Source organism: Hyperoodon ampullatus (genome assembly GCF_949752795.1).
Source record: "Hyperoodon ampullatus genome assembly, chromosome: 1".
Lineage (NCBI taxonomy): Eukaryota > Metazoa > Chordata > Mammalia > Artiodactyla > Ziphiidae > Hyperoodon > Hyperoodon ampullatus.
The window spans coordinates 42,143,864-42,288,042 of NC_136914.1; the positions used below are offsets into that span (position 1 = coordinate 42,143,864).

The 144,179-nt window shown below is 36.6% G+C and overlaps 1 protein-coding gene across 4 annotated transcripts; it reads right to left on the reverse strand.

Moving 5' to 3' along the window:
* Positions 1-8,867: 8,867 nt before the first annotated feature.
* CNOT6L (CCR4-NOT transcription complex subunit 6 like) lies at positions 8,868-80,632 on the reverse strand (the record flags this gene model as incomplete). 4 transcript variants are annotated; one of them, XM_079704441.1, is made up of 12 exons in its annotated part: positions 8,868-9,080; positions 13,830-14,032; positions 16,226-16,453; positions 19,032-19,183; positions 19,791-19,904; positions 29,536-29,690; positions 31,865-32,022; positions 34,679-34,747; positions 53,148-53,237; positions 76,238-76,323; positions 77,666-77,848; positions 80,507-80,628. In XM_079704441.1, the coding sequence occupies 12 exons, from the start codon at positions 80,620-80,622 to the stop codon at positions 8,868-8,870; spliced, it is 1,767 nt and encodes a 588-aa protein (XP_079560567.1). The 4 variants fall into 4 exon arrangements, with proteins under 4 accessions (XP_079560567.1, XP_079560566.1, XP_079560568.1 ...); XM_079704440.1 differs by lacking the exon at positions 19,791-19,904 and having other exon boundaries at positions 80,507-80,632; XM_079704442.1 differs by lacking the exon at positions 19,791-19,904 and having other exon boundaries at positions 34,679-34,786.
* Between the last annotated feature and the right edge of the window lie 63,547 nt (positions 80,633-144,179).

Consider the following 144,179-nt stretch of genomic DNA (forward strand, 5'->3'; position numbering starts at 1 on the left):
GGATGATATTAATCATATATTAATTGTAGCCTCAGCTCCACCAAATGTTTCTCGCTTTCTGCACCATCTCCCACCCCATTTCTCCACTATTATTGTATGGGATACCTGCAGGAACCTGCTTAGTGGATTTGATACGTGTACAAACATGGATAGGAAAAGGAATTAACACCCATGGAGCAACCCTTGCCTCATGGGAGATAGGACTCCAAAACAAATCCTCTCCTCTTCTACCCTCATGAAGACAATTTTGAGGTGCATTCCATTCAGCTCTTCAGAGGGTCAGTGGCAGGTTTACGCCCCAGTTGCCCACAGAGGATTAGCTCAACAGTGCATCCTTGACTTGGCTTTCCCTCCTTCCCTGTTTCATTCTTCCTAGTGCCCTACTCTGTTTTCTTGGGATCACTTCTTCAAATAAACCCCCTGCCTGCAAGCCCTTGTCTTGGTGTCTGCTTTTTGAGAGAACCATTTCATGGGATTTAGTTTCTTATATTCATTTTACCAGTGAGGATGTGTTTTGCCCAAGATCACATGGTGGAATGCAAGGTCACCTGGTGAATGTCTTGATTGCCCTGTGTGTCTTCTTAGTAAGGCAGTATCCTGAAACCTGGTCCCTTCAAGATCCACTTCAGAGATGAGTGATTCTACTTTTGGAGGACTTCCAAAATGCTGGCCAACATCAAGGCCTCTGTAAAGAGATGGTCCTCAGGGTCAGTGACAGGCTCACAATGGGTCCTTAGTAGAAAAGACAAATCAGTAGGCACTGAGCTTTCAGCCTAGAGATTTGATGTTCTTAGCAATCTGTTCCAAAATAATCTGTCAGTATCTTCCCTAAACACTTGTTAAACTGGGCAATTCAGGTTTTTATTATGTTTCACTCAATAATATTGAATTATTCATTCAAAAATAATCTGGTCCCAATCACACCATGTGTTAATATCATTTTTCTACTGAATATCCCTAAACATAGTTTTCAGAATTCCTAATTATTTCACTGTGTGCCTTTCCCGCTCCTCTTCCAAGATTCTAAGATTTAAGATACCTTTAACTAAAACACTTCACTATTTTCTCCTTAATCATAAATAAAAGAGGATTTGGAAAGTGAATTCTTGGAGGATGGGGAACCTGTCCATCTTGTTCATAGCAGATACTTAAATGTCTGTTGAATGAATTTACTCTAAGTCTTCGCAGGTTCACCCGCCAAGAGATTGGTCAATACTGGTAACTCGGCAGATCTGTCTGATGGTTGTCTATCAGTCAGTACCGGCTAGATTTTGCTGTAATAACAAACGTTTACTGAATTAAGACACTTGAGATTTGGCGGTTGTTTTTCACTCACACTACATGTCCTGTGTAGTTCAGCAGGGGAGCTCTGTTCATCATTACTCAAGGATCTAGGATGAGAGGTTTGATCTCAACATACGTTTCTATGATCATCAAGGCAAGAAAAAAGGGAATATGACAAATTGCACACTGGCTCTTAGAGCCCCACTCAGAAGTGACACATGGCCCTCTGCTCAGATTTCTTCAGCCAAAGCAAGTCTCATAACTATGACTATCTTCCAAATCTATTCTAAACAAAGTGTTAAGTAGTTTTCACCAGGAAAAAAAAAATGTAGTATGAATTTGAAATTTTTGCCTGACCTTGGCTCCCAACTTCACTTTAGAAGAGATATGCTGACCTTAAAGTAGACCCTTAAACTGCACACATAAAGAGTAAAAAACCAAGACAAAGGTATGCAGTTGCAAAATGGCCATTTATTGCCTACAGGGGAAGGAACGGGAGGGAGAGAAGGGGAAGTACACAGGTGCGAGGAAACAAGCATATATTTAGCCCTATACATCATGTGTGAGCAGTACCCAATCTCCAAAATGGAAAAAAGTATTTTGTCATCTGACATAGTAGTTAAGGTTCTTAAGCACCTCCCTCCTGAGCTGCCACAAGATTTAAAAGGCAGGACTGCTTTGTTTAGTCAATGTTCACATTAATGAAAAAATACTACCACCCAACTGTGTCCTTTTGCACGCATATTTTGTACAGTGTCTATTGTGAAAAACATCTCAGCTGAGCAGTTTGGTCAAGATATAGATCTCATCAACTGTTTAACCGTAATAAATAGAAAAATAAAGCAGCTGGTGATTTTGTCAGAGAGAATGTGTTCCGTAAGAGTAGAACCACTTTCTCCGGGGATGACAGAGTGTTAAATGATTAGAACACCACAGAACCAGTCTATCAAACATTAAACACTAGTAACCTACAATTACATGGCACTTCATTAAATCTTCTGATTTAAAAAAAAGAAAGAACATCTCAGATTTTAAACTGATTATTAGAACACAATAACAAATTGATTTAGGGCTTGGCTTTTTCTTAGGACAAAAGCAAAGTAAATACACAACCTAAAACAGTAGAATCTGTTTTGGAATAGCATCAACAGAAACTACCAAGTTTGCAAGGAAAAAAATTACCAAAACTTCTTGCTCAGTTTTAAACTCATGTGCTTTGCTTTCCAACCATTAAATTAGTTACAAAAACACTTTAGAGGCCACAGAATGACTCAAATGTATGCAAAACAATGGAGATTAATTTAATGCCAAGAAATTAAAATAAATGAGCCCTTCCCTATTCAAATGGTAAACTGAGTGGAAGAGTCAGTCATCTCATGGACAATTAGTTGGCACTTGTTTTATGGTTGAAAGAAATCACAATAGAAAAAAATATAAATTAATCCACGGTGAATTTGACCAACACCCTGGCCCTTTCAGAGAGAAAAGGTACATACACACTCTCCAAAAAACCCCAAACAAAACCCACCTCCCTCCATGCCGCCCCACTCCACTCAGACAACAAAACCCAAAGGTGAAACATTCATCCTTCTCAAAATATACTAAGTACTCTAATGAATCCTACTCCTCAGCTTCTCCTAGATGAAAGAATTGCTTGCATGTGGACAACTGTACGAATGCCCATAGTGCACTTCTCAGTGCTGCTGGTGTTTAAGAAATTTGCCACTCACAACACTGAACAATTCCACACCCAGTGTGCAGTAACACAGCCATCCAAGCCACACCCCCAAAACCTGGCAGAGCACCGCTCAAGAATTTCAAAGGTAAGGAAATATATTTTAAGCAAATTAAGCACAGAGAAAGGACAGTACAGTTTCTGAATAAATACACACCCAGACTACTGCATCACTTACTGCATCAAGATTTAAACAAGTAGCGGGAAACTAAGCTTGTTCAGTGAGAAGCAAAGCCATTGTTTGACACATCAACGCTGAGCCAATTGTGTGAGTTAACTAATTAAACAAACGTGGTACATATAACCATTGATAACTTGAAAGGACATAGTCATATATCAGTAATGAGAAATTAACACAAAACTGAAATGAGCAAGAAAGGACCACTTCTGAGAGGGCTACCATGATTCTTATGCTTTCGAGTTAAAAGTGACAGACATACAAATATGGAAATTTTCTAAATTTGGAGAGACTGTTGTAACAAAACAACTAGTAGGCGCCAAACTATGCCTTCTGAAAGTTTCTGGAAGCTGAATATATCCAATGCTACTGTGCCAAAAGACTCATATCACTTGGCATTTGCAAACACTCTTGATAATGTGATTTATTTCTGATGACACAATTTCTCGTGTCAATACAATGCTACTAAATTTTATACCACTGCCACAGAAAATTAACATTTAATATGCAGAAATGTCCTTATTTCACATGCTTTGAAAGTGAAAATTATTTTACTTAAAATTCCATAACTTCAATGTCATAATGTTTGTTGAATAAAACCTCAACATGCTTGTTTTCCTTTGGTTCCAAGAATAACCAAGTCTAACCAAACAAACTTATGCCAAAAGAAATTACTAACTAGGCTAATAAAGCTTGCTTTTCCTGGTATTTCCCTATTTCTTATAGAACTTGTGATTTAACAGAGAAACTTACACAAGGCATTTGGTTAAAAACAAGAAACATTCATGTTCTCCCTTACCACCTTCCTGAAAAGAACTACCTTTTTCTTTCTGTGGATCTTGTTCAGAACACCCTGCAGTATAGGTATAGGAAACTTCTTTTTTCTTTTAAGCTTTAAGGTGACACACAATGAAGATGTATCATGTTGTAAAACACAAGATGCTCTTGGCATCCTGTTCTTAAACAGATTACAACTTTGGTAAATAAACCAGGTTAAGATGAACTTATTTACTTAGGTTTGAATTCAAATTTAGTAATCATGATGCTGTTAAAAAATTACAATCACTCAAAGCAACCATAAGTATAAAAGTTCTCATCTGTCTACAAATTCAAAACTTTAAAGCTCCTGGCTTAGAAAAATATTCTAATTTCCCTAGTTAATATGTGTACCAATAATTCACAGAGTTCTACAAACATGATACAGTTCAGAAGGAAAAGGTTAAACAAATCTTCTACGCATTAGAAAGGTGTTTTTTTTAAAGGGGGAGGACAGGTAGAAGAGGAAGACTACCTTACAAATGTGAGAATTCACATTTCTGTCAAAATGTAAGTATATATGAGTACTATTTTGAAAATGTGCACTAAAGTCTTTGCTTGCTATGAAACCATTATTCTTAGGGCCTGCCAAATTTATCAGAATCTGATGACGTTTTCTGTGACTGAAGCTACTGATCAGTCAGTGCATTTTACAAAGCTATTAAAATCCCTCAGAAACTTAGAATATAAGACCTCAGAAACAAAGAAGTAAGTACTGGGGATACAGTCAATTTTTATTGCTAGAAAATCTAGCCTTGGATTGGGAATGAAGAACCATATGCCTCTGGTTCTATCGAAGAACACATTTAACCTTTTTTTTTTTTTTCTTGTGCTTTCTCTATTCTTTGCTATTTGATTTGAAAGTATACATGGCACTAGTAATTTTTAGAAACTCTTGGAAATGCAAATACAAACTTAATCTTTCACCCATTTAATGGTATATACGTAGGAGATACAATTTTAAAATGGAACACCATATGATTGCCCATGTTCCAGGTTTAATGTGTCACATCCTCAATTCTAATACAACCCACCGTAGAATCAAGTGATATGAGCCTTCGGGATATCTTTCAACTTTCTCCCTTGCTTCTCTGTGATTTAATAGGTAACTTTAAAACACCAAATAGGGACAAATAAGAAATGAAGCTTTATATTTCTGCAAACTACAACACTAAAACACAGTGGCTTCTTTAATACATTCACAACAGGATGCTTATTAGTAAAATTAAATATTTGCCTATGAATATCAGAAAAGTAATTTGAAAAGAAAGAGCTCGGAACAAGGCAAATGGGAGGGAGGAAAAGCTGGTCTCAGAACCCATTGTGCCATACCTGACTTTAACATGTGATATTCAAACGAACGTTCACACGCCTTACATCAAAGAAATGAAACAAAAATATTCAGCTACGTTGTACAAAAATTTTTTTACATAAAACATCATAAATCTCGAACAGATTTACTATATTTGTATTCTAAAAAGTTGCCTATAGAATGGTGCTGGGATTCTGTTCTCTGCTTGCTTTTAGGCAGTGCTGTTGCTTAAAAGTTGACACCAGGCACAATATTTTAAAACAAAGTCAACAAGCAAGGAGCAGTAAGTGGATTTGAGCCTTTCCCAGATGTCAGTCCTGAGGATGCTGCAAGACTCCCCATCAAAATGTGTAAAGCTATGAGGCGGATACTGATGCCTGAGAGAGTGGGTGACGACATGCACTGTATGACTGTTGTAATGCCAAACAGTGTAGTTTTCCCCTCCTCAAACAGCACTGTTTCAATAAATTTAAAGAACACTCCAGTTCTTAGAAAAATATCAGAAATCATATTTAACAGTTAAAAAAAATATTATCACAATCTAAAAATGCCCAAATTTTCTCTTATCTTCAGATAAAATATGCAGCAGCCCCATGGCATAAAGCTTATTAACTTATTCTGAGAACCAGAAAGTACATGAGCATAAATATTTTACTTTCACTGAATATATACCATATGTCATTCACCTCTTCCTTTTGGCTTTCCATGCCAAAGGTCCAAATGGCATGTGTTTTTAACAAGACAATACTGAGGAGAGCAGCATTTCTGATCATCTGAATTGGCAGCTCAAAACAGATACCACTCCTTTTACAAAGGGAACAAAGGGTGAAGGGTGTGTGAAATTTGGGCAGTGGGCTAAAGGGAAACCGTGCACATGAAATTTGGGTTACCATGCCCCAAGTGTGTTTGCCACCCAAAACATAACACAATTACCCACTTTAACAGAGCTACTACCAACATTTACTAAAACCACATTAAAAATACACAGGATAATGAATGGTTTGAAAGAGTGCATTTGGAAGCAGAGAGAACCCAATTACACACCTTCCTGCAACAGAGTGCCTCAATCATACACAAAATAAACTTAAGCTGTTTACAATGTTTCCCAATTTTTTTATTTTTCCCTCTACATTTAACTATTAAAAAAGTTTTTTATTAATAAATGGGCTCCTCTGTGGTTCATATACAATCATAAGTGAACTTTAAATTCCATTTTATACAAACATCTCAAAAAATATTGGGAGTGAAGTATGGTAAGAAATATTGCTCACATTGCTAATTAACATGCGTAGATGAAAGGAGGAAAATGTTTTGTTAGTGCATATACCTCCAGAGCAGAAAACCCACCCAAAACAAAAGATTTAAAATAAAACATACAGTAGCTGATTACAAAAAAAGGTAATGTCCACAAAATTAAGTTTTTCATGCTATTCTACTTTCCAGTACTATGTAATCAATTTGCATGGCTAGATGTTGAATGCTTGAGGTATATAAGAAGGGATACCTGCACATTGAGGAAAATCTGTCATCTTAAGGGTTGTTTCTTTGTTTATTTTGTTTATTCTGATATCTTGACATTTTTAAAAGAATCCTTTTTTACATCAAACTTCACTCAACTACAATGACATTCCAATTATAATAGATGACAAACAACGCCTCTATCACTAGGCACTTTTAAAAGGGAGTTTAGGCTTTACAGAACCCTTCTGATGCAATCCCATATATGACATTACATCAACCCACCTCCCTCGTCACACTAAAATTACCTTTCAGGGGAAATATCATATTATGTAGCCTGATTAATTTACTATGGAAGAAATTAGTATAAAATGACCACAGGAAATGCATCATTTAAGACTAATAAAACAGCCTAAGATGTCAGGTTTGAAAGAGGAGACAAATTGTATATATTTAAAACTAATTAAATAATTTAAATTTGACCTGTATTTTATATATTAGTGAAACACAAATATAGGCTATTTTCTTTTAAAATTTCATTCACATAATGGAAAGTTTCTTGTTTATTAAAAATATCACATTTTGAGACTAGAAACAGTAAAGTGCATGAAAAGTTTAAAATATAAATTTCAGAAAACTCTTATAGCAGCAAAAAAGCAGAATAAAGAAAAACTTAAAAACACAGACACAACCTTTTCCTGTTACTGTGCCATAATTAACATCAAGTAGCCAACCAATTTTTCCCCCATTTAAACGGTATTTCAATCACTGCCTCTTGAGTCACAGATTTTCAACTGGCCCCTCCTGGGCGAAAAAAGGATTCTAACATATCTAAAGAGCATCAACAGTTGGGAATAAACCAGTAGCTTCTTAATTCAACCCTGACAGACAACGGAAACAAAGATTAAAAGCATATAATGGCCATTTGGCAACTAGAGTCAGGAAAAATGATGCAAGGTTTTCAACTACTCCCTGTTCTCTCTCTCTCCCAAATCCTTTCCACTGTCACCTCAAAAAGCCAAAACCAACAGCCACTTGACCTACTCTGGGAAACACATGGAATATTTGTAGCTTTCTTCTTCTAAAACTTTGATCAGGGCCTTTTCATTCAGTAGTTATTTTTTAAACATTTGACCATAACAGCAAAAATGATACAGATCATATAATATCTGTTTTTTCCAGCACAACCAGGCAGAAAAGGGTGGATGAAAACAATAAAAAATACTGGACACTAATTTTGTGGGCATCCTAAATAGACAAAATTCTATTTTCAAGATGTGTGGCAGTAGAAATTACCCGTTGTTTTCCTTTTCCTATAAAGAAACTGAAGAGACAGGCTTAGAATTAATACTTCTAGTAAGGTTATAATTAATAGGGGAACAAAATACAGAATGATTCCTCAAAAAACAAAACAAACAAATAAAAAAAACCAACCAGCACTTGCCCAACAAATTGTTGTGTGCTGTTAAATGCTTGATTTTGAAAGCATATTGTGCAATCACCTTTCATTTCTCAGTTTTTCTCATTATGGCTAGTTTATGTACAGATCTAGCAAATTTAAGTGCTTTGTTAATGTGCAAATGACTGGGGAGCCAAAAATCAGTTTGTTATCATGGAAAACAGAAATTCAAGGCAGTTTCCTGCAAGGCATGCCATCATTCAGTTTAAAGTCTTATATTTATAGTTTTTAAAAACTGCCTTTCACAAAAATGAAAAATGGTTGGCTCACTTGAAACCATTCAAAAGAAAGTATTTGTTCTGGAAAAACAAATACCCTGTTGTTGGGCCTTGAATCAGTGATTTATCAATTCTGAATGCTGACTCCTAATATAATATGAAGAAGGTCCAACTTAAAAACATGTTAAATTAAAAATTTGGAAAGAGAGTGATAATACTTTGGTTCCAGCCCTAGTGCCAAATGATACCAATATGCACAAAATTGTACAAAATCTTATAGCAAACACATAATGAAAGGAACCTGAAGAAGCAGCTTAAGGATGGCCATACTTCACTCCTACATACTTTGATTTACAACTGTACAGGTCCATAGTAACAGATCCCCGTCTTTGCGGGGCAGTACTCCACTACCTCCGATTAGGCAAGTGAACACCATTGACAAGAGGCAGGAGTGGAGGGTGGAGTTCAAGTTGTGTTAACAGTGAGAAGTGGTCTGAAGGGATGTGAGGGTGTGGACACCCAGTGATGTTGTTCTCAACCAGCCATTGAGGATCTAAAGGCCCCAGGACACCAAGCACGTTCATATGAGTCTTGGAATAGAAAATGTAGTCAATCACGCCCTGAAAAGAGATCGGGAGTTGGGAAAAAAAGAAAAATATATGCTTAGATAAAAGAAAAACTTAAGATATATAAAAGAACAATTCATAATTTGTAAAAGCCAAATACCTGAGTAACCTGTATTTCTGGTACACCTGCTGTCTTCACAATGGGTCAAATAGAGCTCAAATCTTGAATGGGTATTACATGAAATAAAGGTGGCTGGACAGGGAAACACAGTACCCTAGTGGAATCATAAAGCCTTGCACATGTGCATAAGTGGTAAGCAAACTGAGAAGCTAGCACACCAAATCATGTCTAGGCATCTTTAGAACTGGCTTGCTTGGGTCAGTGAAATCTAATTTATCAGTATAAACAATATGGAAACTGCACTGACTCTGCTACAATAAACAGAAAATCAGAATATTTATACAAACATATACAAAGTTAATGAAAAGTTATGACAAGAATAATTCTCTTAATGATAACTAGTATGATATTCAGTTATTTGTACATCAATCAAACACATCTGAATGAAGCCACTGTAAAGCATGTTTTCAGATTTGCTAATCCTAGTTCAGCTTTCCCAAATTTTATACATATATACAAAATACTGCACACATTTAATCATTCTAATCTGTTCTTAAGTTTAGAATATTCATTTTCACAAATCCTGGTGTACTATAAATTCTGGATTCCTTGCTGCATAACAGTACCTCAGCAAAAAACATTCACTAAAGACCTATCTATGTATTCAGTTGTATCTCTCAGAGCTAGATGATTCGGTTTATCTGATCAGTAAGTTTCAAAACTAGTGTGCTTTTTTTTGCCCCAGGTTATGTATGCAAGAGTGTGAAGTCAGATTTTTTCCTTCCCACATCAAGAGAGCCTGAGCCCAAGTATGAAGAAAGAGTTCCACACCTGGAAATACCTATTCATAAATACTATACACAGTGAGTTCTAGCTAATATTTTTAAATGGTATCACAGTGAAATGGGCTACTTTATTAAAAGAAAAAAAAAAGAATTCAATGAAAAAAATTATACTGTGAAATTTCAGAAACAATTACCTTAGTTTGCTGATTCTGACATGACCAAGACCAAAACAACAAAACAGTTCTTTTGAGGGAGAGGGCCTTATTCAACATTAGGTACTTTAACCTTACTTTACCACAGATTAAGGAACCTACGTGAATCCAGGGGAGTACTTTCTGCCATTAATGCTCCAAGTCCAAATAGTCAAGAAATATTAGCGCAATGTATTTTTATCCCTTCATTTTGGCTAATGCCTAGTTTTGCAGTGACATTTTAGGAAAAGGGTTGACAAGAGTTTCAGTGGTTTTACTTTCTTTTATGAGACCACCCTTTGCTTCAGCAAACACATTTAAAACATTTGTGTTTTAAACAAAACACAAACAAAACATTTTCAATTAGTTATGTTGAATAAAACCTCTTATATCTTATCACTTTATTATAAAGTATCATTATGCACATTAGCTACTAGAGTTAGAGAATCCTTTGCAAACATAGGCCCCAATAAAGATGTTAAACATTCCAGAAAGTAAGAACTGGAGATATCACTTGTAACTGTTTTCTTGGTTTGAAACATCCAGAGTAAAAGCTCTTATCAAAATCCTTAGCAAGTTCATGTCTGAACTCACCCAAGTATTTATACATATGTAGGTACACTTGTACACTGTATCATATTCACAAAGAAGGTTATAGACTAACGATTCTTAACCTTTTCTGATTCAAACTGTTTCTTTTTTAAAAGACCATAAAAAGGTGGGAAAAGTCTTTATATTAGTAAAGTCTATAGGTAAGTCTATAGAAGTGTATATGAGAAAAAAGTAAAAACAATGAAAATAGTTTATGAGGTAACATTATGCTAAGCTTTGTCTTGTAAACGAATGTGAGAAAATTATACACTAAATTTCACAATGTGTAACAGAAAGATTTACTACTTGGCATAATAGGAAAACTGTCCTTCCTCTTTTCATTAAATGGTTCAGACACACCCTTAGATTGGCACGGGGCAGGAGGGGGGGCAGGTGATGGTGAAAGCAGCGGCAAGTTTGAATTAGGCTGTTTATTCAACTTATCTGATGTTATGAACTGAATGTTTGTGTTCCCTCCAAATTTCTATGTTGAAATCCTAACCCCTAACCTGATGGTATAAGGGGGTGGGGCTTTTGGCAGGTGATTAGGTCATAAAGATGGAACCCTCATGAATGGGATTAGTGCTCTACAAAAAGAGACCCCAGAGAGCTCTCGCTCCGCCATGTGAGGATGCAATGAGAAAACAGCTGTCTGCAACCCAGAAGAGGACCCTCATTAGAACCTGACCATGCTGGCACTTGATCTTACATTTCAAGCCTCCAGAACTGTGAGAAATAAATTTCTGTTGTTTTATAAGCCACACAGTTTATGGCATTCTGCTATGGCAACCTAAACTCACTAAGATACCTTGCCTACAAGTAATTCTCCTAACTGCTTACCCTTCAAGTCATTCCAAATCAGTTCTAGATTAAATGACTCTGAGTTCTAAATACCACGTTTCTACATTTCTAATTTATTCGAGAACCAAGAAAGTAAAAAATGCTAAGCCAAGTAAACAAAATTTAACAGTACTCCATTGATGCAATGGCAGAATACTATACTTTGATCTGTATTTAATGCTAATCACATGACATTTTTACATTTGATGTTACCTATCCTTTTTTACCAACTGCCTTCAATATTGGCACAGCACTAATTCCATAAAATGCTTTGTATGAAATTGAAAAGTTTATTATCTGCTACTTGGACCAAAAGCTTAATTCTCTCTAGTCAGGTATGCCCTTAGTTTGTTCTCTGATCATCCTTCTTTTCCATCCTATCCCACCCTCCCATCCATCTACCCAGCCAGCCAACGTATTTATCCTCCCCATTCATGCCTCTCTCGCACGGATTTATAGTTCTGCCCTTTCTCATCCTATCCTACATATGCAAACATCAAACACTCTCTGAGCCATGCGCTTTTGGTTCTTTAACTGTACTTTAGACAATATAAATGGTTCAATAAGATTCTTTTATTCACTTATTAATACATGTAAGTTCTTTTGAAGAAACATCAACAAAAGATTTGAAAACAACTCAGATGATCGAGGAAGATCGCTTAGATTAATATTCTAAACGTTATTTCCCTAATATTTACTTTGTGGATAAGGTAAAAGTAACCTTTATAAAAGCCTAGTTAAGGTAGAAATGATTTGGTCTTTTTACCTATACACAAACCAAAAGAACAATAAGAGTTGTAGAATTACTGAACACTTATTTTAAGGAACTTTATTTTAGGTTTTCTGGGTTGTGCTATGCTGGCAGAGCTGTATTATATACCACTGTATAGGATTTAACCTACAGTAATCTGTGTATCATTAAGTCCCGAGGTTTTCCTTTAAGCTTACACAAGAAGCCGTGGTGTGATAGAGTCAGCTAGTACTTGCTTTCTTAGCACTTCATCCCAACTCTGTGTTCAATGGTATGACGTTGGGAGCTTGAAATCTACTACAGTGGGAGTACATGTACCACAGAAATCAGCAAACACTACAAATTTGGGCTTCTTTTTTTTCTCAGAAAGCTGATTATTAAATATTTACCAGCACATTACTGCATGAGTGATCTGAACAAAATCAATCATCTCTGAATAGTATTTTCTACTCTAACAGCAAAAATACTAAAATTAGATTCAACTTCTAAACAATTCTTTTCCACGTCTTGATTACAAAAACTGACCAATAACATAAGCACACAAATTTCCTTTCTTCTTCCTACTATCTCTTTCTTGGAAAGGGGCTAACAAGCACTGAATATGGAAAAAGGTTATCAGAGATGTGTAAGAGCCCAATTCATAAATTTCCTTTGGTATTTTATTAAATTCCCCATCTAGGATTCTTAACTCCTAACCACTTTCTAACATCTGCATTTTTTCAGGATAGTATAAGACTTTAGGATAGATGCCTGAAATGCCAGAAAGTCAAACAAAGGTACAATAGAAGAGCTACAGGCAGAGTGATTAGAAAACTGGCAAAGGGAAAGGGACTGACTACAGAAAATCACTACCAATCAATGTTTCAAAAGAACAACTCGTTTTGTACAACTGGCCCTCTAATTTTTTTTTGTCTTATTTTGCAAAAAAAAATATCTTTCTTGTCCTTTTACTAAGCTGGAATGATCTACTGCCTGGGCATTGATTAGTATGACAACATGGATATAAAATGGACCCTAAGCACAACTTTCTCTAACCCATCTCACAAAGAAACCTGGAAAATTTTAAGATAAATAAGATATCAATGGAAAGTACTAAGAAAAGTTTGAGGGAATACTCTACAAATTCATTCAAGATGAATGTAGCTATATCAGGTTGCTTATTATTTGGATCCTTATTGAAAGTTAGGGATGGTATGGACAAGTGAAGATTAACTATATTAATAAATATAAAGTGCTTTTGAACAGTGCCTGGCACACACATAGTAAAGTATTTTGGAATTTTTTGCTATTATCATGGTTATTTGAAATCTGAACAAATAAGGGTTTAAAGAGAATTCTCAAGTCAACAATAACCACCACAAAACCTAAGAAACATTCTTACATTACGTGCACACTTAGCCAAGACATTTTGAGAATGTAAAAAATCCTGAAGATTATACTATTAAGCATAAATAACACGTATCTTTCTTGTCACATGTTTGTATTTGCCATAATTTCTATGCCAACCCAGAGGCTGTCACTCACTTTGAAATCAAAGGTGTAATTGGTGTAAGGCATCAAGTTATTTTCATAGGCGCTCTTCAGTTGGAAGCCATGTGTGATTCTCCCTTCTGAGCTTCCATTCTTTCCATTGCAGCTGAAGTTCATAAGACACTCATTGTACCTTAGTTCCTTGAAGTCTTTATGGTTGTCAGCTACTCCTCCATTGCTTAAATATTCCACAACACCTAGTAGAATAAAGAAGGAAGAAACACTACCATTTAGCATTTAGACCTTATAGAAGACTTCATGGCCAAAATCTGTTGCCAGGTGCATGCACCAAGTTCAGAGTGGTTTTATTACACTGAATATTTACTTTTACATATGAAACTGCCTTTTTGTTGTTGATGCTAAAAAAATCAAATATCAGCAGTTTCATACGGTTCCATCAAACTGAGGTGTATTTGCCTACTCCAGAGCAAAATATCCTGATCACCCAGAAATATCTTCAGTTTCTTAATGGTTCTTCAAGCTGAAGACGATTCCCAGGGTCTAGGATGGCATTCACTAGGAGGATCTTGACCCTAAATATTTTTAGAATGTTATTGCAAAGCACTATCTCTTTAGCATTTCACCATTCTATGCAGTCAATCAACAACTTCTGGAATATGTAAAATATAGCATACATAATAAAAAAATTTTTAAATCATTGACAATAAAAATAGATTTTGCATCTTCAACACTGCAATGTCTAGCTTTAGCTAGGCAACATCATTCTTTGTTTTGAGCTACAGTGACACTAAACAGTACATTATATGCTGTAGGTATACCACTTGGTCAAAAATATTAGATGTGTCTAAAAAGCTGAAGAGAGTAGAGGCATTCAGAAAAAGCTCACCACTTCCACTGAATAAGTAAACATGAAAAAATTACCACAACCCTTCTTATGACGATGACGATCACTAAAGTCTGTCAGTCATCTCTTTCTATTTGTGATCAGGAATGACAGCAACATATATAATGAATAAATGATGAGCACAACATCAGTATTGTGAATAGCTGAAAAGAAGCTATCATTTATCTAGCAGTTACTACATGCCAGGCACTGTTGTAAGCGCCTTACACACTTAAACCTTACAAACAACTCTATGAAGTGGATAAAATGATTATCCCTTTATTTAAAAATGAGGAACTTAGCCATAGATTGCACAGCTCCTAAGTGGCAGAACCAGGATCCAGCCCTGACAGTCTGGCTTGAGTCAACTCAGCATGCTGTGATGCCAAATGATAGCTCATTGGCTTAACCAAATCAAATGAGATGGAGGAAACCTGTGCTTGAGAGCAATTTACTCAAAAAAAGAAAAGGATTAAAAAAAGAGGACATGCTTAAGGTGTCAATGGGCCTAGGGGCTGAATACAAACATTTCTGAAAGGATGATTTTGGCATTTATTTGCTAAGGAGAAAAAGCAAAGGTGTTTTCTAGATTTGAGACTTTTATTAATAGTACAATTGTTGGCATTTGGGTTATGTCATATTTATTCTTGAGTGGTTATTTTAAACATTTAAAGTAGCTTATTGAAAATATACAAAATTTGGAATATGCCTCAGTAATAGCAAAACTGTGATACTATGTTTTAAATTTGAGTTTTAATATCTAAGTGCAGAACTGATTTTTTACAAAGATCTAAAATAATTTAAGTTAGGACATAAAGTAGTTAAGTGGAGCTCAAGGAGAAATGTGAAATCCTAAGATAATTTTGATTACTCTTCTGCACCTAATATCAGAATTCAAGCATCATTCAATGAATTCACTTAAAGGTTGCCAACATTATTAAACTAGATAGCTACCTGTGCTGAATATTTTCTGGTTGCTTCTTCAGGTCACCCTTCTCCACTGCATTCTGTGCGGCAGGAGGCTGACCTTTACTTGCATCAACTGCAAACCCCTCCCCGCTCTAGCTTCTAGTTGGATTTGGTCAATGGACAGCAGTGGCGAGAGATCAGAGGACAGTAGCAGAGTGAGGCAGGGATATATATTCCCCTGTCTTGTCAGTCTGCAAGGGATTGATCGCATCCCAATTCAAATCCATCGCTCCTATTACATGGCCCTCTCTTCGTAACTATTTTTTCCAAGTTCTGATAACAGCTCCCACCACTTTTCCCCCTTAGGTGTACAGGTGGTGAAGGGTCCCTAACTCCCCTAGTGGCAGGGTACTGCATCACTCATTGTTTTGTTTCCCTAACCCTGCACACATCTTTGGAAATAGCTTAAACTAAATAAATTCTCCTCAATTACTCCATGTCCCATTCCTGGGATTCTTACTGATACACTCTCTAATTTAGAAGAAAAAGTCTCTACTCAAAAGTTAAGAGCTAATTGACCTTTCAACTAGAAGTAAAAACAAAACTGAAAGCGAAGAGGAAATGATGTTATAAATACCTGAATCTGGCAATGAGTTAAGATCTGCACATAGCACCAGCGGGATGGAATTAGGATCTGCAGTTGGGCTGCCAGGCCTACTTGAGGCTTTCTCCAGAATGTTTTTAACCTCTGAGACAAACATCATGGTCTGAATGAGTTTCACATCAGAATACTCTGGGTCCCAATGCATGTGGGCATTTGCCACTATAAGCAGCTGTTTGTCTGCAGCATGAATAGGCTTCATACCTAAATTTAAGCATTAGGGAAACAAAGGTTAAGATTATACTTTATGTATCAAAAAAGCAGTATCCTAAGGTTTTCTCCCCCAAACCCATAACCACTTCTTTATTCTTTTCCATTCATTTATATTTTCCCCTTTATCTCATAAAGTAGTTCTTAGAAGCTAAAGTACTGAGATTCTGGTAATCCCAACGTGGGGGTCGACAAACTGCAGCCCATGGGCTAAGTCTGGCCGACCACTTGTTTTTGTACAACCTGCATGAGCTAAGGCTGGTTTTACATTTTTAAAGATTCTACCAAACATTTTTTAGAAGACTGTGATAGAGGTCATATGTGGCCCTCATAGCCTAAACTATTAACAACCTGGCCCTTTACAGAAAAAGTTTGCCAACTCCTGCTCTCTACCCAAGTTAGGAACCATACTGTGATGTAACCAACATTTAGTTATAGTTCCTTGATTTGCTGAGCTTAGTGTAAACAAGCAGTTTAAATATCTCTGTCATTTAAATATCACAATAACCTAGTGAGGTAGGTTTTCAGTTATTTGAATCACCTAAACCTTAATTTAAGTTCTTCCTACTGCCCAGTACTTATTCACCTTGCATTTCCTAAGCACATCAGTGACAGGGTCAGCAGTAAAAGGCAGTAACATTATATTAACCTATACAAAATAAAGGCAGTGAATTTGCTATGAATCTGCTACCAAAACAAATTCATACCACACACCCAAAAGAAGTATTTTAAAAATTGAGAATTAGGGAGTAGTGTGCTCTCAAAGTCTGGACATGGGTTTCAGACGTGGCTTTATTACTAATTACTAACCTTTATTTCTAATCACTTAGCCATTCTGGTGTTCAGTTGAATACCTCATGAGGTATTCAACCATAAAATCTCTAAGGTTATTTTTTCCCCTAAAATACTGTCTTATAATTCTGTCAAAATAAATATTAACATGGTGGATGAGGATAACACATTAAAAAACTTGCCCTTTCAAAGAGGCCATAAGCACCTCTGAAAGGGCAAACTGTGAAAATTCAACTCAGTTAACATGTACTGACAGAGGAAAAAAAGTGTCCATAAAGTTTTTAAGGCTCAAAACTCAATATGCATGGTACAATGCCATTTAAATAAAACTATACATATATATGTTAGTAATGTGTAAAGAATGAATAAGAGTTACTCCGAGAGGGTATGAATAAGACGAAGAGACTCTCACGTTTTACTCTATATACTTTTGTACTGTTGGAATATTAGATACATACAAAATTAATTTTTCTATAGAATTTCTATAAGTATCTCTTAACATTTTCTATTAAAAATAAAAACTCTGCAGAAAGACCTGATTTTCGTAGTCTACTATTTTGGTAAAGTTTCTGTCTTACCAAGCTATAATTATCTTTAATGCTGAGTAAACAAATAACTGAAGTATCTTTCATATGTGACAGAAATGGTCATTTTTAAAGCAATCCGATCATTCTCTAAGCTCTCTTCTTTCCCTAGGAGTTTTACAGTGTCACTTTTGGCTGTAGATTGAATGTTCACTATACTAAATATTAAAAACTTGCCCCTTCAGAAAGGCCATAAGCACCTTCTATAATATTAAATTACTCTTCCAGGAGTATAAGAGAGAGGTATTTCAGAATGTGAAAGTTTTAACTATATAATTTGTAATTACTCTTCTGCAAATTGAAAGGAGAGTAAAACTCTAAAAGAAATTCAATGTTCGCATTACCAGAAAAAAAGGTACCAAACTTCTGAGAAGAATGAGACTGGAAAGGACATAAAAGTCAGTAAAAATGGAGAGGCTAAAAATGAAGAAGGAATTTAAAATCTCATATCAAAGACTGATTGTCTTTGATGATGGATAAACTGTAGAACAGTGAGAAAAGGAGGGCTGACAGATATGCATGGTCTGAATAATTCAATCAGTACTTAAGGCAAAAATCTTTTCCTCTACAGGTAGTAAGTAAAGAAAAAAAATTTTAAATAAAAGCCCTGATATGGTCTTGACACCTTCTCCTTGCTCTTACCGAAAATATAGTTAAGTAAACAATGAAATGCTGAAAGGCAGGCAGTAGAGAGGGGATAAAAAGGTCTGGATATGCAACGTACATAATGAGTTTCTTACTTTGAAGGAAGCTATAAATATCTAAAGTGGAAAACAAAAGTACCAGGTAGATAAAAGATGCCGCTCTTACCCTGACAATGACTGAGATATAACAAAGAAATTAGAGAAAATATGCCAAGTACTTAACCTTAAAGACAAAAGATTTCTCAGTCAAGAAGCTAAAAATATGGCTAAAAGGAGAACCAAATCATCATAATTTCCAAATTCAGCTTTAAACTATTCTTATTTCAAATAACCTTTTGGAATTAATGGCACAGTAAAGACTTTTCTTTTTACAGATTACCTGGCAAGTAATATTCCAAGATATAGATGATGCTTTACAGAATTAGTGCTATTTTCCAGCCTGTCTCCCTTAACTTTCCTCAAAAGAAAATAACTATGCAATAAATATCAGCAAGACTCGCTGCACTTGAGATGGTGTTTATTTTTTGTAAGAATATTTTAAACTGCACTCACCTGCTCCAAATAGTTCTTTGTGGACCTCTAATACCACAGCGACACCAATATTATCTTTTGTCATCACTCTGTTTAGCATAGCTTCGGATCCATCTGAATTAGCCATTGCCACTTGGTTAAATTCCACTGTATGCTTCTGCACCAATGTAAATCTAAAAGGTACAATGCATTAGTATTACGATATTAGATACTTGGACTATCATGCTAAAAGCCATTAAATGAAGGGAGCACAAGATATAGATGCTACTCATTGTCTCCCTAGTGACTTTCTAGCTGCAAGGGGGCTTGTGATATAGTTCTGGCCAACGAGAGGAAAAAGGTCTGATTACTGTAGAAACTTTCTTGGAAGTGCCACCTAGCAAAGATGGTGTGTGTGCATGTATGTGTATGTGTGTATTCCTTTAGCCTTTTATATCTCTGCCCCTGTGGTGAGAAACAGGAGGGTAAAAGACAGCCCACTCTGAATGGAGAAGCAGCTGAACCAGTTCTGGACTGCCATTTTTGGACTTCTTGTGTGAGAAAATTACTCTCCTCCTACTTCTTTAAGCTACTGCTGGGATTTTCTGGTATTCAAAGGTGAACACAACCTTAACTAAGTCAGCAGATTAATAAGAACAGCAAGAGGGAGGGGATATGGGGATATATGTATACGTATAGCTGATTCACTTTGTTATACAGCAGAAACTAACACAACAATGTAAAGCAATTATACTCCAATAAAGATGTTAAAAAAATAAGAACAGAATAAAATCTACCTACCCTGTTTGCAGTTTTATTCTCACCACATCAAGAAATCTGTCAAGAAAATGCAGGGACACACCCTTATCTCGGCTAAGTCGAAGCCGATTTTTCCATCTGGCTTTTACTAGAAAGCTGGAATTAGGTGAATGTAAGTGAACAGAAAGAAAGATTCTATAAGATGAGGAATGGCTCTCGCTGTGATTACAGCTTCTGCATCTGCACTAATATTTCCTTTCCTTAGTGCCAAAGTAGGTATTGTAGCATTGTAGGATTTAATAGAATTGAGTCTAGCACTGTCATTTAATAGCAGTATGACTTTGGTCAAGCCATTAAACCTCTGTCAGCCTAGTTTTATTAAGTTTGTGAAGTATTTATAAACAACCAAAACCTACTAAATATATTGTCTACCTTTCACTAGGTTTTAAGTGGAGAAAAGACATCTTTGCTCTTATAAAATGTCCCCACCCCATCTTCCTCCTAGCTTTGAAAGAGAAGCCTGCACACATTCCTTCAAAAATACTGACTAACATCTTACTGTGTTACAGGGCACTGCTAGATGAAATAATACTCCTTTCCTTGCTCCAATTCTGAATGTCTCAGATGCGCTGAGAAGAATAAAAGGTCAGGTCATGTGCCTACTCCTAAGCCAGAGTGATTAAAGGGAGTGTAGTTTCCATCCTCTACCTTAAAGAGGGGATATTTAAACTGAAACATGAAGGATGAGGAACTACCAAGGTGAAGAATGGAATCAAGAGCATTCCAGATAGAGGAAGAAGAGGGAGGTCCTGGGTCAGCAAACAACTTTGTATGTTTATAGGTTAGAAAGGAATGGAAGGGTAGAAATGGTGTTGGAGATTAAGAGGAAGAAGACTGACTGAATAGGTTCTAAGCAAGGATATGTTATTATTTGATTTATATTTTTTAATATCACTGCAGCTGCATTGTAGAGAATGAATTACAGGAGCCAAAGTTCAGGAATTATGAGAACAATTAGAAAGTTTCTGAGGTTGTTTGGATGACAGATGATGGTGGCTTAGGCTAAGGCAAGAGAAATAAAGAGAAGTAGGCAGATTCAAAATAAGTTCTACAGATATAATTGATCATCCTCCATATCAGACTTTAAAAAATGTCTTTAAGCAGTGGAATACCTTTTTCAAACAATTTCTGGTAAGATTCTTATATATAAAACAGATAAAGGCAGTATTATGTTTAAATAAATCAATCATGAATGATGAATCTGTTTTGATGATTATAAAAGTTTGAAATCAGAGGGTATAGATAATAATTATAGTCATATCAGTCTCATTACCCAGTTTATTTCTCTATTCTGTTTTGGTTACACAGTATTAATAATAAAAATCCTGATTCACACAGACACACAGATACAAGTGGTAAATAACTGACTTTGAACTCAGAAAAAGCAAGCAGGCAAAAACTCAATTCAGAGGTCTACAACAAGTCAACTAAACAGCATATCAGGAACATGTTATCAATTTCCAAAGTGTTAAAATTTGATATTTGAAACATCTGAGTGAACATGTTATTTTTAAATTACAGTTTAATTATTTGTATTTAATTTTTGAAATATCTTGTAAATATTAACTCTTAAGGCTTATATATAGGAACCTAGGGTTCTGTAGGAAAGTTTGAAAATCCTATTTAATAGTTTTATTTTTAATATTGGAATATTTTTCTTCTACCAAAGTCAGGCTACTATTTGGTAGGGGTTCTAATAATTAGATATTCTCCCCCCACATATCTAATATCTAATTATTAGAACTAATATATCTAATTATTAGAATTGTCTAATTATTAGAGAATATCTAATTATTAGAACTGTCTTCCCTAACTAAAATTTGTTTCCCTGTATCTTTCTTCCATCAAAACTAGATCTACATCATTTCTTTACATGAATATAGAATTTCTTTTCCATTTGAACACTACTTTAAATATCATCCCCAAGTCTTCTCCAGAAAAGAAATCATCAATTCTTTATATGATATATGGTGTAAAACAGCTGTTCACTTGAAAAACTCAAGTTCACCCAAAGGTGCAGTACCTAGAACTGGGCAAAAATGAACTACTGCCTTCCTCATTTTGGACTGTATTTTTGTTAATAAAGACTGAAATTGCACTTGGGGACAGCCATGTTATTTATAAGCCAAATAAGTACTAATATATATCTAAAACTTTCTGGTTCTTTTAGCTCTTAAACCAGGTCTCTTCAGTTCTGCATTTATAGATGCTTAAAAACAAACAAGTGAAAAAAATGATTTTATTAAGTTACATATGTTTATTATAGAGATTTGGGAATGAGTTAAAAATATAAAGAAAATTTCAAGTCACTTGCAATCTAACACCCCCATCAACAAGTCAATATATTTCCCCAGACTTTTCTCCATGCACGTGCACAGAAACATTTTTTATACAATTAGAATAATACTCTAGGTCTACATTAATGAACATTCTACCATGGATGTTTCCCTATAAAATACTATATGTTTCAAAGATCAATTTTTATGATTGCATTATAGTCCACTATACAGATTCACCATAATTGAACTATTCTGTGTTGGACATTTACTTCTGATATGAGCTATTATAACTAGTGCTGTTAGTTATAGTAATTAACATTTAGTTTAATAATGAACTTTTTTGCATATAAATATTCTTCTGTGCTCTCAAATAATTTTACCTCTTCCTCTTTCTTTTCCTTTAATAATCTAAGAGTAGCAGACTTTATTTCTGTTGAGTATCATTTCATGAGCTTCTGCCCATTAGTTCACCCATTCAGATATTAAGGGTACTTGGAAACTACATTCTGTTTTTCCAAAAGATTAAATATCCCTGCCAACTTTTCAGTTTTTATAAATCTTATATGTATACATATGTCTTCTCTTAAATAATCAAAATTCTCAATAGGACAGTACAAATAATAAAAAAAAATAAGGGGTCCGTTATTGAGGATCTACTTTGTATCAAGACCTATGATAGGTACTTCATACATATTAGTCCTAAAATTTGTTAAAACTTTGCAAAGGGGTGGACATGAAGAGATGCTGCCCAGATCCCTCATCAATCCTTCAGGAATTGCTCCAATTGCAGAGAGCTGCCTCACCAAGGTCAAGTACTTCTGGGAGTGGCACGTATCCAATTACGGATCAAAAACAAAAGATAAAGGTCTGGGGATTTTGGTCCCTCCTGGGTTAACTCTCACAGGCCATTTCAGCTCTGAAGCTACAGGGTGGGGTCAGCTGAGGCTGTCCGGGTCTGCAACACAGCTCTACTCTCTATGCTCATTTCTGCTTTTCCCCCTTCCTTTCCACAGTTGTTGATCCTTAATAAATTCCTAAACACCAAAGTAACTTGGAGTCTTCTTTCTGGAGAACTCAAATTGCAACAGACAGTATTACTATTACCATTACAAAGATGAGGAAAACCGAGGCTCGCCAATTTTTTGAAAAATGAGGTGGGTTTATTTCTCCCCAATATATTAGGACTTTTCCTATACACCAATATTCATGCCATCTATTGGGTTGGCCACAAAGTCCGTTTGAGTTTTTCTGTAACATCTTATGGAAAAAACCCGAACGAACTTTGTGGCCAACCCAATACTCCTCTAATCATACTTTGGCAAGATATTTTAATACTATGGGGACATGGGGTATAATTATATTGATATGGAAACCTAACTAGTTAAGGCACTTTAGTGATTCTCTTGGCTTACCAATCTCTTCTTGGTTTGCCAATCTCCTCCTTACCTGGTCTTAGTCTTTCCACTTTGAAAATAATTCTCCTCAACAGAGACCATGAAAGCAAAATAGAAGTTGCATACCTCTGGTTTTTTCTTGATTGCCAATTAGTGATGGCACAATCCACGTAGGTATACCCCTTTAGAGTGCATATGTTGTTTAAAATACCCTCCTCGTTGCCTTAACACTTTCACCCAATTTTCCCTTTTTCTTAATTTTCATGGCAAAGAACATAGGTTCATAAACTCTTTTTTTAATACATACTTGGTTATTGACTTTTTTAATCAAAAAAAAAAAACCCAAAACAAAAAACACTCCTTTAAAACGAATCCTGAACAATTACCCGGTTCATTAGATGCCTCCAACTACCCCTCCAACTTTCTCCCTCCAACTTTCTTCCTCATTGTTAGTATAATTTATAATTGTATTGTCCTAGTTTTGACTTTTGAAACTTCCCAATCTTCTTGAGGTACCTGCTTTTTAATGTCTTTGGCTTCAAAAAGTTCAGAAAAATAAAACCAGTTTTCCTAAATAGAGCACATGTCATTATAACTTACACCTCCCTCCTTGGGGCTTAGAGATACTAAAAGGGTCAGAGTTATATGCTCAATTTTATTATTTCAGCTTCACCAGTAGGTGAAGAACCAAAGAGATAGTTGAGAACTAAGGAAAAGAAAATTCCTTCTTTCCAGTGAGAATTAAATAAGAGCATAGATATACTTCTTGAACCATAAGAACTTTTCAGAGACTCTGCTTTTAGAAAATGAGATTTCTAGCACCAGTACAGGGAGTTATAATCTCCTATAACTTATCTTGTGTTTGTGTTTATTTTATACTATATTTATAATACATCTATAAAATAGTAAGAAATAGTTATCCATATTCTATCCATACTACTTTAGAACAATACTACTTCTTACTTTCTCCCCTCCTACCTACAACCAAATAACCTTCACTCTGCTTCTACTTTCTGTTAACTATGACCCTTTCTGATCACATTAAACTCACTCTTAAACCTAAACCAAACAGAAGTTTTTATTGTATATTCAGCATAAGATGCTATAAAATGTGTTCTTAGGTCCTTTCAAGTAATCATGGGAGTGCCAGAAAACAATTTGCTAGAAAAGGTAAGCTTAGAGAGTGAGATAAATAGGGAAGAAAAATGGATATTCGCCATCCTACCTATATTTGTACAACTCTTTTAACCACTAAAAGCACTTTCACATTCTTGATCATTTTAGCCCCATAGGAAACCTCTGAAGTTAGGCAGAACAGTTATTATTATCCATATTGGAAAGGTAAAGGAAACTGGCATAGAGCAATAATTTTATGTTTCAGATTAAATTAATGGGAAAGCTAACACTGGAAACCAGAAACCACAATCTCAGATTTTAAAATTCTAAACACAACCACCACCTATGACAGAAAAAATTAGTAACTGAGAAACTAGTAAGACACAATAGGTCATTTTGGGACAACACTATAACCTCTGAATGACCTCTTCTCAACCACAAAACCACCTGTCATATAGAAGGAAAAACAAGGACTTGGCCTTACCTGGTACCTCTGAGACAGACAGCAGAGGCAATACAGTAAGGACTAAGCACCATGACAACCTAGTTCCCAGTCCTATTGGAAGAGACTGCCTCTTCACAGTGTAATGGTCACACTGTTCTAAAACTGCTGTTTTCATCTTTCCCTTTCTCACTGATTTGGAACAAAGCATGATCAGATCAGAATTGCTAACCTCAGGAAAAGCAAGTAAGTCTAGTATCTAGATCTGATTTCAGCTCCATTTTTCAACATTTTGGATTTCTTCAAATTGTGTATCGGGCTCCAAGACTCCATTTCTACTAACTGTTTAGTCTATAGGACAAAACATGGGAAAGAGAAACTTTCTGACTCTAAAAAACTTATCTATAATAACAGTCTCTTCTTGCACACACACACACAAAATACAGGCCTATATGTATATGTCTGTTTTATAAAATATTTTGCACTGAAAAAAACACTTATTAAGATAAAGGACAAAGAAAAGGTGATTTCTGGCATCTTATCAACCCAAATTTCTATTTTCTGGTATCTTTATGCACCTAATTACCCAAAAAATGATGTTCATAATGACCAAAAGGTGCTACCAAATCTTGAAGTGCCTTCTGAATCCCCAAAGATTAAACTAGAATGAATACAATATAAAGTATAATGTATACAATATAAAATATAATGTATTCTAATTCTCTGAATAATGGTCTGTGTCCCAGCCATTACTAAGCAATATACTATCCTTCCATCACGGTGGATAAGAGATTTTTATTATAATATTTTGCTAAAAATAGTGATTATTATAGTTTCCATTTATTGTTACCCATCTGTACCACTGTTTTCCATGAAGGGAAAAAAATTTCATCAATGAAGATGAGAAATTATCTGATACTCTGGTTTTAGAAGATTAAGACCTTGAGAATGAGTACAGAGAATTGAAGCACTCTTCTACAGCTATCTTTTAACTGTTAGTTTTGTAAATCATATAAATTCTCTTACAAGGTAATACATAAATATGTACAAATGAGAAAATAAGCCCAGAAAGTGTAAGTGACTCATTCAAGATTATACAGCTACATAAGCAGGAGAACCACCCAGCTTCAAAACAGTCTTTTCTTTGCACTGCATCATTTCTCCAATCTGAAGAAGGAGTAGAAGAAATGCAGCATAGTATACTTTGTGTTAAATTCCAAATAGTTTGGCATTGGATAGATAACATGACATCAGCAAGTTATTTGGCACTGTTCAAAACAGGTGGAATTTAACAACATATCACACTCAAGGTCTTCATCTGTTGCTGGATCCATGTTACTATTTAGGCAAAAAGTTGAAGAAGGAAAGAAGTGCAAATGATGCATCTAAGTATTTCCTATGTATTTATCTCTTAACTAATTTACAGCATTTTTAATAATTCAAGTATCAATTTTCAAATACTTGGTTGTTTAAAGTTTCCTAGACAATTGTTAGTTCAAAATCTTAATTACCTCTAGTAAATTATCAAGGCATTTTAGATTTTCCTCTCAAAACTGTGAAGGGAATGAAAAAAATTTTATGTATTATCATCTTTCACAAAGAAACAATGGCAAATGGAAAAACAGATTGATGTTACATGTCTCAATGTTATCAGTAATTCTTTTTTTAATTATGGTGTTTCAAGGAAATTTGTGTGTGAATACTGGTAACAAATATCAAATTAAAGGCAGTATTTCCCAAATGAGGTAACCTTTTAAGAGGTACAAGTGATATTGGAAGCTGAAACAATAAGTCTAAAGATAAACAACAAGGACATACTATATAGCACAGGGAGCAATACTCAATATTTTGTAATAACCTATATAAGAATCTGGAAAAAATATATATATATGTAAAATGGAATCACTTTGTTGCACACCTGAAACTAACACAACATTGTAAATCAACTATACTTCAATTAAAAAAATAATAAATATTAAAAAAAAAATCTAAAGATGCAGTTTAGTACAGTGGTTAAAAGCATTGACTGTGAAGCCAGATAATCTCTATGTCTTGGTTTCCTCATCTATAAAAATGAGGAAATAGCTCTATTCCTACCTCTGAGGATTGCTTTAAAAATTAAATAAGATAATCAGTATAAATAAAAGAAAGTGGCGGACATGTAAACACTATGAAAGTAATAGCTATTGTTATTCTAAAATTTGTAAAAAAAAAAAAAAAATCACCAACCCACTAGAAGAATTTAGCATATTCTGACCTCAAATACTTCAGGGCCATGTACTAATTATTAAACAAATGAAAAATCTCTATTAAAAAGTCACAGAAAAGATATGAAAGTAGGTACAAATAAGTGAGAAAAAGGGGTTCAAATAGCTTTCAAATTCACTTAATTCATTTACTTAAAATAACATGACATGCTGGTAATAAATAGGCTTGTATCAATAAAAACATTGAAATGATTTGTTATAACAGGCACCAAACAGGAAAATACAGGAAAATAGTCACAGGCGTTTAGTAGATCCCTATCTAATGTATCAAACCTAAGTTATTAACTACAGGATACAATCTCTATGAGAATCCATATATTTCAGTCTTCCATTGGAGGTTCCTTCAAATTTTCCACTGTAAAACTGGCAGCCTTTATGAGGCAAAAATATACTTCTCTCTTTTCCTCAGGATGATAACCAAAGGAATCTGCCTCTAACCATCTAGTCACTCAGCCAGCGTTTAAGAGATAGCCTTCTATGAAATAATGCCATTTGCAGCAACATGGATGGACTTAAAGATTATCATACTAAGTGAAATAAGTCAAAAAGAGAAAGACAAATACCATATGATATCACTTATATGTGGAATCTAAAATATGACACAAATGAACCTATCTATGAACAGAAATAGACTTACAGACATAGAGAACAGACTTGTGGTTGCCCAGGGGGAATGGAAAGGGGGAGGGGCAGTGGGGGAGAGACGGATTTGGAGTTTGGGGTTAGTAGATGCAAACTGTTATATATATAGAATGGATAAACAAGGTCCTACTGTACAGCACAGAGAACTATATTCAATATCCTGTGGTAAACCATAATGAAAAAGAATATAAAAAAGAATGTATGTATGTATAACTTACTTTATTTTAAATCAACTATACTTCAATAAAAATAAATAAAAATAAATAGATAAATAAAGGAATGAAAAAAGAGTCACATAATAAACTCTTCACAATTCCAAACCAAAAAAAAAAAAAAAAGGGAGAGATAGCCTTCTAAGTGTGTTACAGCTCTGCACCCTCAAGTAGGAAATGCAGTTCCTAAATCCAATGCACACAACATCATAAACCCAGTAAGAGAGAAATACTAATATTGCAAAGGATTACAGAAACAGAGAAATATGACAATAATATAAATATTTCCAGGACACTTAATGATTTATGAAGTACCTATCCATTCATTATCTCCTTTAATTCTTGTCACTAACTCTGAACAGATACTCTTTTCCATTTTAAACTCAAGAATACTAAAGCACAGAGGTCTCTACAAGATTGTTCATGTATTTTAATAAGCAGTCATCATCTTCTTATCTTTGACTGTATTTTCATCAACTATATTACAGCCCTGAAAAAACAAAGGTCATGTTTTCTGTTTTCCATTTCAGGTCATGACCGCTTTCCATTGTCCTGTCTCAGTCAATCCTTTAACGCCCTACCTCCATAAGCTCTGTGCATGTCCTCCCTTATCTATCCTTGCATATCTCCATCTCATATATACCATATTAGATTGTGATTTTCCTACTAGAGCTCTGAGTGGGATAGAAACTGTATGTCTTTGAGACTATTGTGACTAGCACAGCATTTGTCACAAAGCAAATGCTCAGTAAACATTTAGTGAATGAATGACTAAATAAACATATAGAATGTTAATTTTAAAAGATGAAAAGTTCGGGCTTCCCTGGTGGCGCAGTGGTTGAGAGTCCGCCTGCCGATGCAGGGGAAACGGGTTCATGCCCCGGGCTGGGAAGATCCCACATGCTGCGGAGTGGCTGGGCCTGTGAGCTATGGCCGCTGGGCCTGTGCGTCCGGAGCCTGTGCTCCGCAACGGGAGAGGCCACAACAGTGAGAGGCCCACATACCGCAAAAAAAAAAAAAAAAAGATGAAAAGTTCATAAAATGAATGATTCTGAAAAACGTCAACTACCAAAAAAAGTCTACTTTCTTTTTTACACAGAAACTAATATTGTACTTCATGAAAATATATATATAAATACAGTATCATATTCAAGTATATACTCTTTAATATTTTTCATGTAATTTGGCAAAAAAAGCATAAAGAATAATACAGTAAACATTCTTATTTTCAATACACAGCCTAAGAAATAAAACATTACCAGTAGTTTTAAACTTTTATATTACCTGCCTATTTCAGGGTCAAACCAAAGACAATTTCAAATGTGTGGTAATTAAAGAAATAAGTACACTATTATGCTTCATTTCCTTAACTCACTTTTCTGTTTTGAAGAATATTGCACAACCATCCACATGCTTTCTCTCCTGCTCAGACATGATTTTGGCACGTGACTTTGGAGAAAAAAATCCATCATATCCACGCTCCTTCAATGCTGGCAGAAAGAGCGTGAAGTATTGCTCTGTTTCCACTTCCTGAGACGAAAGAAACATTATCATTGACATGACAGAGGAAAACTAAGATATAAAAACGTGCAGCATTGTGAGTAAGGTGTGACCAAGTTAAAATACTTCACTTAAAAAATATTATCTAAGTACCTTACCTTATTGATAGCAGCCACCATTTGACAATGGCAGCTTGTTAAAACCTAAGAGAACCAGAAAGTAACGTGATTTTCTCATGCTCACACAGGTAGTTGGTCCCAAGTCTCCTGACTCCCAATTTAGAATTCATTCCACTATACTTCACTTCCTCAACTGGTAAATGAACAATTGAAAGTTGGTCATATTATAGATTAGGTGATATGGAATAGCAAATTTTATATTAAAAAGAGGTAATTTAAAAAATTATTTCAAATTTCTCAACTGTGGTAGAAAGAAATGATACTCAAGAGTGAAAAGCTTAAGATCTACCAACAAAAAATTCTACTTAAGGAATTTTTAGGTACCTGAGTACCAATAATCCAATGGTCTGTGTTAAAGTCATAATTATTAAGTTAGACCCACAACATATTTTTAACAAATCTTTCCAAATGAAATAATCAAGTGTGAAGATAATGACTTATGTATGCTAATGCTCAACACAACATGATTTTGTAACAGTGAAAATATAAACAGCCTGAATGTCCAACAGTAGGGAAAATGCTAAATCAATTAATATATATTCATATAATTGGCTTTGAGGAATTTTAGTAACATGGAAAGTATATTAAGTGCAATAAACAAGGTACAAAATACATCAATAGTGTGATCTCTATTTTGAAAACATATCTGTACACATCTGTAAATAAATAGGCAAGTGAATTTTTTTTAAAGTGTACAAGAAATACTTCAGAAGTTTTAACCCAGCAACTATATTTGGGATATGGGATTAGGTGTTTTCCTCCATTATTCTTTATATTTTTTCAAAATTTCCAACTTCTCTAGAAAGAACACTTTATAATATAATATTACTTTAAATATGTTCTTACTATAATAAGAACATATTTTTAAAATTATGATGCTTTTTATACTTGATACTACACTTTACTTCTGAATCAAAAGGAGGACAATTAAGTAACTACAACAAGCCTACGGTTATTTGCCTCCTCCTCCCCCCAATTTTGTGTCAGTTGTCAGTGTTTAAAAGAAAATTTAATTTCTGAAGACTTCTTGTTATTTCCTAGGAAGTCAAATGAACCACGGATAATAATACAAATATAAATAATCAAGCTGTTCTAGTACAAAAAAATTATTATAAAAAGTAACAGCTTTCTTCGTAAGCTATGCTGAAAAGGAGGTATGACATTATAACACTTAAAATTTTTAAATACCTTTAAGCATTTAATATGCTTTGAAAGTTGCTAAGGAAAAAGTACTAAAAACTATGCATAAACCTTCTTGGCCATTCATTAGCTGAGTGTTGAAAAGAAGCAATAAGACAAGTATTTCAATGGAAAGGTACTTTGTCAGTTAAATTCATTATAAAGTATCTAGATTTCTGAGGTTGCTTTTAAAATAAGGCAAAAATGCATGATTTATAGTACAATATTTTTAAATGTTTAAAATGTTTAGCACTGGGACTTCCCTGGCGGTCCAGTGATTAAAACTTCACCTTCCAATGCAAGGGGTGTGGGTACGATCCCTGGGTGGGATCCCTATTCAGGGAACTAAGATCCCACATGCCTCCTGGCCAAAAAAACCAAAAGAGAAGCAACATTGTAACAAATTCAATAAAGACTTTAAAAATGGTCCACATTAAAAAAAAAAAAGTTTATCATTAAAGAACAACGGTGGGCAAGTAATTCTGTTTTACAGATCCCATTATAAGTTAAATTTATAAACCTTAGAGATGCAATATTCTGCAGTTTTCTCTTTCGGCAAGACCAATGATTTGTTCATAAAATGAATTAGCATGAATAGTGTGGTGCGATTACTTTCACGTAAGAAAACAGTAAATGAGTATAAGTTGGTGGCTATACTTAGCAAAACAGTTTCACTGTAGAAATATCTGAGGTGCTTATTACAATTATCCTTTTTTTTTTTTTAAGAGGAGAGAAAATAATTGCTTTGGGTTTTCCTTCGAACACAGGAACTCTCCCAAAAGTAAGATCTTCTATAATTTTTAGGTTCACCTTTAAGTTAAAGACAACTTAATTTCTATATGTTACCTGAAGACTAATGATATCTGCGTCACAGTTAACAATTTCTTCCATAATTCCCTTTTTCCTGTATTCCCAGTTTAATGCCCAGGATGGGCAATAGCCATATAGCTGCCGGGTGGCGTATTTATCACATAACACATTGTAACACATAACCGTGAATGATGCTAAGAAGTGGGAGAAAAAAACAACAGACAAAAGGGAGAAAATTAGGCAATGTTTTCCAAAGTAATATCACATATACACCTACACAAACACACATGCCACATAAACATACCCCAAATATCATCATCGTGAAATGCCTTGGGCAAGATTCCATTAAACTATACCTATAAAACTTCACTGGAATCCATCACACCAAAGTTCTTTTACGAGAATTAGACTAATACTTCATATTTGTGATTTTTTTAGAATATTTTAATAAATAAAAATTCAACTTTTAAATCAGAATGACATTTTTTTGCACATAATTTACTGAGCAAAACTTTTCTCTATAAATGGAATAAAAGTAAATTTTAATTTTTCTCATTAAAAGGCTCTAATTTCATTAACTTGTATTAACAAAATATCCATACTTAATACTTTTTTGGGCCTCTTACTGCTCTCACTGCTCTAAGCCAGAAGAATATGGACTAACAAAGTTCAGTCATAAGAGAATCCTTTTTTACCAAATCAAATGTTCATTTCTAAAACTAAATTCTCATTTTAAAATGCCTATAAAAGGACTACAAGCAAACTAATAGGAAAACGCAGCTTGTATCCCTGCTACTCAAAAATGTGCTCTAAGTACCAGCAGCATCAGTTATCACCTAGGAACTCAGTACTGAAGAATTTCTGGCTTCACAAAGACTTAATGAATTGGAACCTGCAATTTAACAAAATCCCCAGGTGATTCATATGCACATGCACACCAGTTTGAAAAGCCCTGATTTTTATCATTAATGCTCTATCCTGGCTGTCCATTAGAATCAGTTTGTAGAACTTTTTTAAAAAAATGCTGATACTCAGCGCCTTACTCCAGACTAATTAAGTTAGTGTATTAGGATTTGGGTATTAATATTTTTAAACAGCTTCCCAGGTGATTATAACGGGCAGACACAGTTGAGAATCAAGTACTTAATAAAAGGTGAGGAATCCAAGAATGAAGTAACACTTGATTGAAGTTGATTCAAAGTCAGATGATGGGAAAGGTATTAAGAGAAACTTAGTTCAACGGTCCCCTGGAAATCTGAATGGTGGCCATTTTGTATACTGGTACCTCTTTTCACTATCTGGGATTAATTCTTACATAGTTTAATTACCATTATAGTTTTGTGGCTATAAATCACCCTTAACCATTGTTAGTTATTATACACATCTGCCTATGCATCAGAAGTAAAAGGCATTTTTAATATCTTTTTTTTTTTTTTTTGTAGCACTGATTCTACTCCCAGAAGTCAGACATCCCAAGAAAACTCCATAGTGGTTGTTCAAAAAGGAAAACCCAAGAACACATTACTTGAGAATTCAACAACTAATGAAAATTTGTTTCTGTTGTTCCTCTTCTTAATGGAAATGAAGGTATGTGATATTAGGAAAGATCTTCTTCAAGATTATGTTAACTCGTGCTCAGAAAGGGATTACTTTGAAGAACTAGAAAATGGTGTTTTTAATATCATTTTAATACCAGAATGGGAATAATTAATTACACATTAAGGAACGCTAAACATAAAATAAATCTGCCTAACTTGAGGCTCTGTAGAAAAACTGAGGTATTCATTTTACTCAGACCATCAATGTGAATCCTGATAACAGAAGTGTTATTCTTGATAACACTGATACAGTACCTCGTAGAACAGGCTGATACTATGGCTCCAGAGTGTGGTGGTTTTAAAATTATTACCTCTAGAAGATACAGAAATGTACTGATATGATATTTCTCAGTGTTATTAAAATATAAATAGAACCATGAACACGTTACACTTCCCACATCTCCCGATAACTAAGCAAATGATTTTTTCTGAATCCTTCCACTTCTTACCTTAAATTAAAAAAAAAAAAAAAAAAAAAAGACGGGCTTTATACTGTTGTAAGAGTACATAATAAATTCTGTGGTTTACCCTTTAAAATTAAGTATCAGTATTCATATTAAAACAGTAAAATTTTCATTTTTAAAACAAAATTAGGTATCATGAAAACTATCACTTGTGATTAAGAGGAATATTAATTCGTAACAACTTATTTTAAGCAGAATTCCCAATCATAAAATGTCTAATAAGCAGTAAGAAGCCCTATAAATGTCAAATCATCATTGGTCTGCACCAAAAGATAAAGGTTTATATTTCCTACATTACTGCAGTTCTAGAAATGCTAAATCATATAATTAAGCTGCTCAAATCTTCACCCTATATCATTTCTATACCCTTGGCCTGGTATCATATTTTGTTTCCAATACAGTAAATTGAACTCAGTCTAAATTATTCTTCTACAAGCGTTATCAGCCTACCCACTCAAGAAAGATAAAGTATCTAAGTAGTTTAAAATTTTTCAGAAGAAAGTTCATTACTACTCATTTTTCTTAAATCACCAAACCCTATGTGAAGATGCCATTTGGAAAGCTCTATTACAAGAACTAATTTTAAAACCAAGAGCTGCATCATTGTGAAAGGTATGAGATCCCTGTACATAAGCCTTAGGGTAGACTTTTAAGTCTACTGATCAGTCTTTTTAAACGCATCTACTCAGGGGAGGTAAAATGAAGGCTTGTCAATTTTATCACAAAGCCCAAATGGCATTTCAAGTATATCTGAAAATAGTCAAGGAAGAATAAGAAAAACTATTTACCTGATGGCAGAATTTGGTCTCGTTCTTTTAATGTAATCCATGGCCTCGGAGGAAGCTGCTCTGGATGAACTGGAAAAAATGTATATTCTTTTAAACATATTTTCATGTCTTTCTAAAATCAGTATCATTTGCTTTATAATGTCAAATCAGCTTCTGTTTTCTCTTCAGCTATAATGCCCCACAAACTGACTTAAAAATATAGTACTGAAATATAATGAAGATTTAGAAGCTGAAGGAAGTTGACAAAGAGTTCTTCATAAAACATGTAACTAATATCCAAAAAGAACATGAGGAAATTCAGTAGTGGCATTTATACTTACACAGTATTTATTAAAAAGTACCTATTTAAAACCTTAACTAAGGCTGCCTCCATGTCCTGGCTATTGTAAATAGTGCTGCAATGAATACTGTGGTACCTGACTCTTTTTGAATTATGGTTTTCTCAGGGTATATGCCCAGTAGTGGGATTGCTGGGTTATATGGTAGTTCTGTTTTTAGTTTTTTAAGGAACCTCTATACTGTTCTCCATAGCAGCTGCATCAATTTACATCCACTAACAGTGCAAGAGGGTTCCCTTTTCTCCACACCCTCTCCAACATTTATTGTTTGTAGATTTTTTGATGATGGCCATTCTGACCGGTGTGAGGTGATACCTCACTGTAGTTTTGATTTGCATTTCTCCAATGATTAGTGATGTTGAGCATCCTTTCATGTGTTTGTTGGCAATCTGTATATCTTCTTTGGAGAAATATCTATTTAGGTCTTCTGCCCATTTTTGGATTGGGTTGTTTGTTTTTTTTTTGATATTGAGCTGCATGAGCTGCTTGTATATTTTGGAGATTAATCCTTTGTCAGTTGCTTGTTTGCAAATATTTTCGCCCATTCTGAGGGTTATCTTTTTGTCTTGTTTATGGCTTCCTTTGCTATGCAAAAGCTTTTAAGTTTCATTAGGTCCCATTTGTTTATTTTTATTTTTATTTCTATTTCCCCAGGAGGTGGGTCAAAAAGGATCTTGCTGTGATTTATGTCACAGAGTGTTCTGCCTATGTGTTCCTCTAAGAGTTTTATAGTGTCTAAAGGCAGGACAGGAATAAAGACGCAGACATAGAGAATGCAGTTGAGGACACGGGGAGGGGGAAGGGTAAGCTGGGACGAAATGAGAGAGTAGCACTGACATATATACACTACCAAATGTAAAACAGATAGCTAGTGGGAAGTAGCTGCATCGCACAGGGAGATCAGCTGGGTGCTTTGTGACCACCTAGAGGGGTGGGATAGGGAGGGTGGGAGGGAGACACAAAAGGGAGGGGACATGGGGATATATGTACACATATAGCTGATTCACTTTGTTATACAGCAGAAACTAACACAACATTGTAAAGCAATTATACTCCAATAAAGATGTTTAAAAAAAAAAAAACGTAAGTAAGATGTTATGTCTTAATTACACATATAGGGCCTCCCTGGTGGCGCAGTGGTTGGGAGTCCGCCTGCCGATGCAGGGGATGCGGGTTCGTGCCCCGGTCTGGGAGGATCCCATGTGCCGCGGAGCGGCTGGGCCCGTGAGCCATGGCTGCTGAGCCTGTGCGTCCGGAGCCTGTGCTCCGCAACGGGAGAGGCCGCAGCGGTGAGAGGCCCGCGTACCACAAAAAAAAAAAAAAAAAAAAAAAAAAAAAAAATTACACATATAAATTGTGTTGACCCAGCCTTGTTCCCAGCTGGAAAATCAAAACTATGTGAAGTTTCAACACACTGATGAATAAAATATTCAAATATTTTTAAAATAGAAAAAAACAAATATGCATGCATAATAAAAATTACTGAATTTTCTAACAGGGCTTTCATTTCCTAATTTTACTCTTTCTCTCATAAGGTCAATGCAAAGCAAGAGATTGGAGCTACATTATACAGAAAAAAGGAAGGCACTGGTTAAACATTAACTGCTCAGATATGATTGTCAATACTACGGAACTAAATGTTACCAAACTATCAGATGAAAGAAAATTACTAAGTTAAGATTTAACTTCCTCTTTTTCTTCTCCCTTTTAAACACATTTGCAGTTACAGAACAATTTGATTAGAGTTTGCAGATTTACCCAGGGAATTAGTGGATAAGAAATGTATTCCTTTAAAACAAAAACACTCCATCATCATCCAGCCACAGAAATTTTGACCACAGTATCCAAGACCTTTAAAAAAGTTTCACTTTACTAATCATTTTAATGTTCTGAAGTCTACCTAAAGGATGCCTGTTTTAGCAGCCATGCTTTTCACAAAGTGAAATGAACGTTATTGTGCACAGCCATATGAAGGTCATCATAAGATGACAAACAAACCATCCAGCTGGTTCAACACATTGAATCCTGGAAAATAATCATGCCTGCTAGGAGTGCCATGCCAGAATCTTGGCAACTATCTCAAAAAATGGAAAGCTCATTCTATAAATATAATGAAGAGTAAACAAGGAACTTTTTAGCTGCTGGGATCCTTATTAGCAAATAGTTAAAAATTCAGAAAGCACAAAAAGTATCAAAATAAGACAAGTAAGGTGATGTCAACATTCTGACGCTTCCCATATCTTAACTGATACAGCACAATATATCAGTGTAAGTAAAACGTATAATATTCCCCAACAACAACCAAAGAACAAAAACATAGGAAAAGACACTCTATCTCACCAGTAACCAGGAAACATTAAAAAATGAGATAGCATGTCTTTATCCAGATTGACAAAAAATATTTTTAAGTTTACTAATATCAGTGTTGGTGAAGGTGATAAGAAACAGATACTTGCATGTACAACTGGTGGGAATACAAATTGGTACAGCTATCTGGGAGGACAAACTGACACCATCTTTTAAAATTTAAAACATTCATGTTCCTGTGACCCAGCAATTCTATTTCTTGGGATCAGCCCTATCTGCTTAAAGCAGCATTCAAATAGATATTCATTATGCCATTGTTTGTAATAGCAAAAACAATGGTACATGGTTATTATCCATTTCACAGAAGTCTATGCTACAGTTTAAAAGAAAAAAGATAACGTGTGTGCTAAAGTGGAAAGGTATATAAGAAATACTGTTGAATGAGAAAAAAGTAGAAAAATATATAAGATACATTTTAATTAAATAATAAGATACATTATAATAATAGGATACATTTTATTAGAAAAAAATTTAAAACACACACGCAAAGTAATACCATAAAATTTCTACCGGTATAATTTTTATATGTAATGTCTATAGACATGTCTACAAGGATACACACCCAACTTACAAGTGTGTTTACTTACACGGAGGGGACTGGAATTAAAGGTAGTGGTCAAAGGAAAATCTAGTCTTAATCGGAATTTAAGTATTTCTTACAAGGAGAATAATACATTCATGTGTGGCACATACTTAAAATTGACTTTTTTCAAAGATAAAATTGCATAGCCAATGATATGACAAAGGAGAGGAATACAGAGTTATATGGGCCAACTATCAAATCATATAAAGACTGTTTAATAGATAAATCTATATGGTCCTAGACACAGCACGAGGATATGGATCAAAATTGAAGGTAAGTCTATTCTCATTATGAAGAGAAGAACAGCAGTTGACATCTTAATACGTCTTTCAGCATCATACTTATAATGTGATAAAAACAATTCTCCCATTTTTATCTCCCACACATGCCACACTAAGTGCAAGACAGCCCTGAAGCCACCAGGAATAGACCCAGGGTGGCGAGGCATGCAAGGAAAGTTCTGATTTCCCACACCTCCCAGTGGCTGGCAGCATTGGGCCTGGTCTCCCCACAGAGAGGGTGCCAGCTGAGCCTGGGAGGACCAACAGAACCCACATGCTAAACCTAAATTGGCTGCCTGCTATTGAGGTTTTTAAAAGGTCATGAATCTCCTAACAGAATATTCAAAATATCCAGGGCACAACTGAAAATCACTGGTCATACCAAACACCAGGAAAATCACAACTTAAGTGAGAAAAGACTACCAACAGACAACAACACAGAGATGATTCAGATGTTGAAATTATCTGACAGAAATTTTAGAGCAGCCATCATAGAGCTGCTACAAAAAGTAATTACAAATTCTCTTGAAAACTGAAAAAACAGAAAACCTAAGGAAAGAAGTGGAAGGGCACAATAATAATGATAACCAAAGATAAAATGATTGAATTTGAGAACAAATCAAGAGAATTTACTCAACAGGAACAATAAAAAGAAATCTGAAAAAAAAAATGAACAGAGCTTGAGGAACCTGTGGGACTATAAGAGAAGATCTAAGATTCATATCATCAGAGTTCAGAAAGAGAATGTAGACTTAAAAGAATTCTAAGAGATAATGACTAAAAATTCTCAAATTTAGTAAATAACATAAATCTACAAGTTTAAGAAGATTTGCAAACTTCAAACAATAAAACCAAAGTAAGCCACACCAAACCATATCATAATGAAACTGCTAAAAATTAAAGACAAAAATCCCAAAAAGCTCAGAGAAATGACACATTACCTAAAGGGGAACAATAAGTTTCTTTTCTAAAACCATGGTGCCAGAGGAAGTGATAAAGTGCTAAAAGGAAAGAACTGTCAACCTCAAATTCTGTGTCCAGCAGAACTTTCTTTCATAAATCAAGGAAAAATAAAGATGTTATCAAAGGAAAACTACAAGACTTTGTTGCTAGCAGACCAGCCCTTAAAGAATTACTAGAGGAAGCTCTCTAAACAGAAAGAACATAACAGAAGAAATGGAACATCAAAATGGAAGGAACAGAGAATGACTAATATTAAGGATAAATATAACAGATTAACCTTCTCCACATAAGCTTCTTAAATCGTATCTGATGTCTGAAGCAAAAATTGTAACACCTGTGTGGTACTTAGTACAGGTAGAGGAAATACTAGGGACAATAATATTTTAAAAGTGGGGAGGGTGGGGGGCTTCCCTGGTGGTGCAGTGGTTGAGAATCTGCCTGCTAATGCAGGGGACACGGGTTTGAGCCCTGGTCTGGGAGGATCCCACATGCCGCGGAGCAACTGGGCCCGCGAGCCACAATTACTGAGCCTGCGCGTCTGGAGCCTGTGCTCTGCAACAACAGAGGCCGTGATAGTGAGAGGCCCACACACCGCGATGAAGAGTGGCCCCCGCTTGCCACAACTAGAGAAAGCTCACGCACAGAAACAAGACCCAACACATCCATAAATAAATAAATAAATAAAAATTTTTTTTTGAAGTGGGGAAGGTGAAGGGACACAAATGGAAGTAGGGCATCAATAATTCACTTAAAGTGATAAGACACCATTATCAACAGACTGTGCTACATATGTATATTGTGATATCTAAAGTAATAACTAACAAAACTATACAAGACAATATACTCTAAAACAGCATAAATAAAATAATATGGAATCCTAAAAAAATGTTTAAGTAACCCACAAGAAACCAAGAAAAGATAAATGAAGGAGAAACAAAGGAAACAAACAGAATACAAGTATCAAAATGGCTGATTCAAGTTCTACATATCAATAATTATTTTAAATGTACATGGTCTAATAAATACACAAATTAAATGAGTGGAATCTTGGCAGAGTAGATAAAAATCATGACATATAAGTCAACTGTACACTAATACAAGAAATTCACTTCACATACACATAGTGAAGCTGAATCTAAGAGTATGTAAACATTAAACAAACCAAAAAAGAGCAGAGTGGTTATGTTAACATCAGATAAAGTAGACTTAAGAGCAAAAAAGATACTAGGAACAAGGGAGGTTATTACACAATGATAAAAAGTTCAATTCATCAAGAAGATGTAGCAATCCTACATATGTATACATCAAACAACACCACTTCAAAATACATGAAGCAAAGACTGACTAAGCTGAAAGGAGAAACAGACAAATCCACAACTATGGTTGGCAATTTCAGCACTACAACATCTGGTAAGACTACTAGATAGAAAGTTACAAAAAATATAGAGGAATTAAATACCACCAGCAACCGGCATGACCTGATTTGCATGTGTAGAATACTCCACCCAACAAACCACAAAATATATACTTTTTTCAAGCACTCATGGAACATTCACCAAGATAGACAATAAAACAAACCTCAAGAAATTTAAAAGAACTGAAATAATACGGAATGTTTCCCAACTGGTCCCAAACTGGAATCAAACAAAAAGTTAGTAACAGACAACAGGAAATTAAGTAACATATTTCTAAATAATCCATGAGTCAAAGAGGAAGACTCAGAGGAAATTTTTTAAAAAATACACTGGACAGAATAAAAATGAAAATACAACATATAAAAATGTATGGAATGCAGCTAAAGTAGTTCTGAGAGGGAAATTATAGTGTATAGTGCTACATCCTTACATTGAAAATGAGGAAATATTTCAAATTGACAATCTAAATTGTTACTTCAAACAAGAAAAAGAACAAAATAAACCCGAAATAAGAAGGCAGAAGAAACTACTAAGATATAGGGATACAGAAAGGTTTAACACAGAAAAAAACAGAAAAAGATATACAGTGCAAATTCTAACCAAAACAGAACTCACGCAGCTATATTTTTTTCATGTAGCTATACTAATATGAAAGTAATAAGAACAGCATAATGATAAAAGTTTCAAATAACCAGAAAGATGAAACACATGAAAATATATCCTCAATATATGTAATTAAAAGTTGTAAGAACTACAAGAAGAAATAAACAAATCTGTAATCAAAGTGGGAGATTTTAACATAGCTCTATTAGTAATGAATAAAAACAAAGTAATCATTAAGTATATATAACACATTCAAATTAGCAAACCTTAATATACATAGATTGCTGTACCAAACAACTATAGAATTTGCATTCTTTTAAAGTACATATTTAACATTTATAAAAAGTAATTAAGCATGAGCTGGCTAATATATAACATATTTTTAGAATTGAAATCAGAGTACGTTCCTTGACCACAATGGAATTAAGCTAGGAATCAATGACAAAGAAAACTAGAAAAACTCCCCTAAAAATAAAAAAAAATAAACTTCTAAATGACTCATCAGTCAAAGAAGAAATGAGAGCTTGGAGAAAATATGCTGAACTGAATGATAATGAAAATTATACAAATTAAAACTTGCAGGATACAGCTAAAAGTCATGTTTAGAAGGAGATTTATTAATGAATACATCAGAGAAAAAAATGTCTAAAAGTGACAGATTTAGGTGTTATAAGAAGTTAGAGGAGCCGGAGGAAGATGGCGGAAGAGTAAGACGCGGAGATCACCTTCCTCCCCACAGATACATCAGAAATTCATCTACACGTGGAACAACTCCAACAGAACACCTACTGAATGCTGACAGAAGACCTCAGACCCCCCAAAAGGCAAGAAACTCCCCACATACCTGGGTAGGTCAAAAGAAAAAAAGAATAAACAGAGACAATAGGATATGGACGGGACCTGCACCAGTGGGAGGGAGCCGTGAAGGAGGGAAGGTTTCTACACACTACAAGCCCCTTCGAGGGCGGAGACTGCAGGTGGCGGAGGGGGAAAGCTTCGGAGTAGCGGAGGAGAGCACAGCAACAGGGGTGTGGAGGGCAAAGCAGAGACATTTTGGCACAGAGGATCGGTGCCCTCAGGCACACACCAGCCCGAGAGACTTGTCTGCTCGGCCGCCAGGGCGGGCGGGGCTGGGAGCTGAGGCTCGGGTATCGGCTTTCAGTCGGAGCGCAGGGAGAGGTCTGGGGCTGGCGGCAGGAAGAGACCCTGAAGGGGTTAGTGCTAGCCCGGAGGGAGTCCGGGGAAAGGGTCTGGAGCTACCGGAGAGGCAAGAGACTTTTTTCCCTTTTGTTGCCTGGTGCGCGAGGAGAGGGCATTCCCCTCCCTCCCCTCTGCCTGAGTGAGCCAGAGCCCCCGAATCAGCGGCTCCTTTAAACCCGTCTTGTCTGAGCGAAGAACGGACGCCCTCCGGCGACCTACGCGCAGAGGCGGGGCCAGGTCCAAGGCTGAGACCCGGGAGCTGTGAGAGCAGAGACAGGGAAATCTCTCTGTGCAGCCTCCGAGGCAGCGGATTAAAGCTCCACGGTCCATTTGATGTGCCCTGTGTCTGTGGAGTGCATGAATGGACAGCGAATCATCCCAAATTGAGGAAGTGGACCTTGAGGACAAGATTTAAGACTTTGCCCCCCCTTTTTTTTTTTCCTCTTTTTACAACGAATTATCTCAAATTAAGGAGGTGGACTTAGCAAGATTTCAGACTTTTCGCCCTTTTCCTCTTTTTACAACGAATTATCCCAAATCGAGGAGGTGGACTTGGAGAGCAAGATTTTTGATTTTTCCCCCTGCTCTCTTTTTGTGAATGTGTATGTGTAATCTTCTGTGTAAGATTCTCTCTGTATAGCTTTGCTTCCACCATATGTCCCAGGGTTCTTTCGGTCCGTGTTTTTTTTCAATAATTACTTTTTAATTTTAATAACGCTACTATATTTCATACTTTATTCTATTTTACTTTACCTGCTCTTTCTTTTTTTCCTCCCTTCCCTTCCTCCCTCCCTCCCTCCGCTCCTCCTTTCCTTCTTTCTTTTTCTTTCCTCCATCCCTCCCTCCCTCCCACCCTTCTTCTTTCCACTTTCTTTTTCTTTCCTTCCTCCCTCCCTCCCTCCCTCCTGTCTTTCTTTCTTTCTTTCCTTCCTCCCTCCCTCCCTCTCTTCTTCCATTCACTCTTCCTTTTGCTTTCATTCCTCCCTCCCTCCCTCCTTTCTTTCCTTTCTTTCCATCCTTCCTCCCTCCCTCCTTTCTTTCTTTCTTCCTTCCTTCCTTCCTTACTTCCCTTCTTCCTTTCTTTCAATCTCTCTTTCTTTCTTCTACTAATTATTTCTTTCTACTTTTTCTCACTGTTATTCTGAGCCGGGTGGATGAAAGGCTCTTCGTGCTGCAGCCAGGAGTTAGTGCTGTGCCTCTGAAGTGGGAGAGCCAACTTCAGGACACAGGTCCACAAGAGACCTCCCAGCTCCACATAATATCAAGCAGCGAAAATCTCCCAGGGATCTCCATCTCAACACCAGCACCCAGCTTCAGTCAACGACCAGCAAGCTACAGTGCTGGTCACCCTATGCCAAGCAACTAGCAAGGCAGGAACACAACCCCACCCATTAGCAGAGAGGATACCTAAAAACATAATAAGGCCACAGGCACCCCAAAACACACCACCAGACGTGGACCTGTCCACCAGAAAGACAAGATCGAGCTTCAACCACCAGAACACAGGCATTAGTCCCCCCCACCAGGAAGCCTACACAACCTACTGAAACAACCTTAGCCACGGGGGACAGACACCAAAAACAACGGGAACTACGAATCTGCAGCCTGAAAAAAGGAGACCCCAAACACAGTAACATAAGCAAAATGAGAAAGCAGAAAAACACACAGCAGGTGAAGGAGCAAGATAAAAACCTACCAGACCTAACAAATGAAGAGGTAATAGGCAGTCTCCCTGAAAAAGAATTCAGAATAATGATAGTAAAGCTGATCCAAGATTCTATTTCCCAGATCAAAAATCTTGGAAATAGAATAGACAATATGCAAGAAACAGTTAACAAGGACCTAGAAGAACTAAAGATGAATCAAGCATCGATTAAAAACACAATAAATGAAATGAAAAATACTCTAGATGGGATCAATAGCAGAATAACTGAGGCAGAAGAACGGATAAGTGAGGTGGAAGATAAAATAGTGGAAATAACTGATGCAGAGAAAAATAAAGAAAAAAGAATGAAAAGAACAGAGGACAGTCTCAGAGACCTCTGGGACAACATTAAACGCACCAACATTCGAATTATAGGGGTTCCAGAAGAAGAAGAGAAAAAGAAACGGACTGAGAAAATATTTGAAGAGATTATAGTTGAAAACTTCCCTAATATGGGAAAGGAAATAGTTAATCAAGTCCAGGAGGCACAGAGAGTCCCATACAGAATAAATCCAAGAAGAAATACGCCAAGACACATATTAATCAAACTGTCAAAAATTAAACACAAAGAAATCATATTAAAAGCAGCAAGGGAAAAACAACAAATAACACACAAGGGAATCCCCATCAGGTTAACAGCTGATCTCTCAGCAGAAACTCTACAAGCCAGAAGGGAGTGGCAGGACATAATTAAAGTGATGAAGGAGAGAAACCTACAACCAAGATTACTCTACCCAGCAAGGATCTCATTCAGATTTGATGGAGAAATTAAAACGTTTACAGACAAGCAAAAGCTGAGAGAGTTCAGCACCACCAAACCAGCTTTACAACAAATGCTAAAGGAACTTCTCTAGGCAAGAAACACAACAGAAGGACTATACCTACAATAACGAACCCAAAGCCATTAAGGAAATGGGAATAGGAACATACATATCAATAATTACCTTAAATGTAAATGGACTAAATGCTCCCACCAAAAGACACAGAGTGGCTGAATGGATACAAAAACAAGACCCATATATATGCTGTCTACAAGAGACCCACTTCAGACCTAGAGACACATACAGATTGAAAGTAAGGGGATGGAAAAAGATATTCCATGCAAATGGAAATCAAAAGAAAGCTGGAGTAGCAATTCTTATATCAGACAAAATAGACTTTAAAATAAAGACTATTAGAAGAGACAAAGAAGGACACTACATACTGATCAAGGGATCGATCCAAGAAGAAGATATAACAATTGTAAATATTTATGCACCCAACATAGGAGCACCTCAATACATAAGGCAAATACTAACAGCCATAAAAGGGGAAATCGACAGTAACACAATCATAGTAGGGGACTTTAACACCCCACTTTCACCAATGGACAGATCATCCAAAATGAAAATAAATAAGGAAACACAAGCTTTAAATGATACATTAAACAAGATGGACTTAATTGATATTTATAGGACATTCCACCCAAAAACAACAGAATACACATTTTTCTCAAGTGCTCACGGAACATTCTCCAGGATAGATCATATCTTGGGTCACAAATCAAGCCTTGGTAAATTTAAGAAAATTGAAATTGTATCAAGTATCTTTTCCGACCACAATGCTATGAGACTAGACATCAATTACAGGAAAAGATCTGTAAAAAATACAAACACATGGAGGCTAAACAATACACTACTCAATAATGAAGTGATCACTGAAGAAATCAAAGAGGAAATTAAGAAATACTTAGAAACAAATGACAATGGAGACACGACGACCCAAAACCTATGGGACGCAGCAAAAGCAGTTCTAAGGGGGAAGTTTATAGCAATACAATCCCACCTTAAGAAACAGGAAACATTTCGAGTAAACAACCTGACCCTGCACCTAAAGCAATTAGAGAAAGAAGAACAAAAAACCCCCAAAGTTAGCAGAAGGAAAGAAATCATAAAGATCAGATCAGAAATAAATGAAAAAGAAATGAAGGAAACGATAGCAAAGATCAACCAAACTAAAAGCTGGTTCTTTGAGAAGATAAACAAAATTGACAAACCATTAGCCAGACTCATCAAGAAAAGAAGGGAGAAGACTCAAATCAGTAGAATTAGAAATGAAAAAGGAGAAGTAACAACTGACACTGCAGAAATACAAAAGATCATGAGAGATTACTATAAGCAACTCTATGCCAATAAAATGGACAACCTGGAAGAAATGGACAAATTCTTAGAAATGCACAACCTACCAAGACTGACTCAGGAAGAAATAGAAAATATGAATAGACCAATCACAAGCACTGAAATTGAAACTGTGATTAAAAATCTTCCACCAAACAAAAGCCCAGGACCAGATGGCTTCACAGGCGAATTCTATCAAACATTTAGAGAAGAGCTAACACCCATCCTTCTCAAACTCTTCCAAACAATATCAGAGGAAGGAACACTCCCAAACTCATTCTACGAGGCCACCATCACCTTGATACCAAAACCAGGCAAGGATGTCACAAAGAAAGAAAACTACAGGCCAATATCACTGATGAACATAGATGCAAAAATCCTCAACAAAATACTAGCAAACAGAATCCAACAGCACATTAAAAGGATCATACACCATGATCAAGTGGGGTTTATTCCAGGAATGCAAGGATTCTTCAATATACGCAAATCAATCAATGTGATACACCATATTAACAAGTTGAAGGAGAAAAACCATATGATCATCTCAATAGATGCAGAGAAAGCTTTTGACAAAATTCAACACCCATTTATGATAAAAACCCTGCAGAAAGTAGGCATAGAGGGAACTTTCCTCAACATAATAAAGGCCATATATGACAAACCCACAGCCAACATTGTCCTCAACGATGAAAAACTGAAACCATTTCCACTAAGATCAGGAACAAGACAAGGCTGCCCACTCTCACCACTCTTATTCAACCTAGTTTTGGAAGTTTTAGCCACAGCAATCAGAGAAGAAAAGGAAATAAAAGGAATCCAAATTGGAAAAGAAGAAGTAAAGCTGTCACTGTTTGCAGATGACATGATACTATACATAGAGAATCCTAAAGATGCTACCGAAAAACTACTAGAGCTAATCAATGAATTTGGTAAAGTAGCAGGATACAAAATTAATGCACAGAAATCTCTGGCATTCCTGTACACTAATGATGAAAAATCTGAAAATGAAATCAAGAAAACACTCCCATTTACCATTGCAACAAAAAGAATAAAATATCTAGGAATAAACCTACCTAAGGAGACAAAAGACCTGTATGCAGAAAATTATAAGACACTGATGAAAGAAATTAAAGATGATATAAATAGATGGAGAGATATACCATGCTCCTGGATTGGAAGAATCAATATTGTGAAAATGACTCTACTACCCAAAGCAATCTACAGATTCAATGCAATCCCTATCAAACTACCACTGGCATTTTTCACAGAAGTAGAACAAAAAATTTCAAAATTTGTTTGGAAAAACAAAAGACCCCGAATAGCCAAAGCAATCCTGAGAACGAAAAACGGAGCTGGAGGAATCAGGCTGCCTGACTTCAGACTATACTACAAAGCTACAGTAATTAAGACAGTGTGGTACTGGCATAAAAACAGAAAGACAGATCAGTGGATCAGGATAGAAAGCCCAGAGATAAACCCACGCACATATGGCCAACTTATCTTTGATAAAGGAGGCAGGAATGTACAGTGGAGAAAGGACAGCCTCTTCAATAAGTGGTGCTGGGAAAACTGGACAGGGACATGTAAAAGTATGAGATTAGATCATTCCCTAACACCATACACAAAAATAAGCTCAAAATGGATTAAAGACCTAAATGTAAGGCCAGAAACTATCACACTCTTAGAGGAAAACATAGGTAGAACACTCTATGACATAAATCACAGCAAGATCCTTTTGGACCCACCTCCTAGAGAAATGGAACTAAAAACAAAGATAAACAAATGGGACCTAATGAAACTTCAAAGCTTTTGCACAGCAAAGGAAACCATAAACAAGACCAAAAGACAACCCTCAGAATGGGAGAAAATATTTGCAAATGAAGCAACTGACAAAGGATTAATCTCCAAAATTTATAAACAGCTCATGCAGCTCAATAGCAAAAAAACAAACAACCCAATCCAAAAATGGGCAGAAGACTTCAATAGGCATTTCTCCAAAGAAGATATACAGACTGCCAACAAACACATGAAAGAATGCTCAACATCATTAATCATTAGAGAAATGCAAATCAAAACTACAATGAGATATCATCTCACACCAGTCAGAATGGCCATCATCAAGAAATCTAGAAACAATAAATGCTGGAGAGGGTGTGGAGAAAAGGGAACACTCTTGCACTGCTGGTGGGAATGTGAATTGGTACAGCCACTATGGAGAACAGTATGGAGGTTCCTTAAAAAACTAAAAATAGAACTACCATATGACCCAGCAATCCCACTACTAGGCATATACCCTGAGAAAACCATAATTCAAAAAGAGACATGTACCAAAATGTTCATTGCAGCTCTATTCACAATAGCCCGGAGCTGGAAACAACCTAAGTGTCCATCATCGGATGAATGGATAAAGAAGATGTGGCACATATATACAATGGAATATTACTCAGCCATAAAAAGAAACGAAACTGAGCTATTTGTAATGAGGTGGATAGACCTAGAGTCTGTCATACAGAGTGAAGTAAGTCAGAAAGAGAAAGACAAATACCGTATGCTAACACATATATATGGAATTTAAAAAAAAAAAAATGTCATGAAGAACCTAGGGGTAAAACGGGAATAAAGACACAGACCTACTTGAGAATGGACTTGAGGATATGGGGAAGGGGAAGGGTAAGCTGTGACAAAGGGAAAGAGAGGCATGGACATATATACACTACCAAACGTAAGGTAGATAGATAGTGGGAAGCAGCCGCAGAGCACAGGGAGATCAGCTCGGTGCTTTGTGAACGCCTGGAGGGGTGGGATGGGGAGGGTGGGAGGGAGGGAGATGCATGAGGGAGGGGATGTGGGAACAGATGTATATGTATGACTGATTCACTTTGTTATAAAGCAGAAACTAATAAAAAAAAAAAAAAAAAAAAAAGAAGTTAGAAAGAAAAAAGCAAATGAAACCCAAAGAAAGCAGAAGGAAAAAATAAAGATAAGAAGTTACTGATAGTGAAAAAAAAAGTATGAGAGAGATGACCAAAAAAGCTAAAAATTGGTTCTTTTCTTCAAAGAAAATATTGATAAATCCCTGGACAAGACTATTCATGAAATAGAGGCAACACAAACAACTAGTATCTGGAATGGAAAAGAGACATCACAATACATTAAATGGACATTAAAACCTCATAAAAAGATATTCTGAACTGTATGCCAATAAATTTGAAAAATTAGATAAAATATTCAAATTACCAAAAATCTTTCAGAAACTGATAAAAAGAGAAATGGAAAATCAGACGAGTATTATAGTTATTAAAGAAATTAAATCAGTAAATGAAACTGCCTACAAAGGAGCCCCAGGCTCAGATGTATTCTACCAAATATTTAAGAAAGAAAGAATACCAATCTTAAATAAACTCTTCTAAATAACAGAAAATGAGAATATAATCCCCCAAAACTTTAATGAGGCCAACATAACCTTTATATCAAAACTTGACAAGAAAAATTACTGGTCAGTCTCACTCAAACACACATGCAAAAAATCCTAAGTAAAATATCAGCAAACAGAAATAGGGATATATAAAAAGAATAATAATATATTACAAGTTACTTGGGCTTATTCCAGTAATACAAAGGTGGTAATATGAAAAACCATCAATGCAATTACAAAATTAACAGAATAAAGGACAAAAATTTTATACTCATCTTAATAGAAAAAAAGCATTTGATAAAACTCAACATTTATTCATGTTAAAAAATAACAGGGCTTCCCTGGTGGCGCAGTGGTTGAGAGTCCGCCTGCTGATGCAGGGGACACGGGTTCGTGCCCTGGTCCGGGAAGATCCCACATGCCGCGGAGCGGCTAGGCCCGTGAGCCGTGGCCGCTTAGCCTGTGCATCCGGAGCCTGTGTTCCACAACGGGAGAGGCCACAACAGTGAGAGGCCCACGTACAGCAAAAAAAATAAAAAATAAAAAAATAACAGACTCTCTTAGCAAACTAGGAATGGAAGAAAACCCTTAATCTGATTAAACTATCAATATAAAAATTACAGTGAATGGGCTTCCCTGGGGGTGCAGTGGTTGAGAGTCCGCCTGCCGTTGCAGGGGACGCGGGTTCGTGCCCCGATCCGCGAGGATCCCACATGCCGCAGAGCGGCTGGGCCCATGAGCCATAGCCGCTGAGCCTGCACGTCCAGAGCCTGTTCTCCGCAATGGGAAAGGCCACAACAGTGAGAAGCCCGTGTACCGCAAAAAAAAACAAAAAACAAAACTACAGTGAACATCCTACTTAATCATAAATTATTAAAAGCTAATAAACTATGAAATTAGACAATGATACCCATTATCACCACTTTTAGTTAGCAGTTTACTGGTGGTCTTAGCAAGTGCAATAAAGAAAAAGAATAAAAGATATAAGAATTAGAAAAATAATATTAAAAGTAGAATTTACAGATGATATGATTGCATAAATTGACATTAAAATGCATTAGGATTAAAAAGAATTGAGCAAAGTGGTTGAATACATATTTAGCAAGTGTTCAGCAAGGTGGGAATACCAAGAAGTATACAAAACTCAACTGCACTCTACAAACCAGCAACATCCATTAAGATACTATTTATTTTCAAAAAGGCTATAAAAGCATCAAAAAAGTCAATACCTAGAATAAATGTAATAAAAAATGCACAAGACCAATACACAGAAACCTAAAACTAAATAATGAGATAAATTAGAGAAGGCACAATAAATAAAAGAATATTCTACACTGTTAGATTAGAAAACCCAGTGTTGTAAACATGTCAATTCTTTCCAAAGCAATCTACAGTTGACCCTTGAACAATACAGGGGTTAGGGGTCCTGACACCTGTACAGTCAAAAATTTGCATATAACCTTACAGTCAGCCCTTCATATCCACGGTTCCACATCCACAGATTCAACCAAACGTGGATCCTACAGTATTGTTCATTGAAAAAAAAATCTGCGTATAAGTGGACCCGTGCAGTTCAAACCTGTGTTGTTCAAGAGTCAACTGTATCCCCAATCAAAATCCCCACACTTGGGGGAGGGGAGAAATTTGAAAAGCTGTTTCTAGCAATTTTAATGAAAATACAAGGCAAAAGAAGCATGGGGCCAAAACTAGCCAAGACTTTATAATCAAATCAAGAGGGAAGACTTACTCTACTGTATCTCAAAACATTTTATAAAACTGCCATAATTAACAACAATGTTATACTGCCATAAAGACTAGTGGAAGAGAACAAAAAATAGAGAATCTAGAAATACCATACAAACATTGATGATTCATGACAAAGATGGCACAAAAAAACAGTAATGAAAGGACAGTCTTTTCAATAAATGGCTAAAGGTTAATTTAATACACACATGGAAAAACTGACTCCTGTGTTACACAAACTCAATTCTGCGAAGACTATAGCTCTAAGTGTTGCAAGTAGAAAATGGAGTTTTTATACACTAACATAGGAGAATACATTCATGAGCTTGAGGTAGAGAAAAATTCTTAAAGAGAACACAAAAGCAGTACCACACTAGAAAGATCAATAAAGCAGAGTATGTTAAATTTTTTCTGTTCATCAAGAGACAAATTAAGAGAGTGAAAAAGCAACAAGAGCACCAGAAAAGGTATTTGCAACATATGTATCAACAAACAGCTTATATCTAAAACACATGAAAAACTCCTTAAAAATTACACACACACACCACACATGCCATATGGCTGGGTCAACAGGCTATATCCATAGAAACAAGAGATACTTAATTTTTAAACAAGAAGGAAATAACATACACATGAGGCTATATCCATAGAGACAAGAGATACTTCATTTTTAAACAAGAAGGAAATAACATACACATGCTTTGTATACAACTTAACAGCCACATATTCTTAATTTCTTACTAAAAGGACTTCTCTAATAAGTTTGTTACCTCTCTCTCATCAATCAACCAAAAAACTTTTAAATAACATTAATTTGATTTCACCTTATTGTAAATCTTATGATTTTTTAAAAATTTTGTATGTAGGTGGGTGTCTTCTATGATACAATTAAAAAGAGAACAGCCAAAATATTGTGATGATGGCCTCTATTGAGATCTAGATTTCTCTAGCTCTGTTTCAAGATTCTGTATTTTAGAAAGGCATTATTCCAAGAAAAATATCTGAATTTAGTAGCATCTCCATTCTTTTAAATGTATCTTGAGTGTTTAAACAAACAAAAAAGTTTTAAGTCAAATACTTAATAGCTTTCTTACATTAAAAATTTTTCATTTGGAATAACACTATTTTGATCAGATAAATCTGGTGTTCTTAATTAAAATCTTGCTTTCAAAATTTCCACAGATGTGTAGTGAATCAAACAAGTCATTTCATTCAGGAAAAATGTGCACAATATGTGGGTCCCAAACATTCTGCATCAAATTCAAACAATTGATAACTATGTATCTTTGTGATTAAGAGCAAGACAATCTTGAGTTCACAGCTCTGGCATTAATCAGCTGTGTACTTAGGTAAATTACTTTATTCTCTGAATCTCAGAATTTGCATCTGTATAATGCCAGTAAAAATTCCTACCTCCTAGGTTCCTAAAAATATTCAACAAGATAATGTAACTAAAGATCCTAACATAAAGCACTCAGTATGTCAAAAGAAGAATGTCCCACTACCATGGAATATACTAATGTCAGGAACTTCAATCCTATAAGCAGTTATAAAACAATGGTCAGATGCCTCCAATAAAAATTTTTAAAAATAATAATAACAACAACTAAAAAAAAATGGTCAGAAGCTCTTAAGCAACATGTGATCTATTAGCTAATGGTAATATCTGTAGAGTTTACTGCTTTGTCATTAATATTTACCTGCAAGATTGTCAAGCATGAAGTTCAGTAGCTTTCGGGTTCCATCTGGGTCCTGGTATAAATTGAGAATATCCTGTGATAAAGGATTGCCTAAAGACAAAGAGAAAAATAAAATCTGTAAGAGTTACAATTGGAAGACAAAACAAATGTACACTATAAAACAAAATACTAATTTTCTAAAGTGAATTTTACTGTACTTAATCTGTTACATAAATTTAAAGAAATCATAGGAACTAAATACTCTTTGTTGAGAAAGTCATAAAGAAAAACTTCAAAAGAATTACTTCTTGCCAGATTTCAGTTTATACTGTATACCTATATAATTTGGGTGTGTCAAAATCACATATATACATACATACATACACACACACACACATACACATATTAATCTTGGTCAGTTCTGAAGTAATATCAAAACTTGGCACCCTTAAGTAACCCATAGGTTCTACATTTATCTTTGAAGTTAATACTCTAACTGAAAGAAAAACAGACTTGTATGAGAAAGAATGAGTGATATAAAAAAGGAGGGTCTTCCTAGTTCGAATATTTATGCTACACATGGAGAAAAGGAAGGTATTTCAAGTGAAAAGAAAACCTATCATTACCAAGATGAGTTAATGAAATGTAGAGGGAAATAAGAATTTTTTTATGACAGTGATCGGGGGTATCTGAATACTGAGAGTACAGATTTATCAAATTTCAAAAAACAAACTACTGTTAACAGTCTATATATTCTCTTAAGAAACAAAGGCAGTATTTATTAAGATAAGCATGCAAAAAATAGTCTAGCAAACATTTGAAAAAAACAAAAATTGTAGAACTTTCAGAAATGATGTTTCTAACTATTAAAACAAAATCTTTAATGCAACACACACCAATCAGAACAGCTAAAATTAAAACGCAATGACCAACGAAGTGGTTAGAAAGAATGTGAAGTACCTGGAACTCTCAGAAGTTGCTGGTGAAAGTGTAAAATAGTACTACTATGGTGAAAATCTGGTTAGCAGCTTCCAACTGACTTGAAAGTGGGAAAAAGAAACTTCCTGGGTTGATGGAAATGTTCTACATCTTGAGTTAAGCAGTTACTTTTGTCAAAATTAGTCCAGCAGCATACTTAAGTATTTGGGTATTTTACTGTATGTAATTATAATTCAATAAAGTACGAGGGGAAAAAACCATGAGTGAGTTAGGCAGTAGATGACATACAGCTGAAAATAAAATAAGTGAACAGGAAAACTATATTCAAAGAAATTACCCAGAATGCATCACTGAGCATCAAGAAAATATAAAATATGAGACAAAAATATGGGAGTGAGAACAAGAAATCTTAATATACATTTAATTGGAGCTCTAGAAAGAGAGAACAGTACTTTGGTTTCTGGTCTGACGTGTAAAGAGACTGGAAGTTGTCACTCCCACCTCCACAACTGAGGTCACAAGGCAAACTGCTGTCCTGAACACAAGCAGGGCCCCACACTTTGCTGCATTTTACTCCCCAGGGTCCTAATGGGTTCCCACTATAAAGACTGGAGGAAAAAAACCCTGTGCTTCTGTTAGGGGAGAGGGAAAGTAATGTTCTCCTCAACCAATTCTGCCCACAAGGGAAACCATTTTACCAGAGTACAACTAAGTGGGGTTTTACCAAAGCCTAACCAACCCACTATTTCTCTTATCCCACTTCAGCCCTCTCTAGTGTGTGGGGAGGAAGGATACCCAACTCAGACTCACCAAAAGACTGAGACCTAATCATAGGACTAGAGGACTCTTCCTCTCCTTCACACTTCATCACATCAATAGAGCTCCTATATAACAGAGGGTTAGAGCTCAAGAACTGCAAGCCTCAGATCCTAGATAAAGAGTCTCTGGAAAAACCCAAGGATAACAGAGGTGACGAAAACAAGGACATGAGAGGAAATTTTAGACTCTGACACACAAGATGGAATAAATAGTAAACACATTCTGACTCCTAGCCAGAAGGGGATTAGAGAGAGAGGAGAAATGAGAGAGGCAATATTCAAAAAGAAAAAGGCTGCAAACTTTCAAAAGCTAGCTTTTTAAAAATTGAATAAACTGATACAAGAAGCACAACATATACAAAGAAGTTTACGAAAACTTTCATTTTACGTTGTACTGCAAACTAGAGAATGCTAATGGCAAATACAAGACTTTAAAACCAGATAGGGAAAAAGGATCAATTACTTCTAAAGAAAAAAATATGAGAATGTCAACAAAATTCATTAACAACAACAGAATACAGTACAGTAACAGTAACAATACAATAGAATAATATCTCTAAAGAGTTGCAAGATGGTATTTGAGACCTTAATACTCCTCTACCAGGCACCAATATAAAAAGTAGACAGAAAATCAATAGAGATGAAGAAGACCCTAACAACACTCAAACAACTAACAGATATCTATATAATACTCTACTCAAAAACAGGAAGATATACTTTCTTTTCGAGTACACATGAATATTCACCAAGAGACACCATACTCTGGGCCAGGAAACAAGCTATAACATATTTAAATAAAATGAAATCACACAAAGCATACTATCGGAGCATAACAAAACTAGAAATTGAAAACAGACAGACATCTGGAAAATCCCCAAGTACTTTGATACAACTAAATCAGTGTTTAGGGGAAAATTTATAGTATCTAATGCTTATATTAGAAAAGAAAAATCTAACATCAGTGACCTAACCTCCATATTAAGAATCTAAAAACAAGAAGAGCAAATATACCCCCAAAGAAACCAAAAGGAAGGAGCTAATAGCCAAAATCTATAAAATCTAAAATAGGAAAACAACAGATTACTACTGAACTCAAAAGATGGTACTTTGAAAGAGGCAATAAAATTGACAAACCTCTCTTTGACCGGACAAAAAGACACAAACTATACACATCAAGAATGAAAGACGGAACAACCCTTGATACATTAAAAGGATAGAGAATATTAAAAAATGTTTATGTGCATAAATTCAACAACTCAGAAGAAATGAATAAGTTCCTTCAAAGACAGAAACTACCACACCTCAAAAAGAAATGGATAGAGAACAGCAAAAATGGCAGAGAAGAAAGACAAGATCCAGCCTCATACACCAGAACACAGGCACTAGTCCCCTCCACCAGGAAGCCTACACAACCCACTGAAACAACCTTAGCCACTGGGGACAGACACCAAAAACAACAGCAACTACGAATCTGCAGCCTGCAAAAAGGAGACCCCAAACACAGTAACATAAGCAAAATGAAGAGACAGAAAAACACACAGCAGGCGAAGGGGCAAGATAAAAACCCTCCAGACCTAGCCAATGAAGAGGAAATAGGCAGTCTACCTGAAAAAGAATTCAGAATAATGATAGTAAAGATGATCCAAAATCTTGGAAATAGAATAGACAAAATGCAAGAAAAATTTAACAATGACCTAGAAGAACTAAACAGGAAACAAGCAACGATGAACAACAAAATAAATGAAATTTAAAATACTCTAGATAGGATCAATAGCAGAATAACTGAGGGAGAAGAACGGATAAGTGACCTGGAAGATAAAATAGTGGAAATAACTACTGCAGAGCAGAAGAAAGAAAAAAGAATGAAAATAACTGTGGACAGTTTCAGAGACCTCTGGGACAACATTAAACACACCAACATTCGAATTATAGGGGCTCCAGAAGAAAAAGAGAAAATGAAAGGGACCGAGAAAATATTTGAAGAGATTATAGTTGAAAACTTCCCTAATATGGGAAAGGAAGTAGTTAATCAAGTCCAGGAGACACAGACAGTCCCATACAGAATAAATCCAAGGAGAAATATGCCAAGACACATATTAATCAAACTGGCAAAAACTAAATACAAAGAACACATATTAAAAGCAGCAAGGGAAAAGCAACAAATAACACACAAGGGTATCCCCATCAGGTAAACAGCTGATCTTTCAGCAGAAACTCTGCAAACCAGAAGGGACTGGCAGGACATATTTAAAGTGATGAAGGGAGGAGTCAGGGAAGATGGCAGAAGAGTAAGACGGGGAGATCACCTTCCTCCCCACAGATACATCAGAAATTCATCTACACGTGGAACAACTCTTACAGAACACCTACTGAACACTGGCAGAAGACATCAGACCTCCCAAAAGGCAAGAAACTCCCCACATACCTGGGTAGGTCAAAAGAAAAAAGAATAAACAGAGACAAAAGAATAGGGACGGGACCTGCACCAGTGGGAGGGAGCCGTGAAGGAGGAAAGGTTTCCACACACTAGGAAGCCCCTTCACGGGCGGAGACTGCGGGTGGCGGAGGGGGAAAGCTTCGGAGTAGCGGAGGAGAGCGCAGCAACAGAGGTGCGGAGGGCAAAGCGGGGAGATTCCCGCACAGAGGATCGGTGCCGACCGGCACTCACCAGCCCGAGAGGCTCGTCTGCTCACCCGCCGGGGCGGGCGGGGCTGGGAGCTGAGGCTCGGGTTTCAGGTTTCAGTCGCAGCACGGTGAGAGGACAGGGGTTGGCGGCAGGAAGAGAGCCTGAAGGGGTTAGTGCACCACGGCTAGCCTGGAGGGAGTCCGGGAAAAAGTCTGGAGCTGCCGAAGAGGCAAGAGACTTTTTCTTCCCTCTTTGTTTCCTGGTGCGCGAGGAGAGGGGATTTAAGAGCGCTGCTTAAAGGAGCTCCAGAGACGGGCGCGAGCTGCGGCTAAAAGCGCGGACCCCAAAGACGGTCGTGGGACGCTGGGGCTGCTGCTGCCGCCGCCAAGAGGCCTGTGTGCGAGCGCAGGTCACTGTCCACGCCCCCTTTCCAGGGAACCTGTGCAGCCCGCCACTGCCGGGGCCCTGGGATCCAGGGACGGCTTCCCTGGGAGAACGCACGGCGCGCCTCCGGCTGGTGCAAGGTCACGCCGGCCTCTGCCGCCGCAGGCTCTCCCCGCACTCCGTACTCCTCCCTCCCCCCGGCCTGAGTGAGCCAGAGCCCCCGAAGCAGCTGCTCCTTTACTCCCGTCCTGTCTGAGCGATGAACAGACGCCCTCTGGCGACCTACAAGCAGAGGCGGGGCCAAATCCAAAGCTGAGACCTGGGAGCTGTGAGAATAAAGAAGAGAAAGGGAAATCTCTCCCAGCAGCCTCAAAAGCAGCGGATTAAAGCTCCACAATCAACTTGATGTACCCTGCATCTGTGGAATACATAAACAGACAACGGATCATCCCAAATTGAGGAGGTGGACTTTGAGAGCAAGATTTATTATTTTTTTCCCTTGTTCTCTTTTTGTGAAAGTGTATGTGTATGCTTCTGTGTGAGATTTTGTCTATATAGCTTTGCTTACACCATTTGTCCCAGGGTTCTATCCGTCCGTTTTTTCTTTTAATTTTTTTTAATAATTACATTTTATTTTAATAACGCTATTATATTTTATCATACTTTATTCTCTCTTACTTTATCTTCTCTTTTTCCTACCTTCCCTACTTCCTCCCTCCCTCCCTCCACCCATCCCTTTCTTTCTTTCCTTCCTCCCTCCCTTTCTTTCTTTCCTCCCTCCCTCCCTCATTTCTTTCGCTCTCTCTCTCTCTGTCTTTCTTTCTTTCTTCTACTAATTCATTCTTTATATTTTTTCTCCCTTTTATTCTGAGCCGGGTGGATGAAAGGCCCGTGCTGCTGCAGCCAGGAGTCAGTGCTGTGCCTCTGAGGTGGGAGAGCCAACTTCAGGACATGGGTCCACAAGGGACCTCCCAACTCCACATAATATCAAATGGCGAAAATCTCCCAGAGATCTCCATCTCAACACCAGCACCCAGCTTCACTCAATGACCAGCAAGCTACAGTGCTGGACACCCTATGCCAAGCAACTAGAAAGACAGGAACACAACACCACCCATTAGCAGACAGGCTGCTTAAAAACAAAATAAGGCCACAGACACCCCAAAACACACCACCAGACGTGGACCTGTCCACCAGAAAGACAAGATCGAGGCTCATCCACCAGAACACAGGCACTAGTCCCCTCCACCAGGAAGCCTACACAACCCACTGAAACAACCTTAGCCACTGGGGACAGACACCAAAAACAACAGCAACTACGAACCTGCAGCCTGCAAAAAGGAGACCCCAAACACAGTAACATAAGCAAAATGAGAAGACAGAAAAACACACAGCAGGTGAAGGAGCAAAATAAAAACCCACCAGACCTAACAAATGAAGAGGAAATAGGCACTCTACCTGAAAAAGAATTCAGAATAATGATAGTAAAGATGATCCAAAATCTTGGAAATAGAATAGACAAAATGCAAGAAACAGTTAACAAGGACCTAGAAGAACTAAAGATGAATCAAGCAACGATGAGAAACACAATAAATGAAATTAAAAATACTCTACATGGGATCAATAGCAGAATAACTGAGGAAGAAGAACGGATAAGTGACCTGGAAGATAAAATAGTGGAAATAACTGCTGCAGAGCAGAATAAAGAAAAAAGAATGAAAAGAACAGAGGACAGTCTCAGAGACCTCTGGTACGACATTAAACGGACCAACATTCGAATTATAGGAGTTCCAGAAGAAGAAGAGTAAAAGAAAGGGACTGAGAAAATATTTGAAGAGATTATACTTGAAAACTTCCCTAATATGGGGAACGAAATAGTTAATCAAGTCCAGGAGACACAGACAGTCCCATACAGAATAAATCCAAGGAGAAATACGCCAAGACACATATTAATCAAACTGGCAAAAATTAAATACAAAGAACACATATCAAAAGCAGCAAGGGAAAAGCAACAAATAACACACAAGGGAATCCCCATCAGGTTAACAGCTGATCTCTCAGCAGAAACTCTACAAGCCAGAAGACAGTGGCAGGGCATATTTAAAGTGATGAAGGAGAGAAACATGCAACCAAGATTACTCTACCCAGCAAGGATCTCATTCAGATTTGATGGAGAAATTAAAATGTTTACAGACAAACAAAAGCTGAGAGAGTTCAGCACCACCAAACCAGCTTTAAAACAAATACTGAAGGAAATTCTCTAGGCAAGAAACACAAGAGAAGGAAAACACCTACAATAACGAACCCAAAACAATTAAGGAAATGGGAATAGGAACATACATATCGATAATTACCTTAAATGTAAATGGACTAAATGCTCCCACCGAAAGACACAGATTGGCTGAATGGATACAAAAACAAGACCCATATATATGCTGTCTACAAGAGACCCACTTCAGACCTAGAGACACATACAGATTGAAAGTAAGGGGATGGAAAAAGATATTCCATGCAAATGGAAACCAAAAGAAAGCTGGAGTAGCAATTCTTATATCAGACAAAATAGATTTTAAAATAAAGACTATTAGAAGAGACAAAGAAGGACACTACATAATGATAAAGGGATCAATCCAAGAAGAAGATATAACAATTGTAAATATTTATGCACCCAACATAGGAGCACCTCAATACATAAGGCAAATACTAACAGCCATAAAAGGGGAAATCGACAGTAACACAATCATAGTAGGGGACTTTAACACCCCACTTTCACCAATGGACAGATCATCCAAAATGAAAATAAATAAGGAAACACAAGCTTTAAATGATACATTAAACAAGATGGACTTAATTGATATTTATAGGACATTCCATCCAAAAACAACAGAATACACATTTTTCTCAAGTGCTCATGGAACATTCTCCAGGATAGATCATATCTTGGGTCACAAATCAAGCCTTGGTAAATTTAAGAAAATTGAAATTGTATCAAGTATCTTTTCCGACCACAATGCTATGAGACTAGACATCAATTACAGGAAAAGATCTGTAAAAAATACAAACACATGGAGGCTAAACAATACACTACTCAATAACAAAGTGATCACTGAAGAAATCAAAGAGGAAATTAAAAAATACCTAGAAACAAATGACAATGGAGACACGACGACCCAAAACCTATGGGACGCAGCAAAAGCAGTTCTAAGGGGGAAGTTTATAGCAATACAATCCCACCTTAAGAAACAGGAAACGGGGCTTCCCTGGTGGCGCAGTGGTTGAGAGTCCGCCTGCCGATGCAGGGGACACGGGTTCGTGCCTCGGTTCGGGAAGATCCCACATGCCGTGGAGCGGCTGGGCCCGTGAGCCATGGCCGTTGAGCCTGCGCGTCCGGAGCCTGTGCTCCGCAACGGGAGAGGCCACAACAGTGAGAGGCCTGCGTACCGCAAAAAAAAAAAAAAAAAAAAAAAAAAAAAAAAAAAAAAAAAAAAAAAAAAAAAAAAGAAACAGGAAACATCTCGAGCAAACAACCTGACCCTGCACCTAAAGCAATTAGAGAAAGAAGAACAAAAAACCCCCAAAGCTAGCAGAAGGAAAGAAATCATAAAGATCAGATCAGAAATAAATGAAAAAGAAATGAATGAAATGACAGCAAAGATCAATAAAACTAAAAGCTGGTTCTTTGAGAAGATAAACAAAATTGATAAACCATTAGCCAGACTCATCAAGAAAAAAAGGTAGAAGACTGAAATCAATAGAATTAGAAATGAAAAAGGAGAAGTAACAACTGACACTGCAGAAATACAAAAGAACATGAGAGATTACTACAAGCAACTCTATGCCAATAAAATGGACTATCTGGAAGAAATGGACAAATTCTTAGAAATGCACAACCTGCCAAGGCTGAATCAGGAAGAAATAGAAAATATGAATAGACCAATCACAAGCACTGAATTTGAAACTGTGGTTAAAAATCTTCCAACAAACAAAAGCCCAGGACCAGATGGCTTCACAGGCGAATTCTATCAAACATTTAGAGAAGAGCTAACACCCATCCTTCTCAAACTCTTCCAAACAATTTCAGAAGAAGGAACACTCCCAAACTCATTCTATGAGGCCACCATCACCTTGATACCAAAACCAGGCAAGGATGTCACAAAGAAAGAAAACTACAGGCCAATATCACTGATGAACATAGATGCAAAAATCCTCAACAAAATACTAGCAAACAGAATCCAACAGCACATTAAAAGGATCATACACCATGATCAAGTGGGGTTTATTCCAGGAGTGCAAGGATTCTTCAATATACGCAAATCAATCAATGTGATACACCATATTAACAAATTGAAGGAGGATAACCATATGATCATCTCAATAGATGCAGAGAAAGCTTTCGACAAAATTCAACACCCATTTATGATAAAAACCCTGCAGAAAGTAGGCATAGAGGGAACTTTCCTCAACATAATAAAGGCCATATATGACAAACCCACAGCCAACATTGTCCTCAATGGTGAAAAACTGAAACCATTTCCACTAAGATCAGGAACAAGACAAGGCTGCCCACTCTCACCACTCTTATTCAACCTAGTTTTGGAAGTTTTAGCCACAGCAATCAGAGAAGAAAAGGAAATAAAAGGAATCCAAATCGGAAAAGAAGAAGTAAAGCTGTCACTGTTTGCAGATGACATGATACTACACATAGAGAATCCTAAAGATGCTACCGAAAAACTACTAGAGCTAATCAATGAATTTGGTAAAGTAGCAGGATACAAAATTAATGCACAGAAATATCTGGCATTCCTGTACACTAATGATGAAAAATCTGAAAATGAAATCAAGAAAACACTCCCATTTACCATTGCAACAAAAAGAATAAAATTTCTAGGAATAAACCTACCTAAGGAGACAAAAGACCTGTATGCAGAAAATTATAAGACACTGATGAAAGAAATGAAAGATGATACAAATAGATGGAGAGATATACCATGCTCCTGGATTGGAAGAATCAATATTGTGAAAATGACTCTACTACCGAAAGCAATCTACAGATTCAATGCAATCCCTATCAAACTACCACTGGCATTTTTCACAGAAGTAGAACAAAAAATTTCAAAATTTGTTTGGAAAAACAAAAGACCCCGAATAGCCAAAGCAATCTTGAGAATGAAAAACGGAGCTGGAGGAATCAGGCTCCCTGACTTCAGACTATACTACAAAGCTACAGTAATCAAGACAGTGTGGTACTGGCACAAAAACAGAAAGATAGATCAATGGAACAGGATAGAAAGCCCAGAGATAAACCCACGCACATATGGTCAACTTATCTTTGATAAAGGAGGCAGGAATGTACAGTGGAGAAAGGACAGCCTCTTCAATAAGTGGTGCTGGGAAAACTGGACAGGGACATGTAAAAGTATGAGATTAGATCATTCCCTAACATCATACACAAAAATAAGCTCAAAATGGATTAAAGACCTAAATGTAAGGCCAGAAACTATCAAAATCTTAGAGGAAAACATAGGTAGAACACTCTATGACATAAATCACAGCAAGATCCTTTTTGACCCACCTCCTAGAGAAATGGAACTAAAAACAAAGATAAACAAATGGGACCTAATGAAACTTCAAAGCTTTTGCACAGCAAAGGAAACCATAAACAAGACCAAAAGACAACCCTCAGAATGGGAGAAAATATTTGCAAATGAAGCAACTGACAAAGGATTAATCTCCAAAATTTATAAACAGCTCATGCAGCTCAATAGCAAAAAAACAAACAACCCAATCCAAAAATGGGCAGAAGACTTCAATAGGCATTTCTCCAAAGAAGATATACAGACTGCCAAGAAACACATGAAAGAATGCTCAACATCATTAATCATTAGAGAAATGCAAATCAAAACTACAATGAGATATCATCTCACACCAGTCAGAATGGCCATCATCAAGAAATCTAGAAACAATAAATGCTGGAGAGGGTGTGGAGAAAAGGGAACACTCTTGCACTGCTGGTGGGAATGTGAATTGGTACAGCCACTATGGAGAACAGTATGGAGGTTCCTTAAAAAACTAAAAATAGAACTGCCATATGACCCAGCAATCCCACTACTAGGCATATACCCTGAGAAAACCATAATTCAAAAAGAGACATGTACCAAAATGTTCATTGCAGCTCTATTCACAATAGCCCAGAGCTGGAAACAACCTAAGTGTCCATCATCGGATGAATGGATAAAGAAGATGTGGCACATATATACAATGGAATATTACTCAGCCATAAAAAGAAATGAAACTGAGCTATTTGTAATGAGGTGGATAGACCTAGAGTCTGTCATACAGAGTGAAGTAAGTCAGAAAGAGAAAGACAAATACCGTATGCTAACACATATATATGGAATGTAAAAAAAAATGTCATGAAGAACCTAGGGGTAAAACAGGAATAAAGACACAGACCTAGTTGAGAATGGACTTGAGGATATGGGGAGGGGGAAGGGTAAGCTGTGACAAAACAAAAGAGAGGCATGGACATATATACACTACCAAACGTAAGGTAGATAGATAGTGGGAAGCAGCCGCAGAGCACAGGGAGATCAGCTCGGTGCTTTGTGAACGCCTGGAGGGGTGGGATGGGGAGGGTGGAAGGGAGGGAGATGCATGAGGGAAGGGATGTGGGAACAGATGTATATGTATGACTGATTCACTCTGTTATAAAGCAGAAACTAATAAAAAAAAATAAAAATAATAAACAATAAAAAAAACACTATCAACCAGGAATTCTATATCCAGCAAAAATATCCTTCAAAAATAAAGGGGATAGTAAGACATTCCCATATGAACAGTTCCTCACTAACAGACCAACCTTACAGGAAATACTAACGAGATTCCTCTAGCTGAAATGAAAGGACACAGAACAGTAACTTGAATCCATATGAAAAATCAAGAGTACCAGTAAAGGTACTCTACATAGCACATATAAAAGACAGTATAAATGTAATTTTTGTTTTTAATTTTTTTCTCCTGGTATGAGATAACTGCATACAGCAATAATTATAAATCTATGTCAATGGGCACACAATGTAAAAAGATGATATTTGTAATGATAACAGCATAAAAGAGAAGTGAATGGAGTTTCAGGTGCAAAGTTCTTTTATATTATTGAAACTAAATTGCCATTGATCCAAATTAGATTGCTATAAACTAAGATGTTAATTGTAATCCTCAGGGTAACCACTAAGAAAATAACTCAAAATAACATAGTAAAAGAAACAAGGGAATTTAACTGTACACTGGTAAATATCCATTTAGCAAAAGAGAAGGCATTAATTGAGGAACAGTGGAACAAAAAGGACATAACACATACAGAAAACAAATAGCAAAATGACTGACATGAATCCTACTTTATCAGCAAACACATTAAATGTAAGTGGATTAAACTCTGATTAAAAGGCAGAGATTAGCAGAACGAATAAATAAACATGATTCACTATATGCTATCCAGAAGAGAGACACTATAGATCAAAGACATAAATAGAAAGTAAAAGCACAGAAAAAGGTATGACATGCAAACAGTAACCAAAAGAGAGCTGAAGTAGCTACACTAAGACAGGGGTAACCTCAATGTCTTATATCAATGAAAGAAACTGAATTAGTAGTTAAAAACTTTTCAACAAAGAAAATTTCAGGCCCATATAGTTTTACTGGAAAATACTACCAATAATATAAGAAAGAAATAATACAAATGGAAATGCTTCAAGAAAATAGAAGTGTTAGTAACACTTTCCAACTCATTTTACAAAGTCAATAGTATCCTTATCAAGCTAGACAAAAACATTGTAAAAAAAATACTACAGAATGCCTTACAATCATAAATGTATAAATCCTCAACAAAATACTAGCAAATCAAATCTAGTAATATATTAAAAACAAAATACATTATGGCTAAGTGGCATTTAAAATGGGAATAGAAGGTGAGCTCTACCTCTTGATAGAAGTCTGATTATTAATGAAAAACCACCAATGTAAATCAGCATATAAACAAAGTAAAGAAGAAAAGTTATGATCATTTCAACAGTTGCAGAGAAAGTATCTGACCAAAGTCAACTTGCATCAATGACAAAAATCCTCAGCAAAAGTGAAGAAATAGAAGGAAAATTTATTTAACCTGAAAAAGCATCTACCAAAAAACTTGCAGTTGATATAATTCATGGTGAAAGACTGAACGCTTTCTCCCTAAAGTTAAGAACAGGGCAAGGACATGCACTGTCATCACTTCTATTTAATACTGTCCTTGCCAGTGTGATAAGGCAAAAAATAAGGAAAGGAAGAAATGAAAAGGTCTCTATTCACAGATTAAAAGGTTGTAAAAGTTCCTAGAAGTAATAAGTTTACAAATGTTGCAAGGGATAAGGTCAATATACTTTTAAATGAATTGTGTTTTAATTCTATAAAATCAATGAATAACTGAAAATTTTAAAAGTAGTATCATTTACAATAGCATCAAATATCAAATAAGTAGCAAATCCAGCAACAATATGTAAATCTAGCAAAATATTTGCAAGATCTGCATGATGAAAACTACAAAACATCAAAAAAATAAAGAAGACCTGTGTAAATAGAGAGGTACACTGTATTCATAGATTGGAAGACTCAGTATTAAGTCTCAAGATTAACAAACTGATTCTTCCTCCAAACTGATCTACATATAGAATACAATTTAAATAAAAATTCTAGCAGGACATTTTGCAAAAATCATAATCTGATTCTAAAACTTATATGGAAATGCAAAGCATTTAGAGGTGTCAACACAATTTTGAAAAATAACTACAGAGTTGGAGAACACATACTATATAATCTCAGGACTTACCACAAAGCTGCAGCAATCAAACATTTTGGTATTGGCATAGATCAGTGGGCAGTTTATATATCTAGCGGTAGACCCACCCACATAAATTTGGGTCTAATGAATTTTGACAAAGTTGCAAGAAAATGCATGTGGAAAGCATAATCTTTTCAACAAATAGTGCTGGAATGACTGGATGTACATATGCAAAAGAACAAACTTTGTACCATATTTACAAAAATTAACTTAAAACAGACCACAGACCTATATGAAAAACCTAATTATAAAATTTCTAGAAGAAAATCTTCATGCACTTGGGTGAGGTAGATACATCTTAGATGCACTTGGGTGAGGTAAATACATCTTCAGTGTATTTGGTAAATGCACCAAAGACATAATCCATAGATGAAAACAAGTGATAAATGGGACCGCATCAAAATGGAAAATTGCTCTTTAAAAGGCCCTATAAAGAAAATAAACACACAAGCCACAGATTGGGAGAAAATATCTGCAAAACATACTTTAAAAAGGACTTGAGGGCTTCCCTGGTGGCGCAGTGGTTGAGAGTCCGCCTGCCAATGCAGGAGACACAGGTTCGTGCCCCAGTCTGGGAAGATCCCACATGCCACGGAGCGGCTAGGCCCATGAGCCATGGCCACTGAGCCTGTGCTCCGCAACAGGAGAGGCCACAACAGTGAGAGGCCCGTGTACCGCAAAAAAAAAAAAAAAAAAAAAAAAAAGGACTTGAATCCAAAACATATAATAAACTCTCAAAATCTCAGTAACTAGAAAAAAAGCAACTCAATAATAAAACTAGGCAAAAAATGTGAATAAACACCAATGAAGACATACAGATGACAAATAAACACATGAAAAGTATAATTATGCATTAGAGAAATGACAAGCTAAACCACAATGAGATATTACATTCTACTAGAATGAAAAATTTTAAAAAAAAAATTGATAATACCAAGAATTACTGACAAGGATGCACAGCCATCTAAAACTCTCTCATATTTTTGGCAGGAATAGAAAATGATAAATCCACTATGTTGGGTTATTAGACAAACAGTCTGGCAGTTTCTTATGAAGTCCAACATACATTTACCATACCACCTGGCAGTTCCAGTCCTAGGTATTTACCCAAGTAAAATAAAACTTACTTCACACAGAAATCTATACAAATGTTTACAGTGCCTTTATTCCTAATCACTCATAACTGGAAACAACCCAAATGTCCTTCAACTTGTGAATCGATAAAAATCGGTGGTATATCCACACAATCGGATACTACTCGGCAACAGAAATGAGCTACTGAGATACACAACAAGATGGATGAACCTCAAATACATTATGTTAAAAAGACTCAAAAAGCTACATACTATGTTTCCATATATGACATTCTGGAAAAGTAGTTGCCAAGGGCTAAGAGTGGGAGAAGGTGTTGACTTCAATGAACACAAAGGAATTTTGGAGGGTGATAGAACAGTTCTATTTCTCAGTTGTAGTGGTGGTTATGCAACTGCATACATCTGTCAACATTCAGCAAATGTGAATGACTGTCAACAAAGAGGTCAATTTTACTACATACATATAGTTCAGTAAAAAAGTTGCTAAAAATTTAATTTTTCAAAAATATATTCAAGGTATAATTTCAAGAGTGACCACTGAGAGTCCAGAAATAGAATGTACAAATCCCACACCAACAGAAGTATATAGATCAAGAAACAAACAAGGGGGAAAAAAATCTGTTTTTAGAAAGGCAAAAAGAAAACAAAAAATCACACAAAGAATGGAATCAAAAAGTAGGATGGCAACCAGACAAAAATATCAATAATTGCAATAGAGGTAATAAGGCAATTGGTCTGAACCCACACATTAAAATAAAGTCAGACTGGACTGAAAACAAAGACCAGTTATATACTTTTTGTAAGAGACACACCTAAGCATAAGTACACAGAAAGGATGAAAGTAAACAAAGGAAAAAAGATGTATTATACAAACATTAACCAAAAGAAAACTTGCATAGCTATAATATGAGACAAAAAAGACTGTAAGATGAAAACCCTAACAGGAGGCTCATGACCTAATATCAGGTTCAATTTACCAGAAGTCATAGCAATATATAGGCATAGTTGGTATACCTAATAAAATAAACTCAAAGGCTATAAGCAAAAGCTGACTGAACTACATGGGGAAATGAACAAATTCAGCATTTAAATGGAAATTTTAGCATATACACCTTAATTATTAAAAGAGCAAACAGTCAAAAATTTATAAAGATACAGAAAATACGAGGAACACAGCTAACAAATTTGATCTAATGGAGAAACATATAGATCTGTACCTAACAATTAGAGAAACAATACTCTTTTCAGATGTAGTAAAACATTTATAAAAATTGATCACATACTAGTCCATAAAGCAGGAATCAGCAAATGTAAAAGACCTGGTTCATACAGGTTACCCTAACTGCCTATAATGCAATTAAGTTTAAAGTTAACAATAAAGAAAGGTAAATTTAAAATCACAAGTACATGGAAATTTTAAATAACTGATGAGTCAAAGAAGATATGATAACCTATATTAATAATACTTAGGCAAAAATGATGAGAATATTTCATATCAAAATCATGGGATGCCAAATAAATTTATAGTCTTGCCAAAAAAATTTATGGTCTTAACTGCTTATATTTATTTGAAAATAAGGAAATCTAAATATGAATAAGCCATATATCCAACTTAAAAACAGAAAAAAGGAAAGGAACTATAATAAATCCAAACAAAACAGAATAAAGAAAAACAGAAACAAACCAGTTTTTAAAAAATAAAAGCCAATATTGACTCACTGAAAAGAACATAACTGATAAATCTCTGGGGAGACTAAATCAGAAAAAAAGATAGAAAGCACAAATAATCTTACTAATGAAGAAGGGGGTAATATAAACAAAAGAGTCTAAAAATATATCAAGAGAATATTAGCATTTTTATGCAAATTTGAAAACTTTAAAAAGCTGAAAAATTCCAATATTACAGATACAGTCCAAAAAAACTGACTCATCAGCAATTAGAAAGACTCAATGATTCTTATAACTACAAATACATTGAGGTGATAGTTCCACCAGGCAATGGCAGTTTTATAGTCTTGTTCCACCAAAATTTCAAGGAACAGATTAATTCAATATTATACAAACTCTTTGAGAAAACTGAGTAAGAACAGTAAAAACACATGTCTATCTTATTCATGAACATACATGAAAAATTCCTTTAAAAAGTTATTGTGAAAGGCAGTCCGTCAGGGTCCCTGTGCTTCCCCCACTTCATTCTTTGTGAGTGCAACAGATTCTGAGACTTATCTGTCTCTTGATACTGAGCAGTTTCTATAGCTAGTTAAATAGGGAACTAAACAGGTCAAGGCAACCAGAGCAATACTTCCATATAACTCTTTGTACCCCTGGAGAAGCAGGATTAGTTGTTTTGTTTTGTTTTTTTTGCAGCTAGCTACAATATTTGATGCTTGCTTGAAAAGTGCTGCACCTTTGGACTTAGATTACTCAGTTGCAATGCAAACTCTTTGTGTATACAGCATGTGTCTGGGTCCACCTTGTTGCTTGAGTGATAACGTTCTTTGTCTCTGACCCAAGAGTCTCATGTCTTCTACCATTATCCATGAAGCAATAATTGGCTAAGTTATTAGCTTGTAATAGGGTAAAATCTCAGAGCCTTGACAGTTCTTGACAAACACTATCAAAATAAATCCAGCAGTGTATAAAAGCACCAAGTTGGGTTTACCTCAGGAATGCAAGTGTGGTTTAAAGGGGCAGGTTGGGGGACGCTTACATATAATTTACCACTTCAATATATGAAATGAGAAAATAATGTAATCATCTCAATAGATGAAGAAAAGCATTTAATAAAATTCAGCACCCGAATAAGGATTAGCAAAGTAGAAACAGAAGGAAACTTCTAGAACCTAAAAACTTTTTACCAAAAATATAGAGCAAATATTCTTAATGGAAAAATATTAGAAACATTTCCTTTAAAATTGTGATTAGAAGCATGCCCAGTATTAATGCTTCTATTCAATATTGTATTAAACATGCTAGTACATTACAACAAGGAAAAGAAATTATAAGAATTTGAAAGGAACAAAGTCTTTATCAGCAGATGAAATCATTATCTGCATACAATACCTAAAGAACTTGTAGACAAACTTTTAGGAAGAATGAGAATTTAGGCAAGAAGGCTTACTATAAGATCTTTGTTCTTTTTAATGGTAATTCGTATACCCAACAGCAAACAGGCAGAAAAAGCAACTTTAAAAAGACATGGTTTGTAAGAGGAACAAAAAAACTTATAAAGTATCTAGAAACAAATCTACAAAATATATGCCTGAACGGTGTGCAGAAAGTTATAAAATTTTATTCAAAGACATTAAATAAGATCTAAATAAATGGGGAGAATGCACGAATTCATGGATAGGAAGACTCAATATAATTAACATGTCAATTTTTCTTAAATTGATCCAGACATTCAATGCAGTTCCAAAGTCCCAACAGCATTTTTTGTGAAACTTAACAAGCTATTTCTTATGTATGAGGAAGATTCAAGGCACCCAAACTGCCAAGACATTGCAAAAGTAAAATGTAAAGGGACTTCCCAAAAGAGGTATCAAATCTTAATATAAAGCCATAGTAACAATTATGACAATGTAGTAATCAGTGCAAGGTTAGACAAACTGACTACTGGGTATAGAGAATGGAGATCCCAAAACAGGCCTACTACACATTGCTGATATATGAGAGAGGTGACTTTGCTGATCAGTGGGAAAAGGGAAAACTAGTCACTAAATGATGTTGAGACAACTGGTTATTCACAAGGAAAAGACAAAATGAGATCCCTCCCAAAATTAGACCTCTCATACCATATTAAAAAATCAACTCCAAATGAATGAAAGAATTAACTATGCAAAACTTTACAACAACTTTTTTGTTTTTGGGGGGTTTTTTTGTGGTACGTGGGCCTTTCACTGCTGTGGCCCCTCCCGCTGCGGAGCACAGGCTCCGGACACGCAGGCCCAGCGGCCATGGCTCACGGGCCCAGCCGCTCCGCGGCATGTGGGATCTTCCCAGACCGGGGCACGAACCCGTGTCCCCTGCATCGGCAGGCGGACTCTCAACCACTGAGCCACCAGGGAAGCCCTACAACAACTTTTAAGAGATAATATAGAAAAACTATCTATGACTGGGGTAGGGCAGGATTTCTTTAATAAAACATAAGATGCACTAGTCACAAAAGAAAAGAATTTTAGATCAACTACAATAAAAAAATCAAATCTATTCATTAAACAATACCAACAAAGAAAACAGAAAGAAAAGCCAGAGTGGAAGAAGACACAATACAAAATAGACAAAAGTTAAAAATTCCAAGTGAAAATAAGCAAAAGATATCAATAGCAATTTCAGAGAAGAAACGTGGCCAATACATATATGAAAAGATTCTCAGTTTTATTATCAATTAGGAAAATGTAAATTAAGAGTAGGACTAGAAACTGTTTCAGACTTAATAACTGGCAAAACTTTAAAAATCTGACAATACTAAGTAAGTGTTGGGAAGAAGACAGAAAAATGGCAACTGTACTACTTTCGGGAGTATATTTTAGTACAGCTACTTTGTAAAATATGATGGCATTATCTAATAAAGCTAAGAATGTATAAGCTTCCTTCCATAACCCAACAATTCCATTCCTACGAACTCTATCAGGAGACATGCACAAGAATGTTCATGGCTACATTGCTTATAGTAGTCAAAAAAAGGTGGAAACAATCTAAATATCTATAGTAGAATGAATTACAGCATATTCATATAACAGAATACAACACAGCAATGAAACAGATTAACTACAATTACACGCATGCATGAATGTATGAATGGTAAATACATAAAGTCAAATAAAACCAAGTCACAGAAAATTACATTCAGTAGGATTCCATTTATATAAAGGTTAAAACACCCTTAACAGATATATATATAAGCTCAGTATCTGGCACATAGTATGTGTTCATCAATACCTGTTGGATGACCGAAAGAAAACTAACAGAATTTAGGACAGTAATAACCTCTGGGAGAAGTGATGAAGATGTAATCAAGAAAAGGCACACAGGAAACTTAAAAGATACAGGGGATCTACACCAACAAGGTTTCATTGTGCCTATTTCCCAATAATCTCATCAACAGTTATTTTATCAAATTTTTGGAATTCATCCAATCTGATAGGTAAAAATTGAGTATAGTTTCAATTTGCATTGTTATTATTATATAAGGTTGATCAACTTTCTAATTTTAGAGCCATTTGTAAATCCTCTTATATGAATTATTAATATGCTCTCTAATAGACTGTCTTTTATTTACTGATTTCCAGAAGCTCATTATATAATACAGAAGAAAGTACTCTGCCTCCTATATGAGTGGCAATCGGATTTTTAAATGCATTTTTTAAAAAGGGACTGAGAACGTTAGATAATGGGTGTGTAGTTATTTATTTTATTATTTTCTTTAAAATGTTACTCTTTGTATATTATGATATATTTCATGAATTAAAAAGTTTACATAGTAAAAGAATCTTCAACTGCCATGGTCCATTGTATTTTAAGGGAGATAAGTAATTCTTAGAAGGAAGATAGAAATCTTCACAATTATTGAAGTTCTAAAGTTTTTATTATTTGGGGACATCAATGTTTAATGCCTGAGGACAACTGTTTGGTCCATATGTCAGAGAAACTATTGCTTTATACGTTAGGACATGAATTCTAAATTATTTCAAAATAACTATATGAGAATTGCTTTCACTTACACCTTTTCTTCCATAAAACTAATACAGTTTGGATTTTTCTTTTAAGTGACTTAAAAGAACATTTCCAACTTCCTGGACTGGCCATGTTTGTAGTTTTTAAATTGGCCTTCTTATCCTAACTCTTCAAATACCCTACCCACCACACATACTCCTCAAGTCTCAAAATAGCATTTCTAAATTAACTTGTTAAGCCAGGATGATCAAATTCATTATCAAAATTTCAGTATCTATGTTTCAGAGGAAGACAGGAAATGGAAGAAAGGCACTCCTTTTTCTAGTTTCAAGACAAAATGGAATCTTAGAGGCAATCCATTTTCATTGTTTCTTTTAAATATATCACAGTGCTATTTTAAGTGCTCCATTCTACTCCCTCCCCCTTTTTTTTGGACACAAAGTACCACTATGTGGTTATTAAAACTGATTAAGAAATTATTTCAAGTTTTACCTTCCTAAGAATATAAAGCTACCATTCACTGGGAACATTTTATTCCTTCAGTTCCTTCATAAAATCAATCCTGTTTTTACCACCTTAAAGTTTTGAAAGAAGGCAGGGAGGGCTCTGGCTTTCTTTCATTTCCAAAAGGTCTCTGCTCTTCTGTACTGATCACCTGAACATAAAATAGCACTGCCAGAAAAACAGATTCTCACAGAACAGGAAGGGCTGCACATAGGTATTTATATTGAATTTAAATTGAAGTTTAATGAAAAGGAATTTATCCAGAGGCACGGACAAAGCTAAGTTACAGCTGGTAAAGCAGAGCTGGTGCCTGATTTGAAAGTCTAAAGTGAGATTTTAACAAATGTGAATCATCAGTAGACAAGGGACACTAGAATCAAAGTCCAACCAAAGACAGTAGTTTGGAAGACTAACATTTTAACTAGTAAAACAGAATGAAGAACCCAGGAGATAAAGGATATTCAGAAAGATTCATTCAGTTGATACCAAGCATAAATTTTCTGAGAACATGTCTCTATATGAGATAACATGGAATAGAGTTATGAAACAGTAAGATATATAATATTTGCTTTTCCAGGAATGTTATGTGGTATGAAGGGTAAGTCCAACTGGGTTCAATACCAAGGTATTCATTTGTCATTGACATGCTCTCCATCAAGATTAGGAGGAGGAAAACAGCTGTTCTGATTGATGTTGAAAGTAAGAAACAATGGTTATCCTTGGAGACAAAAAATATACAATTTATTATAATCAGTATGAAAAGTGTGAATTCTGAAATCTAAGATTATAAAAAATGACAACCATTCCATACTTCTTAATAGGAACAAACAGACCTGCCCCCATTCCAACTCTAGCTGGATGGCTGTTTCAGCTACATTTACAAGAATAAGAGTTAGCACATAGAGAATAAGGTGTAATGTTCCAACAGTTAAATTTCAAATGCCTTGGGTTAATCCTCAAGAAAATACTTTAGATAAAAAGTATTCCCGTGGGCTTCCCTGGTGGCATAGTGGTTGAGAGTCCACCTGCCGATGCAGGGGACATGGGTTCGTGCCCCATTCCGGGAAGATCCCACATGCCGCGGAGCAGCTGGGCCCGTGAGCCATGGCTGCTGGGCCTGCGCGTCCGGAGCCTGTGCTCCACAACGGGAGAGGCCACAGCAGTGAGAGGCCCGCGTAATGCAAAAAAAAAAAAAAAAAAAAAGTATTCCCCGTATGTCTACTTCATACATGATAAAAAGCATCAGTAAATTCCTACAAAGAACCTAAAATCACAAGAGTTAGACCATTCATATAATTATCCAACTTACGAAGGGTTAACTGTATAAGGAAGCCTAACACCACTTCTGTCGTTTCAACAAATAATGTCAGCAATCTTACCACTCTTAATTCAAGCTTCTTTCTTAATGCTCCATTATATGACTTAAGCAAACACAAACAGAACACGTTCATGAGACTCAGTAGTCTTTGAAGAAGGAAAATACAACATATGAAAGTGTATATTTTATGTGTTTGATTAATGTTCACTCCTCAGTAGCACAGAAAATGTTTAACCAATAGAGTAAATCTGTATTTAGTCCTCTGCATTCAAAATAAACCCTTCTTCTTATGCTATGCTATAAGAGAAAAATATACAAATCTCAGTATTTATGTGATTTGAGTATGACTTTCATTCCAAACTGAGATGATATCATCAGAGGAACATGCATTTTGGATTAATACACTATTTACAATAACTACACTTATTAGATATAGCTCATTTTTACTGTAATGTTTTCCGTCTTATAAACCTAATATGCCAATGCTATCTACTCTATCAAAACCAGACATTCTGGCTGAGGTTAAAATTTATTATGTTACATCATTGTTTTTAAATTTTTTTTTTAATGGGAAAAAAACTACAGTGCTAAGTGTTAATTTAAACTATCTCCTCTAAGAAATTTCAGTAAAATATAAAAACAAAACAAAACGAAAAACCCCAAAATTTCCCCCATACAAGTTTGTTAAAATGATGGCAGCTTGTTGAAATCATGAAGCTCAATTTGAGAAGAACCACTTTTCTTTCAAGGGTAATGTATAGTTACATTCTCGAAATTATACTAAAACCTGGCCTAATTGTAACCAAAATGGTCTTTAAAAGGCTAAGAAAGCCTCAATCCTGAGTGCTAATGCTATCATTTTTTAAAAATCACTCACCTTTCAAACCTAGAGTTTGTAGCTGGAAGAGCCGACCAAGTTCATAAGGCAAAACCCGTAACAGATTGTTATTTAAAAGCAATTCCCTGTTTTTTAAAAAAAAAAACAAAACACAAAAACTGTTTTAGTTTAATATATCAAACTTTATTAATACCTACAGTCGTTGTTCTTAACCTGCCTATTAACATAACATGAGTGATGTCTACATTCAGGGTATATTTCTCTACATTCATCCAAAAATGTTATAACTGCCACAATTATTAACAGTGTTTCTATGATTTACTCATTCTCTAGCACAGATTAAAGTTAAAGGTATAGGAACTGTATGTCATTCTCAGGCTAAATATGCTCCCTTTTCTCTCTCATCCAAAATGCCTCTCAGATGCAAATCAGAGTGACACATATTTTATGTACCCAAAGGCAGCAGATATCCTTGAACCTAGTCTCATTCATAGAAAAAAGTAATCTTTTTAAAATAAACTTCAGGATTTAACTATAGTAGCCAATTCCCTGTATCAATTTTTATAACAATACAACTATTATCACTTCAAGATACAACAATCATTGACACAGAATATAAACATTAAAAATAAAGCATAGGATAGTATAAATAGGATAGCACAGGTAAGATCTGATTTATGATTGTGAAATTTGGGGCAGACTACAGAAAAAATAAACAGCCCTTGTAATTAATTAATGACCAAAAGGTATAAAATAAATGACTAAAAAGTATAAAAAACAACAAAAACACAGAGTAAGGGGATGTCAAAGAACAAGATTTTTAAATGATATTAAATATTTAATTTTCAACATGTGATAGCAATTTTTTAACATTACTATTCAGCACATAAGGTAGAAAAGCAATCCTTGTTTTCATCGGGAACATTTATACAAGGTCTCAAGATTCCTATAAAATTTTCTCCTATGAAGAAATTCTTAAAGAATCCTGAAAGACTAGAAATAAATCCATTTATTATCAGGTTTTAAGATTTCCTTAAGGAGTTGTAATATATAAGCATACCTTGCCTTATAAAATAGATATGATCCTAAAAGCTTTACTTATAAGCAAATCATTTTCCTAATTATTTCTCATTAGTCTAGACTAGTCTAGCCCCAATTAATTCTGATGAGATTTGTCACTTGAGTGTAAAGCGAGACTTAGGTGTTTTAGCGCTATCCCACCTCAAGTCTGTCAAAAGAAACTGGTAATACAAGCACATTTCTAGAGCCAGAAACCTCCAAATTTAAAGGAAGAAAGGAAAAGAAGCATTCAATGGAGCCCAACTCAAGCACTCTGCTTAGACAATTTATATCATTTAACCTTCACATACATATGGAAATCCTACTGTAAGATGAGTAACCTCCCATAATATTCTTATTTGGTAAATTTAGAATTTTATACAGTGAGTCACATTTATATTTCCTCACCTGAGAGACACCATGTTTCCTAGTTCTGCTGGTAAACTTCTGAGTTTATTGGATGACAGATCCAGGTAAACCAGATTATGAAGCTTGGCAATATCAGGTGGAATGCGACTAAGGTAATTGTCATTTAGGTGCAGTGCTGTCAAGTGTGTCAATGACCAAAGTGATGTACTTAAGCTCCGCACTCTACCTAAAAGGCAAAATATTGATGCATTAAACTTCTAGGCCCAAGACAAAGACTGAACTACAAGGACTAAAAAGTGGGAGAAGAGCCCGCAAATACATATAGATATTGTGACTCTGGCATTTTAACTTTGTATTTAATGCTACTTGATTGCTTCCAAACACACCTGGTCCTTCTTTAATTTCATGCCACTTTTCCCTGACAACCATTCTTTCTCATGAATCTACCATGTATTAAACAAGATGTGGCACACTGAGGAGACCCGTGGAGTCAGGGTGATCACATGGTCTCCAGGAGAAAGCATGGGGCTGAATTGAGCTTTTTCAGTAGAACAGTCCTGAATTTTTTCTCTTTAAGTTATGATCCTCACAAAAGCACTTCTCACATACTTCGTGAAAATTAATAGTGCAAGGTTTATCTATATCTAGGGCCTGAATTAGTCTACAAACTTTAAATAGACAGGAGTAATTGCTATGATTTAGAACCAACCTTAGATTAGCCACCGGGAAAACCATTTTACTCCCAAAGGAGACATCTTCCCCAGCCTTCTCATATTTCAATTATACATTAATAACTCTGGTTTAAGATTTTGCATTTAACTGCAACATACTCAAGGAAATAGTCACTCATTAAGCTTTACCTATCAGTCAACATCTGACAGCTATGGTAGAACATGTACTGGAAAAAGAAGACTGGGTTCACAGTCCTGATTTTTACCATTTATTAGCCATATAAGCCTAAACAAATCACATAGCTTCAGCTTCTGTAAAATGTGATGTTATCTTAACAATAAACTTATATGAAGAGACTTTGAAAACTTCACCAAAGTAAAATGCTGACAGATATTGATTAAAAGAGCAGTGGAAGGTAGAGAGGGCAAAAAGTCTCAATAGGGAAATGTTATTTTTCATATGGCTATCAAGCAGTAGACTCGAACTTAGATCTTCTGTTCACGGTTCACAGGTTCCTTCATGCTGTCTATAATCAGGCTTAAAGTGCCAATTAGGATTTTGCGTTTTAATAGGAAACAAAGTTTTCAAGTGAAAAGAGGCTCTAGTAAAAAAGAAACTTATTTTAGTTTTACCCAAGGTTTAACCGAGTGGTTCTCAACCAGGGGCAATACTGCTCCCTAAGGGACTTTAGCAATCTAGAGACATTTTTGGTTGTCAAAACTAGAGGGGTGGGCTTCCCTGGTGGCGCAGTGGTTGGGAGTCCGCCTGCCGGTGCAGGGGACACAGGTTCGTGCCCAGGTCCGGGAGGATCCCACATGCCGCAGAGCGGCGGGGCCCGTGAGTCATGGCCGCTGAGCCTGCATGTCCGGAGCCTGTGCTCCACAGCGGGAGAGGCCACAGCAGTGAGAGGCCCACGTGCCGCAAAAAAAAAAAAAAAAAAAAAACTAGAGGGGTGCTACCGGCATCTAGTGGGTAGAGGCCAGGAATGCTGCTAAACGTCCGACATGCACACAACCACTCCCAACCACAAAGAACTGTCCAGCCCTAAGTGTCAGTAGTGCCAAGTTGAGAAACCCTGGGTTAGCCTAATAGGATTTGCTCATACTCATTCTTCTTTTAATTATCAATCACCTAACCACCACCTTTTAGCTAAAGATACAGGTATTTCTTGCTATTGACACCATAATGTGGGTTTAACTCTTCCAAATGAAAGCCTACTGGGGAAAAAATTACATTCTAAATATAATCTGTATTGTATCAATTCATAAAAGAAAAACTGTACTTATATTTTATTTTTAATAAACTTTTAAGTTTGTGATAATTTTAGATTTACAGAAAAGCTACCAAGATGATACAGTTCCTATATCCACCTCATCCAGTTGCCCCTAGTACCAGCATCTTATATTACCATGGCACATTTGTCAAAACTAGGAAACCAAGATTGGTACGTAGTGTCAATATTAACTAATTTATAGACTTTATTTGATTTCACTAGTTTTTACACCTTTTTGTTCAAAGATAACTAATTTATAGACTTTATTTGAATTTCACCAGTTTTTACACCTTTTTGTTCGAGGATCTGGAAGATCATATTTTTTGCATTTAGTCATCTAGTCTTAGTCTCCTTAGTCTTCTCTCATCTGTGACAGTTTCACAGTCTTTCCTTGTTTTTCATGACCTTGACAATTTTGAGGATTACTAGCTAGGAATTTTGTGGAATGTCCTTCGGTTTGTCTGATGTTTTTCTCACTATTAGACTGGTTATGAGTGTTTAGGAATCAGATTCTATTTTAACAACTCCTAAACATGTAATTTATAGAATAAACAGATAGCTTCTAGGTTTCCCATTCTACCAACAATGGGATGATAGGAGGATGGCAAAGATATCAATTTTCAAAAATGATTACTCTGCAATAGCCAAAACAAAATCTATTATATCAAAGAACCTAGTTTTACTTAGAAACGGAACTCCCAATGCCTTCAATTTTAGATGCCAACTGTGGCCCACAGTATTAATCTCAAAAGAAAGAATGGGAACAAAGATATTTAGTCACAGATAAATCAATAAATTAAATATTAATGCCTCAGCATCTTGTATTTTCTCAATTAATTCATCTAGTTAAAAATGTACAGCAAAGAAATAAGTGTAACACTCAACTCTTGTTCATCATTGCTATTATAGCCCAAATTAAATGTTTCAGATTCCACTCACCCGAGATTTCTAATTCTGCCCAGTGAGATTTTTTCCCATTGGCTACCTCCTCTGCTGACATGATGGTATAAATTCTGCGAGGATCTGGAGGATCATATTTTTCCTTTGGCATCCCTATTAGTCTGTAAGGGAAAAAAAAATCAACAATTATAATCTAATAGAAAAAAAGAGAGAAAGAAAAATGAGATGGTAAGTTTTCTTCTTCTCCCCCCTTGCCAGGCTACTAGTAAATTCTCATTAGAAGGAAAACACATCTAAAGTATGCTAGGCTATTGCAGGTACTCAGTAACAGATGCCTCAGGAAAAATGCAAAGAAGCAGGGACACTGAACTTAGAAAACATGGTGGTTGCTTCCCAAACATCCATTGCACCCTTTCCCCTTCATTTAGCTGCCTTGCTTCCCAAGACAGACTGACCCTATGCAAGTTTCCTGAATGGATTCTGACTGGCCTAAGAGAATCAGAGTAATCCTATCCTCCTTGTCTCAGTGATATTCAGATATTCCATATCTAAGACAATCAGCACATGACATTCCCCTTGTCACAGAGATTAGTTCAGAAATATCTAATAATCACTAGGCTTAAGACTCATTTTATGTTTATGGGAGGAGCAGGCTTCTCTCTCCTGCTGGTCATAAATGAAAAAGAATATAGCCCCAGCTATTGTTGGCAATCATCCAACTATAAGGGAAGCCAGCCATAGCAGTCAAAGACGAGAAAACAGAGAAACAAAGCCAGAGTCCTCACCAAACCACACCTGTAGCACTCTCAAATACTGGGCTTTTTGGATACACAAGTCAATCTATTTTACTTATTGTTTAAACTACTAGTTTATGTTTTCTGTTACTTGCAATCAAAAGCATCTAATTAAGATTATCATGTATCTTGGTTTGCATGGACCAGTCTTGGTTTATATCTGTTATTCTTAGGTAATTATTGATATCACTTCTTCACTCCCAAAAGTGTCCAATTTGGATAATGAGTTACATGGCCACCTTAATTGAAACTAATATTATACAGTTTTCTTCAGTTAACTGCCAAAATAATCACTGAACAATCATCAGTGATAACCAGCTAGACATAAACTCCTCAAGAATGCAATGAATGAATCAGATGACAAATGGCCATAAAAGTAATCATTCAAGAGGTCTAATACAAGAGTTACTGCTCGGTAATTGGCAGAAAATGAAATCCCATTCAGATCTAACAAGAATAGCAAATTACAAAATCCTGAACCTAATTAAACTCCTGCATGATATCAGTAAGTATCCTCATAGTATTTATAGTTTGTTCTTTGCTCATATTTTAACACAGAGACATACATACACACACGAAAACCAACTGCCTAAAACTGGGAGTGTTTCTAAGTAGTTTAGAAGTTCTATCTCAATGGAAGAGTTACTTTCAGATGGTCTGAAATTTGTTACATAAAGAGAACAAAGAAAAATAGGAAGTATCTATCATGTATCAAGGAATCAAAGCTAGAAAAGAATACAATCAAAATTTCCCATACCATAATTTGTCCTCATATTGTGGAAGGAAAAACAGTCATTCCTTCCTATTTACTAAAAGGGGCAAAAAGAAAGTTTTCCAGATTTTTCCATCCGTTAACAGTAATTAGCTTCCAAATTTCCAGGTTAAGCTCTTCTGCTCTAACCTTATCACACAACTGGGTGATATTGAAACATATTTTATTTTCCATAAATGTCCCGGATCTTCACACAGCACAAAGAGTATGATCATTTTCCTCAGGGGAAAAACTTGATTTTTACCACTTTTGGCCTATGTAAAGTATTTCTGAATATAAAATTTTCAGGTAACAAGGTTTTCAGAATTTCTACTATGCACCATAAGGTACATGTGTCTCTGTGGGTACTCCTGCACACTAATATAGGATTCTACAAAAACACAAGTTAAGCAAAACCAAATCAAACAGATTCAGATCCAAAGACATGCTACAAATCCATCATCTACAATGAGATGGATAAAAAACTAAGACTGTGACATTTGCAAAACATATGTTTCATTAATTTTAAATCATTTTTATAAAATATAGTGCATAGGTCAACTTAATTTGGCAGTTTTAATCATGGCTCCCACAAGACAGTGTGTTATTTAAGGGGACAATAAGTTGTTCCTGTGTGGAGGAATATCCTTTTTATAACTCTATACAGTTCCTACCACATAGTAGGCACTGAATATGTATTTGTGGAATGATCATATATGCTTTATAATCCTAAAAACTACCATCTTCTTCTCACCTTTCCCAATTAACAGTCAATGCTCTTCTAAAAGTTAATCTCATGAAATGCTCATTAATCCACATGTTCAATTTCCCTAAATATTTACAAAATCTAGATAGGAGATTAATAATCATCATCTCTTCTGGCCCACTAATGCTAATCTCTAAAACAGCTACTATATAAGAACTATATTTCTTTTTTTTTTAATTTTTCATAAGTCTCCATCTTTGTAAGTCCAATAAAATTGATAAAATCTGTTCCTGCAAAACATATCCATAAAACGTTTACCAGTGTCTATAATATGTAAAAACCAAAGTAATATTAATACTGTTATATTAGGGGTCAAAGGTCTCCTTTGGATTTGATTAGGAAGTCAATAAAAATACAAGTCACTTAATCCTTCAAAATGAAACTAAATTTGGATAGTCTAACTGAAGTTAAAACATTTTTCATTTGCATTAACTAAGTAATTCAGTAGTCTATAGATCTGGTGATCACTACTGTCCCAAACATCAGGTTTTCAAACATGCTACTAAAAACTTAGCTCAAATTTAGGAAACTGGTATTATTGAATACTCCTATTCAGCTTTATCTTCCCTCTCAGTTCCTCAGCATCAACCTTCCATCCTGGAAACATACCATAAAAACCTATTTCATTGTAACTTAATATATAAAATAATAATTCAAATGTAATTTAAATCTCTAAATGTGACACTGTTGATGTGCTTTCTCAACAGTCTAAGATATAGGTCAGTCCAAGGCTTAAATACTGGATTGACATGTTTTATTTTGTAAAGCCTAGCAGCTAATTTCCTTTTCCTATATTCTTTATCAAATTGATGAAGAGGCAGGTTTTTAAATTGTTTTTCCAAGAGTCTCTAATTTCTGCAGGATCTTACATCAGTTACCAAAGGATCCTCCCATTATGTCAACCTAATTTATATTGGGGATCCTGATCATGTAACAAAGTAAACTAAAAGCCCCTTCACAACACAGCCTTTTTAACTTCCAGTCTTCAAACCCCATTTTGACACTCTGAAAAATACTTCACATAGCTCCCCAAATACTAACTACATAAGCTTCTTTGAACCTACCATCCTCTCTACTCCACTCCTTGAATCTCATTTTATCACCAACGCAGCCCCCTCAGATTCTAGGGCAAAATTTCTGAGAGCAACCATCAGTCCTGGAAAAACAGCCTGATTATCTCCTACTTCTTAGTTTCTATGAACTATCCTGAAAGTAAACAAGTCTTAATCTCTGTCACTGAAGGATGATTAATTACTACATATAGTGAAGATTTTCATTAGTTTAGTTCTCAGTCTTCTGTATAATTAAGCAAAAACTTCACAGGTAAACCTGTAAAATACTGACTTCATGGAAAATGTATGCCAATCTTTTTTTAGCTGCAAAGCAACACTGTATGTAACACTAGGGCTACTTTGCCTTAAAAAATTTACCTTGGAGTTTCCAAAACTGCAAATAAAATACAAGATACCTACATAGCATCGTGTTCAGTGAATAGCATGTTACAAAATATATATATGAGTTACGCCCAAATACACTATTGCCAAGGAATCCCAAATCTCAGGTTTTATATTTGGGGCTAAGAAAATAATGCAAAATAACTCCTCCCTGCCACATCCCCGAATAATAATAATCTGAGCCAAATCAGAGCAAACTGTTAAAGGCCACAACTAAACTTCTGCTAATTCTGGTCATCTGAAGCATCTTATTAAAAAAAAACAGCGGGCTCTATAGTACATATAAAGATGTTAAGTCCTTATGGTGTTAAACCACAGCCTTCCTCCCACCACCTTCTCTAAATTTAAGATCATTTTATCTCAGTCTACAGTTCAGCACAATTAATACTATTTCATTTAGAACTTAGAATAAGAAAGAGAGAATGCTACAACCACCAAAGAGTGCTTCATAACGAACCAGAGACTTCTAACTCAATGAATCCAAACCTAAAGTACAAGCCAGTAGACATGCACTTATATCCACAGAAATATTAAGTGATCGTCTCAACAGTAGTTTGCAAAGCAATCTTAGGCAGAGATGCACAGTTCCCCCCAAAGTTGAAAGAAGACAAAATTAAGCCTACATTAGATATTTCTCCTTACATTTTAGAGCAAGATGTAGTGACTTATTACACTTTACATATTCTCTGATAAACCTGTCTTCTATCAACCTTTATTTCCAAAGGTTATGAACACATTGTTTGTTATTTATTGAATACCCACCTTGACTAACATCCATCCTTCCCAACTGGTCTTAATCATTAAGACCATTTTCCTTTCTGAGAAAATATGTCTAAGTTTACCTTTTTTAATAAAGCAAAATAACACTTGCACTACAGCTTTTCTGAAGTTTCTATCTCCTCATCAATATCTATTTTTAGCTATACACAAGTATTAATCATTACAACTGTCATACAAAATCTATACCTTCCCTAAATGAGCTCAAGAGCTGATACTAAAAAACAGCACCTAGAAAATCACACTGCATATAGTAGAATCATACTGATAAAAAAAAAGATTGATGGCAATCACAAGAGCTGAGAAGACACCCTGAGATAAATAACAATTTCATCCACATTTCCACTCCTCTTCTATACCAAGGGCCTCTGGATGGCATTTGTCTTCAATGACATATTCAACTCAAGTCCGTAGATGATGATAATGCAAACGTTCAGAAAGAATCCATTCAAAGTTTTCATGATATCTCCCAATCTGTCACCATTCTAAACAAAAACAAAGCAAAACAAAATCCGTGTTTTACAATGGTAAAGCCACCCATCATTATGGAAAAAATAAGCTTCAGACTTCTGGAATTTCATGTTTCTGATCAGTTTAACATTTATTCAAACAGTTACTGCAGGAGTACTAATTATAATGTATTTTACCAAGCACTAGGACTTCGACAGTGAACAAGCTGAACAGCATCATTGCCCTCAGGTAGCTCACATCATTTTCATGGCACTACTTGAAAAATAAAGTTACAAAATATTCTACTTTCAAATATTTCTACGAAGAATTTGGCATTTCTTCTTGTTACTACTTTTTTTCCCCTTTATCAGGTAATTGCCACTGCATAGGCATATATAACAATAAATCCCCTGAATGAAAATGAGATAACTGTAATGATTGTTATACTCCTTTATAAAGGTAATCCAAAGAAAACTTTAGAGTAATCCAGAAAGATAACTTCTGACTCTGTAAAAGGGGAAGTGTTAGGGTTAGTCTACTTGTCAATTAAAGTACTATCATGAGGGAGAAAAAAGGCAGAAAGAATAAGAATGTAACTCCTTTTCTGCATATCTAGAAATTTTTTCCCATATGTGGGATACCGGAAAACAAGAGCAGCAGCAACATAAAACATAAATAAATACTAAAAGGAAAAATGAAGACCTGGAATTACAAATCTACCAAGCACTTCAAAGTTCCAAAATAATGCTATTATTGGACAAGTTTCATTTTATTTCACTAGCAATCAATTTAGACAACCAAAGCTTATGATTCTATCATAATGTCCTATCATTCCAAATTAGGTCTTAGTCTCTATCTAACAATGACTATGCTTTAATGTTTCTTGTATTTAATGCCTCCCACTTACCTAAAAACAGTGAATACAATCTATCTACCTTACAGAAAACGGGAGGTAATTAGACTAGATTAAAAATTTCAACATCAATTTTCTCAGGACTATGACTTCTTCCCCAAATCTCTATCTTTCCATTTTTTTCATGTAGCCTGTGTTTTCTACTTCCTCTGGTATATACATTCTCATCTGTTTCAATGATGTCAAATTCCTATCCATCCTTAATGGTTTAAGTCATCTTCCATCTCTTCTTCAGAATATTTCCCCACCTAAAAATCAACAAGCTGATTCTAAAATTTATGTGGAAGGACCTAGAAGAGTCAAAACACTTTTGAGAAAGAAATATAAACTTGGATGTGCCCACTATCTGATGTCAAGCCTTACTAGAAAGCAATGATAATCCAGACAGTTTGGTACTAATGAAAAGACAGACACATATAGTTGAAAGAAATATAACCAAGAAACTAGAAATAGACCCACGTATATACAGTCAATAGATTTTCCATGAAGGTACAAAGGTAATTCAATAGAGAAAGGATAGTTTTTTCAACAAATGGTGCTGGAACAACTGGACATCCATATGCAAAAATAAAGAAATAAGCATCAATCCACACCTTGCACCATACACAAAATTAACCTGCAAGAATCATAAGCTTACATGCAAAAGCAAAACCTATAAAACTTATAAAAGAAAACATAAGAGAAAAATCTTTGTGACCCTGGATTAGGTAAATATTTCTTCGATAGAACACAAAAGCATGATCCATAAAAGAAAAATACTGATAAACTAGATTCCTTGAAAATTTAAAACATCTACTCTTGAAAGATGAATGAAAAGACATGCCCAGAGATTGAGAATAAATATATGCAAAACACTTATATGAAAAAGCACTCTGGAATATATAAAGAATTCTCAAAACAAAATCATAACAAAGTCTAATTTTTAAAAAGTGGCAAAAGATTTTAACAGATACTTCACCAAAGAAGATACACAGATAGAAAATAAGCACATGAAAAGATGGTCAACATTAGGCATTAGGGAAATGCAACTTAAAACCACAATGAGATATCACTACACAGCTATTAGAAATGATTACATTGAAAACTTACAATAGGACTGACAAGGAAAACACACACATGCGCACACACACAAACACACCCCATATCCTTGTGTGTATGCTTACAAATATATACATATTTGTACATTAATACACACACACTCACAACCTCATATTTTACCAATGGGAAAGTAAAATGGTACTGTCACTTCAGAAAACAGTTTTGTAATTTCTTATAAAACTAAACATACACTTATAGAACCCAGCAATCCCATTCCTAGGTATTTACCTAAGCAAAATTAAAGCTTATGTTCATACAAAAACCCATACATAAATGTTTTCAGCAAGTCTATTTATAGTCACCCCAAACTGGAAACAATACAAATATCCTTCAACTGATGAATAAACTGTGGAATAGCCATACACTGAAATACTACTCAGCAATAAAAATGGTTGAATTACTGACACACACAACATGGATGAATGTCAAATGCATTATGCTAAATTAAAGATGCCATACTAAAAATACTATATACAGTAAACTTCAACATAATAAAGGCCACATATGACAAGCTCACAACAGACACCCATACTCAATGGTGAAAACCTGAAAGCTTTTCCTCTGAGATCAGGAACAAGGCAAGGATGCCCACTCTTGCCACTTTCATTCAACATGGTACTGGAAGTCCTAGCCAGAGCAATTAGGTAAGAAAATGAAATAAAAAGAGATCCAAATCAGAAAGGAAGTAAAACTGTTTGCAGATGACATGATATTATATGTAGAAAACTCAAAAGACATTAGAATAAATGAATTCAGTAAAGTTACCAGATACAAAATCAATACATAAAAATCTGTTGTGGGGCTTCCCTGGTGGCGCAGTGGTTGAGAGTCCGCCTGCCAATGCAGGGGACACGGGTTCATGCCCCGATCTGGGAGGATCCCACATGCCGTGGAGTGGCTGGGCCCGTGAGCCATGGCCGCTGGGCCTGCGCGTCCGGAGCCTGTGCTCCGCAACGGGAGAGGCCACAACAGTGAGAGGCCCGCATACCGCAAAAAAAAAAAAAAAAAAAAAAAAAAAAAAAAAAAATCTGTTGTGTTTCTATACACTAATAACAAGCTATCAGGGAAATCAGGGAAACAATCCCATTAACATTTGCATCAAAAGCAATAAAATACTTAGAAATAAATTTAACCATGATAAAAGACCTGTACCCTGCAAACTGTAAGACACTGATGAAAGAAAATAAAGACACAAAAACATCCCATCCTCATGGACTAGAAGAATTCAATGCAATCTCTATCAAAATTCCAATGCCATTTTTCACAGAAATAGAACAAATAATCCTAAAATGTACACGGAACCACTAATTTTTGAAAGATCAGAAGAGCCAAAGAAATCTGGAGAAAGAACAAAGCTGGAGGCATCACTGTGAAATCACTTCCTGATTTCACAATATATTACAAAGCTACAGTAGTCAATATAGCATGTTTTTGGCATAAAAACAGACACATAGATCAACGGAACCAAATAGAAAGCCCCAAAATAAACCCACAAATGTATGATCAGTTAATTTATAACAAAGGAGCCAAGAATATACAATGAGAAAGGACAGTCTCTTCAATAAACAGTGTTGAGAAAACTGAACAGCCACATGCAAAAAAGCAACTGGACCCCTATCTTACACAATTAACAAAAACCAACTGAAAATTAATTAAAGACTTGAATGTAGACCTGAAACCATAAAACTAGAAGAAAACATAGGGGGTCAACTCCTTGACATTGGTCTCAGTAATGATTTTTTGGATTTGACACAAAAGTAAAGACTACAAAAGCAAAAATAAACATATTGGACTACATCAAACTAAAACACTTCTGCTCGGTAAAGGAAACCATCAACAAAATGAAAAGGCAATCTACAGAATGGGAGAAAATATTTGTAAATCATGTATCTAATAAGGGGTTAATATCCAAAATAGATAAAGAACTCACACAACTCAATAGCAAAAAAAAAAAAAAAAAAAAAAAAAAATTCCAATTAAATAATGGGCAAAGCATCTGAATAGACATTTCTCCAAAGAGATATACAGATGGCCAACAGATACATTAAAAGGGGCTCAACATCACTAACCATCGGGGAAATGCAAATCAAACCCACAATGGGATATCAACTCACACCTGTTAAAACAGCCATTATCAAAATGACAAGAGATAAATGGTGAGGATGTGGAGAAAAGGGAACCTTTGTGTACTGTCAGTAGGAGTGTAAATTGGTGCAGCCACTATGGAAAACAGTAAGGAGGTTCCTCAAAAAATTAAAAATGTAACTACCATACGATCTAGCAACTCCACTTCTGGGTATTTATCCCAAAAAAACAAAATCACTATCTAGAAATGATATCTGCACCCATGTTCACTGCAGCATTATTTACAATAGCCAAGATGCAGCAACAACTGTGCCCATCAACAGATAAATGAATAAAGAATGTGATACACACACACACAAAACACACAATGAAATATTATTCAGCCATAAAAAATAAGGAAATCCTATCATTTGCAAATGGACCTTGAAGACATTATGCTAAGTAAGTCAGACAGAGAAAGACAAATACTGTATGCTCTCACCTGTATGTGGAATCCAAAATTTTAAAAAAATGGTCATAGATACGGAGAACAGATTGGTGGCTGCCAGAAGTGGGGGTGGGGGCATAGGCAAAATGGGTGGAGTCAAAAGGTAGAAACTTTCAGTTACAAACTTGTAACTTCCAGTTACAAGTAAGTCCTGGGGATGTAATGTATAACATAGTAACTACAGTTAACAATACTGTATATTTGAAAGTTGCTAAGAGAAATCTTAAAAGTTCTCATCACACACACAAAAATATGTAACTGCATGGTGATGGATGTTAACTACACCTTTCTCAGTGCAGTCATGTCACAATATACACATATAACAAATCGTTACATTGTACACCTAAAACTAATACAATGCTATGTGTCAATTATATCTCAATTTTTTGTAAAAAGCTATGTAATATACAAATCCATTTATATGACATTCCACAAATAATCAAAACTTTGGGAACAGAAAACTGGTAAGTGGTTGCCAGGGGTTAGGGGTGGAGGGAGGGATAGACTATAATAAGGATAAGGGAATTTTTTTTTGTGATGATGTGAACTACATATACTGGTTAATCTATAATTACTCATAATATCAACATCAGAAAGACACTTAGGAAACAAAATAATTTAATCCTTCATGTCTCTTGGTAAAGCAAAACAACTTGGGTTAAATTGCTTTCCCATCCAAAACACCACTTAAGTGAATAAAAAAGGAAAATAAACAGAATATGATTCCATATCTCTAGCTTTACCACAAGGCATTTATAAATGTTAGCCTAAAAAGAGCATAAATTGACTTTAGCAAATCAAATCACGAAAGTTAAATCCATAGCATTTTGCAAACTCTTAGTAACAATGCCAAAGAGTTGTAATAAGTCAACTTTATCATTGAGTAATAAATGCTAACAGAGTTTATATGACCCAGGCCATTTGAAGAGAAGATCCCTCCCCTGCTACTCCCCCACCCAATCCTCACACTCACACACACACACACACACACACACACACACACACGTGCGCGTGCTTGCACGACAAGGGGATTACAAGCAGTTCAGGGTTGCTAAAAATATCACTGGAGGCATGGAGAGATGGTGCTGTATAGGTGGACAGAGGAAAGATCATGGAAAGTTCAAAAATCTGTTTATGCTTTCCTACAGAACATTCTCCTAACATGAAAAACTGCCAGCCAAAGAGACTCTAATAATAAACATGATACTATCAATCCTGGTTGCCTCTTTCATTCATTTCCTTTTACTTTCTTGCTCAACAGCATTTCTTCTAGTCACACTTCCAAGAGGTCCTATATCCTCTACTGATTCAGCTGTCACATTCTTAAATTACAAATTTATTAAAAAATAAAAATGAATAAAAATGTATAAATCATCTGAAAAAATTATAAATGCATTTAAAACCCTGTACTTATATGAAATATAAAATATTCTTATCACTTCCCATGATAAAAGCAAGACTATATAGCACAGTATTTGACTGTTATCACATTTAACCCAAGTTTTTCATCATGCACAATTATAATGACTAGTGTAGTAAACAGATCCAGTTAGCCTAAGACCCAATTCTAAAATATGTACTCATACTCTTCTTTGAAATTGAGAGAATACACTTAAAGCAGACTAGCTCTAAATTCAGGATTCTTTAGAGTCAGCAACTAGCCTATATTCTAGTTCTAAAATAATGTAAATCCTTTCTTTCAGGTTTTGAAAACAAATGTAAGGTAGAAATCCAGATTTAGATTATTCCATCTAAAAGCATGATTTTACGCCACAGAAGAAATGCAACAAAATCCCAAGCTTATGTCCCCAAGGTTTAATTTAAAATTCCCACTTAGTGATAGTTGGCTATAATTTTAGAAAGTTTCATTTATTAGGCTATCCCAGCAAATTTCTCTCCAAAAATTTCCGAATTAACACATATTTAATGAAAAACACTATTATTTAATGGCTACATTAAAAATATCATAAAATTTCTAAACTAATATTTAATGAAAGACCGTAATTTAATTTTTATACATAGATACATCAAATACAGGACTAAAAAGAGCTACAGCAATCCAAGTCCATAAAACTGAAGTAGACAAATAAATTGTTTCAGGGGGAAAGTTTTTTCTACAGTTCAGTTTCCTCATGATTCTCTTTGAACAGGGAAAGTTATAATACACCAAATAATAAACTCCCATGTTCTCAGGAGTCAATTCCAAAGTGAATAAATGAAAAAGGACTCTCCCTTTGATGGTCAGGAAGTGATGCTAGTCATTCCAAAATGGTGACCAAAAAGATGTATAATAGTAACTAAAAGATCATATATTCTATACAGTCTTAGTAAAATTAACTTTAACCAACATACATTGTTGTTTGTTATCTTTGCTTTTAAGAACTAGCCTCCAATAAAACTAGTAGCTCTTTTACACTGATAACAGCCTAATATAAGTTTCCTTTAATAACTACCTTAAAATCCCATGATCTACTTTAAAAAACACATGGTATTCAAATAATGACAGTTTTTCAAAGATGCACAAAATATAAATACTACGGAAATTGGTTTAGCCAGAATTCTATTATTTGATCCTCTCTAATACCCAACATTTGTGCCAATCTACAATTCTACAATAAATAATCCTAAAGAATAACATTTATAATCAGTATAGAGTGCATGTTTATTTTTTTGTAGCCCAACCTGAAAGATGGTAATTGATATTTAGCAAAAAGCACCTTTAAAAATCAGAACAGTCCATTCTCCAATTGTGAAAGGGCACTAATTCATATTTTTTTACTTTTTTGAAGATTTAAATCTGTGGGAAAGTATTCAAGACGTACTGCTAACTAAAAACAAAAACTGATTTAATATATAATAATCCCATCTTTGTAACAAAACAATGTGTATATGAAATCTGTACCAATGTGCATGAAAAAGTCTAAAAGAATAATAAGATTATGAGTAATTTTTATTTTTCTTAGTTATAGTCTCTAACTTTTCAATATTGACAATATATTGTTCTTGTAATATGACAATAGAACTTTTTTATTATTAATAAACTTTAATTTTAGGGCAATTTTCGGTTCACAGTAAAACTGAGCTCCCATTTACCTCCTGTTTCCACACAGCACAACCACCCCCAACAGTTATTATAATCAATGAACCTACACTGACACGTTATCAACCAAAGTTCATAGCTTACAACAGGGTTCACTCTTCCTGTTTTACATTGTTATATTCTGGCTATTTGACATGTGTATGATGACAATTAACTACCCATGTAGCACGGTACAGAATACTTTCACTTTGTGCCCTGCTTATTCATCCCTCCCTCTCCTCTAACCCCTGGCAACCACTGATCTTTTTACTGTCTCCATGGTTTTGCCTTTTCCAGAATGTCTATAGTTGGAACCATATAGTATGCAGCCTTTTCAGACTTGCTTCTTTCACTTATTAATATGCATCTAAGGTTCCTTCATGTCTTTTCATGGCTTGAGAGCTCATCACTTTTTAGCACTGAATAATATTTCCACTGTCCGGACGTGTTACAGTTTATTTATCCACTCCCCTACTGAAGGACATCTTGGTTGCTTTCGAGTTCCGGCAATCATGAATAAAGGCTGCTATAAACATCCATGTACGAGTTTTTAGGTAGACATAAGTTTTCAATTCATTTGGGTAAATACCAAAGAGCATGACTGCTGACTGGATCATATGATAAGAATATATTTAGTTTTATCAGAAACTACCAAATAGCCTTCCTTCCAAAATGGCTGTACCAATTTGCATTCCCAACAGCAATGAAAAGAGCTCCTGTTGCTCCAAATCCTCACCAACATTTGGTGTTGTCAATGTTTTGGATTTTTGGCCACTCTTACAGGTGTGTAGCATTCACTGTTATTTTACAAAGAGTTTTTTTAATTAAAAATTTCAAAGGCACCTGACATATATTTGAAGATATATGCAAAACTTGCACATTTAAAAAAATAATTTCTTTCATAATTCTGATAATAACCTAGCACATTATCAATGCTGATAAAGTTATATCCTACAGACATCTGCAAAAATTTCAAGATAAATAACAAGCTCATACTGTAAAATACAAAGACTAATAAAACAAAAAACAAAATTCTGCCAAATAAGATAATTTAAGAATACTTAGATTCATATAATTAATGAGTATTATAAAGAGATCACTACCCATTTAAACATCCATATTTTCTTTGATGAACAGCAGTATATTCAAGCATTTTTGTGCTTAATTGTTTAGTTATTATAAGCCTAACACTATAGAAGTATACTATGTCATATAATTTATCTAAGGTTTATTCATCTGTTGCACCAATATTTTTCTAAATTTTTTTCCATATTCTGGTTAAGGAAATTAACCTGTTTTGCTTAGTATTATTTAAACTATAAATATAGGATATTTTAAAAATCATTTGGTATTATGAAAAATATTCTGATAAGGCAAACCACATCTAAAAGAAACACTAGCTGGGGACTTCCCTGGTGGCGCAGTGGTTAAGACTCCACCTGCCAATGCAGCGGACACAGGTTTGAGCCCTGACCCAGGAAGATCCCACATGCTGCGGAGCAACTAAGCCCATTGCCACAACTACTGAGCCTGCGCTCTAGAACCCATGAGCCACAACTACTGAGCCTGCATGCCACAACTACTGAAGCCTGCATGCCCAGAGCCCGTGCTCTGCAACAAGAGAAGCCACCACAATGAGAAGCCCACGCACCACAACAAAGAGTAGCCCCCATTCACCGCAACTAGAGGGAGCCCACGCACGGCAACAAAGACCCAATGCAGCCAAAAATAAAATTAAAATAAATTTTTAAAAAACACTAGCTGTTTTTAATTTATAGATTCAAAACCACATTCTTCCCAGAAAATGTACATAAACGCACACATATCTGAAGCATAAAGATCATATTCAAAAGCATGTTTAAAAACTTACTGCCAATAACACTTTACACTGTATTTACTCTTAAGTTGTTCAGTAATTTTAATTCAAATAGAATACCTTGCATTGTTATTTCTTTTTCTTTTTAAGATCCTGTTTAAAGGTCACTTATGAATGCTTAAGGACAACAGACTACCTCCAAGCAAAAATTTCCTTTTTGGGGGTAGGATATACTTGTTTTCCCCCACCTCTGAACACAGCATAAGAAGTGGAACCATAAGACAGGTGACTTCCTATCTCTTCTTCTTGAAAACAAAGTGCAATAACATACAAAAAAGTTTAGACCTGGGTGCTGTTATCTATTGAAAAATTCCCTAGATGCCTAAATCCATTGCATCTACATGGGCAAGAAAAGATTTTTTCAAGCCATCAGTTTGAGCAGTCACCAAAAAAAGAGAGATACCCTACCGACCAATCCCAGTAGCAGCAACTAATCAAGCAGCTATGCTAAAGTGAAAATATGAGAAAGATCTATTGAATAAAATTAGTGGCAATCTTGAAAAATAAGTACTGTAATAAAACCGTCATGGCTCTCTCCAAGAAATACTAAAACAACAAATCACAGTCTCATATCACAGCACACACCTGAAGTCCCCTCTAAAAAAGTAGTTCTCAACCAGGTGTGATTTTGCCCCTCGGGAGACATTTGGCGATGTATAGACATATCTTTGGTTGTCACGACTTGGGGGGCGTGCTGCTAATGAGTAGAGGTCATGGATACTGCTAAACATCCTACTCAGGACAGGCCCTCACACAAGAAATATCTGGCTCAAAAGGTCGATAGTGCCAAGGTTGAGAATCCTGCACAAAAAATGAGTCCAGAGTACAGTGTATGTTAAACAAGTGTTTAGAGAAATCAAGTACTACTGCAAAAAAATCGCTTATGATAGAAAGGAAAAAGTCAAAGGTTATGAGTTAAATTATGAGTTACATTTATTCCTAAGTTCTTGGCTAAGGACATCCTAGCCAATTAAAGTTGTCTCCAGGTGCTAAGACAAGCAGATAGTTATTCCACCAAAGGCTGAGCATCTCAGCAATTTCCACGTAGAGACAAATAGGCTATAGCTACTACTCAATGAGCACCAACCATCTGAAAACATTAACCACAGTGTTTTACATATATTAATTCACTTAGTAATCACAACTGCTCTAAGTTGTAGGTGCTTTAATTATTTCTGTTTTGGAGAGGCAAGGCAAACTTGCCTCTGGTTACATGGCTAGTAGGCGGCAGAGCTGGGATTTAACCCAAGCAGTCTGGTCCTACAGTCTCAGTCTTAACCAACATGCAGTTACTGCTTCATACGCTGGACCTGGAAAAGTCTGAGTACAGAGCAAGAGGGCAGAGAGAAACTTCACAATAATTAGAGCCTTCTCTTGAGTATTAAAGAGTAGCCATCAATTGCTGAGTGTTGGACAGAGAAGCTGAGAAAGACACAGCCAATATAACTAACTACAGGAATTGTTCCATTTCAGATGACAGATAAGCTCTCTGGTGGGGAAGAGTGTGTGTGTGAGGATGTGTATGTGGAGTGTGTGTGTGCAATTTGTTATGAATTTCACTAAATTAAAATGTGCCAGAAAATTAACAAAAAATCATTAAAATATACAATACTCATTATTGTAAATTTCATGTAACCAATTGACTCTCACACAATGTTTTAGTTCATTTGTTACTGAATTCTTGTTTCTGTAGCTAACGTATGGTAGCAAATGACGAATGAATGCAGTTCTAACATGAATTACGGTTAACAATTTCATTTACATTAAAAAGATAAACAATAAATATCAGAACTTTACTTGTTTGTCAATAACATGAGAAATTTCTTTGCTGATAATGGTTGTCTAATACTGCAAAAAATATTTCCTTAATTTTTTTGTGCTACTCACAACAAACTCAGAGCATTAAAGTTTAATCTGGATTAATAATATTTGCTCCATCATTTCCTAACAGTACACAATTAACAAATTAAGCTCTATTTGTAGCATTTGCTTATCTGTAAATCTCCCATATGAATAGCAAATTTCAAGTTATCAATAGGATGCCCAGTAAACACAGCATTAGGTTGTATTTCAGAAGTAAATAATCTCAAGCGTATAGACACAATAGCAAAATAATTAGTAATTGATGAGTTTTGAGTATTATCTTTGTTTCTAATATGATTTAATTGTTACATAATTTAATTTTCAATAGGCTGTATTTAATAACTGGCTTGCAAAATACCTTAAAAATGAACAACTGGCCATCTCAAACCAGCACAAGCCAACTCCAGCACACCACTGTAGCACACCACTGCCTTCCCCTCTCTTACAGATCCTCCATTCCTTGGAGTCAATTCTGCTTCACTGAAAAATCCAAATCAAACATCAACTTACCCTGTGCTGTACCTAGCAAAACTAATTTACTTTTCCCACTCCACCTCCAAAGAACTTCATTCATTAAATAATAAGACACAGGAACTGCTCTTTATTTATAAGAACGTATGCATCCTATTATATGAAAAGAACAAAAGTAAATTTTAGAAATAGAAGGAAACAGAGATCATATGTAGTCCAGTACTTCTCAACCACAGTTAGTCTTTAAGGAAGAAACAATACAAATTCTACCCAAACTCTTCCACAAAGTTGAGATGAACATTACCCTAATACCAAAACCAGACAGTACATGAAATGTTTTTTAAATTTTTAGCAAATTGAATCCAGTAATATATCAAAAGGATGATATAGCATAGCAAGTGGTGATTATCCCAGAAATACAAGGTTAACACTAAAAAAAAAATCTATATAATCCACCTATATCTAGACTAGTATATACAATAAACACACACACACACACAAACACACATACACACACACAAAATCCTCCACAAAGGCACAAAATGCATTTTAAAAAATCTAACAGCCATTTCTATTTGAAAAGAAAAAAACTCTCATTTCAAAAATAAAAAGAAACATACTCAGCCTGATAAATGGCATCTGTGAAAAACATACTAATAGTGAAACTGCGAATGCTTTCCTGCTAAGATCAGGAACAAGGCAATGATATCTACTTTCACTTCTTTTCAACTTTGTACGGATGGTCCTAGCCCATGCAATCAGGCAAGAAAAAGACATAAAAGGCATTGTGACTGGAAGGAGGAGTAAAATCCCATCTTTATTCTCAGATAACACAATTGTTTATATGTAGAAAATCCCACAGAATCTACAAAAAAAGCTACTAGAACTAATAAATTTAGCAAGGTGGCAGGATATGATACAAATATATCCCCCTCCAAAACTGCATTTTTAAAACTGAAAATTTTAAAACACCATTTATAGTAGCACCAAAAATTATACAACACTTAGAGACTAATATGAAAAAAGAGATGTGCAAAACCTGTACACTGAAAACAACAACACTGCTGAGAAAACTTAGAGCTAAAGTAAATGAAGACATACAGCATGTTCATAGAAAAGAAGATTCAACACTGTTACGATGTTAATTCTCCCCATACTCACCTACAGATTCACTATAATCCCAATCAAATCCCAGCAGGTAGTTTTTATAAAAATTGACAAGCTTATGCTAAAATTTATATAGAAATCCTAAGGACCTAGAACAGCCAAAATAACTTAGAAAAGGAAAAATAAAATAGAAGACTTATATTATCTGATTTCAAGAGTTATTATAAAGGTACAGTAATCATGGCGATGCGGTATTAGCATAAAGATAAACAAATAGATGAAGAGAACTGAATAGAGAGTCTAGAAGTAAATTCACATATATATGGTCAATTAATTTAAAATACAGATGCCAAGGCAATTCAATAGGGAAAGGATAATCTTTAACAAGTAGTGCTGGAGCAATTAGATTGCCATGTTCAAACTAATGAATCTCAAACTTTACTTCACACCATATACAAGAATTAACTCAAATTCGCTAACAAGTATTAATTTACATGTATTATTAATTCACTTAGTAATCACAACTACTCTAAGTTGTAGGTGTTTTCATTATCTCTATTTTAGAGAGGCACAGAGAACTATAAACATAAAAGCTATGGGCTTCCCTGGTGGCGCAGTGGTTGAGAGTCTGCCTGCCAATGCAGGGGACACAGGTTCGTGCCCTGGTCCGGGAAGATCCCACATGCCACGGAGCAGCTAGGCCCATGAGCCATGGCCGCTGAGCCTGCGTGTCCGGAGCCTGTGCTCCACAACAGGAGAGGCCACAACAGTGAGAGGCCCACGTACCGCAAAAAAAAAAAAAAAAGCTAAAGTTACAAAATATCTAGAAGAAAACACAGGAGAAAATTCATAATCATGAGTTTAGCAAAGATTTCTTAAGCAAAAGAATAAGAACATGATCCATCAAGCAAAAAACTGGTAAGTTGAACTTCATAAAAATCAAGAACTTTCATTCTTTGAAAAACATTAGTAGGAAACTAAGAAATCAATCCACAGACTGGGGAAAATATTTGCAAATCATATGTGTAATAAAAAAATGTATTATCCAGCATAAACAAAGCATTCTCAAAAATCAATAATAAGAAAATTTTCTTAATGGACAAAACATCTTAACATATACTTCACCAAAGAAGATATGTGGATAGCAAATAAGCACATGATAAATACTCAATGTCATTAGAGAAATTAAAATTAAACCACAATGAGACACCATCTAGTAGAATGGCCAGAATTTAAAGACTGACCAGGTGAGAATGTGGAGCAACGAGAACTGTCAAACAATGCAGGTAAAATGAAAAATAGTACCACATTGGAAAACAGGTTCACAGCTCCTTAAAAAGTTACATGTTAAATACATACCTATCAAATGACACAGACATTTCACTGCTGGATATTTACTCAAGAAAAATTAAAACATATGTACACTCAAAGACTCAATTGAAACCAAATGTTCTTGACAGTTTTATCTGTAATAGCCAAAAACTGGAAACAACCTAAATGTCTATCAACAGCCTAATAAATAGAATGTGGTAAATACAAAAAATGAAGTACTACTCAGCAATAAAAAAGGAATGACCTATACTATTAATACATAGTGATCAAAGGATCAATCCAAGAAGAACACATAACAATTGTAAATATATATGCACCCAACAGAGGAGCACCTCAATATATAAGGCAAATGTAAACAGACATAAAAGGAGAAATTGACAATAACACAATAATAGTGGATGAGTTTAACATCCCACTCACATCAATGGATAGATTAGCCAGACAGAAAATCAATAAGGAAACACAGGCCTTAAATGACACATTAGACCAGATAGACTTAATTGATACTTATAGAGCATTCCATCCAAAACCAACAGAATACATTTAGTGCACATGGAACATTCTCAGGATAGATCACAGACTTGGCAACAAAGCAAGCCTTGGTAAATTTAAGAAAACTGAAATCATATCAAGCATCTTTTCCAACCACAATGCTATGAGGCTAGAAATCAACTACACACACACATAAACACAACCTGCAAAAAACACAAACATGTGGAGGCTAAACAATATGCTACAAAACAACCATGGATCACTGAAAACATCAAAGACAAAATAAGAAAATACCTAAAGACAAATGAAAACAAAAACATGACAATCCAAAACCTATGGGACACAGCAAAAGCAGTTTTAACAGGGAAGTTTATAGTTATACAAGCTTACTGCAGGAGACAAGAAAAACCTCAAAAAAACAACCTAACCTTATACCTAAAGCAACTAGAGAAAGAAGAAAGGAAACCCAAAGTTAGTAGAAGGAAAGATTTCATAAAAATTAGTGCAGAAATAAATGAAATTGAGACTAAAACAACAATAGGAAAACACCAATGAAATTAAAAGCTGGTTCTTTGAAAAGATAAACAACACTGATAAACCTTTAGCCAGACTCATCTAGAAAAAAGGGAGAGGGCGCAAATCAATAAAATAAGAAATGAAAAAGGAGAAGTTACAACTGACACCACAGAAATACAAAGAATCATAAGAGACCACTACAAACAACTATATGCCAGTAAAATGGACAACCTAGAAGAAATGGACAAATTATTAGAAAGGTACAAGCTCCCAAGAATGAACCAAGAAGAAACAGAAAATACAAACAGAGCAATTGCCAGTACTGAGATTGAATCAGTAATTTTAAAACTCTCAACAAACAGAAGTTCAGAACCAGATGGCTTCAGGAGAATTCTATCAAACATTTACAGAAGATTTAACATCTATCCTTCTGAAACTATCTCAAAAAAAATTCCAGAAGAAGGTTCTATGAGGCCACTATCACCCTGATACCAAAGCCATAAAGCTATCACACACACACACACACACACACACACACACACACACACAAATCACAGGCCAATATCACTGATGAACATAAATGCAGATACCCTCACCTAGCAAGCTAAATCCAACACTCAATTAAAAGGATCATACACCATGATCAAGTGGGATTTATTCCAGGGATGCAAGGATTTTCAGTATCTGCAAATCAATCAGCATGATACACCATATTAACAAACTGAAGAACAAGAAAACATATGATCAACAATATATGCAGAAAAAGTTTTTGATGAAATTCAACATCAATTTATGATAAAGACTCTCAGAAAGTGGGCATAGAAGGAACATACCTCAACATAATAAAGGCCATATATGACAAACCCACAGCTAACATCATACTCAAGAGTGAAAAGCTTAAAGCACTTCCTCTAAGATTAGGAAGAAAACAATGATGCCCACTCTCACCACTTTTATTCAACATAGGTTTGGAAGTCCTAGCCACAGCAATCAGACAAGACAAAGAAATAAAAGGAACCCAAGCTGGAAAAGAAAAAGTAAAACTCTCACTGTTTGCAGATGACACAATGCTATACATAGAAAATCCTAAAGATGCTACCAGAAAACTACTAGAGCTCATCAATGACTTTGGTAACGTTGCTGGATACAAAAATAATACACAGAAATTTGCTGCACTTCTATACACAAACAACAAAATACCAGAGAGAAACTAACGAAACAATCCCATTTACCACTGCATCAAAAAGAATAAAATACCTAGGAATAAACCTACCTAAGGAGGCAAAAGACCTGTACTCCAAAACCTATAAGACACTGATGAAAGAAATTAGAGGACACAATAGATGGAAAGACACACCACGTTCTTGGATTGGAAGAATCAATATTGTTAAAATGACCATACTACCCAAGGCAATCTACAGGTTCAATGCAATCCCTATCAAATTACCAAGTGCATTTTTTATGGAACTAGAAAAAAATTAAATTTGTATGGAAACACAAAAGACCCCTCATAGCCAAAACAATCATGAGAAAGAACGGAGCTGGAGGAATCATGCTTTCTGACTTCAAACTATATTACAAAGCTACAGTAATGGCATGGTCCTGGCACAAAAACAGAAATATAGATCAATGGAACAGGACAGAAAGCACAGAAGTAAAGCAAAGCATCTATGGTCAACTACTCTACAACAAAGAAGGCAAGAATATACAGTGGAGAAAAGACAATCTCTTCAATAAGTGGTGCTAGGAAAACTGGACAGCTACATGTGAAAGAATGAAATTAGAACACTCTCTAACACCATACACAAAAATAAACTCAAAATGGGTTAAAGACCTAAATGTAAGACTGCTACTACAAAACTCCTAGAGGAAAACATAGGTAGAACACTCTGACATAAATCACAGCAATATTTTTTTGGATCCACCTCCTAGAATAATGAAAATAAAAACAAAAATAAAGAAATGAAACCCAATTAAACTTAAAAAGATTTTGCAAAGCAATGGAAACCATAAACAAAATAAAAGGACAACCTATGGACTGCGAGAAAATATGTACAAACACTGTGACCAACAAGGGCTTAATTTCCAAAATATACAAACAGCTCATACAGCTTAATATTGAAAAAACAAACAACCCAAGCAAAAATGGGCAGAAGACCTAGATATTTTGGCAAAGAAGACATGTAGATGGCAACCAGGCACATGAAAAGATGCTCAACATTGCTAATAATTAGAGAAATGCAAATCAAAACTACAATTAGGTTATCACCTCACAGCAGCCAGAATGGCCATCACCAAGAAGTCTATGAACAATAAATGCTGGAGAGGGTGTGGAGAAAAAGGAACCCTCCTATGCTGCTGGTAGGAATGTAAATTGGTACAACCACTATGTAGAACAGTATGGACGTTCCTTAAAAAACTAAACATAGACTACCATATGACCCAGCAATCCCACTCCTGGACATATATCCAGAGACAACTCTAATTTGAAACTCTAGTGTGCACATCAGGACCCAGGGGAAGGAGCAGTGACCCCACAGGAGACTGAACCAGACCTACCTGATAGTGTTGGAGGGTCTCCTGCAGAGGCGAGGGGTGGCTGTAGTGAGGCTCACTGTGAGGATAAGGACACTAGAAGCAGAAGTTCTGGGAAGTACTCCTTGGCGTGAGCCCTCCCAAAGAGCAGGGTAGGCTCCAGTGTTGGGTCGCCTCAGGCCAAACAACCAACAGGGAGGGAACCCAGCCCCACCCATCAGCAGACAAGCAGATTAAAGTTTTACTGAGCTCTGCCCACCAGAGCAACACCAAGCTCTACCCACCACCAGTCCCTCCCATCAGGAAGCTTGCAAAATCCTCTTAGATAGCCTGATCCACAAGAGAGCAGACAGCAGAAGCAAGAAGAACTACAATCCTGCAGCCTGTGGAACAAAAACCACTTTCACAGAAAGACAGGCAAGATGAAAAGGCAGAGGGCTATGTACCAGATGAAGGAACAAGATAAAACCCCAGAAAAACAACTAAATGAAGTGGAAATAGGCAACCTTCCAGAAAAAGAATTCAGAATAATGAGAGTGAGGATGATACAGGACCTCGGGGGAAAAAATGGAGGCAAAGATCAAGAAGATGCAAGAAATGTTTAACAAAGATCTAGAAGAATTAAAAAACAAACCAGCAGAGATGAACAATACAATAACTGAAATGAAAACTACACTAGAAGGAATCAACAGCAGAATAACTGAGGCAGAAGAATGGATAAGTGACCTGGAAGACAGAATGGCGGAATTCACTGCCACAGAACAGAATTAAAAAAAGAGAATGAAAAGAAATGAAGACAGCCTACAAGACCTCTGGGACAACATTAAACGCACTGTTCGCATTATAGGGGTCCCAGAAAGAGAAGACAGAGAGAAAGGACCTGAGAAAATATTTGAAGAGATTATAGTCGAAAACTTCCCTAACATGGGAAAGGAAAGAGCCACCCAAGTCCAGGAAGCACAGAGAGTCCCAGGCAGGACAAATCCAAGGAGAAACAGGTCGAGACACATACTAATCAAACTGATAAAAATTAAAGAGAAACAAAAATTATTGAAAGCAACAAGGGAAAAAGGACAAATAACATACAAAGGAACTCCCATAAGATTAACAGCTGATTTCTCAGCAACTACTCTACAAGCCAGAAAGGAGTGGCATGAGATATTTAAAGTGATGAAAGGGAAGAACCTACAACCAATATTACTCTATTCAGAAAGGATCTCATTCAGATTCAATGGAGAAATCAAAAGCTTTATAGACAAGCAAAACTAAGAGAATTCAGCACCACCAAACCAGCTCTACAGTAAATGCTAAAAGAACTTCTCTAAGTGGAAAACACAAGAGAAGAAAAGGACCTGCAAAAACAAACCCAATAACAATTAAGAAAATGGTAACAGTAACATACATATCAATAATTACCTTAGGGCTTCCCAGGTGGCGCAGTGGTTGACAGTCTGCCTGCCGATGCAGGGGACACGGATTCGTGCCCTGATCTGGGAGGATACCTCATGCTGCGGAGCGGCTGGGCCCGTGAGCCATGGCCACTGAGCCTGCACATCCAGAGCCTGTGCTCCGCAATGGGAGAGGCCACAACAGTGAGAGGCCCGCGTACCACAAAAAAAAAAAAATAATAATAATAATAACCTTAAATGTGAATGGATTAAATGCTCCAACTAAAAGACACAGGCTCGCTGAATGGGTACAAAAACAAGACCCATATATATGCTGTCTACAAGAGACCCACTTCAGACCTAGGGACACATACACACTGAAAGTGAGGGGATGGAAAAAGATATTCCATGTAAATGGAAATCAAAAGAAAGCTGGGGCCTCCCTGGTGGCGCAGTGGTTGAGAGTCCGCCTGCCGATGCAGGGGATACGGGTTCGTGCCCCGGTCCGGGAGGATCCCATATGCTGCAGAGCTGGGCCCGTGAGCCATGGCCGCTGGGCCTGCGCGTCCGGAGCCTGTGCTCCGCAACGGGAGAGGCCACAGCAGTGAGAGGCCCGCGTACCGCAAAAAAAAAAAAAAAAAAAAGAAAGCTGGAGTAGCAGTACTCATATCAGATAAAACAGTCTTTAAAATAAAGAACGTTACAACAGACAAGGAATGACACTACATAATGATCAAGGGATCAATCCAAGAAGACGATATAACAAATATAGATATATATGCACCCAACATACAAGCACCTCAATACATAAGGCAACTGCTAACAGCTATAAGAGAGGAAATCGACAGTAACACAATAATACTGGGGGACTTTAACACCTCACTTACACCAATGGACAGATCATCCAAAATGAAAATAAATAATGAAACAGAAGCTTTAAATGACACAATAGACCAGATAGATTTAATTGATATTTATAGGACATTCCATCCAAAAACAGCAGATTACACTTTCTTCTCAAGTGGGCACGGAACATTCTCCAGGACAGATCACATCTTGGGTCACAAATCAAGCCTCAGTAAATTTAAAAATACTGAAATCATATCAAGCATCTCTTCTGACTACAAAGCTATGAGATTAGAAATCAATTACAGGGAAAAAAACGTAAAAAAAAAAACACATGGAGGCTAAAGAATACATTACTAAATAACCAAGAGATCACTGAAGAAAACAAAGAGGAAATCAAAAAACACCTCGAGACAAATGACAATGAAAACACGATGATCCAAAACCTATAGGATGCAGCAAATGCAGTTCTAAGAGGGAAGTTTATAGCAATACAAGCCTACCTCAAGAAACAAGAAAAATCTCAAATAACAATTTAACCTGACACCAAAAGGAACTAGAGAAAGAAGAACAAACAAAACCCAAAGTTAGTAGAAGGAAAGACATCATAAAGATCAGAGCAGAAATAAATGAAATAAAAACAAAGAAAACAACAGCAAAGATCAATAAAACTAAAAGCTGGTTCTTTGAGAAGATAAACAAAATTGATACTAATTGATCCTAAACATGCCACCAGAGAACTACTAGAGCGAATCAACGAATTTGGTAAAGTTGCAGGATACAAAATTAATGCACGGAAATCTCTTGCATTCCTATACACTAATGATGAAAAATCTGAAACAAAAAGTAAGGAAACACTCCCATTTACCACTGCAACAAAAAGAATAAAATACCTACGAATAAACCTACCTAGAGAGACAAGACCTGTATGCAGAAAACTGTAAGACACTGATGAAAGAAATTCAAGATGATACAAACAGATGGAGAGAGATACCATATTCTTGGATTGGAAGAATCAATATTGTGAAAATGACACTACCCAAAACAATCTACAGATTCAGTGCAATCCCTATCAAATTACCATGGCATTTGTTACAGAACTAGAACAAAAAATCTTAAAATTTGTATGGAGACACAAAAGACCCCGAAGAGCCAAAGCAGTCTTGGGAAAAACAACAGAGCCGGAGGAATCAGGCTCCCGGACTTCACACTATACTACAAAGCTACAGTAATCAAGACAGTATGGTACTGGCACAAAAACAGAAATAGAGATCAGTGGAACAGGATAGAAAGCCCATAGATAAACCCACACACATACGGTCACCTTATCTTTTATAAAGAAGGCAAGAATACACAATGGAGAAAAGACAATCTCTTCAGTACGTGGTGCTGGGAAAACTGGATAGCTACATGTAAAAGAATGAAATTAGAACACTCCCTAACACCATACACAAAAATAAACTCAAAATGGATTACAGACCTAAATATAAGGCCAGACACTGTAAAACACTTAGAGGAAAACACAGAAAGAACATTCCATGACATAAATCACAGCAAGATGCTTTTTGACCCACCTCCTAGAGAAATGGAAATAAAAACAAAAATAAACAAATGGGAACTAATGAAACTTAAAAGCTTTTGCACAGCAAAGGAAACCATAAACAAGACGAAAGACAACCCTCAGAATGGGAGAAAATATTTACAACTGAAGCAACTGACAAAGGATTAATCTCTAAAATTTACAAGCAGCTCATGCAGCTCAATATCAAAAAAACTAACAACCCAATCCAAAAATGGAGAGAAGATCTAAATAGACATTTCTCCAAAGAAGATATACAGATGTCCAAGAGGCACATGAACGGCTGCTCAACATCACTAATTATTAGAGAAATGTAAATCAAAACTACAATGACATATCACCTCACACCAGTTAGAATGGGCACCATCAGAAAATCTACAAACAACAAATGCTGGAGAGGGTGTGGAGAAAAGGGAACCTTCTTGCACTGTTGGTGAGTAAACTGATACAGCCACTATGGAGAACAGCATGGAGGTTCCTTAAAAAACTAAAAATAGAACTACCATATGACCCAGCAAACCCACTACTGGGCATATACCCAGAGAAAACCATAATTCAAAAAGACACATGCACCCCAATGTTCACTGCAGCACTATTTACAATAGTCAGGTCATGGAAGCAACCTAAATGCCCATCGAAAGATGAATGGATAAAGAAAATGTGGCACAGATATACAATGGAATATTACTCAGCCATAAAAAGGAACGAAATTGGGTCATTTGTAGAGACCTGGATGGATCTAGAGACTGTCATCCAGAGTGAAGTCAGTCAGAAAGAGAAAAACAAATATTGTGTATTAACACATATATGTGGAACCTAGAAAAATGGTACAGATGAACCGGTTTGCAGGGCAGAAATAGAGACAAAGACATAGAGAACAAACGTATGGGCACCAAGGGGGGAAATGTCGGGGGTGGTGGTGTGATGAATTGGGAGATTGGGATTGACATGTATACACTAATATGTATAAAATGGATAACTAATAAGAACCTGCTGTATAAAAAATAAAATAAAATTCAAAAATTAAAAAAAAAGAAGAAATGGTACATATATACAATGGAATATTACTCAGCCATAAGAAAGAATGAAATAAATGGGAAGGAAATCTGAAAAAGAGTGGATATATGTTTACGTATAACTGATTCACTTTGCTATAGAGAAGAAACTAACACAACACTGTAAAGCAACTATAGTCTAATAAAAAAATAAAGAATGAAATAATGCCATTTGCAGCGACATGGATGGACCTAGAAATTATCATATTAAGTTAAGTCAGACAGAGAAAGGCAAGTATCATATGATATCAATTATATGTGGAATCTAAAAAACTGATACAAATGAACTTATTTACAAAACAGAAATAGACTCACAAACAGAGAAAACGAAGGGGATAGAAAGGGGAGCAGGGAGATAAATTAGGAGTTTAGGATCAACATATACACACCACTATATATAAAACAAATAACAACAAAGACCCCCTATATATGTAGCACAGGGAACTATATTCAGTATCATATAATAATCTATAATGGAAAAGAATTTATATATATAAATCACTTTGCTGTATATAAATCACTTTGCTGTACACCTGAAGCATATACAACACTGGAAATTAACTATACTTCAATTTTTTTTGAAAAAAGGTTAAAAGAATAAAAATTAAAATAAAAAAACTTTACGGGATATGAAAAAAAGACTGACCTATTGATACACATGGCAACATAGATAAATTTCAAAATAATTTTGCTGAGTGAAAGAAATTAATTTTTCTAATCTCAGCAAACTCATTCTTAGGCAAATTGATTTTCAAAAAGTTGACCTAGAAACAGAAGAGATGAGGAGTAGGAGGTCCATACAGGTCTTAATTTTAAACCAGCCCAGCACAAGGCCTATATATTAATGAACTGCTAATTCAATTCTCATTTTTCTTCATATATACAGTCCCCTCAGAAACCCCAAGGACAGAGGAAGGGATAAAGAAGATGTCCCCAAGGACAGAACAATGGATAACGATTTATGGTTGGAATATTACTCAGCCATAAAAAAGAATGAAATAATGCCATTTGCAGCAACATGGATGGACCTAGAGATTATCATATTAACTGAAGTAAGTCATATCTGGAATTTAATTTAAAAATAAAGATACAGATGAAATTATTTACAAAACAGAAACAGACTTACAGATATAGAGAACAAACTTATGGTTACCAAAGGGGAAACATGGGGGGGTGGGTAGAAATCAGGAGCTTGGGTTGAATACACACACACTACTATGTATAAGATAACCAAGAAAGACATACTGTATAGCACAGGGAGCTCCACTCAATATTCTGTGATAACTTATATGAGAAAAGAATCTAAAAAAGAATGAATATATGTATACGTATACCTAAATCACTTTGCAGTACACCTGAAACTAACACAACATTGTAAATCAACTATACCCAGGAATACCCAAATCCTATTACAATCGTAACCCTAACATGCTGAATCCAGTAACCTGAATGGAGTACATACTGACTCAGAAACAGTTCAATTTTCTGACACAGGCACAACAAATTTAACATCCATTACAGTGCAGCTTACTATTCAATAAACTTTGAGATAACACAGGGAACAATATTCCCATTTGTCTAATGAATTCTCACACTAGCAGTTCCTCTCTTTCATTTCCTACTTCAATCACAAATACAGACGCTGACAAAATAAATAAGAAAAATGGTTTGTGATTTTTAAAATTTGTACGCTTGTCCTCTAAATTCTCTATCAGCCTAACTCCAGTATACCTCACATCCCTCTTTGAAGGGCAGTTGTAAGATATCCAGGGTAAGAAAGAAAAATGCCACAGGATGACAACAAGGTTTCCACCCTGTTGTGTACTCAAGACGCTATTATGAAGTCAAGAGGGAACTATCCAATACATCTGGCACGTGTTCAAGGATAAACATGCAAAGTCTATTCTCCAGCATTCTCCTTAACATACTAATCATCAAAGGTCACTATATCTGACTGCTGGAAATTCTCCTTCGAATTCCTCTTCTCCACCATAGTTACCTACTAAAGTTAAGTGGGAAGGGAAAAAACAGAAGCAAGAGTACTCTATTCACAAAGATGTCTACAATTTAAGATCAGAAAGTTTACTGCAAGCATTCTCCTAAATCTCCTAATCAATAATAAGTAGTACCCAAAGAAAAGTATTCTCCTAAATCAGTTGTCTGTGCAATCTAAAAGAAGAGTAAACAAGAATCCACAGCAAAGTCTGTTGATTCAAACCTACCAGAAATGAAAAGATCTTTGCTGCTGTAAAGAAAGTCAAGAGTAAATATGTTCAGACCCAAACTAAGACAGGCTGCAAGGGCAGTTTTAAGAGGATCACAGATCATCTAGATAAGCTACACTTTTAAAAGTAAGCATATCAAGGGAATTCCCGTGGTCCAGTGGTTAGGACTCCGTGCTTCCACTGCAGGGGGCATGGGTTCAATCCCTGGTCAGGGAACTAAGATCCTGCAAGCCGTGTGGTACAGCCAAAAAAAAAGTAAGCATGTCAAGAGTATGAGAGTTCCTATGACTCAAAATAACAAATCCACTAGAAAAACTGGACTCAGTCCAACGTGTTAAATGTGAAAAAAACTGAAGTAACATGCTAACATTTCATAACAAAATAAAATACTTCATCTTTTCTTTCTCCTACCTTCTAATTTCAGGTTCTGCCTCTCTAGCAGTATGTAAAATCAAATAATTCACTAATATTTCACAAATATAATACCTTCAGTCTGTTTACATAAGCAAAAAAAATCATCTGTGTATAAATTATGAATGTTGTATTGCATCAAGAAAATTTAAACACTAATTCAAAAACTCATTTGGGGGGCTTCCCTGGTGGCACAGTGGTTAAGAATCCGCCTGCCAATGCAGGGGACACGGATTCGATCCCTGGTCCGGGAAGATCTCACATGCCACGGAGCAACTAAGCCCGTGCACCACAACTACTGAGCCCGCGTGCCACAACTAGTGAAGCCCATGCTCCCCATCAAGAGAAGCCACCGCAATGAGAAGCCCGCGCACCGCAACAAAGAGTAGCCCCCGGTCGCCGCAACTAGAGGAAGCCCCTGCGTTGAAGACCCAACGCAGCCACAAATAAATAAATAATTTATTAAAGAAAAAAAAAAACATTTGGTTTCCATTACTAGAAAACTGAACATGATAGCAGTATCAAAAACCAAGGATTTGGGCTTCCCTGGTGGCGCAGTGGTTGAGAGTCCGCCTGCCGATGCAGGGGACACAGGTTTGTGCCCCGGTCCGGGAAGATCCCACATGCCGCGGAGCGGCTGGGCTCGTGAGCCATGGCCGCTGAACCTGCGCGTCCGGAGCCTGTGCTCCGCAACGGGAGAGGCCACAACAGTGAGAGGCCTGCGTACCGCAACAACAACAACAAAAAACTAAGGATTTAACTAAAGAACACTTTTCATAATGAACAGCTTTTCTAATTATTTTAGCTTTTCTATTTCTTTGGGAAAACAATTTAATTAAATCTTGAATACAACATTTTATTGACTAACATTAAAGTCTGACAGTAATCATAATAGTTGTCCCATACTTTTTGACCTGAACCAAATTGCACAATGCTCCAACGTTAGATATACATAGCAAAATATACATAAAGAGGTGTTAAACCTAGTTTTACTTATCTGAGAACCGGGGTTTAGAATTTGGAAAAACCGTATCTAAATCTACAAGTCTCCATTAAAAAGAGAGAAATAAAACAGAAAAGCCTTAGTAACTAAACTCTGTCTGGGATAAAACTTGATAAGCCACAAAGAAAAGCTCCATCCAGGAAAGGGTTCCTAGGTGCCAGCATCTTAATTATGAAAGAATTTAAAAGGAAAGGCCAACGCAGACTCACGCTGATCCAAAACAGATAGTATTAAACAACAGAGCTAATCCTTAACTTTTTGACATGAATAAATGCCTAAGGAGAGTACCCACTCTACTCATACAAATGACTGCCAATAAGGTGGTGCTTTGTGCTGAGTGGAAAAGGTTTGAAGGGAAGGGGTGTCAGCTTTAAAACAGTTCCTAAAATAGTTGCTTAAAAGGATAAAGAAAAAGAGAACTTACAAAGGCTTTGAGTCACGCTTGGTTCCAGGAAAAGGATACTTTGGCTCTATGTGAAAGCAAAAACCAGTCATTGTAAAATACAGATACCCAGATTTTGTCAGCAAAAGGAAGAGTATTGTCCATTATTTCCCACAAAGGCAGCAGAGACTTTAACTTGGATTCCTATTTTTTCTTGGCAGGTAGATATTCTGCAAAAGCAACAAAGCAAACTAAATATAAAAGTCTTCTGAAATTCAGCCCCACAGTCAAAATGCCAAATTCACAAACTCATCAAAGGTCACAGAGGAACAAATTTCCTGTTTTTTTACTTAAACTCATTGCCTTCCTCCTGAGCTAACCAATAGAGAATTTCCTTCTTCTTGTTTTGAGGCTGATAAAATGAGGACAGCATACTTACAACATACTAGGAACAATAGGCAGTTACCCAGAATCACAGAATCAAGGAATAAAATTTGATATCATTTTCTAAAACCCAGTTGCACATAATGCATGTCTGTTATTTCTCCATTTGAGAAGAGTGAATTGTTTTATTAACACTTTTTAAAAACTTTATTTTGAGGTTGTTTTACAAAAAGACTAAAAGAAAATGTAGGGGCTTCCCTGGTGGCGCAGTGGTTGAGAGTCCGCCTGCCGATGCCGGGGACACGGCTTCGCGCCCCGGTCCGGGAAGATACCACATGCCACGGAGCGGCTGGGCCCGTGAGCCATGGCCGCTGAGCCTGCACGTCTGGAGTATGTGCTCCGCAACGGGAGAGGCCACAGCAGTGGGAGGCCCATGTACCGCAAAAAAAAAAAAAAAAAAGAAAATGTAATGCTTTATAAACATTTATCAAAATTCCATTACTTTTAATTATTAGAACTATGTTCCTTGCCCTAAACACCTTATAGTCTAGGAAAGATGAGCAAAAGGTAAACAATGATTATATTGTAAACATTTATGTATTTCCCATCTTCTTCTAAAATGTATTTAAAGTTGCTTTCCACAAAGAATATTTAACAGTGTTTACAAATAACTGTAGTTTAATGAAGAAATGTGTGTAAATTCAATAAAAGAGCTACTAAGAATAAAATTTGAATGGAGCAATAGTTCTTGACCAAGTTGATGATTAATCGTGCAATGTGCTACAAGTACTGTAATTTGTAAACTAATAATAGTAAAAATGACCTAAGTTTGTGTACAATTTATACACACAATATATACTATATGTGTATTAGTACTGCTAATCCTATCCTTTTACCAACATTCTACCAATGAGAGAAAAAGGAAGAGTTACAACTATTTCTCAGAGATATTATTAATATTGATGGATACACGTTGCATATGTGAATATCATCCTTCAGGTATGTTGCATGGTTTTACATAGTCCTCATCCTATTAAAATATGGCTGTCTCTCTTACCACTCTAATAAAAAATGTTCTTATTAAACATACATGGCTTCAAATTACTAAATTGATTTTCAATCCCCTTTTAAGTCAGTACTCATTCTGTATGGCTTCTCTGGTTTTAAAAACTGAGGGCCACCCTCTTTTCTTGAAACTTTCCCTCCTTATCTTCTGAATCAGATTTTAAGTAGGCTGAAGGAAGATAGAGTTTATAAATGGGGGAGAGAAGAAAACATGTATTGAATGCCCAGTCTGTGTCCAGATACTGTGCTAGACTATTTGCATGAATTATATATTTAATTTTGCTAAAAATATAAACTATTATTAATTGCTATTTTACCAATGAGGAAGCTGAAGTACAGAGAAGGTGTGAAACATCCAACACCTCACAGCTAATAAGTGACTGGACCAGAATTTAAACATAGGTAAATCCAACTACAAAATCCAAGCTGCTTCTACTAAACCATAACAAGTTTAATTTTAGACATTTCTAGAAGAAAATGAAGAATAATCATCTTGTAATTCTGGAGTGGAAAAAGCTTAAAGCAAGGTAAAGACCATACAAAAAAAAGAATGACAGAATAAACTATATAAAAAAATTTTAATGTGTGTACAGCAAAGAGCAAAGTCATAAAGTCAAAAGATAAAGAGGAGAGTGTAACAAAAAGTCTCTGTAATATTTATAATAGACAATGAGGTAATGCTTCTAAAATACACACAGCTTTTACAAATTGATAAGAAATAAATGTAAACATCTCAAGGAGAAAATTGGGGTTAAAGGTCATGATAAGGCAAATCACAAAAGAATAAATACAATGACTAAAAAAAGTGAAAAAAAATGTTTAATCATCAAATAATAGAAAAAATTTAAAAATATATGACTTTATTATCAAAAGGCAAAGATTAATAATGTGAAAGCGTGTGGGGAAATAGACATCCACTGCACAACTGGTAGGGGTATAATTTTATACATTTCTAAAGGGCAACCTGACAAGATATCAAAATTTTGAATGTGTAATCATTTTAATCCAGCAAGTCCACTTCTAGAAACTTACCCTTTAAAACAGTGTGCAAAGGTGTATATATGAGTCTTTTCATTGCATTAGTGTTGATAATTGCAGAAAATAAGGAAATCAATTATTTGCCAATCAATAGCAGACTGAATTATATAGCACATCAATAAAATGGACTACAATTCAGTCATTAAAAAGCATGATAAACAGAAACGTAAAATGATGCAGCTGCTGTGGAAAAGTCTGTCAGTTGCTCAAAAAGTTAAACAGAGAACTATCAGATGATCCAGTAATTCTACTGCTAGGTATATACTCAGGAGAAGTGAAAATTTATGTCCACACAAAAACCGTTACATGAATATTCATAGCAGAATTATTTATAACAGCCATAAAGTGGAAACAACCCAAATGTTCATCAGCTATGAACAGATAACATATGGTATATCCATACAGTGGCATATTATTCAGCCATAAAAAGAAATGAAGTAGTGTTTCTTGCTTCAACATGGCATAATCTCGAAAACATGCTAAGTGAAAGAAGCCAGACACAAAAGGTCACATGCTGTATGTTTCCATTTATATTAAATGCTTAGAATAGGCAAATTCATAGAGACAGAAAGTAGATTGGTAGTTGCCAGCAGATGAAGGAATGGGCAAACTGGAACTGCTAATAGGTATGAGATTTCCTTGAGGTTGATGGAAATGTTCTGGAATTAGATAGTAGTGGTGGTTCACAACACAGTGAAAACACTAAAACCACTGAAGGGTACACTTTAAAATGGCGAATTTTGTGTTATGTGATATACATCTCAATTTTTTTTAAGCCATAAATTTTTTAAAGCATGAAACATATCCAGTGATAGAAAAAACGCCAATAATATGTTGTTAAATCAAAAAGCAAGTTTAAAAAACAGTGCATAGGGCTTCCCTTGTGGCGCAGTGGTTGAGAGTCCGCCTGCTGATGCAGGGGACGTGGGTTTGTGCCCCGGTCCGGGAAGATCCCACATGCCACGGAGCGGCTAGGCCCGTGAGCCATGGCCGCTGAGCCTTGCGTCCGGAGCCTGTGTTCCTCAACGGGAGAGGCCACAACAATGAGAGGCCCGCGTACCGCAAAAAAAAAAACAAAACAGTGCATATAGTATGATTCTATTTATGTATGTTTATGTAGTTATATAAGTTCATCTTGCCCAGAAACAGATAATGGTACTATATAGAGAGTATATACGACTAACAGTCTTGATCTCCATGAGATAGGATAACCAGAAAATTATGCTCTTTAGCATCATTTTTTTTACACAAAGAGCACATAATTATTTCCAAAGCAGACATGAAAAAATATTACCATCTGCAAAGAAAAGGAGAATAATATGACAAAAATACACATAGTAGACAGAAACCAGGAGACAATACAGCAAAGATTATTAACCTAAGGTCCATAAACCTCAAGGAATCTATAAATTTGTAAAGGAAAAAAAATTATATCCCTAGTTCCACTAACCTCTGATTAAAATTTAGTATCTCTTTCAATTAGACCTAGACAACCTACCATAATAATATTAGCAGCACCTGTGCTTTTTGTCACTAACAGGTTGTATTTCACATCACATTACAGTTGTTACAGATACCTCAAAATATCATCTACATATATATTACTTTAAAATTATGGTAGTTACTATAGACTCACTGCTAGATCTTGTTCTCTAAGTACATTAATAAAAGGGTATATATATATTAATCTTTACAAATTGTTTTCACGTATTTCAAAATAACACATTCCTTTTTAATCTTATTTATTTCATTCACTAAAAATCATTATTCCAAAAAGGCTCCACAGACTTCTCCAGACTGCCAAAGAGTCCATACAACCAAACATCCACCCATATCCAAACATAACACCCATGCATTAGAGGGAGGAAGGGAAAACCAATCCTGAGGGTATTCAGGCATAAAGTAAGTAGTGCCTAAATTCATGCAAAAATAGAAATAATTCCAATTTTAATCAATTTGTCTAATACAAAATTCATAATTTTCTTCCCCAAATTGTATCCTCCTTCTGATTTTTCAGTTATCTTTGACTTCTTCCTTCATATTCAACCACTGATGTCACTTAAAAGCTTTCTTTTCTATCCCAATTGACACATCTCTCTCCTGACTTACCACTTCATATTTTAATTTTAATTATTTAAGAAAGAGACTCCCTCCTCCCACACTGATCTCCACAACTGATTCTGCATACCTCAACCAGATTAAACTTCTTAATTATTTCCAAACTGCCACCAGCCTCTCAAAATCACTCAATGCTCCCAAAGTCTTTAATAGTAGTATTGATAATTACTTGATTCTAGAGCCATATCTGAAATAACTATTAATAACTATTAATCAAAACAATTATACAGCCATGTCCCATAAAATATCATCTAGACGATATTATGACATAAAATTCAGGTATTACTAAGAGAACCCCAATTTACAGATGTAAAAAAAACACGTGGTGCTCTAGAATTAAACCTAGAATAAGACAAATTCCTCATTCAAACCCCTCCATAATAATCATGCTCCAATTTGCCTTATCACCTCCTTGTTCCCACTGAAGCTCTGGAAGTTAACCAGATATTAACTCAATGTCCCACTCCTCCTTGAATCTGGACTCATACCTTTTATTTTTCTTTTCAAAACATCTTTATTGGGGTATAATTGCTTTACAATGGTGTGTTAGTTTCTGCTTTATAACAAAGTGAATCAGCTATACATATACATATATCCCCGTATCTCCTCCCTCTTGCGTCTCCCTCCCACCCTCCCTATCCTACCCCTCTAGGTGGTCACAAAGCACTGTGCTGATCTCCCCATGCTATGCAGCTGCTTCCCGCTAGCTAGCTACTTTACATTTGCTAGTGTATATATGTCCATGCCACTCTCTCACGTCGTCCCAGTTTACCCTTCCTGCTCCCCATGTCCTCAAGTCCATTCTCTACATCAGTGTCTTTATTCCTGTCCTGCCCTTAGGTTCATCAGAAGCTCTTTTTTTTTTTTTTTTTTTTTAGATTCCACATATATGTGTTAGCATACGGTATTTTTCTCTTTCTAACTTACTTCACTCGGTATGGCAGACTCTAGGTCCATCCACCTCACTACAAATAACTCAATTTCATTTCTTTTTATGGCTGAGTAATATTCCACTGTATATATGTGCCACATCTTCTTTATCCATTCATCTGTCAGTGGACATTTAGGTTGCTTCCATGTCCTGGCTACTGTAAATACAGCTGCAATGAACATTGGGGTACATGACTCTTTTTGAATTATGGTTATCTCAGGGTATATGCCAGTAGTAGGATTGCTGGGTCGTATGGTAGCTCTATTTTTAGTTTTTTAAGGAAACTCCATACTGTTCTCCATAGTGGCTGTATCAATTTACATTCCCACCAAAGGTGCAACAGGGTTCCCTTTTCTCCACACCCTCTCCAGCATTTGTTTGTAGATTTTTTATGATGGCCATTCTCACTGGTGTGAGATGATACCTCACTGTAGTTTTGATTTGCATTTCTCTAATGATTAGTGATGTTGAGCATCCTTTCATGTGTTTGGTGGCAACTGGTATATCTTCTTTGGGGAAATGTCTATTTAGGTCTTCTGCCCACTTTTTTTTTTAAGCATCTTTACTGGAGTACAACTGCTTCACAATGGTGTGTTAGTTTCTGATTTATAACAAAGTGAATCAGCTATACATATACATATATCCCCGTATCTCCTCCCTCTTGCATCTCCCTCCCACCTTCCCTATCCCACCCCTCTAGGTGGTCACAAAACACTGAGCTGATCTCCCTGTGCTTTGCGGCTGCTTCCCACTAGCTATCTATCTTACATTTGGTAGTATATATAAGTCCATGCCACTCTCTCACTTCGTCCCAGCTTACCCGTCCCCCTCCCCCTCCCTGTGTCCTCAAGCCCATTCTCTACTTCCGCGTCTTTATTCCTGTCCTTTCTGCCTATTTTTGGATTGGGTTGTTTGCTTCTTTGATATTGAGTTGCATGAGCTGCTTGTAAATTTTAGAGATTAATCCTTTGTCAGTTGCTTCAGTTGCAAATATTTTCTCCCATTCTGAGGGTTGTCTTTTCATCTTGTTTACGGTTTCCTTTGCTGTGCAAAAGCTTTCAAGTTTCATTAGATCCCATTTGTTTATTTTTGTTTTTATTTCCATTTCTCTAGGAGGTGGGTCAAAAAGGATCTTGCTGTGAGATATGTCATAGAGTGTTCTGCCTATGTTTTCCTCTAAGAGTTCTATAGTATCTGGCCTTACATTTAGGTCTTTAATCCATTTTGAGTTTATTTTTGTATATGGTATTAGGGAGTGTTCTAATTTCATTCTTTTACATGTAGCTGTCCAGTTTTCCCAGCACAACTTATTGAAGAGGCTGTCTTTTTTCCATTGTATATTCTTGCCTCCTTTATCAAAAATAAGGTGACCATATGTGCATGGGTTTATCTCTGGGCTTTCTATCCTTTTCCACTGATCTATATTTCTGTTTTTGTGCCAGTACCATACTGTCTTGATTACTGTAGTTTTGTAGTACAGTCTGAAGCCCAGGAGCCTGATTCCTCCAGCTCCATTTTTCTTTCTCAAGATCGCTTTGGCTATTCGGGATCTTTTGTGTTTCCATACAAATTGTGAAATTTTTTTGTTCTAGTTCTGTGAAAAATGCCATTGGCAGTTTGACCAGGATTGCACTGAATCTGTAGATTGCTTTCAGTAGTATAGTCATTTCCACAATGTTGATTCTTCCAATCCAAGAACATGGTATATCTCTCCATCTGTTCGTTATCACCTTTAATTTCTTTCATCACTGTCTTATAGTTTTCTGCATACACACACGTCTTTTGTCTCTCTAGGTAGGTTTATTCGTAGGTATTATTCTTTTTGTTGCAATAGTAAATGGGAGTGTCTCCTTAATTTCTCTGTCATATTTTTCATCATTAGTGTATAGGAATGCAAGAGATTTCTGTGCATTAATTTTGTATCCTGCAACTTTACCAAATTCATTGATTAGCTCTAGTAGTTTTCTGATAGCATCTTTAGGATTCTCTATGTATAGTATCATGTCATCTGCAAACAGTGACAGCTTTACTTCTCTTTTCCGATTTGGATTCCTTTTATTTCTTTTTCTTCTCTGATTGCTGTGGCTAAAACTTCCATAACTGTGTTGAATAATAATGCTGAGAGTGGACAAGCTTATCTTGTTCCTGATCTTAGAGGAAATGGTTTCAGTTTTTCACCACTGAGAACCATGGGGGCTGTGGGTTTGTCATATATGGCCTTTATTATGTTGAGGAAAGTTCCCTCTATACCTACTTACTAGAGGATTTTTATCATAAATGGATGTTGAAGTTTGTCAAAAGCTTTTTCTGTATCTATCGAGATGATCATATGGTTCTTCTCCTTCAGTTTGTTAATATGGTGTATCACGACTGATTTGCGTATACTGAAGAATCCTTGCATTCCTGGGATAAACCCCACTTGATCATGGTGTAGATCCTTTTAATGTGCTATTGGATTCTGTTTGCTAGTATTTTGTTGAGGATTTTTGCATCTATGTTCATCAGTGATATTGGCCTGTAGTTTTCTTTCTTTGTGACATCTTTGTCTGGTTTTGGTATCAGGGTGATGGTGGCCTCGTAGAATTAGTTGGGGAGTGTTCCTCCCTCTACTATATTTTGGAAGAGTTTGAGAAGGATAGGTGTTAGCTCTTCTCTAAAAGTTTGATAGAATTTGCCTGTGAAGCCATCTGGTCCTGGGCTTTTGTTTGTTGGAAGATTTTTAATCACAGTCTCAATTTCAGCGCTTGTGATTGGTCTGTTTATATTTTCTATTTCTTCCTGGTTCAGTCTCGGAAGGTTGTGCTTTTCTAAGAATTTGTCCATTTCTTCCAGGTTGGCCATTTTATTGGCATATAGTTGTTTGTAGTAATCTCTCATGATCCTTTGTATTTCTGCAGCGTCAGTTTTTATTTGTCCTTTTTCATTTCTAGTTCTATTGATTTGGACTCATACCTTTCTGCTACTACATATCTGCTGATGTAATTTCTACCATCTGCAATGCCATTTGATTGATTCATTCATTTAATAAACAGTTACTAAGCCCCTAAAATATACTAAACATTTAGTATATCTCTGCCCTTAAAAATCTCAGTCTAACAAGAAAGCAGAGACATAAACCAGGTAAACACAATACAGCCTGGTAAATGTCATAAAAGGGGAATGCACAGGATGCTAGGGGAACGCAGAGAAAAAGCATAAAGCAAAGACTGGAAGTGTGAGGCAAGGTTTCCTGGAGTAGGGAGCGTCTAAGGTGAGTTATTAAGAAAGTCAGTGAGGTCGTAGAGTATAAGGTATTGTAGGCATGAATAAAGCACACACTACGCTATATATAAGTCACTCAGTTGGCTCGGTTAGAGAATATGTTTGAAAGAGGAGGAGTAATAAATGATAAAACTGGAAAGGTACAAGAGGCCAATAACATGATGGACATTACATATAATGCTATGAAAGCTCCGTTTTATTCTAAAAGCAATAAGCAGCAGCCGGGTACACTGGGAAGTATACAAGTTGAGGAATTCCCATAACCTAAATCTGAATTCAATCTCTTGTGTCATTTACTTGCTATGTGACTTTCATCAAATTTGCCTCTCTAAGCTTCAGTTTCCTCAACTATAAAATAGGAAGTAATAATATCAATTTTGCCAGGATTCTAACAATAAGTTAATTCATGTAAATCTCCTAGCACAGGGGTCAGCAAACTATAGCTTGGTTTGCCAGCAATGAATGGTTTTACATCCTTTAAGGATTGTTTATTTAACAAACAACAACAACGATATACAACAGAAATCTTACATGACCCACAAAGCCAAAACATTTACTATACGGCCCTTTACATGAAAATCTTACCAACTCCTACCCTTAAGCACATAATAGGCAACCAAAAAACAGTAACATTATTAAGGATTTTAAGTAGGGAATTTAAGCAATATTGAAAGAATTTAAAAGGATTTCTCTGGTGACAATGCCTAAAAAGAAAAAGAAGTTAAAGCAGGAATAATGGATGTTGGGAAACAAGCAAGGAGAATGCTGCAGTAATCCATTAACTTTTCCTTTCCTCCTCCTAACTATAAAGGTGAGATCAACTTCCACCTCCTCTCTTTATCCCTGTAGGCTACAACCCCATATGTACTCTGCTATATGGTACAGCACTTAATGTTCTTTGTCACTTAGCATATTCTGCCTTCACTTGTTTGCTATTTATCCAGGCTTAAATCCCCTATAAGTGTAAGTAGTATAAGAGTAAATATTTTGGAGTCAAACAGATCTTGTTTTAAATATTAGTTTGATCAATATTTAAGATTTGTTATTTAACTTATATGGCTCCTAACAATAAGAAACAGTAACAGCTAACATATATTGCGTTTTTTAGTTTTGTTTTGCTTTTTTACTTCAGACATGCCACATACTGTTTTAAGCACTTTACAGGCATTACTTCATTTAACCCTCCCAACAACCCTGTAGGATAAGGATTAGTAATTACTATCTCCCTATTACAGATGAGGAAACTGAAGCATGGAGAAGTTAAATGAGTTTCCCAAGAGCTAGAAAGTGAAGGATCAAAGACTCACATTCTTAACCAGCTAGAAAATGAGAATCATACTGTCTAATTCACAGGACTTTTCTGAACACTAATTTTGATTACATATTTACAAAAGGGAAGGTGATGGCTTTCACAGTCCTTAGTACTCAGTAGTCTGATAAATATTAGTTCCACTTCCGGGTATAAAAGACTATATTCTGAACTTCTTTTTATTCCCCAGAACCCTGAATTTAACAGTTTATAGCCAGTAGAAGCTTAATAAATATTTATTAATAGGTTAGATATACTTTGGGTGATTCAAATTCTTATTATTTCAAGGTTATCATTCTGTACATAATTCACAATATATTATTTCATGAATTTATATGTAGATTTTGCAGCAGATTGCACTACATATGAACTATAGCAGAACATACCTTGTCAGTTTTTTGGTTTTGTTTAAATATAAACATTATGATCAAAGAGCTATGGATATATATGTAAAGATCCCAGCAAAGTCTGTGTATAGAAAGACATTAAGGTTGGTATATCCTATATTTAGTTCTATTCTCTTATCAGTATTTGTAACTGGTATTATATAACTCTGAACTATTTTACTCATTTAGGGAATCTAAGTAATTTGGGGAGAGAAAAATAAAAAGATTCTAAACTATAAGATTACAGAGAGAGGTTCTCTCTGCAAAAGATGACTATTAAGAAAGATAAAGTGTTGTAACTTCTATTTTGTGTCACCAATTTCTATTGTTAATAAAGGAAAACAATATGAAAGACCACAATTACCAGGCATCTGTCTATTCAGCATGAATGATGAGTCTCTCACACAGCAAAGTGAACTACTTATTTCTTCAAAAAATTAGAAATAAATTTTTATCTATAATGAGGTTTTAAAGTAGACTGAAAAAAATTAATGAAAAGTAATAATCCTGCTACAAAAGAGGATACAAAACAAAATTCTGTTACTACTTATCAATTTTTGCCTTGTGAACAGAAAGATTCTTGGCTAAACCCAAAGTTATTTGATTTCTGAGACATAACATGAAACACAGAAATATTTTTTTTTAACATTACCTAATCATGGGGCTTCCCTGGTATCGCAGTGGTTAAGAATCCGCCTGCCAATGCAGGGGACACGGGTTCGAGCCCTGGTCCCGGAAGATCCCACATGCCGCGGAGCAACTAAGCCTGTGCGCCACAGCTACTGACCCTGCACTCTAGAGCCCGTGAGCCACAACTACTGAAGTCCGCACACCTAGAGCCCATGCTCCCCAACAAGAGAAGCCACCGCAGTGATAAGCCCGTGCACCTCAATGAAGAGTAGCCCCTACTCGCCGCAACTAGAGAAAGCCCACACACAGCAACAGACCCAACTCTGTCAAAAATAAATGATTAATTTTTTTTTAAATTACCTAATCAGAATGCAGTTGCATGCAATTGTGTAATTAAAATTTCAAAAAGTAAATGAAGGATAATCACCACATCAAGTGCATCATAAACTTACCTTGCAGAGCAAAATTTCCTAAGAAATCTATTAAACTTTTTAGAAAACTATGCAGAAAACTTACAAAAGCAAAACCATTGATGCTGAAATGTTTTGGGAAAAAGGTCAGGTGACAGCCAGGTTCAAAGTAAACATGGAATTCTTCATTAACCATACACTTTTTTTGTGGTATGCGGGCCTCTCACTGTTGTGGCCTCTCCCGTTGCGGAGCACAGGCTCCGGATGCGCAGGCTCAGCAGCCATGGCTCACGGGCCCAGCCGCTCCGCGGCATATAACCATACACTTTTTATCACAAAGCTTTGTTCCCTTCTTTTTAACTCTATGTTTAGTACTTCATTTATGATTTAGTTTCTCTCTGCTTCCTCTGTCCCCCTCCAACCTAGCTATCAAACTAAAAAAAAAAAAAAAAAAAAATTCTCCACACTGTTTTTAATTAATGTTTTTCAAAAGAAACAATATTCTCCACTGATCAAAAAACCCCAATTATTCAGAAAATTTTCAGTAAAGGATTAAGGGCCCTCCAAATGTGTATAGGGATTAATGGGAAGACAATTAGAGATCATGAAAGGGGTAGGGAAGAGAGAAAAGAAGGGAGAGGGAAAAAGAGGTGGGAGGGAAAGCTAGCCCCTCTTTCTCAAACAAGTTAAGCATCATTATCTGCCACGTATCACTCACTGGACTTAGCATCTTCACTTTTCTAATTCATATTTCATACTTCCCTCAAAACTCAACCTTAACACCCTATCATGATAAAAACACTCAACAAACTAGGAACAAAAGGGAACTTCCTCAACCTGATAAACAGCATCTATGAAAACCCCATTAGCTAATATCATAGTTAATAGTGGAAGCCTGAATGCTTTCCCCCCCCAAGATCAGGAATAAGACAAGAATATCTGCTCTTGACACTGCTTTTCAACAATGTTTAGCCAGGGCAATTAGGCAAGAAAATGAAATAAAATGCATCCAGATTGGAAAAGAAAAACTATACTTATTTACAGGTGACATGATCCTTGCTATACAGAAAAGCAGATGGAATTCATTTAAAAAACTATTAGAACTAATAAACAAGTTCAGCAAGGTTGCAAAATACGGGCTTCCCTGGTGGCACAGTGGTTGAGCGTCCGCCTGCCGATGCGGGGGACGCGGGTGCGTGCCCCGGTCGGGAGGATCTCGCGTGTTGCGGGGCAGCTGGGCCTGTGGGCCGTGGCCGCTGGGCCTACGCGTCCAGAGCCTGTGCTCCGTGGCGGGAGAAGCCGCGGCAGCTGGAGGCCCGCATGCCACACAAAAAAAAAAAAGGTTGCAGAATACAAGATCAATACACGCAAGTCCGTTGTATTTTTTTCATACTTGCAATGAGCAGCCCAAAAATGAAATTAAGAAAACAGTTCTATTTACAACAGCATAAAAGAATATACTATTTAAGAGTAAATGCAACAAAAAAAGTGTAAAACTTTGAAGACTACAAAACACTGTCAAAAGAAATTAAAAATCTAAATATATGGGAAGATCCCACGTTCATAAATAGGAAAACTCATTTAATACTGTCAAGATGGCGATGCTCCCCAAATTATCTACAGACAACACAATTCATATCAAAATTCTAGCTGGCTTCTTTGCAGAAATTGATAAGCTAATCCTAAAATTCATATGGAAATACAAGTAGATCAGTGATTACCTATAATTAGGGGTATGGAAGAATGAGTGATAACTCAAAAGAATACAGGATTTATATTTCAGGTGACTAAAATGTTCTATAAATTTTCGTGAAGGCTGCACAAATTGAATATACTAAACACTACTGAGATATTTTTTAAATGGGCTACTTCTATGATAAGTGAATTATATCTCAAAAAAGCTGTTACCAAAACAAATCTCTCAACTTTGAGTAGTCCCTGGCCCACCCACCATTCCACTTTACGTTACTCCCTCTCAGAATGTCTGTAAATAGTTTATATTGTAGTGACTCGCACTTGTTCATTTATTGTTTTGAAATAACTAAATTATATGCTTTATTTCCCTTATTCATAAGCTATAAGCTTCACAAGGGTCTCTTCTACTTCTTTCTTTTTAGAACGAAGTATAATAATGGGTACAGAATAAGCTCTCAAATAGGGTTTTTAATTTTCAAAATGCAAAACGTTAGAAATACTTAACATGGAGAAGTTAGCCAGACTACTCAAAAATCTTTCTTTTGGAGAATACAGACATGTATAAAACTCCCCAGATTCCTAACCAAACTGTTCAGAATAAAGACAAATAAAAGTATACCCAGAGCTGAGGTTTCACATTACAATAATCCTAGGCAGTAAAAGAGTAAGTTGCAATTCAATTAAAATTGAAGTCCATAAATAAAATTAATGTATTATGGTTCAGTATTAGTGCAGGTGGTCAAAGAAAGTTGTAGTATTTTCATCATGAAACATGAACACAAGTTAATAATTGAGCCTTTGTTGTTTACCTGATGATTTTATTGTTCTTTCCAGGTTAAGCCTCACAAATATTAATTATAATGACTTTAGAATTACAAAAAACAGCAACAGAAAACACTAAAACACAGTCAGGTCCATCTAAATGATATTTTAAAACAATAATAATAATAATGCTCTATCCCAATAGAAAAAAGAAAATTAAAAAATATGTTTCCCATGAAACTATACCTCAGAAACTGAAATTCAAAGTCAACTGATTTCAAAGTACAAAGAGAAATAACTCAAACAGCCAGAACCCAGTAGACCACAATGGCAATCAATAACTAGATAGCAAAGGAGAGACCCACTAAAGGTTATAAAATCCAATGGTAATGGTCTTTGTAAAATCTGTACCTTTAAATAGCTGCTGACGTTTACTTGTCATTCAAACCCACCTTGGAAGAAAAGTCCTTCTTCTCCTCCTGTGGCTCTTACTCCTTCCCTTCTCTTCCCACTACTCCCCACCCCTTCACACAATTTTACGCTTTGAAGATGGAAAGCAATTTTTAGTATTATAATTTACCTTTCGGACATAATTTCATAAATATATGCTACCATCTAAAATAACATCATGAAATGCCCCAAGCTGCCCACCACCCAGGGACTACATTCCCGTCCCCCTTGCATTCAAATAAGGCTCTGTGACAAATTATCACCAATGAAATGTGGGCAGATGTTTGTCTTTGGGGTTTCTTAAGAAATGTCCTGTGGGTAACAGGCAGGGCTCCAAGGCTCCAGGGAATGGTGGAGACATAAGATGTAGGGCATCTGGGTTCCTCAACTACCACATGGAGGTAAGCCACAAGCCTGCTAACGAGGAGCACCTGCACTGGACTGTTATGTGAGCAAAATACAAACTTACATGTGTTAAGCCACTGAAATTTTGGAGTATATTTATTACCCTAATTAGCATTACCCAAAGTAAAACATGCATAAATCTTAAGTATTTCAATTCCCCCTAATTAAAGACATTTATAAGGGATATTTTGGAAAGATTGTTTAAAAGGCCACTTAAGTAACATTAAATTTTAAAACCTAAACAATTTTCCACCTTGATTTTACTGCAAGAGGAGTCCACTGTTAGTAATAAATTTCACTCTTCACATATTTTAACATATTGTTTCAGTATCACCTGTTTTCATGATTATTACAGAAAAATGTCTTCCTCAATTCTCCCAATTAAAAAAAAATTACAAAGTGTTTTAAAATACCATAATTCATAATGTCTAATGAAAATTACCTAGTTAAGGGCAAATTTCACTTCCATTTTATTGTTTTTAAAGTATTAAAAATTATCACATAGTTTTTAAGTTAAGAATTCTTCCTTTCAATATAACCATATGGCGATAATTCTGTTCACTGTAAATGCACATACACCCATAACAGATACACTTTAACAAAACCATGACATTTTGCATTCTAATAAAGTTCTCCCTCCTATCCTTCACAAAAATACTTCAAAAATGTGTTGAGGGCTTCCCTGGTAGCTCAGTGGTTGAGAGTCCGCCTGCCAATGCAGGGGACACGGGTTCGTGCCCTGGTCCGGGAAGATCCCACATGCCGCGGAGCGACTGGGTCCGTGAGCCCTGAGCCTGCGCGTCCGGAGCCTGTGCTCCGCAACGGGAGAGGCCCGCGAATCACAACAACAACAACAAAAAAATGTGTTGAAATTTTAGTGCTTTACTAGGTTTTTTTTTTTTAAGCTTAACATTGCTGATATAATAATGATATAAGGCCTAAGGAAACCTGGTGTTAGTAAACAGAGACATTACAAACTTAAACCACTGAAACTCCTCCCACATCATCTTCACCCTGCCGTCACCAAAAAAAAAAAAAAAAAAAAAAAAAGAGAAAAAAGAAAAAAAAGAAAAAACGCTTTATTTAACCTTTCTGTTGTCTTTACCTTAAACTCCACACCATTATTTTTTCCAGCACAATACAATTAAAATTAAATGAACAGCCCACTTACCACTCCACACAGAATAATAAAAATGGAAAATTACTGAAAGTTGATAGACGATTTTTGCTTCCACTCAGGAAAATATTCCAAAAGTTTTTGTTTTGTTTTCTCCAGAATCAGTCAACATGAACTAAAACAATTACATAGCAATTCTGTGGCACTTATACTTTGTGGATCTATATGAATAAACTCTAGGTCCTTGATCCTTTTTGATGTTTGATTGTATTGGAACATATATGTGCTATACATAGCTTAAACAATTTTTTCCAGGGCTACATAGCAAGAACTCACAAAAACAGCAATGAAACTGAAAGATGGCCTTTTCGAAAATATGAAAACAAATCAAGTATGACTAGATAGTCTCTATAAACTGGTACACTAGGCTATTTTAATGACAGTCAGTTCAAGGAAAAAGGACTTCTAAAATATTAACATTGTTTATATATACTTTATGCATATCAAAGGACTCAAATGTTCTGTTGTCTTGATTTTTAACTTAAGGTGACATAATATTTCTCTCAGTAATCCAGTATTTGAACTTATACATGTTTTTCAATGCCTACAGTCAGGGCTGCAAGAGGAAGAACTAGTATTTAACTAAGCAGCTACTATGTGCCAAACATATGTTTTTTCAATTTATCCTCAGGACAACCTTATCTCCTTGTTACCTATGAGAAAACAGACTTACAGACATTAGGTACCTTGCCTAAGGTAAAACAGCTAAGAAAAGTGGCACAGCCAGAGTTTTGAGGTCCCTAAAACAAGTCCTTTTTCCACTGAACATGTGTTGTTTTTCCAGTAGTGTTCATAGAAAACAGCTCTCCACCCCTGCTGCTCTTTTGCTCACTTCCCAGTGAACAGTAGGAAACATTTCTTTGTGAGACCAGGTTCAGAAAGGAGCAATCTCTGACCATTATGCAGCATGGCCTGCAAGGATGGAATCTGTATGACGACTTCATCCATAGGGTTTTAGCTAGATGAGCTAACTAGACGCAAATAGAGGGTGGAGTAGATAAAGTAAAGAGCAAATAATCATCCAAATACCATTTATATTTGGTTCTGAAATGCACTGTATGCCTACTGACAGCAGATTTACCTCTACAGTTGCGTTCTGCTTAAACTACTCTCAAAATAGCCTTCGAAGAGCACACACTTGGAGTAGACCATACAGGCTGCCTGATCTAGGTTTTGGATACTGTGAGGGAAAACTTGTTTGTACGTGACTATCTTGACTGACAACTAAGATAACTAGAGGCAATAAGGTAGTATCTCCTAAAATATAGTACTGTGCTTCCCGTGTGTACAAACGGCTCAGCTAAACTCCCTGAACACAATGCATCTAAACAGCCTAAGCTGAAGAGCCGGCTGTGCTAAGGAGGATGACAGCTCCAGTAACTTCCTCTTCCTCACCGGCCTCCTCAGCTCGGCGTGTACACCCCTTTCCCCCTAGGAGGCAGGATAAAACAATTTCAAATGCACGAAATCCATCCAATCCTACCAACACCACAGGGCAGGGAAGCCAGCTTCCATTTCTTCCCCCGCCCCTCCGAGAAAAATTTTATCTTAAAAAAAATGCGTAAGTATTATCAACGAAAAAGTATTTGCAACGAAAAAAGAGCTGAAAATATGTACTCAGTCCCTCCACACAGCCTTAAGGAACGGATGAAAAGAAGGGATCTCGACACCGCGTCTTCTCAAGATTTACTGCTTTGATTCACTTTCCCTCGGGTCCCACCGCCGGCCAGGGGGTAGAGCTTGCGGTTGGAACGCCAAAATATGCCTTCGCCTCTCCTCAGGAGACGCGGGGGCGGCCAAGGCGACGGCGATCGGTGCGTCCCGCCTCCGACCCTCACCTGCCCAGGCCCTAGGCAGCGCCCTGGGCCCGCGCGGGCCCGGCGCCCCGGGAGGCGTTCGGGGAGGCTGGCGGGAGGCAGGCCGGCAGGCCGGCGGGCGGGCGGACGCCGAGGCGGTTAGGCCGCGCTGCAGGCCGGCGCGCTTCCTGCCGCGGCCCCGGGAACAGCGGCGCGGCCCCGACCCACAGCTCCCGAGCCCCGCTGCTGTGTGTGTGCGGAACACACACTCAACCTCTCCGGCCCCCGCGGAGCAGCTCTCACCTGCGACGCTCCGGAGCCTCGGCCACAAAGGGGGAGGGACACACCACTCGGGGGTCCCGAACACACGGAACCCGCCCCCAGAGTCCCGGGCCTGGGCGCGGACCACCCCCCCCCAAACACACACACACACACACACACGCACGCACGCACACCCCGGAACCTTCGCCGCTTCAGACAGAGACGCGGGTCATCCCCGCACCCGACACACACCCACTCGCTGTGGGTCCTCAGGCCGCCTCCCCGCCCGCCGAAGTCCCAACTCGCACACCCCCAGGCACATCTGTCCTTCTCCCACCTCATTTCCCCGGGGACGTGCTCCTCTTCCCAACACTCTCGATCCTACTCGGAGGCACAAAAACACTCTACCTCATTCTCTTCCTCTGGCCCAGAAGGAGCAACAGCAGCCATTTCCCCGCGGCAGGGGAAACACACACACAAACACGCGCGCGCGCGCGCGCACCAGGCCCCCACAGATGCTTCCCCTCCGGAGCCGCGGCCGCAGACGCAAACACAAACACCCACTGGCGGGCCTCGCTACCGCCCGCCCCGAAGGGAATCCGCGGCGGCGGCGGCGGGCAGGGCCCGGATCCCGGCTCGCGGGCGGGCGCGCAGGGCGCCCGGGCCTGGGGTCGCAGAGGGCCTGCGTCCCCTCCTCACCTGCATTCAGCGCGCCGGGGTCCGGGCGGCGACGGCGGCGGCGGCGGCGGGGCGGCTGCTGCTGGTGCTGGTGCTGCGGCGGCGGGGGAGGCGGCGGCGGCGGTGGCGGCGGGGCTGAGGGCAGCAAAGACATGCAGGCAGCCCGCCGGGGGAAGAGGCACCGGCCGGAGGGGACGCGGGGCGGGCGGGCCGGGCCGGGCCGCCGAGGAAAGGCAGAGGCGGCGGCGAGGAGGGCGGCTGAGGGGAGCGAGAAGGAGACGGATGGGGGGCTGGGAGGGGGCCGCGCCGCCGGGCTTCGGGGACGGTGACCCTGGGCTCGCAGGAGAGGCCCCGCGGCCGCGGCCGCCGACGCGAAGGGCCCTGCTGGAAGAAGCTGCGCCCCCGCAGCCGCCGGAGCAGCGGCTATTACTCGGAGAGCCGCACAGAGCCTGGCCTTGGCCTTGGCCTCCTGGCGCCGGGGCTGCCGCCGCTGCGGGGGTTGCTGCTGCGCCTGCTGCTGTTGGAGCCGAGGCTGCTGCACAGAGACGCCAGCTTTCGGTGCCTCCGCTCTCGCTCACACACGTTCACACCCCCGAGGGCCGGGGGAGAGGCGTCCGCGCGTTATCGGTATTGAGATTAATAAGAAGGTGCAGAGAGTGCGAGAAGGAGGAGGGTTGATTGACGTGGAGGGGCTGGCGAGAGTCAGTCACTCCCAGGCGCGGAGGGGTGGGGTGAGGGGAAGGAGGCGGATCTCCAGCGCCGCGCCTTGGCCCCACCCCCGGGGCGCCGCGTTGGGTCGTGGTGCGCGTGCGCGCGCGGCTGCCAGCTCTTTTACCCATTTTCTCTTTTACCCTTGCTGTTTCCTTACTCGCTTTTCTTGGCTTGAGTGACGAGCAGAGCCGGAGAGGCTGGTAGGTTATCAAAAAGCCACAGCCGCAAAGCCATGGGGGGTGGCGGGAAGACACTGGTGATCCCGCCTCCCCCGGTGTTCGTGCCTGGACTTGGCGCTGTTTACTGCCCGCTCGCCGGAGGCGGCCTGACCGCGAAGCCCAGCGCTGGTCTGAGTGGCGAATGGGACGCCAGGTGAGGTGAAGGAAGTGACCTGAAGGAAGAAAATGTTTCCTGACACCTTCAGTGGTTTAATTTTTTTTTTTTTAACGTGTAACTCCTGTAAGTTACATAGCGAGGGGTACATAAAAGAACCTGTGACGCTCTACGATAATCCCGTCCTGTTTATTTTGTGAGTCTCCCCTCTCACTAGAAATACATTTGTTTGGCCGAGCCAGTTACAGAATGAAAACGGCAAAATGTAAACTAGGAATAGTAATGTTTACTTGGCGAATGTGGCCTTGACATCTGAAGTTTATGGGGTTTAATTTTGTTTTCGTGGGTCAGCTTCAGCTTTTACCACGAGCAGTCCAAAAACAAATTATACCAGCTCTAGAGGCAGAATAGTGCTGTTGCAGTTTTGCATAATCTCTTTCCCAACGCGTGCCCTGGGCTTGCGTACTTACTAGTGTTGGTCAAGGGTATATTAGCAGTGTTCAGGATTTCCACCCCTCCCCACAGGGGTGTTGTTTAGCACACCAAGCACATGGTGTTGGTTGCAGTTAATCTTAGGCCCTATTATTGAACGTAAAAGGCCTTCATCTCTTGGGGGGGAAAGTTGCGGTAAAAATGCAAATCATCATTTAGCCAGAACTGATCAGTTAATGAAAGAGTCTACCAGAAGAACAACTGCATCATTTTCATCTTTGTCACCCGGAAGTGTGAGTGAGTAATTGGAGAAGCCCCTCAAGACATAGAAGACCGCAGGCTACTTTGTTCCCCACCCCCCCCCCCGTTAAGTTTCCATTTCCCTCCCTAGCAACATCACCCCCTCACCAGCTTCTGAAGTGGGTCTGAAAATGGCCTTAATCCTAGAAGAAGTCCCACTTATTCCTAACTATCTTGATTCTAGGCTCACATATAATGAATAATCACCTTTGGCTTTGTAAGCAACAAAGCCAAACAAGTCACTGCAGGAGCCCGGAATAGGAAACCTGCCTCAGTGGCATCTTGCCACGGCTTTTCTCCTTGGCGCAGAAACACTTGCCCCACGGAGAAATACTACCAAATGTTGAAGAAAAGAGGAAAATAAACACCTGAAATATATAAATCAGATGATGGGATATCCTCACAGATTTAAGCTTCTTCAAATACCTGTAGGTATATAGATTCCTAGCTATTCATTCATATACCATAAACAAACATCTCTGGAGGGTGTATTATATTCCAGACATTGTATTTAGCATCAGAGACACAAAAATAAGCATACGTAGTCCCTATTCTTAAGTAGCTCACAGTCGTTGTATGGGAAACAGACCCATAAACAGGAAATTCTCAGAGAACAAACCAGAAATGAAAGTATGAAAGGTAACACAAAATTAATAGTCACAATGATGCCCAGGAGGATAAAGCTGATGGCACTAGCAATTTCACTTGAGCCACGTGATACCTGCCAATCTCACAGGCCGAGTAGCCGTAGTGACTGGGGTAAGGAAGGAGGAGAGAGCCTCTGTGGATGTTAAAGAAGCACAAATAAACGGTGCGGTTTGCTGGTCCTGAAGCTCATGCTTATATAGGCCATGTTCATTGTTGGCCTTTAAATTTTGAATATTAAATGCGTCAAATCCATTGAATAATTATAATTGTGACATTCAGAGTTAAGAATAGTGGATTTTATTATAAAAAGGTCAGTTGAAGGCAGGTTAAGTTTAAATAATCTCTACTCTCTGGGTTGTTCTCTTTACACCATAGAAAATAGATTGACTCACTAAAAACAGGAAAAGAATATTTTCATATATTAATGAGTATAACCGTATCATCAAAAAATAGCTTGTTATTTTTCTCATTTGCAAGGAGATTGACGTTAAAGAAATAATATTTTTCAAATAGTTGGCCCTGTACAAATGCTGAGAAATTAAGTCTTTGCTGATATTTTTAAAACTCCCTCATAAGACTCCAATTCAAAGACATTCCAACAACAAAAGAGTAGCACTTAAGCCATTTTTAAAAAGTAGTTTTATAGTAGATCAAAGTTTGCAACAGAATAGTAACTTGATTTTGATAGCTTATTTCATGGGACTTTTTCATGTTGGACAGATATTGCAATTTTTAAATTAAGAGTAAAAAAACAATTCTATGAAAGAGAGTATAGAAAAAAAGTAGAGAGCTGATTTTGAACATTGTATTTTTAGGGAACTGAAAGAGAAAGAGGCATATACTGAAAAAAATAAAAAATAAAAAAATAATAAGAAAATATCTCTTTAAAGAAGTGATTTATCGAAGTAAAAACTTCTGGCTTATGTAAGGCCTTTTTGACCAAAATGGTTTAATAGCAGCACTGTGTAGGTACAACTTGTTCTGAAAACACTTATGTTTATTCCCTTTATTACAGAATTGTTTCATTACTTCTCAAAAAAAAAAAAGTACTTGATGTTCTAGTGACCACCTGTATCTTTTCCAAATTAGCAATTAATATTTTATCTGAGAAAATCTGATCTCTCCATGTTTTTTCTGTTGGTAGCACAGGTAGCTAGACTTATAAGATCCCTTGTAACTATGTTCCTTTGTCTGTTTTCTGAAATTCTGTTGAGCAGCTTGCTCAAAAGGCAAAGATTTAAATTTTGTAATTTAAGAACTTTATTACTATTTTATAGAGAAACAAATTTGATTTTACTGATTTTAGTACACACTTTTATACTAATAGCTACAAAGCTTTTCAAAAAAAGTGTTACATTTAAATTATTTAGTAATGTATAATCAATAAAATAATTAAGTGTAATTTACCTGATATTCATTAGTACAACTTTTAAATAGGTATTAATCAATATGATCTTGAATTTTTACTTCCCAGACCTCCTAACAGGGTCTCCAAACTATATTCCAATGACATATTCTACCTTTTACTGAACTACATTCCTCTCCAACTTCCCATCTTTACTCATCTTATTCCTCTTCCTCTCTCCCCCTCTATCCCCATTTCTAATATTTTTTGAGGTACCAAATACCATGGGTATATTCATCCTAGAAAGGTGCCTTTACTCATTGCCTCCACCCCTCTTCCGGTCCATCAACTCTCTGTTTCCATCAACCTCCCATTTGTTCCTTTCTCTAGAACGACTGTGGATGACACCAAGGACAATTCCACTCTCTTGGCCAAAGATAAACATTTTCCACCATTTTTAATAGTGTGCCATATGATACGCTTGTCTTAGATAAAATGACAAAGTAGGCAAAGTTCATTTTGGTGTCCTCCTGCCTCTTCTTTCTACACTCCCAGTCTCAAGTCCCTTGAGAACATTCAGAATCTCCACTCCAACCCCATCTACATCAGCACCATTCTTTCCAGTACTTCCCTACATTCCAGAAATGTTCTAGAAGGTAAGTACCACCACCACAAATAAAGATCTAGTGCTACAATTTTTCAAGGATTTGGAGGCACCTGGCATACTAGCCAATCAATAAAATCAATTATTTTAATGTTGTACTCCAGTGATCTTCATGGGGCCTTCAGAGTTATGCTTCAGAAGCCACCTAGGGTACACAGAGAGGACCAGATAGGTGGATCTCAACTAGAAAGCCTCTGTTTTACATATTGACCATCTAATTGCATTAGAATTTTCCTTTTTCCATGAACCATGCTCCTTTCCTTTGGGGAAACTATTCCTTTCTGTACTGTAAACAGGTGATTCTAGTGGCAGTTGCAGCTCAAGAGAGTCCCTCAACTTGACTACAGGGTGGACATATGACTCAAGCCAAAGCAAGCAGACTTCTCCCCGAGAATGTTTTCAGATAGAACTAAGGGAAGAAGGGCTAGTTCACCATAGTGGTAGTCTGAGGCAAGAAGGAAGGAAAGAAAAAGAAAGCCTTGAGAGTGGCCAGCAGCTACATTCTGCCTTGTGTAGAATGAATCCATCATACAGAGATGAGAAGTGTAGAGAGTGAGTCCTGGTGGTGCACCAGTGTCAAGTTCCAGTCATCGTTGGGGTCCAACTGCACATACTGTAGTTAAATTAACTAGTAAATTCTCTTCAGATAAGTAAGTTGAGTTACACCTCTGCAGCCAAACATCCTGACTAATACGTTATGTTTCTGCGTGAAAGGTCTTTCAAAGAAGGCTAACTGCTGCTAAATAAGTCTGAAAATTACTGAACTAAACTACAACAGGACAGTATTATTGTTTGAATTGTAGTCTTCCAAGCGTTGAAGGTCACCTGGTCTTACTTCCTCATTTTCCACATGAGGAACCTAAAGCAAAGTGACTTGCTGAATAGCACCCAGGCAGTCAATGGCAAGTCATTGGGTGATATTTCTAGATATCCAGTTCAGTTGTTCTCTTCATTATACTACCCTGTCATCTTAGTCTAATTCTCCCCAGTGGTATTTTTAAGAGGCAGTTACTCAGAGATACAATGGTAACTTAAAAGTATAAATCACAACAATGGCAATTTCAGACACTGCTTAGTGAGAAGACAGTTGGTGGCATAAGGTGAGGCCATAATAGACCCGTTTTCCTCTTTGAGACTTCCATATATTTTTCTTTTTGGAGCCAAGCACACTCTTGGAGTCTTAGATAGTCATATCTCCAGGTTTCAACTACCATTTTTATGCTTATAACTCCCAGATCTACATCTCCAACTTAAGGTTCTTGCCACACATTCATATCTATATTGTCAATTTCCTCCTAGGTCTTTCCATTTGGGCAGTCTTCATATGTCAAGATTAGTATGTCTAAAACTGAGCTCATTGTCTTTCCTCCAAAATCTATTCCTGGCCTTGTGTGACCCTCTCTCATTAAAAATGGTACCACCATGCTAATGGCCCTGTAATCATGTACATAGTCGCCCAATGCAGAATCCTAGAAAGCATCCTTAACTTTTCTTCCCATCCTACCCATGATCTACCAATGGACCTACTAAATATTTTCATTGCTCTAGTCCCTCCATCCCAATGCACTGCTAATGTCTTAAGTTAGCCTGTCATCTCTTACCTGAGCTTTTGCATTTTGTCTATTAATGTACCCCTACTAAGTATAATCCCAGCATCCTCCAAGAACATATGCTATTCATGTGACTCTGCTCTTTAAAATCTTTCAGTGACTTCCCGTAATTTATAAACTAAAACAATTTCACAAGCATATCAGTCCCTTAATGATCTGCCTCTCACTTACCATCACCATCTGCAGCCACTTGACCATCTCTCTCACCCCTGGCCTTTAGTGAACTATTGCCATTTCTGAAACAGGACATGCTCTCTTACGTATCTTTTTTTTAAATTAATTAATTTTATTTATTTATTTTTGGCTGTGTTGCATCTTTGTTGCTGCACGCAGGCTTTCTCTAGTTGCGGCGAGCAGGGGCTACTCTTCGTTGTGGTCCGTGGGCTCCTCATTGCAGTGGCTTCTCTTGTTGCAGAGCACGGGCTCTAGGCACGCAGGCTTCAGTAGGTGCAGCACGCATGCTCAGTAGTTGTGGCTCGCGGGGCTCTAGAGCGCAGGCTCAGTAGTTGTGGTGCACAGGCCTAGCTGCTCCGGGCATGCGGGATCTTCCTGGACCAGGGCTCGAACCCGTGCCCCCTGCATTGGCAGGCGGACTCCCAACCACTGTGCCACCAGGGAAGCCCTCTCTTAGGTATCTTTGCACATGGTATTTCCTCAGTGTGGTGTGCTCTTTCCTGTTTTGTCCTCCTCTTGAAATCACCCTTCATGATTTAGCTCAAGCATCCCTTCCTTTGTAAAGCCTTCTCTAAAAGCCCTAGTGTGTACTTCCTTAGCACACCATGCTCACATCTATTACAATAAGTGTGATTAAGTAGTAAATTCTCTTCTACATCTAAACTAATTTGAGTTAGACCTCTACAACCAAAACATCTGAACAAATACATGGTGTTTCTGCATGAAAGTTCTTTCAAAGAAGACTAAGTACTGTTAAAATAAAATTGGAAATCACTGAACTAAACGATAATAAGGCATTATTATTGGTTGAATTATAATCTTTTAAAAAAAAGCATCCCATTTGTGGAGGTAAACTAGAAAACCTCCCCCCCTCTAGGTGAATGCAGTCTGTCAGAGCACAGCCCCACTCGACTCTTGACCAGGTGTTTTATGCAATATGCAAACTGAACAACACTATCACAGTGTACTGCAATTATCTATGTAAGTACACATCTGTCGTTCACGTCCTAGACTGCAAGCTCTGTCTTTATCCCTAGTACATCACAGCATCACAGAGTGTCTGACACATAATGCTCAAGGAACATTTGTTTAATTCATTAATTAATAGTAGCACTTCTCAAACCATACCATGTGTCTTAATTTACTAGCAATTAGCTGCTAGTAAAAGAAATCAGAAATAATAGTCACAAACAAAATAAATTTTATTTTTCTCTGACTTTAATAAAATAAGTCAGGAAATAGTCAATTCAGGGCTGATATGGCATATCCATTGTCAGCAGGAACCCCATCTCCTCCTCTCTTTGGCTTTGCTATCTTTAGAACATGCCTTTCTTTCCTGCCTAATCGTCCAATATGGCTGCCAGGGCCACCTGATATGGTTGTGCAGTTTGTTTACTGCAAAGGCACCCAACCAAGAAGTGAGTGGTGCATCTATGCAGAGGAGGAACTTTTTCTAATTCATCTGCAAGGATGGGTGCTTCTTTCTATCAGGGATATTATGGCCGTTGGGATCCCAACTATCCTATCCATTTTCCTGGCAGGGCAAAAATTATCCCCACTCCTAAGCACTGTCCTGGAAGGCCCACTCAAAAAATATTTCGTTCCTTCATTGGCCAAAACTTAATGACAGGACACAGATAGCTGAAAGGGAAGCTGGGAAATAGTGTTTTAGTTAAACACACTGACACCAGAAATACACTACTGGGCAGCCTCAGTATAGGTACAGCATATATATAATCCATCACCTCAACATTGACTGGCTTGTTGATGAGTCAAAGAAATAGAGTTAAAGCATTGTATTGAGTTTCATAACTAGTTTTAACTCTAGCAAACTTCTAATTATATTTATCTAAATTAAAGCAAGATACTTTCACCAAAACTTTCACGCTCTGTTTTTAGAAACCAATAATTAATCTCTCTCTCTCTCTCTCAAAGGTCAGTAAACACGATCTATATTTAAATTCTCAGTCGTCAAGTAGAAGGACTCCATTACTCTTTGCAAACCAAACAAACAAAAACTCCTCTTAAGAGGGTCATTCTCCTAACCCAGATACCATTGAAATTTTAGGACTCTGTGTTTTATATTCATACCCATATTTGTAAGCCACTGGTAGAAAAGACTCTACTGCCCTTTTTTCAAGGATCTTTATAACCTCAAACACCTTTCCAAATTTAGCACATTTACACTTCACTCACTTTAGGTTCCATCCAAATTTATTCTCTACATATGCTCTGACTTTCCCACTCTATATCTTTGTTCACATTGTTCTTGGCTTACACTTCTCAACCTTTCATGTGCACATGATCAAAAGAATCACATCTTTCAAGCACTAGCTCCAATGCTCCTTCATTCACAAAGCCTTCTGGATCCCTCACCCAACCAGATATACCTTCCTCCCCATCTGAACACCCACAGCACTTTGAGAGAGGAGACTCTGGCATGTTAACTTGGTGTAGTAGAAGTCCTACGGCTTTTGGAGTAATACCATTCTGGGTACAAATTCTGGCTCTGCCATTTACTATATGATTCCAGGCAAATTGCTCAACTTCATCTGAAACATAAGTATAATATGTACTTGCAGGGTTGGCATGAAAACAAGTAAAATAGTAAATGTTAATCTTGACAAGAGTAGACAATATTTCTTGACTGAATTAATAAATATAGTGTACAGGTTTGTGCTGACTTGTGTTAACACTGAATTTTTCAAAGGTATTTTCAAGGAGCAACTACTGTGCTTTCTTTCATAAGATTTTATCTAAAGTAAAAAAAGAAAAAAATCATAAAAACAAAACACATTGACATAATTAAAAGACATAACCACAAGTTGGAAATACTTAAAGCATGTGTTTAATTCATAAATCTCTTCACAAGTAATCTCTAGGTAACCATAGCCTGAAAACTTGTAGAAGTACACGTATCTGTTTGCACTGGGTTGGGAGGCAGGCATGATGTGTCCTGCTTCCAATTCTGTCATTAAATAGTTTTACTACCTTTGGCAATTTGCCAGGATTTTCATTTCACCGCTTCTTTGTCTATCAAAAACAGGGGAACAAAAACAGGATATTACATACCCTAAACAACTTGAAGATAGCCAAGTGAAAATATTATGAGAAATAAAAATAACAAAAAATGCTATATATTAAGTCTTGTAATTATGTTATTATAATAAGACAAATACTTGGTTTTTAAAAGTAGGTCTCTTTTGGCTCTCTTCCTGCGATGAATTTCTTTATTATCAGCTAAAATGACTTGCTTGCTGACAGCACACCCTAAGCAGTTCCCCAGAACCAACCTACCCACCTACCTTACTTTTTTCTTCCTCCTACTTCCTTCCTTTAATAGCACAGGATTTACAATTGCCTGATAAATTAAATTAATGTTTTTACCTGACCAACCCTTTTGGTGGATGGAAGAAGATTACATGCTAATGCCTGGGTTGACCCACATAACTGCTTTACCAAAAATACCAAATGTCACCGTGTTCTCTGGCTAAAAGCACTGAGGAAGGACATTGTTTTCCTTGTTCTTGTTTTTCAGGGCAACCTGCAGTTCTGTGTGGCAAGCATGAGTTAGGGATTGAAATCTGAGAAAGGTTATATGACATCAACCCAGGCTTTACACTGATATGTGAATCTGTTGATAAAGTTATAGTCAATTGCTATAGGGATGATTTTTCAAATGAGAAATTTCCATGAAATTCCAAATTTCCAAAAGAATAAAGATGTTCAACCTTTGGATTTATTTTCATTTGTATTTTTATTGCGTACTTTTAAATTAAAATATCAGCACATTCAATAGAGAAGTAGAAGTGCCTAAAGAAACCAAGAAGTGGGAAGACAGTGTACAATTTATCAAGATTTCACTCTGCCACATTCTGAAAGCATGCATGGTACCATAATTTCCCTGAAGGATTGTGAAGAATTGATATTTCGTGTTCTCTAAGCATTCTATTTGAAGCTTTTCTTTTTGGCTGCACTCCAAGGCTTGTGGGATCTTAGCTCCCCAACCAGGGATCGAACAGGGTGCCCTCTGCAATGAAAGCAGGGAGTCTTAACCACTGGGCAGCCGGGGAATTCCGTGAAGCATTTTTGTATTTCTTTCAGAAACCAAGGACATTTTGGGGGGATATTTCCCTGTCAACGAAGGACATTTATCATATAGCCTCTAAATATATGTCCCATACTGTGCTACAGAGACTGTTGAACTAGCTACAATATTTGGGCTGAGGCCCAAGTCAGGGATTCTTTCCCACAGAAATGAAAATGGCTAGTTGGCTGACTTACCCTGCGGCACGTGAGAAGCTGGATCAGCAAGAAGGAGAATGGTGGACAGGCAGGGACAGGTGGGACAGAGAGAGGATGGCAGTCCACGTCCTCACGATGAGAGGCACTGAGGAAGCTCTGCCCAGATGTCCAGCTAACATCTTGGAGCTAGAAATACAGTCTTCTCCATCTGATGTGAGAAAGAAAGTGCGGAGCTGCACTTTAGATCCCAGCAGCCCTTCGCATCTTGTTAATATGGCTAAGTTCTCTCCTTATTTAACACTGTCAATTTTTTTTTTTTTTTTTTTTTTTTTTTTTGCGATACGCGGTCCTCTCACTGTTGTGGCCTCTCCCGTTGTGGAGCACAGGCTCCGGACGCGCAGGCTCAGCGACCATGGCTCACGGGCCCAGCCACTCCGCGGCATGTGGGATCTTCCCGGACCGGGGCACGAACCCATGTCCCCTGCATCGGCAGGCGGACTCTCAACCACTGCGCCACCAGGGAAGCCCTAACACTGTCAATTTTTTATGACCCTGACTTGTTGAAGGAACCAGGACAATTGTTCTGGAGAATGTCACACTTTCTGGTTTGTCTAAAGCTTCCTTGTGTTCTCATTGAGTTTGTTCCACTACCCCCTGTGTTTTCTGTAAACCGAATGTTACGTCCAAAAGTTTATTGGATTGAAATTAAACATTTTTGGCTCAACTACAACACAGGTACATTCGGTGTGTCTTGTTACCTCCCATCAGAAGACACATACTATCTGGTTGACTCACAAGAAATGACAATGAATCTGGACCCTGGACTAGAGTGATTACAGTTTTCTCCCCCAGAAATCTAGCTCAATGACATTTTGCCTGTAGAGACCTAATAACTATTTGGTAAAATAGTTCTGTATTGTTTTTGCCCTTAAGTTCTGTATTGTTTTTGCCCTTAACTATTTTGTAAAATAGTTCTGTATAGTTCTGTAAAATACTTCTGTATTGTTTTTGCCCTTAAGGACTTTCTATGTTAGTTAAGCCTTAAGTTGGTTTTAGAACGCATTATCTGAGTGTTTTGTTTTGTTTTTATTTTGATGGTAGACTTACCTTCACGATTAAGTTTTACTTGGTATGTTATTAAGATTGGTTTTCATAAACCATCTTGTGCAGTAAACTGTGGCCCAGAAGCACACTGTATGGCAGGGCCAATAAACTAGATGTTAAAATATTTCAACCGATATTCCACTCATTAATTTGCACTTTGAAATTTAAAACATGTAATCTAAAATAACTCTTGAAATGTCAAACACTGGGTTTTTTTTAACTAATACCAACTGCTGATATACCTACACAAAACAAATTCAGTGAACTTCCACCAGCTGACCTTTAAAATAATCATCAGTTAAAGGAATAATGCTCTTTTCTGCAGCAGGGATAATCTTGTTATTTGTGTCTTTCTAGAATTATTCTCCACTTTTGAATTTAGGTTGTCTATATTGGTGGCCTAATCCCCAAAAATAACCAAGAAAGCACAATATTTCTAATATTTCAAATAATCTAATTTCTTCCTATCTACTTTCCATGTATAATATTACATTCCTCCTGTGTCTACACTGTGCAGTTTTTCTATAAACAACTTTCAGACTTAACTATTTTGACTGAATGGACACACGAAATCTGGTTTGTTTTGTTTTTTTCTTGGACAGACTTTTTTTTTTTTGAAATAGATCAATCTTTTGATGTGTAGAGAGCCTCTATGTCACCTTTTAGCTCTAAAATGACTCATGCTCATCTCACATTACAGTTTGTATTCTTTTGTTAACCTTTTCGGTTCCTTCTTTCTATTAACCTGAACTTAAAAGTTCTAATTTTGGGCTTCCCTGGTGGCGCAGTGGTTGAGAGTCCGCCTGCCGATGCAGGGGACCGGGTTTGTGCCCCGGTCCGGGAAGATCCCCCATGCCGCGGAGCAGCTGGGCCTGTGAGCCATGGCCGCTGAGCCTGTGCGTCCGGAGCCTGTGCTCCGCAACGGGAGAGGCCACAACAGTGAGAGGCCCGCGTACCGCAAAAAAAAAAAGAAAAAAAAGTTCTAATTTTGACATATTTAAGACAATCACTACACAAAACTGTTTTCCCTATTGCTTGTTATAATTTCTGAAAATTAACCATGGGGAGTCAGTCTTTTGAAAATAAAAACTTCTGTAAAATATATTAAAATATATATCATCCTAAATTAGTGTGTCCCAACACCTGCTATGCAGAACACTATTTCCTTGAGATTCTCAGGGTACAGGGACCAAGGAGATTCTGTGGTCACATATATACAGGAAATGCTACACACTCTACTTCTCTTGAAAACTCACAATATTCTTAAGCTTAACAAAAAAATTGAAAAGTCCTACCTACAGAAACATGTTTTACTTCATTTACCCCAGTGTTTTCTCTGATATATTGACCACAGAACTCTATTTACTTAACATCCATAAATGTCTCCAAGTAGAGCATAGCTGGGGAAACACTACCTAAACCTATAATCAGCAAACATTTGCTTTAGAATCATTGAACCAGAAAGCTGGAAATCTTGTGTTATTGATCATGTATCTTAAAGTTTTTCAGATTAAAAAATAGACCTTTAAGAGTTAAATGACTTGGCTTAAAAAATAAAGCCAGCATCAGAATCCATATTTCATTCCCATCTGATTCCCGGGAACTCAAAACAATACAATTCTATTATTCCCTAATTGAAATTAAAAAATTA